Genomic DNA, 144,179 nt, shown 5'->3' on the forward strand with positions numbered 1-144,179 from the left:
ACGTTTGGTATGCAATCCCCACTTGGTTTGCCGGTCCCCACATGTTAATGAAGCTGATTTGAGTAATGTCAGCAAGACTTCTAGAGCTTATAGAAGTCTCAAAGGTTTTCGTTATTATTTTTTTTTCATTTGACATAGAAGGTAGGGTGGCACTGGTGGCAGTAGAATTCATAATGTGACACCGTTCCTCTTGCTTCTCTAATTACTTTTATCATTATTGTGTTTACAGTTAAACCAGAAGGAGGAGTACCAGCACCTTGGCAGTGATTGCATTTAATCAAGTGAGAAAAGTGTAGTGCGCTAGAGAGCGGCTCCTCTCTATAGGTAAGAATAATGTGCAGTATAGAAGAAGTCTGTGTTTCTAGATTGTTCCTAAGCCTAAAGTTAGTTTGGCTTTACTTTGAATTCTCAAAAGTCATTCCATTTCACAAAACACCTAAAAAAATGAGGGAAATGATCTGTTTGGGTCACATTTTACATGCAAGTGAATCTTTCTGTCCTGCCTAATCATCTTACAAGGAGCTCCTTAAGAAAAAATGCAATTAAATATTTAACTTGTTAACTGTGTCTTAAGTTAAGGGATCTGTTTGGTATTTTTCAAGTCAAAGTTGTTTCTTAACATTTATGGTATATATGAGCTTTCCACAAAAAATTGTATTCGAAAGTGAAGCACTTTTTTTTTTTATAAATGGTTTTTACCATGGGGCTGAAGGGTATCAGAGTCCATAGGTGAATGAAAAATCCTTAAAACTTACCAAATATAATAAATAATAATTAATATTAATCATTCTTTACAATTGTATAGCACTTTTCTCACTACTCAAAGCACTAATGTACAGCAGGATAATGTAATGGCAGCCATTTTTGCGGCAGTGTGCTTACCACTGTTAGGGGACAGAAGATGATTATGAGACCAGAATGACTAGGCTGTGGTGGGCAGTTTAGCCAGGATATCGGGATACACCCTGCTGTGTATGAAGTGGGCCCAGGGATCTTTTAGAGAGAGCCAGGACTTCGGTTTTACAGCACAGCGTTCACGTCACTGCACTGGGGCACTGGGATCCACACTCGGACCACAGGGTAAGCACCCCCTGTTGACCTCACCAACACCTCTTCTAGCAGCAACCTAAGCCTCTCCTGGAAGCTTCCCCATCCAAGTATTGGCTGGACCTGAACAAGCCGAGCTTCAGGTGGATGACCTCTTCTGAACGGCATATGTCCAATTTGAAGCAGCCAAGGTTTTGAGTTAAGAAATTACCCCTTCTATGTTTATGAGTCATCCTTCTGATAACAAAAGGAAACTAGAAATAATCATTTTATTGCCAATTCTCTGAATTATTTTTCTTGAGGTAAGAATACATTTGCTGTTTGCTTGTCTGCTGTTGGCCGCCATTGTGGTTGGATTGTAGATGTAAATAAGGAAGTTGATCAGCATGAAACCAAACACAGCCATGTCTGAAGCAGTTGAAAATGGTCGAAAATGTGCATTTGGTAGAAGGATGTGAACACGTTTACAGTTTCCATCTACTTCCTTGAGGTAATCACGACACCTTAAAGTTATAGCTGGTAGCGTTTAGGTTGGATGTGAACACTCAAATAGAAGACCTACTGAAAGCAAACCTGCGAGTCTTTAGCACTCATTTCTCTTTGGATAGCTACTTGTTCCTGATTGTCCATTATTCAAGCCAACTGCAATTCCAAAGATATTTAAGGTGAATCATTTCACTGCAAGTAAAGTGGGCTGAAATGTAGAACAGCAGAATATTAACAATGGAAATGCCATTTACTAGCGGACTTGATACTAGATGGATGAGTAGCTGTAATGGAGGGAGGCAAAGCAGAACAATCGTTACTGGTGCTACTTCACAGATCTCGTGTCATAGGTTTGAGTCGTGTGCCCGGTCGTCATCCATGTGGACTTTGCACATTCACCCAGAGTTAACATGGGCAACTCTAACACTTATACAAAGCCATAAGGATAACCCGAAATGGCGATTCCAGGATAGTGCGAAATGGGTTGTGTATGGGTGTCTGTGTGTCAGTCGTTCCTGTGATGGCCAGGCGCCCATCTCTTGCTTTTCACGTGGTGCCGCAGAAGGAGAGATGGTCGGCGAGATGAGGTGCAGAGCCAGATTTCGTTTAAAATGGCCGACTCACACAAACAGTTTATTTACTTTTTCATTTCTTCCTAAAGTGACGTGTATACACTGTTTTACAAAATTTGTAAAATCTCAGATATAGATTAATATTCTTGCCTTGAAAAATGGATGTATTCGGTTTGTATTAACAACACTATCTTAGACTCAAAAATGAATGCGGTACTAGACAAGGATGCCCCTTGTCACCACTGCTATTTGCAATTGCCATTGAACCATCGGCTGTTCACTTTCGAAATGCATCAGAGGTAAAGGGATTTTCTGAGAAGGACTTGAACAGGAAATATCCCAATATGCAGATGATATGGTACTGTACGTATATATCAGAGCCACAAAATCCCTAACTATACTAGCAGAATTTCAAAAGATATCCAGACTCAGAATTAATTTGAACAAAAGTGTGCTTTTTCCAGTGAATTCTCTAGCAAACAGCATTAGATTGGACACCTTCCCTTTTATTATTGCAGATCAGTTTATATACAGTATGTAGGGGTAAACATCACAAGTAAAGCTCTTTTTCAGCAAAGTTTTGCTGTTTGCATGGACAAAATTAAATAAAACGTGCATAGATGGTCTACCCTCCATCTTACTTTAGCAGGGAGAATTAACACTGTCAAGATGAATATATTCCCTAAGCTTCTGTTTCTATTTCAAAACATCCCCATATACATTAACAGATCAGATTCAATCATAACTTGATTTAGTTGGGATTCGAAATATCCATGCATCCAAAGGGCGACCCTACAATGACCTAAATCAGAAGGTGGCATGGCTCTACCTAATTTTCAGTTTTATTACTGGGCGGCAAACATGCAAGCTACATAAACCTGAACACTGACAGAAACAGATGAACACACACTAGCTTAGTCTGCAATAGAAATGAATTTTCCTCACCTCCCACCCATTTCTATTCCAGAAGAGATATTGATCAGTCTTGAAGACTCGGACAGCATTTCTATAACATATTAAAACATTTTAAAGTCCCTTCCTTTTAAAGATCCCAAAGTACAGTGGGGAAAGGATCTCTTATTCCACATTTCAGAAAAGGGAGTGGAAGGTCAGCCAAGCACAGAATTCACTCGAGCTCCACATGCACAAAGCATAGAATTATTCAACTTAAAATGTTTTATCGAGCACTTCTGTCTCATTTAAAATTGTCTAAAATGTTTCCAGGGCAAAATCCAACCTGCAAACATTGCAATCGAACTCCTGCCTCACTGGGTCACATGCTTGGGCCTGCACCACATCAACATCATTCTGGACAAAATTTTTTAAATGCCTATCAGACAGCCTTGGGGTCACAATCCCTCCTAATCCATTAACTCTTTGAGGGCTGAATATTTTTTCCAAAAAACTCAGTTTTCTGAAAAGCACACAAAGCAGTGGTTTCACACATAAAACAACATAAAACGTCTGTTGCCATGTGCTGTGGCTGCTGTTGGTGTATGTCCAGCATCTCTGGCAGCAGTGGCTGCGCAGGGGCGCCTCGATGGCCAGCAGGAATGCACTGTGGGCCAGCAGTCTGGCTGTCTTCACACAGCAGGTGGGTGGTGGCGGCGGTCACAGTGTGACGCAATATGTTTTGTACCTCTTGTCATCATAAGCAGTGGTCCTCCCAGGCGAATGCTGCTGTAGGCGTATCAGCTACATGAATGTGGTCAGCACCACGATCAGCTGGGGACTGATCAGCCGATGCTGGTACCTCACTTTTGTTTTTGATCTCCAGCTCCAGATCACTTGCATCAAATTCCAAGTCCGCCAAGTCAGAGTCTGGTTCAGTGATAATACGTAAATCATCCATGGAGTATTTTAATTTGCACGTTTGCTTTAGTCTCTCACCAGATGTTGATGCCATTTTAGAGGTTGTTTTGCTCTTCACTACTCATGCATGCGCAGGGAATCGAGGTGAAATCAGCAAAGCTCCTTAACTTTCCTAATAGCAAAGAGAGTTGAACTAAAACATAAAGGCAAGCTTTGTCACATTTCACAGCCGATTACCGTCCTCTACCCCTGAATTTCGACAAAAGTCGACATCAGCCCTGAAAGAGTTAATAACTCTGTTTGGTGGGCTCCCAGATGGACTTAAAGTGGAGAAGGACAAACAAACTGGAATTGCCTTTACTTCACTATTGGCATGTAGACTTATCTTACTCAACTGAAAGCATCCTAACCCACCTCAGTCAGTGGTTAACTGATGTTATATATTATTTGAAATGGGAAAAAATCAAATTCTCACTTAGAGGATCTGAACAAAAACTTTTTAAAACCTGGCAAGATCTGATCAATAATATTTTAGAATAAGCACTCATATTGGGGCTCCTTAAACCCTCTCAAAACTTTTACTCTGGCAGTTGACCTTTCTCTCTTTCTCATGGGTGGGGGTTGAATTGAATTTAGCTTTGTTAAGTTTAAATTGATTGTATGGAATGTTACATTCTTTAAATAAATTTAGTAAAAGTTATAAAAAAAAAAAACAAAAAGTAAAATGGATGCATTTAGTACGTTTTAAGACTTTTTTTCAAGTTTGGACCCTGGTACCCTTTTGGCCCCATTGTAAGCTGCAAGAACAGACAAGGTGCTTATAAAATTTAGGAAAAATAGGTCCACTTTAGAACGCAATTTTATGTAGCAAATTAATAAATACAATGAGTGTGAAGAAATGACTTTGGTTTGAAAAATGCCACACATATCCTTTGAAGTTTTAAGAACACCTACCTTCTTATGCACGGATAACCAACATCTTTATGTCAGCAAACCTGCAAATGCCTAGTCCTTTTTCCTCCTGTTATGATTTAATTGCTCATGTAGAATGACTTGGTGGTTATGTTCTTCATGTGACAGATTTGTGGTAACATTTACATGGAAGTGCTTCTTCCTGCAGTTCTCGACTAAAGGTAAACCCTGCACACAGACAGGACTTCTGCATATATGTATACCGGAGTAATGTCACCTGATTGTTCTTTTCCGTTTTGCAGGCTTTACGCATTTATTTTCATATTATGACTGAGTAATGCTGGGAGAATTTTCAGCGTATCTTTACTTCCTGATCCTTAAGAGTGTGTGGTATGTTAAATTATTTTTTGGTGTTTTAGAAGTGTAATTTACAAAGCTGATCAGAAGTTCCAGTCCAAGGAGATCTCCGCAGCAATCCTCAGGTTGACTGATTCCTGCCAGGTCTGGTGGCCTCTGTTCTTAGTAAATGTATGAATTTTATGTGATAGTTCACTGGGGATGATTTTCCTCCTATCTGTGAAGTGATGGGAATTATTCATAATCCCAAGGACAGACATCTGCCTTCTTTTCCAACAAGGAACTGGGAGCATTTGCTTTCCCAGCCTCTTTACAGTCCGTGTGTTCTGCGTTTGCTGCCTCCTCATCCTCCCAAGGGCAGATGTCTGTTCGATTTTTAACAATTCCTTGTGTCATTCCAAGTGGTGCCTGAGTTTCCCAGGGCAGGATTTCAGAAAGGGTGGCTTTTTGTCCACTTGCTGGTTTGAGCTCATCCATTTCCCAAGGACAAATTTCTTCCCGTTTGAGCAAGGCTGGATCGGACTCCTTGGGCTTCTTCCAGTCAGCTTCCTGTGCAGAACCTGCTTTTGGTTCTTCCGTGTTAGTCAGACAGGAATCGAGATGGGATGCTAGTGTCGGATCTTTACTGCTGTGTGTAAATGTGGTGCTGCCACCTGTCCCCTCTGCTTTGTGAGGGGAAATATCCGCCGGTGGACTTAGAGGAGATCCTACTATTGTGTTACTATGTTGATTTTTACTGCTTGTGGATTCTTTTATAGGTAAAGCCTGGCTATCTTTTTCACCAAGTGCCGGTAAGCATTCTGCTTCCCATGGACATACTTCAGCCAGGTCAATCCCTTTTGTCGTGAATGTTTTGTGAATCGGTTCCATTGATATTTCCGGTGGTAATACTGTTTCTACTGCTACTTCTACTGGAGAACTGTCCAGGCACTTGCTCTTATGCTCCCCAGATGTACCCCCTACGTCGGTAGTAGGTTTCTGATCATTTCCCCTCTCAGAGTTTTTACTGGAGTCCAACACACACTGCTCTACAATGGCACTTGCGTCCGCTACCCCATGGAATTCTTCCATCTCCCAGGGACAGACATCGGTTTTGTGCTGATTCCTTTCAGATATGTTGTTGTTCCCCTCATTCTTGCGTGTTTCATTAAGTTGGGTAACTTCTCTGTCTTTCTGTTGAACGGATCCTTTGGCCATCTCTTCTTTCTTCTCTTTTCGCTTTACCATGCCCTTTCTCACTTTTTGTTTTGCATCAAACTCCTTTGCTTTGCCAGACCCCCTCAATCCTTTCATCGACAGGCCAAAACTCCTTGGGAATCCTCTAGGTTCCTTGTTTTTTCCAAGTGTGACAGGTGATCCTGGTGCACTAGAAGACACAGGAACCTTTGCTCTTTCCTTTTCTGGCTCGTCTTGGGAATCCGAATCCCAAGTGTAAAGGTCTGCTGGTAGAAAACTCTCCTTCATCTCCTTTTCCCCTGGCCTTTCTATTCTCTGCATCCTGTCGCCGGTACTTGCTCTCTTCTCAGCATCTTCAGTAACTTTAAGACTGCTTCGAGATTTTGGCTCCCGTCCTTCGTAATGGTGAATAGTGGTCTTATCGGCCACACTCTCCCACGATGTCCCAATTTGCCATGATCTCCCCATTTTTGGATGATCAGAGTTCATTGGGGCGTATGTGACGTGCTTTTGTACTTTGCTTTCACAAGGCTGCGGTTCGATCTCCCATGGGCACACTTCTGCCTTGTCATAGTCTTCTTTCAAAAGAGCATGCATAGTTTTTGGAATTGGCTCACTATACTTCACCGCTTCAGTCGACCCATCTTCAGCTGAGGTTCGCTTATCTTCATTTTCCTTCTCTGTGCCTCTTCCACCAAGACGTTTTGAATTATCCTCCATACTGTAACTCTTGCCTGACAAGAGATGAGCCGTTTCTTTGCTACTTGTGATTACACTCAGTGATTTCTGAAGCTTGACAGGTCTGTGATGCAAGGGCTTTTTGTCCACAGTCAAATTGTGGGCACTGGCTGATTTACATACCAGCGGGGCGCCATCTATAGAATCCGTCTCAGAGTGTTCACAGGACTTCCTTGCTAGTTTCTTGCGCATGAGTGAGTCTAATAAAGATGAATCCTTGCTTTCTACTGATCGATGCAGGTGGGAATGAGCCTCCTTGCTGTCCCGCACATGGTCATAGGTACTGTGGGACTTACGGAGCGAGAAAACCCTGTGCTTGATGGAATCCTCTTTAACCTTCATGCTTGAGCTCGCCGGCTCAAAGTGTTTCTTTTTGCATGTTCCAGGGTGACTCGCCCCTCCTAAACCTCGGGAGCTCTGGGAACCTTCCTTGTCATCACGGCTGCACTGGCGGCTCATGGACTCCGGGATCTCAGTAATGCGTTTCATTATGGAGCGGCCGAGTCCCCTGCGTGAGCTGCGCTTCTTTTGCAAGTGGGGGTTGTTGGCTGTCATCTTCTTAGTTTTGTGTACTTCAAGCTGGGCGTACAACTTCTTCAGCTCATCCTAGAAATGTCCATAAGAAGTACAAGTTGATTGGCGGGTGTTAAAATATCTTAAACAGCACAAAGTGACATTGTTCCACAATAATGACATAACAGGAGGCCTAGTTTTCACATTAGGATCTACAATAAAGCTTTGGTGTGATTGTGTGTGAGATGTGGGAATCTCTTTACCTCACCTTGAATTCATGGGAAGCATGAACACAAGGTAGGAAGCAGCTGTGGACAGAGCGCCAGCCAACTGTAGTGCTCAGTGATGTGAACGCTGGCACTCATAAAGGGCCGGTTTGTAACCCTCAGTTAAACTAAACTTCTCGCGAGGAAGAATTTCACTGCACTTTGTACATGTGACCAAAGTCAAATCAAATTGTCTTTGTCACATACTGCTATACACACAGTACAGTCATCCATCCATCCATCCATTATCCAACCTGCTATATCCTAACTACAGGGTCACGGGGGTCTGCTGGAGCCAATCCCAGTCAACACAGGGCACAAGGCAGGAAACAAACCCTGGGCAGGGCGCCATCCCACCGCAGGACACACACTAGGGACAATATAAGATCGCCGATGCACCTAACCTTCATGTCTTTGGACTGTGGGAGGAAACCCACGCAGACACGGGGAGAACCTGGGAAGCGAACCCAGGTCTCCTTACTGCGAGGCAGCAGCTCTACCACTGCACCACCCCACACAGTACATTATAGAGTGAAATGCGTACTTGCTGAAGAAGCATATAAAAAGACTATAAATAGTAAATACTCTCCTCTATTATAAATACAGTGGCATGCAAAAGCATTCAGTCCCCTTGAAAATCCTCATAATGTTCTGCATGACGAAAGATTTGTACACACATTCATCCATTCAGTATTTTAAAGTGAACTCTTTTTGCTATAACAATACATTTCCAAAGTCAAAATAAATCCTTTTCTGTAGATTTTTAACTGAAGAAAGTTTGTGTTTGTGTAAGTATTCAGGCCCTACACATTCATACTTTGTTGAGGACATATTTTGCTGCAGTAACAGCCTTCATTCTTTTGGGATAAGCATGTCCCAGTTTTGCACATTGTTCAGGAGTGATTCTTCACCATTCTTCTTGACAGAATTTCTAGAGACCTTCTAGGTGGGTGGGATGGCACCTCTGGACAGCAGTTTTCAAATAATGCTTCAGATTCTCAGTAGGGTTAAGATCGGGGCTTTGACTTGGCCATTGCAAAACATTCACCTTTCTGTTTCTGAGCCATTCCAGTGTTGCTTTGGTCTCATGCTTAGGGTCTTTGTCAAATTGAAAGATGAATCTTCTCCTGAGGTGTAGGTTCATAGCAGACTGGAACAAGTTCTCATGCAATATTGTGCCATATTTGTGTCCTTCCATTGTCCCTTCAGCTCTGACAAGATTCCCAGTCCCCATAGCATGATGTTGCCCCCACCATATTTCTCCATAGGTCTGGTGTTTCTTGAGGCCTGAGCTGTGTTAGTTTTACACCACATATACTTCTTTGAAGTCCGATTCTGGCCTCATCTGACCATAAAACCTTCTCCCACATCTTAACTGGGTCTTTCTCATGCTTTGTAGCAAATGCCATACGTGTTTTTATTGTGGACCTTATTAAGGAATGGCTTCTTTCTTACTGCCCTTCCATAGAGGCCTGTTTTATGGAAAGCTCTTGAAATTGTGGACCCCTGCACCTTCACTCCAGTTGCTGACTTCTGAGAGTGACAGTTGGATTTTTAGTTACTTCAGTCACCAGATGACATCTTGCTCTGTTGTTTAGTTTTGAGGGATGGCCTGTCCTAGTAAGAGACTGGATTCTGTGATGAACCTTCCACTTTCTGATGATGGAGCCAACGGTGCGCAGCAAGACATTCAAACTTTTCAATATTTGTGTAACCATTTCCTGCCCTGTGCATTTCAATGACTTTGTTTCTCACATCTGTAGATGTTCTTTTATCTTCATTTTGCTGTGATGTCCAACAAAGACTATGACCTTTACAAAGGGGGCTTTTTATATCCAGAGGAACAGAAAGGACCCACAAATTGTACCTTATTGTCACCTTTGTGTCGTTTGTAATTCATTTGTCATTTGTGTAATCCTGGAGCTTCCAAGTCACAGAGGTTTAAATACTTAGGCAAACACAAACTTGGAGTTTTTCTTCTTCACTTAAATATCTATAATAGTTTAATTTGACTTTGGAAATGTATTATTACAGCATATGAGCTCACAATAAAAACAGTGAATGAATAAAGATATGGACACATTTTTTGTTGTGCAGAAAATTAAGATGACTTTCAAGGGGATTGAATACTTTTGCATGCAACTGTATCTATGTACAATGAGAGAATTATGTCAATATTATACAAGCATAGAAAAAGAAATAATATTGGAGAACTAACAGTAGGGCATCATGTCCTTATTTAGGATGCAGGTGGACTGTGGACAGAACTCCCACTCAGTATCTCGGAGGCCGTTGTTGGGATGCCTGACACCTCTGCTCATTTTCGTTGCTCAGGTCTGTCATCACTTGGTGAGGACGTCCTGCAGGTTAGGGAGTGCACACCTAGTGATGTGTTCAGCTGCCCGCACCACTCCTGCTTTATGCCGTTTCCAAATTCAGGTGGGAATACTTACTGTCAGGATACTTCTGATAGTGGATTTATAGTGAGAAAGATTACAATATGCAAGCTTTCAAGGCAACTCAGACCCCTTCTTCAGGTAAGATGTTACGAGTCCATCTTGTAATCATTACATCTCGACTGAATAAGGGGCCTGAGTTGCCCCGCAAGCTTGCATATTTCTAGTTAGCCAATGGCTAACACGGTACAACACTCTAGTACTGTAGTGGATTTATAGAAATTCTTTCATGTCTGGAAGGGCAGCCTAAAATCTCTTGAGGTGGTAGGGACGAAGTTGTGCCTTCTCCACCCAGGTGTCAAAGTGCTTGGTGCAGGTCAGGTCCTCTGTGACGTGGACACCGAGGTACCTGAAACTGCCCACCCTCTCCACCTGAGTGCTGCTTATACCCAGGGGGTGGTAAAGTGCCTCAGCTGTTTTCTCCCCAAGTCCACAGTCAAGCTGACATTCGGGAGAAGACAGAGACATGTCAGATAAGATCCACCAGCTGCAAAATTAAAAATGGAAAGCTAATGAAATATCTTTTGATCTGCACGTCCTTTTTCTTTTTTTTTTAATGGCTTTTGCTAAAAGACGTTGAAAACCTGCCAGGCCAGGGGCTCTCAAACTCGGTCCTGGGGTCCCACTGTGGCTGCAGGTTTTTGTTCCCACCAGCTTCTGTTTTTTAATTGGACTCCTGGGCTAATTAAGTCAACTGTTATTTCCCAGATTCTGTGTTTAGGAAACAATATAGAAATTAGAAAGTTTAGTTAAAAAAAAATATTAAAATGCACTAAGCAGTTATTTGGGGATAATGTATTTTTTTTTTTCTTTTAACAATATTTTCATTTTGATTTTCATTCTATTTTTCCAGGTGCTTTAATTGTTTAATTATTTACTAACTGGAGGGTCTGACGCTGAAGTAGTTGCAGCCTCTCATGATTCAGTGGGTGTCTGCTCTGCTCGTTTTTAATACAACGAAAGGAGCAAACTGCACAGAGAAAAGAGCAAAATAGAATGAAACCAACAAGAGAGGTAAGCATTTAAATCTACAGCAAAAATAGAAATATTTCTAAATGTCTAATAAATGTAAATCTCTTGCCGCTGTGCTTTTCTTTAATGTAGAATAAGAAAAGAGAAAAAAATACCAGTTAATTAAATGAGATCAGTGTTGTCAGTTTGTTGTCACTGATTGTGAATTTGGTTGGAACAAAAAGCCAGAGTGGGCCCCCAGGACTGACTCTGAAAGCCCCTTTTGATACAGTAAAGGATTTGTGAATTACCCGGATGTCATCAGGATCGAGGCTGTGCTCACTCCAGGCCGATGTAATGCTGCTGTTCAGGTAGGACCCCGAGCGCCGCATATCCAGCTCATCCTCATAAACTTCCGTGGCAATCTCTTCCCGCAGTGGAGAGCTCATGTGCAGAAACTGCAACACACACAGAAGGGCATTAAAAAAATGTCATGGAAGGAATCCAGGCAAAAAGTACATGACTAGACCGCGGCACGCGGCTGACATTACACAGGCCGCCACTTGCCACCGTGTATTGTCTCATACAAAGTGGAGAAACATTTAAAAGGTTTGTTTTAAAGAAAAATCATTTTCAGTACTAATTAGAGCCCTCAGTTTCTGTCTGCATGTCTGTACTACATGTCTCAACCTTGAAATATTGGATTTTTTTCATTCTAGCAAGTTTTAAAGAACTTTTTCAGCAAGTTACTGAGCGTAGAAAGTTCTAGAAAGTTTGGATATTTCACTATGGAAACAAGATAAAAAAAAAAACACACCTTCTTGATGCCCTAAAAATGATAATTCTGCATACTGAACTTCAGATGTTCTCCTGCTCAGGACAGTGCACTTCCATGCCTGGTTAAGCAGTGCTTTGTGGTTTTCGGAGATGTCCTGTCTAGGAGACCCTCTGAAGTGCAGGGTCTGAGACGACCCCCTAGGCTGGTTGTTTCCTGCCTGTTTTAATGAGGACTCATGCACAGGATTGGGTCAGCCTTACCCACTTTTGTAGGTTCGACAGTGACATCACTCTCTACCGCTCTTATACATTGGTAGACGTTCCCCGTCTGCTCTGCACAAAGCTCTAGGATGCTTATTTCCCAAAGCTGGATGGGTTGTTGCCTCTGCATGCACACAACTCCAAAGGTGACATCGAGAGAGAGAATCACCTCAGCGGTGCACATGCTTCTACATAAGAAACATCAGACATTTGACCAACGAGAGCAGACCATTGAGTCCATCAAGCCCATTTTTTTAGCTAATAGCTAAGCTGTCCCAATATCTCATTCAGATTCCTCTTAAAGGTGGTCAAGGTTTAGGACCAAGTACTCCCAGTGCTAACCCGCTGATCGTCTCCCTTCCCATCACACTCAATCCTAGCATGAATTATGCTCACTGCCGCTATTACACATTACACTCCAGTGCTAGGTCAGCCTATCTTTTTGAGCAAACATAGCTGTACCTTGGGGATGAAGAGCAGGCCAAGGGTGACAGATATCGTGACGTGAGTGTGGGTGAAGAAAAGCAGCAGCATCCAATCAGGGTGTAGTGATGGCAGCAGGATGAATCTGTGCGAGAACAACAGGCCAATCATAGATCTGCTAGGTTCTTTATGACATGTAACCTTGTGGCAACGTGCTCACACAATGGTCACACTTCCTTCATTTGGGTCTGGGAAAAAGATGAGCAATTGAGGAGCAGCAGATATCAATGGTGCCTTTACTGATGAGATGTCGGTTTGCAAGAGCTAAATTTTAGGAAGGTGTTTAGAGAATGCGGGTGGCTGCCTGGCTGAGGCTTTTGCAGTCCAGGAGCCCCGCTATCACGGGAGTGTGTTCCCGACAGGAACAGCTCAAAATGCACTCCCTGAAAAAAGTAGAAATGCACGTGGCTTCTCCACACCTTTCTAGAATTGTGAATTTGCATGAAGGTGCTCTTTAATTACAATCTAGATCAGAATGTTCCATTTGGAAAGTCCGTGGTGCTTGCCAGTATAAAAGATTGCTAAGAATTTACTTCTTTTTTAAACAAACAAATGAGATTTCTAAAGGCATGCCTGTCTTTGTTAGCATTTGTCTTTGTGGCAAGCACTACTTCTTCTGCTGTGGTGTGGATGTGCTCTTGATAATTACAAGGAGGTACACAGTACTCATGCAAATCACATTTGTTTCCACAGAAAGCCGATGAGTGGCATTGATTGGGGTGTTTTTACCGGAGCAGATGGAAGGTGGCAGAGACGAGCATCTCGTTGTGGATGGCGATGCCCATGTAGCGAGGCTCATGGAAGGCCGAGGGCACGGTGCGCACAGAGTAACACAGAGAGCTTCCCCAGCACAGGAACAACAGCTCCGCTGGTGAGAGACACAAAGACAGACAGAGCACTGGTGAGTCCGACATGCTGATGATACACACAATCAATTTGATTATTTACATTGCCATGTTGTCCAATATGGCCATCTACGGCACCAAATCCATCTCGCCCTGTTCCAGTTTTTAGACACGTCTATCTAATTTCAAGGTGACTTCCAGTGTCACTGTGACTGTAGTGATGCATATGAGGAGGATCAAGTTGGACTTTTGAAATCCATATTCTTTGTCCTGCCTCACACTCTATAGCACAAACTCTTAATATTGTCAATCTAAAATCAACAAAAAGGTGGCAGATACTTCCAGTATCACTAACGGTGGGTTGACATCTCTATTATAAAAAAAAAAAAACGAGACGAGACTTTATCCCGGGGACGAGACGTGATCTTTTGAAGAGAGACAGAGAGAGACACTTTCACTTCCCGCAAGATTGACAAGTCACGTCATACTTTATAGCCTTCAGACGCCAGTCCCGTGATACACATGCAGAGCAGGTAAGAGATAATGGAAGTAGGAAAATTCGAAAGTCTCCAAAAATGAGAGTAAAGATTGCATTAGCGCAAACAAACTGAAAATATTACTCGGGGAAATAACGGAACAGCGGAAAGAGATCGAATACTCAGGTGCTGCACAGGCTTTTAAACGTTTGATGCTCCGCACCAAATGCAAATCACGTGGCACACAGCAGCAGAAAGCCAGCAGCTGATCGAGCAAAGAGGAGGTGAAAAAAACACCTGTTACTTGTTTCCCATTGTTATCACCGTTTAAGAGGGGTTTCGGAGAAGCGGCTGCTGGCAGAGGGGGAAAGGGGTTGGCGAGCAAAGCAAACAGGGGGCGAAGTCCCCTAGTTATGCAGGATGTTACACAAATCCAAGTTTATTCAAAGAAAAAAATCTGCTGGCGTAGCCGTGAAGGGCTGTGAGCCCTGAAACTAAAACTTAACCACCTCAAAGGCAGGCAGAATGCAATTTCTTAAACTCGACGCTGTCACCTTTTTTAACATACAGTGGCAGAGTACATTGTGAGGGAGCGTCAGTTACGGCACTACGGTCATGTGGCACAATTCCCCGAGGGTGATCCGACTCACAGGATCCTCATTGTTGGGGACCTGAGTGGCTGGACCAGGCCAAGGGGACGCCCACGTAACACCTGGCTGCAGCAGATAGAGGGTCATTTCTGGAGGGTGGGACTGGACCGCGTGTCAGCCTGGGGGGTTGCCAACCGGGATCCCGAGCTGTTTCGATATGTAGTGGGTGCGGCAACGCGCTGTACCAGTGCATGCTCCCCAATTTGACTTGGCATGCAAAAGTATTCAGTCCCCTTGAAAGTCATCGGAATTTTCTGCGTGACAAAAGATTTGCCACATATTTATCCATGCAGTGTTTTTAATGTGAACTCTTATGCTGAAACAATAATAATAATTCTTTACATTTATATAGCGCTTTTCTCACTGCTCAGTGGGCTTTCTAAATAGTGAGTCAGGAGCCACTTCTACCACCACTACCTGGATGATGCGACGGCAGCCAATTTTACAGCAATACGTTCACCGCACATTAGCAGTTAGGTGGCGATGGGGTGAGAGTTAGTTAGCCAGTTAGAGACAGGGGGGGATTAGGCCGTGGTAGGCAGTTTAGCCAGCACATCAGGATACACCCTGCTCTTTACGAAGGATGCCCTGGGATCTTTTATGACCACAGAGAGTCAGGACCTCAGTTGTACGTCTGATCTGAAGGACGGTGTTATTTTTACAGCACAGTGTCACTGCATTGTGGTATTGGGATCCACACTCAGACCACGAGGGTAAGCGCCCCCTGCTGGCCTCACCAACACCTCTTCCAGCTTTTCCTAAATAGTCTCCCATCCGAGTACTGGTGGGCCCGAACAGGCTTAGCTTCAGGTGGATGACCTGCTCTGAAGCGCATGTGGTATGGCTGCAATACACGTCCAAAGTCAAAATAAACCACTGAAAACACGAGAATCTCATTTGGAAACTCATTGAAAACATGAAATTCAAAATTTTCCTCAAACATCACTACAAGCCACACGGGGTAAGCGACAGATTAAAAAACTATTACAATTTTTTGGCGGATTATTCCATTCAGATAGTATATTGTTTATTTGCAATTTGGCTAAATTAATATGACACTTTTTTTAGGAAATGGTAATTAGACAATATAACATTCCCAAACCCAGATGCTATCCTGGCATCACTGGGCACAGACTGGGTGCCAGCCCATTGCAGGGTTCATTCATGCAGACACCCACACAGACCCCTTTACCTCAACATGCCTGTCTTTGGGGAGACCCTACATGTGGCAGGGGGAGTCGTATCCAATATGGGGCTCTGAGAGGCAGCAGCACTTCTTATTGAACCCGAATGGTTTTAAAATCCTGGTCATCTCTGATTCAATTTCCACTTTGATCCATTTTATTCATTATTATACTCTTTTGAAGTCTTTACACTTCAACTTCCAAACAGATGAAACAAAACTCGTTATGAACTCACTGTTTAAAGCCGTACCCAGAGCACTAATTTGACACAGTAAAATGCTAAAAGAAAGAATGGCACAACTGTAATGTCTGAAACTGAGAACCTCTTACCGATGGCCATCATGTAATCCCAGCGATCGAGGTCACAGATGCTAAAGTGAAGCCCCTCCGGAGTTTGCGAGGTCACAAGGATTGGGACATCTCTGTCCATGTTTTCTAAAACCCCGGCTGTCCACGCAGACAGAAACCAGCTGACAGTTAGCACGATGACCGCCAGCATCTTCAGGACCCGTCCGCTTGTCATGTAGGGCACTCGCTGAGCGGTACGAGACAGGAACACCTTCAGCACCCTGCGAGTTAAAACTGCATATTAGAACATCGGGACACACATGACGATACACAGAGCCACACGTGAGAAGGAATTTGACAGACTTCGAGATTTCAGCAGTCAAAAGAATTTTTTTATATTTAAGTTCTTGGGCTGCACTAGGATAACATTCTTATTCTATCAAGCCTAGCGTTCCGATGACCTGCTAAACTGCACACATCAGGAGGAAAACAATCTATGGATGGAGCAGCCGTCTGCAGTGAACAGTGGCAAGTGCTGCACTGTGAATTTTTATTACCTTTGTGTGTCTTTAGATATTTGTCATTGTTTGCACAGCAAAGAAATTAATCGATCAATTGGCAGACTATGAATTCCACCACTTAGAGTCCATAACAGATATAAACGAGGAGATTCTATCAAGTTCACAAGGAACTGCAAACATCTTGGTACACAACGGAGTGTGACAGTATAGGTAGTGCCGGTTCTGAAGTGTTACCAACTGATTCAATGTCATTTTGTACCCAATCTTGGAAAAACATGGGAAAGCAACAAGCTGCACGTAAAGATTGCATTTTTCACTGCGGTCGAGTACCTGTACATTTTCAGCATGACAGTCCCATAGACAATCGCAAATCCCAGGAGTCTGACCCAACGCAGCAAAATGCAACGGAAGATACTGGGCTTGAAATACAGGATGAAGACCTACATAAATGAGACAAAAGAGAAGGCCGTGAAGTGGAGGAACTAGGCAAGAAAACAAATCCACAATTAGTTGTGATGCCCGAAAATGACACATTTCATTATAACCCAAAACCACGTGGGCAAAAAATGAATACGAGTTTGGCTGGCATTGAATTTTCATTAATGGTTTTCATCGGCTTATCTGTTTTTTCCCCAACATCCAAATGCTTCTTTTTCATTGGTCGTAAATCAATATACAGTGGATTGAGGGTGTTTTAAGACCCCCCCCTTACTTTTTTGCACACTTTATTGTGTTGTAGATTTCATTTTAAATGGATCGATTTGACATTTTTGCCCATCCGTCTCCATTCAGTAACCTATAATGACAAACTTGTTTTTTTAGAAAGGCTGGCAAATTGATTACAAATCAAAAAGCTGAAATCTCCCATTCATAGAAGGATTCAGATGCTTTGCTCTGGCACTCCAATCTCCCATTTGCTTTAATTCTCTTTGAGGTGAGTCTAGAACTTGACTGGAGCCCACCTGTGGAGCATTTAGAAAGGCACACGTGGACCAGTGAGTGGAAGGTCCCATAATTTACATGGCATGTCAGGACAAAACCCAAGACGTGAAGTCCAAGGAACTCTCTGTAGACCTCAGCAATCAAATTGTGGTGAGGCATCAATCAGGGCAGAAGACTAAACCATTTGCAAAGCTTTGAGTGTGCCCAGGAGCACAATGGCCTCAATTTTTATGAAGTGGAAGATTTTCAGAGCCACCGAGACTCTTCCTAGAGTTGTGCATCCCCCCACATTGAGTGACAAGGCAAGAATGGAGGTGACCAAGAACCTAATGGTCACTCTAACAGAGCTTCAGAAGTCCTCTGTTGAAATGGGAGAAGACTGTTGGAATTACGACCATCTCAGCAGTACTCCATCAATCAGATGTTTATGGTAGAGTGTCTAGACATAATCCACTCTTAAGTAAGATGCATAGAACAGTTTAAAGAACTCTAAGAGCATTAGAAAAAAGATCCTCTGGTCTGATGTGACAAAAATTGAATTGTTTGGGGCAGAACTCCAAGCATTATATCTGATGGAGACCAGGCACTCCTCATTACCTGTCTAATACCATCCCTATGGTGAAACATGGCTGTGGCTGCATCAAGACAGGGAGACTTGTCAGAATTGAAAGACGGATAAATGCAGCCAAATACAGAGAGGTTCTTGAAGAAAATCAGAGTGCCTGCCACCTCAGACTGGGAGGGACGGCTCACCTTTCAGCACAACAATGATTTAAGCATACAGCCAAGACAATGCTGGAGTAATGTCGGCACAAGTCTCTGAGTTTCCTTGAGGCGAAGCCCAGACTTAAACCCCACAGAACATGTGTGGAGAGAGCTGAAGATGGCAGTTTAGAGACGCTTCACATCCAGTCTAATGGAGCTCGAGAAAATCGGCCAGGAAGAATGGAATGAAGCTGTAACTGCTGCCAAAGAGGATTCTGCAAAGTACTGAATTAAGGATCCGAATATTTCTATGAAGAAGAGATTTCAATTTTTGATTTTTAATAAATGTGCAAATCTTTCAGAAAACTTGTTTGTCATTATGGGTTATTGAGTGGACAATAATGGCAAATTTCTCTATTTAAAATGAAAAGTGTGCAGAAAGTGAAGGATTGGGAATACTTTCTGAATGCGCTGGATATTTTCCAATCTGAACTAGTATTACACATTGTAAAATGTCACATTTACTGTACATTTGTGTTTTTATTGCTCCTACGTGTTAATCTCATGGCCGTCGATTGAGTTTCTGGCATAGATGAGCACACTGAAATGCTACCTTGAAGTTCTTTCGCTTGAAAAAGGACGTTATTTTATCTCCATATTGCTGTTTTGTGATTTTTCATTCCCAACTTTGAAAAAAGTGACAGAGAAGATCAAAGATCTAAAGAAAGGAAATGAGTTTCCTGACTCACACCCTGTACCCCTCCCCACACCCCTTGAAATGTCCTGTGGAAATGTCACATTTCTTTTAATCTGAACAGGTGACTGGGAGACGTCTGTTACTCAGCTCGCCTTTAGTTCAAATACCACAGAGTCCAGTTCAAAGGAACCTGCTGAGCATCTGACAGACGCTGTAAAGCAGGGCTGGAAGGCGGAATGGAGCATTCAAATGAAACGGTGAGCCCGAGTCACTTTAATAACACTAAATCAGTTCTTAAAAAATAAGAAGATGGAGGAAAAAAGGGTTCATTCAGGACTCTGCTTGAGTTTGTCAGGTTATAAGGTTAAATGATATATTCTGTGGCATTTCTCCATTAAGGACCAATGGGGCACTACCCCACCAGATGTTGTCCAAAACAGCAATAAGCTCCGTCAGTGCATAGGCATAGAAATATAACATATGAAGAATAAATGTTCAAAACTCACAATGCTGAACTGTGAATTAATCAATATATAAAAACAGGAACTTGGATTGCAAGCAAGTCAAATTGTTACCCATGTGTGCCAATGCTGAGGAACCGTCCAATAAGTAGGACATCTGAGTAAACAGCCATCATTTAGGACACCAAAGTAAACTTCCAACAAAAAGGACCCCAAATAACTGGCCAGCATGTAGGACACCTGAGTAAGCAGCCAGCACTGAGGACATCCAAGTAAACGGCCAACAATAAGGACATCTGAGTTAAGAGCCAGTGTTTAAGACACTAGAGTAAACGGCCAGCAATTGGGACATCCGAGTAAACAGCCAACACTAAAGACATCTGAGTAAATGGCCAACAATAAGGACATCTGGGTAAAGAGCCAGCGTTTAGGACACCGAAGTAAATGGTCAACAATAAGGACACCAAATAACTGGCCAGCGTTTAGGACACCTGAGTAACCGTCCAGCATTTAGGATGCCTGAGTAAATGGCCAGCATTTAGGACACCTGAGTAAACAACCAGCAATTGGGATATCCAAGTAACCGGCCACCATTTAGGACACCTGAGTAACCGGACAGCATTTAGGACACCTTAGTACACAGCCAGCATTTAGGACACCCGAGTTAACTGTCCTGCAATTGGAACATCCAAGTAATCAGCCAGCACTCAGGACATCCGAGTAAATAGCCAACACTAAAGACATCTGAGTAAAGAGCCAGCATTTAGGACACCGAAGTAAATGGTCAACAATAAGGACACCAAATAACCGGCCAGCATTTAGGACACCTAAGTAACCAGCCACCATTTAGGACACCCGAGTAAACAGTCAGCATTTAAGACACTAGAGTAAACAACCAGCAATTGGGACATCCAAGTAACCGGCCACCATTTAGAACACCTGAGTAAACGGTCAGCATTTAGGACATCTGAGTAAATGGCCAGTATTTAGGACTCCAGAGTTAACTGTCCAGCAATTGGAACATCCAAGTAATTCGCCAGCACTCAGGACATTCAAGTAAACGACCAGCAATTTGGACATCCGAGTAACCGGCCAGCATTTAGGACACCTGAGTAACCGGCCACCATTTAGGACACCTGAGTAAACAGCCAGCATTAAGGACTTCTGAGTTAACTGTCTAGCAGTTGGGACATCCAAGTAATCAAGCAGAAATTTGGACACCTGCACCTTTTTCTTTACGTCAAAGGAGCCTCTTTATACTTTTAAACTCTGGACTCTAAATCCCCTCTCAAATACATTCTTGTGTATCTCTTTAAACATCTGCTATAGACTAATTTTAAATTCTGTATGTATCTTCACTGACCTGATAACAAGAAAACAAGTTTGTCCTCTGCAGAGGTCGTATTAATACCGTATCTTGCCATGTTGTGGTTCAGGGGTGCTCACTTTTTTGCATACAAATGCATACGCAATTGACTGATAAAGTAAAGAAAATGCAAACAAATGGAGAATGCAAATTGTGTAACAGTCGTGTGATTGACAGCAATTTTGTTTTGTTTCCTGTGTGATGTTCTGACTCCCTCACAACGCCAGATGGGACAGTGAAAATGGAAACTTTATGAATGCAATGAAAAATATTGGGAAAAATCATCACTTACCGGAAAATATAGCAGCAGTGATCCAAACAAAATTGTCTCCAAAAGCACCAGTCCAGAAGCCCGAATACGCTAAACGAATAAGATGGAGAAAACATTCCAGTTAGTACTTGTGCTGAGGGGCTTGATGTGTTTGAAAGCGACAGATTCACACTCTTCATCGCTCCTCATATTACTGTGATTAGATTTGCTTTGGTTTTCCGAGTTCAAAATAAACTTGAATAAAAGTGTCAGTTTTCTTGCATGTCAAACTAAACAACAGAACATCACTTTTCATTCAGAACAATTTAAATGTCTAGGAGTTTCAAGAAACCTTAATCATCTCTCCAAGTTAAATTTCTGCAGTATGCAGGGAAGTATCAAAGAAGAAGGTATCAAAGAAGACAGATGTCATCTCTTAATTCGAACTATAACTGGGAGAATTAATATTGTTAAAAATGAATAGCTTTGTAAAATTCTTATGTCTCATTCTGAATTTATTGTGTTCATGGAATCACACCACGATCCATCTCAGGTCGTACATTTTGCATTGTGGTAACTGCTGGTCTCCAGCCACAAACTTGCGATGTCAGCATTATAAATGCCCTCAGAAGCAGTTTCATACAGAAAGAACCAAAGAAGAACTCCTATTCTTGGGTGCACAGAGACTGCCTGTAGGTGCATGTGGAGCACTTTCTGGTGACATCAGCTGAGCTCTTTCTCTCTCTCTCTCTTTCTCTCACTCAGCCCCAACCTTTCTGCACAGCGCCACCACTACACTCCTGCCAACTACGCTAAGTGTTTTATCATGGAATCACGCCACAGTCCATCTCTGGTCACACATTCTACACTTGGTAACTGCCACTGGCCAGCTGTAAACCCACAGCATCTGGATTACCAAGGTCCTCAGAAGACGTTTTTTCTGCAGCAAAATCAATAAAACAACTCCTGTTCTTAGGTGTACAGAGACGGCCTGTAAGCATTTCAAATGCAGCGCTGTCTGGTCTCTCTCTAACTCAGCTCCCACCTTTCTGCACAACACCGTTTCTACGCTTCGTTCATCCACATTAAAAATCTTGTGTTTTGTCATGGAGTCACACTATGATCCATCCCTGGTTACACATTTTGCACTGTGGTAACTGCCAGTGACCACCTGTGTGCATGCAACATCTGGATTACGAAGGCCCATAGAAGCAGAATCTTATAGGAAGACCGAAAAAAGAAATGATATTCTTGGGTGTGCAGAAACTGCCAATTGAGCAACTTGCTGGTGACACCAGCTAAACTTTCTCAGCTCCCACCTTTCTGCACAGCACCACCTCTACACACAGTGCAAATCCTGCCGACTACGCTAAGTGTTCTGTCATGGAGTCACACCACAGTTTATCCCAGGTTGCACATTTTGCACTCTGGTAACTGTCAGTGGCCAGCTGTGAGCCCATGACATCTGGGTTGCAGAGGCCCTTAGAAGCAGTTTCTCTGCAGCGGAAGTAATAAAACAACTCCTATTCCTGGGTGTGCTGAGGCTGCCTGTAAGCACTTCAAATGGAGCGCTTCCTGGAGACGTCAGCTGCACTCTCTCTCTCTCTCTCTCTCTCACTCAGCCCCCACCTTTTGTCGCAGCACCGCCTCTACACTCCAGTCATCCACAGAGCAAATCCTACTGACTATGCCAAGTGTTTTGTCATGGAATCACACCAGAGCACTTCCCAATGACATCAGCCGAGCTCTTACTCTCTCTCATTCTTGGTGTGATTCTAAAACAAAGCAAGGGTCAATATTGTTATGCGTACAGCAAAAGTTTTGCGTACATGTCCTAATCAGCATGTAACTGATATAAATTCCTAAATTCATTAACAAAACTTTTTCATAAAGATTAGGTGCAATTGTAATTTAGTTAATTTGGTGATATATTAAAAAGATGACTCTGCTAAGATCTAAAGCAAGGTTGGTGTAGCTTTACCTGACTTGGATTATAAGTATTGGATGAAGTATTGAATTATAAGTATTTGTATTCTGAGACTATGGAAATGATCAGAAGGTTACTCTTCTCTGCATGCTTTGGTGTGCAAGCCACTCATTGCTAGTGACAATTTATTAACACTCTGGAATGTGTATGGGATAGGGTTGCCAGATTAGAATATTAGAAATACGGGACACTCTTAAAATCTCTCTCTGTATTACTATATATATATAAATTTATACATGCCCCCTACACACCCAGAACAATATATTATATAAAAGTAGAGACATAAATTAAAAACATAAAGCAAGGATTTTAATGGGTTATGAGGAAAACAAAAGTAAAATCATTTGAAAATTATTTACTGAAAGTGTAATTACATACACCACAGTTTGCTTAAAAACAGCTGCTGCCTTGTTTGATAAATGTCCATTCGCTGGAATATTCATCACGAAATTTACACTTATGTTTTGACATCTTGGGATGGATGGATGGATTAGTTTTTAAGTTAGAAAAAAAGTGGGCCGTGGCAAGTAGTAACAACCCACTTTGTTGCCGCTGTATGTGGCAATGCTGATCCAGAAGTGCACAGCAGTGCGGCTGGAGAGCAAAACGGTAAAACGGTGTCGCTGTCCTCCGCCAACTATAGCAACTGAACAAGTCACAAACAGGCAGCAGACACTCGTGTCCTTGTTACATTTGGGTTATTTTCATCAAAAGAATCAGAGAAAAGAAAGTAGAATTACTTATGAAGTATCAACTAAGTACTATAAGAAGGTAGTAAAAATATATTTTTATTACGAAATTTGAAAATGAACTAAATACGGGACATTTGGGTGTCCCTGAAAGGTCAGTACGGGACAGGGGACAAAATTATCAAATATGGGACATGTCCAGTATATAAGGGACGCCTGGCAACCCTAGTATGGGACTAACACTGAAAACAGTTTAAGGCAGAGATGCGCATGGTGATCAAGTGTTCCAGCATTCTTTAAACCACAGCATATTTAAATGATGGAAGCCATTAGGTATCTAGATCTTCAGAGATCTATATTTAGACAAGATCTATGCATCTGTTACGCAATAGTTAATTTTCTGTTTTTTTTCTAAGTACAAGTTAGAAACTTCTTCAAAGAAAGTAATATCGGAAAAGACACAGTAGAGGAATAAAAAAGAGCAGGACCAGAAGATGGGCAAAGACAAAATCAATACTAGCAGAAGGCTAAAGTTAAAAATGCCAGGAAGTCAGAACACCAACATATATGAGCAAAAATGTTAACCAAAAATCACGACAGGAAACCCATTTGCCTAAGGTGGTGGCCAGGAATGCACTGAACTGCTTTGAATAGTTTGTTTGATATCCAGAATCTTGAGCGATTATTTTCATAGCAACAGCAGCTAAGATACTGTCACAGTGATAACGTCTGTTGGTGTGACTTCCAGCAGCCTTCACCTAGCAATGGATTGCCCTGCCACAGAAACAGCAGCACACATGACCATGTCTATAATAAAATCAAAGATAGCGTTGTGGGGGATGTGGAAATAAGAAACCATCAGAAATGTTATAAACATATTATGAATATGCTGAGAAGTCAAACACAATGACACCTTTTATTGGCTAACTAAAAAGATTACAACATGCAAGCTTTCGAGGCAACTCAGGCCAGCTTACATATTGTAATCTTTTTAGTTAGCCAATAGAAGGTGTCATTGTGTTTGACTTCTCACTACATTCATAATGGCTAACACGGTACAACACCCTAGTACTATAAACATATTATGAAAAAGTGAACCTGAAACTAAAAAGTACAGAATGTCAAGATAACAAAAATATTACCGCAAGTCCAGTCTTGAAACCCGAATAAATCGATCATAAAATCAGACCCCGACTTATATGCTCCGTTCAGAAATACAACACTTATTATTATTATTTTTTTTCATCTTCTTGCTCCCTCCAATCTCACACCAGTTTCTCAGACTCATCAAATTTTGTTGCAGCAGTGCAGTTACCAATTTCTTTCGCCACTTCAATGACTTTTAATTTAAAACCATCTTCTGTAATAAGAATATAAGTTTAATGTCACTGTGCTCTGTACAAAATCCACTCACATGTACAGGCCAGGCCAAAGTTAGCAGACAGGGGTTCTCAGCATTTAGAAGTGCCAGGCCAAGCATAGGACAAGATAGACAAAGACAGCTGGAGGAATGTGTAGTCAGCCTAAAGACAGGTGTAGACTATTTTGTCCTCTTATTAACAGTCAGCACAAAATCTTCTTTCCTTGTTTGGAAATGGACTATTTACCTAAGTAAGGGCCTGTACATGGAGAAGACAGTATAAAAAGACTTGGACAGCAGCCAAACACTTTTTAGCCGACGTACGGATGGGTGATATCGTCATCCATCCTGAAAAGCCTTTCAGCGCAGCGACAAAAAATGGCAGACTGTATAGATCAAGATCCCACCTTGGTATTGTCTTGCTATGGCTTCCTCTTCTGTTATGCCGCGTAAATCGTCATTAAAGAAAGCTAAGTTATTTCTCTTATGTGATTTTTACCGACCTGGGTTCGCTTCCCAGGTCCTCCCAGCGTGGAGTTTGTATGTTCTCCCCATGTCTGCGTGGGTTTCCTCCGGGCACTCCGGTTTCCTCCCACAGTCCAAAGACATGCAGGTTAGGTGGATTGGCGATTCTAAATTGTCCCTAGTGTGTGCTTGGTGTGTGGGTGTGTTTTGTGTGTGTCCTGCGGTGGGTTGGCACCCTGCCTGGGATTAGTTCCTGCCTTGTGCCCTGTGTTGGCTGGGATTGGCTCCAACAGACCCCCATTACCCTGTGCTAGGATTCAGCGGGTTGGAAAATAGATGGATGGATGGATGATTTTTACCACCGTATCACTATGGAAGGGATATCGCCTTTTAATATCATATCTATATAGTTTTCGGTTACTTAAAACGCCACAATTACAACCGAGCTTATTCCAACTAGGGAGCTACCACCCCCTAAAGGAATAGCTTCATATTATGTTCTGATCGAACACTCCATCGTAGATAAGGGATGCTTTTACGATAAAGGTGTATGAGGGTGTGAGATACAAAAAACAGTGCAGACGTTACTTCAGAATAGTTTGCGTATTACCGTGAGGTCACGTAGGCACAATAGAGAGAGAAAAAAGGCCATGTGCTCTGTGGTTACCTTCTCAGGTGGGCATTAGCATATCGTAATCTCTTGGACCAATAGCGTGAGTTTTCCGCATTCAACTTATATGACCAACATTATAAAATACCGGAAATTATACAGTAAAATCAAGCCTCGACTTATCCGTGGGAGAACTTAAAATCGAGTATATATGGTATTTCTAAGACAAGCAAAAAATTTTACCATAAATAAAAATGAACAAATCTTGTACCCAATTTATGCTAAAAGGAACCTGCCCAGGAGTTTGCATGTTCTCCCCGTGTCTGCGTGGGTTTCCTCCGGGTGCTCCGGTTTCCTCCCACAGTCCAAAAGACATGCAGGTTAGGTGGATTGGCGATTCTAAATTGGCCCTAGTGTGTGCTTGGTGTGTGGGTGTGTTTGTGTGTGTCCTGCGGTGGGTTGGCACCCTGCCCGGGATTGGTTCCTGCCTTGTGCCCTGTGTTGGCTGGGATTGGCTCCAGCAGACCCCCGTGACCCTGTGTTCGGATTCAGCGGGTTGGAAAATGGATGGATGGATGGATGGAACCTGCCCAACTTTGGTGTTTTTCCCTCAATAACTACTCTTGAGTCTATACTAGCTAGTCACGATGAACACTCAAGATGCCCACCTTCAGGTGATCTAAGGCAAAAATGAGCATGCGACCCCTCAATCAAAATCTCACGTAAGGAATGGAATTCTGCCAATCACAAAACACATTCTCCTTCAGTATGTGCAAAGAATTATTAGGCCTCCGTAAAAGGAGGCAGAATATTACATGAACAGGACCAGAAGATGAAGTATAGCTGGAACAATGAGCCAAAAATGAATACTGAAAAGTCTAATCTATCTATTAATAAAGGCCTGACAGTAACCAGAATCGTAGTCAAGGAATAATCAAAATAGTTCTTTAACGATAAGACAGAAGTGAGAAGCAAAGCACACACTAGCGAGAGGATTTTGCGATTTTGCAAGTTTATGGATGTAACTCGATGGATATGGATATGGATAAACTCGACACAAACTTAATGCCATTGCACAACTGACGTCACACATTGTGCACCCCCAGCTATCCATATGTATGATAATCATAAGCAAAAGCAGCCACTAAACATGCTGCACTCCTGTGACCACAGTCAGACGGTATATCGGAGTTTTCAAGTCGGAAATACCACATGAATGCTTGGCGAACTCGGAATTACAACTCAGACATTTCAGACAGAACAAAGCTACCTGAATTTTCTGAGTTGTGACGTAACGCTGACCTTTCACCTTTGTCAATTCTTTAAAATAAAACATATAACCTGGTCAGCCCAAAATACTATTTTTTGGTCGAAATGCATTTGGAACGAAGTGATACGTATTCAAAACGTTTATTTTGCTCTTTATTTCCACAAAAAAAACAAGTTACAAATCAATCTTATTTTTCCAAATAGTCCGACCAGAAACTCATGTGAATGCACTAAAGTGGGAAGGTGAAACGCCACAACTTGAAATTCCAAATAGTCCAAGACCACAGGAATCAGCTACATACATAGAAATACAATGATAGCGATGCAGAAAGACATTAATGATTTTTAACTTTTGTGAAAAACAGTCTGAATCTAAAAACAAACACTAGATGAATGTTCTCCAGTGCCCAAAATGACTGCAAGAAATGTCTCAAAAAATCATAAGCTTGGAGAAATTCAGCTTAAACTCTCTCGATTAAAATGATCTAAAATCTATCAAGGACAAGATCCAAACCACGTAAAATGCCATCAAATACCAACTTTGCGAGGTCATGTCTTTTGAGATAGTCCTGTAGTCATTTGGGAGAAAATATTAGCCATTTCACGTGACTCTTAATACTTTAGTATTATTTGGAGTAACATTAGATTGGATAATATCCTGCAATGTGATATCCCACACTACTTTGTCCTCATGTTGACTAATACTCGTATTTCTCAAGTGTAAGAACCCTAATCATCCTCCATAAGTCAATGGCAAAGTGATATCTTATATTATCAAAAACAAGGAAAAAACTGAAATTTCCTTACAAGGAATTGTCCAAAGCGTCTTCAGAATTTGTTGATAATGCTCTAAAATAAGCTTACCTGATCTTTGCTCGTTCATCCGCCACTACCTCATAACGTTCCTTATGTTCAGGTAGCCCTCTCATAAATGGGTGTTGGACGGGTGCTGGACATGATTTAATTCCAAACATAATGCCTGGAATGTTGTTCTGACTGTACTCTTGACTGAACTGCGTTTTGCTTATTGTCATTGGGTTTACAAGCTTAATAAAATTTGAAAAAGAACTGTAAAATGTAAAGAAGCTGGCATGCTATGTATGCTCAGTCTTTGCTGTGATTACCTTGCTCTGTCGAAAGTGGTAGGCTACAATCATGCTGATAAACACTATGAGCATGCAGAAAGCCTGGACTCCGAGTATTGTCACCCGCAGGTACCAGTCCTCCTGCACATTACAGGGGGCTCCATCCTGACAGAGAGGACAACCTGGGTGGCAGGGCAGACACTCGGATAACACGCCGCCCCCCTCCTCCACTCCGGCACTGCTTCTGTTGGTAAAGCCTTCTTCATCTTGCTCTGCAGAAACAAGAAAAAGAAAGATAAGGTCATTAATATACTATAATAATCTTCTTCGGCATCAAGTCCATATCTCATTGATCTGCCTTGAACATTCAGATGTCTGCCGTACCTTTAGTTGTGTTTCTGACTGAAGAGGAGCTGGCATTGTAGAATCCTGGTAGGCACACACATCGGTACTGACCCAGCCGGAAGCCCATCCCTCGCAAAGGGACACACTGAAAAGTACAGACATTCAGTTTGTTAACAAAACATAATCTCATATAACTAATAAGAATGATCCAAAAAATCATTCATGCAGAACAGACAAGAAGGGCTGACTGGTGACAGTAAAATATAAGAAAAGGAAATCGACAAAACTGCTTGTTTAATTTGTCTTGTGATGTGAAGTGATTCTCGAATGAGAATATACGTCTGGGGACAACCTGTTGAAAAGTATGTAGTGAAAGGGGGCCAAATCCAGCGCTGCAAAGGCTACACCCACAGGGCTTCTTCCTAAAACACTCGCCCCCAATTCCTCCAGTCTGCGCACCAAACTAAAGTGTTGGAGTTCAGTGAAAGAGTAGAATAATTTGAATGAAAGACTTGACGTTAAAAGGAAATGAAAAGCTAAAACTGCTGTCATCCTCTCAGGAGCTCAGTAGCACAAGGTAACTGAAGCTTAATAATTAATTTGTACATTGTAATGACAGAGGAAACAGATAGAAAGACACCCGCGTGTACACCAGGGATGTGTGATCAGGGGAGGCAGAGCCTCACCTGTCAGCATGAAAGGTAAAAAAACTAATAATGATAACATAAAATGAATGTGTCCACTGGTCTGTGCTATAAATTTGTTTTCTGTATGATTCCAATAATTTTGAACATTTTTATAGTGAAAATCGCTGAATTGGCGTATTTCCTGTTCAAATACTGGGGAGAAACACAAGGTGCGGCAGCAATGAACCTCACCTCACCTCAGACTGCGCTCTCTCCTCACTCACAGGGTTGATGTGTGCAATTGGCGCATGACTGTTGCTGTCTCTCTGTATGTCGGCAATATAATGTTTGCAGACACGTTTATTATACTCCCTGACTTTCCACAGTCTCGCTAATATCTTTAATGAATGTCTATGATGTATTTAGTCTTGCTAATCGGACTTAAAACTGCAGTGAGAAGGCACAAGGTGAGGCAGACAGTACCGTGCCGCCCTGAAGGGCGCATGTGAGCCCAGCAGGTGTTTGTCGCTGCCGTTCTTCTACGCAGACACTGTATAAGTTAGCGATATCAGAAAGTCATTTGCACTGCAGCAGTCTGTTTATTTTTATTGTTTGTTCCGACTGCCAAAATGGAATATTAAGATTTTTAAAACTAAAAGAAAATAAGGAGGGACTTTTACAAGAAAGTAATTTTTGTGGAGAAGGATAGGCACACGGACTTCATTTACAAATAAAGGTACGACCATAAACGGTTTTCAATTTTATCAAAAATGGGATCAGACTAAGAAAAAAACAATCCAATATTTAAAAAATAAATTTTGACCTTAAATAAAATGTTCTTTTGTTTTTCTCGTTATCCTTTTGTTGAACAGTCTGTATTAAAAATGACTAAAGCATCAGAATTAAAAGCTTTTAAAAACAACTAAATATTTCAACTAAAGTCAAAATTGAAATCCGTTTTTTTTGTACACCACTCTATACTTTCATTTGTATTGAATGAGTATGAATTGTGGAATTGCAACGGCAAATTTAGAACACATGGAGCGTGAGGAGCAAATGCGCTCTCTCCGCTCTCTCTTGCCTCTATAAATGTTAACATTCTTTCTTAGCCAAATATGCGCCTTACCAATGTGTGTGTGTAAAGAATGCTGATGAGATATGAAACATAAGCAGTAGTCAATGTGCACACTGCCAGCTGAATGGTGAATAAGCTCCTCTTTGGGGTTCATATATTTGTAAATCTCACTCTGAAGGAGTCACCAGCCATGAACCTCACCGCACGTCACTGGTGTACACCATCGCAGCTCCACGCTTCTGTCTGCTATGATATCTTTCTGCCACTTTGACTATTCCTTTACTATATGTCATAACAACAGCAAAAAGAGTTTCGATAAACATCGTGCTCCATGAATATGCAACGTGTTAAAATGCTGTGGCTATTTCGTCACGGCATGTTTACATTTCCAATTAGACAGTACTGTTCGCTTTCTCTAGTTATTCGTATAGACGTGCAGTCAGAAGGTGGATGTTGTGCAGCCTCGTCTGTGCTTTACTGGTATCGTCAAGCAGATTTGTTAATTCGGGTGTTTTGAGTATTGTAATCTGCAGCTTCCATGGCTCTTTGTTATCCGTTCTCTTAATGGCTGTCCTTTTGATGGAGTGTGACACAGGTATTCTGCTGTTCACATTTTGATAGATATAGCCTCGAGTTCTTACAAGCTTACGTCCACTCCTACACTATCGTCGTAACGCAGAGAGCAGGCATAGCACCTGCGACAACCCATCATTCACATTTGCCATTCGTCTATGGATGCCATTGAATGCTGATGTATTATCTGATGCTACAGAACAAATTTCCCTTTGTTAATTTTTAACACGTGCGTTGTGCTCTCCACATATCCGACACACATTTACATGTCTAACAGGGTATTTTACGAGATTTTTTGACTGCAGACGGCTCATCGCAAACAGAAGACTGCTGTCTGTCGGCCATCATGAGGCGCTGTGACGCTCAGTGTGCCATCTAATTGTTCCCACCCACTTTTAAGCACAATTCACTCCTGGTTGTCTCCAGACAATTATATTATACATCTAACTTCAGTGAGACTAGTTTGTAAATGCTTAAATAAATGAAGGAGGAGGAATCAATAAATACATCTGAAAACCACTCAAAAACGGCTTTGAATTTTGATAGATGTAGGCAGCTGTGAAGATTTATGATATTCAGTGCGTCACTGTGTTTTTAATAAGCTTCGCACTCACATAAATAGCCTGCTTATGAAACATTAGACTTTCATAAACAGTGTACTGTATGTCTTTTATTTCTGCTCCTTACCATATATGTATCAATTTGTTGCATGGTTATTTTTTTCTGTTTATTTAGTCCTTCCCTTTCCTTTTCATTCTTACGCTTTATAAACCTGTGAGAAGGCATTTCTTACAGCCAGGAGAACATTAGAACAATCTGGACTAAAACAAGCCATTCTGTCCACCACACTACTTGGTCGCTTATTCCAGGTGTCTGTGGTTCTCTGTGTATAGAAAAACTTCCTAAAGTTTTTGTGAAATTTTCCCTTAGCAAGTTTCCAACTGTGTCTCTGTGTTCTTCATGAACTCATTTTAAAGTCACGGTCTCAATCCACTGGACTAATTTCCTTCATCATTTTAAACACTTCAATCAGGTCTCCACTTAATTTTCTTTCTCTTAAACTATAAAGGCTCAGCTCTTTTAATCTTTCTATTTAACTCACCTCCTGTAGCCCTGGACTCTGCCTGGTTGCTCCTCTCTGGACTTTCTCTAGTGCTGTTATGTCCTTTTTGTAGCCTGGAAATCACAAACTGCACCCAGGACTCCAGATGAGGCCTCACCAGTGTGGTATAAAGCTTCAGCAGAACATCCCTGGACTTGTACTCCACATATCAAGGTACCCTGCGGTCATAAAAGATCCTTGGGCATCCTTTGTAAACAATAGGGTATACCCCAGTGTCCTGGCTAATTTGACCACCACAGCCTGATCATTTTGGCCTCCTAACCTTATGAGAAGGATTTAGGAGTCGTGGTGGTGTGGTGTAGCGGGGTCCACAGCTCACGTCAAAAAGGCCACTTTTTAAATAAATAATCGCTGCACTCGCGGCTTAGAGAAGGGGGCATGGTATGTGTGGCCGAGCGGTCCCCGGGTGATGCGTGATGCTCACTTAAGTGCACAGGTGAGGAGTCATCCGCATCCGTAATTGGTGCCGGGAGCTGCTAATTGCCACATCTGATCCACGTCCCTGTAATAAATAGGAGCGCGAGGTGGCTAGGAAGGGAGAAGGAAAGAGGAAACAGAGGGGAGAAGAGACAAGAAAAGAACCGGAACTGAGGTTAAGGGTGAGGAAGGCGGCAGGAAGCAGGAGGGAGAAAGCCGGTGAAAGCGAGCCAGCGAGCGCAGTCTCGCGGATGTAAGCAAGCAGCTGGGAGAGACGAGCCCTAGCAGGTGTATGGCCAACACCCGGGGCCGATGGTAGTGGTCATACCTGCTGAGCATTTGTTGGGAGCAGGAGAGATCGGGAGAAGGTTGGCTCGCTGCAGCAAAGGCAGCGGGAGTCAGGGACTTGGGAAGTGGAAGCCCCAGCGTGAGCGTCCTGGTCGCTGGGGAGCCCAAGTCTCAGTCTAGTGAGAGCTGAATGGAGCCAGGGACCAAAAAGCTTCTAGACCAGTCTAGTGAAGAAGGTCAGCTGCAGGTACAGTGGCTCCCCTGGTGCATAGCCTGGATGGGAGAAGCAGGGAAGTCACTGGGCTATGTGTTAAAAAGGACAGCTCCCAGCCATTGTTTTAACCTCGTGTTTTAAAAGGATTTATTTATTAGATTTTTAACCTCCACATTTTTCCCCAGCTTTTATTGGATTATTTATTTGACTGACTGCACTATTTATTTGAACACTTTTGATTTTGCTGATTTTAATAAAAGCACTTTGCACTTTTTGCACCATCCCCTTGCTTTATTGTTGTGCCTCACTGCCTAGCTCATCAGTGACATTACCGACGGTGTCGGGTTCAGAGCTCCCAGGAGCCGGATGGGAGCATGGAGTGGAACCCGCATCGTCACAAGTGGACTCTAAGCTATCAACTTCCTGACAGTGTTCAGAAGGCGTTAAGAAGGCAAACAGAATGTCAGGTTATATAGCACGATGTGTGGAGTACAAGTCACAGGAGGTTATGCGCAGTCTTTATAATGCACTGGTGAGGCCTCATCTGGAGTACTGTGTGCAGTTTTGGTCTCCAGGCTACGAAAAGGACATAACAGCACTAGAAAAGGTCCAGAGAAGGCTGATTCAGGGCTAAATGGGGTGAGTTATAAGGAAAGATTAAAAGAGCTGAGCCTTTACAGATTAAGCAAAAGAAGTTGAAGAGGTGACATGATTGAAGTGTATAAAGTAATGATGGGAATTAGTCCAGTGGATCAAAACTGTTATTTTAAAAGAACATGTGGACACAGCTGGAAACTTGTTCAGGGTAAATTTCACACAAACATTAGGAAGTTTTTCTTTACACAAAGAACGACAGACACTTGGAATAAATGACCAAGCAGTGTGTTAGACAGTAAGACGTTGGAAACTTTCAAAACTCGACTTGATGTTTATTTTTGGAAGAAATAAGTGGACAGGACTGGCGAGCTTTGTTGGGCTAAATGGCCTGTTCTCGTCTAGTGTGTCCTAATGTTCAAATCATCTCCTGTCTCTAGCTGGTTATCTTTCTCACCCCTTCACAACCTAATACCTCATGCGTGGTGAGAGTACCACTGCAAAAATGGCTGTCGTCACATCATCCAGGTAGATGCTGCACATTAGTGGTGGCTGAAGTGGCTCCCCACTCACTGAACCGCTTTGAGCAGTGAGAAAAGCACTATATAAATATAAAGAATTATTATTATTGTTATTATAAAGGATGATAAGTCTGCAATACATTCCAACATTTGATCTCTTGGATTAGCACAAAGTGGGAAGAGCTTGGTATAAGCTGAGCCTGAACGTCCAAGTTAAAAGCTTAGCAGACCTTTTAAAGACCTGAAAATAGCTTACCGACCTTCTCCACAACTCCTGCCTCAAAGATTTGCTGCCAATGTTCAGCCCGGTAGGTAGAAGTTAAATATTTATATCATACACAAGGGTGACATTTAGCAGAAGTGGAAAAACAGGGTTTACACTAAATGCCTTGCCCTGGGCTCCATTCATCTCCCACCTAAGAGAGACAGACAAGTAACAATCGCTGCCAACGGCTTTGTCTGGACAGAGTGAATACCCCCCTGTGGTGACTTGTAGAGTGAAGCCATCGATTCTACATTAGCAAGGGTGGGACCGCCATTATACAGTACATGGTAAGTTGATCATCTGTATAAGGGAATCAAGTAAGGACATCTTTGATCAGATGATTTCATAATTAAAGTCACATGACACAACTTCTAACCAGAAGGGATGTCAAACTTGACAACTGAGGTCACGAATCACCTCATAGGGGAATGTCAGATTACACGACTTGGAATGGCAGAGTATGACAAATTAGAAACCTCCGTGGTGACTTTCCTGCAGAGTGTCATATTTCCAAAGTATTGTGAGCTTGACTCTTTTTTTATCAGCCAATAACAAGCTGCCTGACAGCGGCAGGGCCGTATCACTGCTTTAAAGTGTCACACGTGGACACCTGAGGATCACCTTCATGACTCAATCAAAGCATTCAAAACTACTCCAGGACAAGAGAGGGTGCTGTCGATAACTGCCCCCTCTTTTCTCTCTGTAGCTTCGAGAAGACGCCCAATGAGATGATGCACCCAGAGAAACCCCCCCCCCATTGCTGGTTGGAGCCTTAAAAAATTTTAAAAAAAGACGTCCCCAGAAGTCCACTATAGGATGGAGCTCACAACCTGACCCGCTTGAAATTCAAGCTACCTTCACAAAGATCAGCCTGCTGAAGCATTGAAAGGTGGCACTCCAAAGCAATCACAAAAAACACACACACATAGCAAAAGGATCTGAAAAGGCCAGAAACTCAGAATTATCATAAAAGCAATAGACACAGGAAAACTCACCATCAACACACGTAGATTCAATGAACCGCAGGGGACTCTGGGTTTTCCTCAGCCTTCATAGTTCTGAAAGGGCAATCCCCTGCAGTGATGGGAAGGTGGCCCCACCTCTTGGGGGAACCACCCACAAAACTCAAGGAACACAAGAGAATACGCACTGATAGAAAGAAACCAGATCATCAACACCATTAACATAAAACATGAACAAGATAAACAAAAACAAGACATTTGAACCCCAGCCAGGAGAGGATCCTTGAATGAAACATAAAGCTGTATATCTGGCCCACTCTGGTCAAGTCTTCATCCCCCCACCGCCTAAACAATCCCACAGGTGACTCTAAAGCACCTCACAAAAAGTCTTATCTGATATAGTCGGGTCATAAATGTGCAAGAACAACAACTGGTTATATAGCACCCTTCCCTTTAAAATTTGACAGTATTAGACATTTATTTCCCCTTTCTGTTTCTTCTTCTTTTGGCTGCTCCCGTTAGGGGTTGCCAGAGCGGATCATCTTCTTCAATATCTTTCTGTCCTCATCATCTTGTTCTGTTACACCCATCACCTGCATGTCCTCTCTCACCACATCCATAAACCTTCTCTTAGGCCTTCCTCTTTACCTCTTCCCTGGCAGCTCTATCCTTAGTACCCTTCTCCCAATATACCCAGCATCTCTCCTCTGCACATGTCCAAACCAACACAATCTCGCCTCTCTGACTTTGTCTCCAACTTGAGCTGACCCTCAAATGTCCTCATTTCTAATCCTATCCATTCTCGTCACACCCAATGCAAATCTCAGCATCTCTAACTCTGCCACCTCCAGCTGTGTCTCCTGGTGTCTGGTCAGTGCCACCGTCTCCAACCCATATAACATAGCTGGTCTCACTACCGTCCTGTAGACCTTCCCTTTCACTCTTACTGATACTACCTGTTTCAACAATTAAAAATATGATGTTTATCAGCATTAATAGAAAAAAAACTATGTACAACGTATCAAATTTCCATTACATAGGCTAATAAAGTTTGTTTGATTTTATCTGACCAATTTGCAATGACTAATTCTCAACACTCGTGAATCTTTTGACTGCAGTCAGGGTTTCTGGTTTTTTTACCCTCACGTGAGTCATCCTGTAGTCATCAGACAAGCAGGTAGTTATGTCGGGGGAATTCAGCTTCTTTCACACAAAACAGTTTACTTGAATTAGTTTTACATGGATGACAGACTTTTATTGCCAACTTCAATTCTGTATGATAATTTAAACTGTTCCTTTTCTTTTTTTTCAGCACCCCTTCTCTCCACCAGCTATCATCCTTATGGATCTTCTTCTTTTTTTTAATATATCCTCTTTAATAAAACCCCTGTGTGCGTCCATGTGTCCGTGTCTTCTGGTGAAGTGCGCATGCGCGGGGCACTCATCATTGCTGGGGAGAGTGCTGATTGGGTACTCGCGGCCACGCACATAAAATCCGTTGCTGGGGAGACACCACACATACAATAATCAGCTGCACGCCAGCACAGATTAAAATACTTGCTGGGGAACTGCACAGTACTTGCTGGAGAGATGCCACAGCCACGATTATCAGCTGCACGCCACACATTACATCAGTTCCTGGGGAGACTCTGCTGATTGCCCACTGTTGTGACAGAAAATTAAACGCATATTACGGACAAGGCGGAAGTACAGGGAAGGGCGGAATGAGTGGCAGAGTCACCGGCCTCTAGCAGATGCTTCAAAGGCTGCCTGACGCGTCACACTAGACAGAGAGGGCGGGACCTATAAAATATCGCGCGGCCGATCCAATCGGATTTCGGGAAATGAGGTAACACCTAAAACATAAGGCATGGAAAATCCAATCGGGTACTGAGACGCGGAGACCAGCTTCCCCAAAGAGGTGGGATTAGTGTTTGTTGTTGTGCAAGTGTTCACTCTGAGGATGTCAGATTTGCGATTAAGAAGCTTGGCCCGGTAAAGTGTCAGTCATTGAAGGGGTTTTCCAAAATATACGAATTTTCAAGATATTACAATAGGATAACTTTTAAAAGTAGATTTATTTTCGCCCACATAAAATCCGTTGCTAGGGAGACGCCACACATACAGTAATCAGCTGCACGCCATCACAGATTAAAAAACTTGCTGGGGAACTGCACAGTACTTGCTGGAGAGACGTCACAGCAAGCTAAAATAAAGAGAGGCAGGATAGGAGATCTTCAAACAGACACAACACATCACTCAACAACCACAGAGGAGAGGATAAATGTAATCTTAATTATACTTGCTGTATTGTCATATAAGTTTCTATTTTATTTTTTTATTATTTTACTTTAGGCTTCTTGCAAAAATATTTTTGACAAAAAAAAATTAAGACAAGAAACAGAATGAGGTCAAGGTCCCTTGCCATTTAATATAGACTGTTCCTACTAATGTTTAGGCACTACTGTTCTAGCGCCCGTTATTGTAACGGGCTTAATGTCTAGTATATATATAATTGATTAAAGGAATGCTAGATGTGTAATAAACCTCAGTGGTACAACTGAAGAAAGCAATGGAGGTGGGTGTAAGAAGTTAGAGTGGCACTCACTAACAAATAGTGCTGAAGTTACAAATAAAATATGAATGTAACACACACTAAGAAGGCTCTTTAGCCCCTGAGGTTTTATTTTGAAACTAGTCATTTAGCCCGTTACAATAACGGGCGCTAGAACAGTAGTGCATAAATATTAGTAGGAACAGTCTATATTAAATGGCAAGGGACTTTGACCTCATTCTTTTTGTTGGTCGTATTTTTCTTTCTTTCAGCCTTTCTTTTGTTGATGTTTACTTGCTGAGCTGACCGTTCTTCGTGGGCTGCCGCAGTGTATTGTGTGTCTAATTTTCTGTGACAGTAATACTGTCTTGTACGGCTCTATTCAATAAGGGCGCGCACAAAAAGGCGAGCTTCAAAAAGGCGACCTCAATTGAGCGCGGCAAATAAAGGCATTCGTAGATAATTCAGTTCAAATGGCTCTGGAATATAATAATAATAATAATAATAAATTTTATTTATATTGCACTTTATATTTTAGCAATCCCAAAGTGCTACAGAGTAAAAATAGAATAATAAAATAAAATAAAAAAAATAAAATAAAAAAAAAATAAAAAAAGAACAGAAGAGTCTATAAAATACTTTAACAAAATGACTTTCTAAAAAGATGAGTTTTTAGGTTTCGCTTAAAGGCCTCAGTCGACTGTGGGGCTCTCAGGTAATCAGGGAGGGCATTCCACAGCCTCGGCACCACCGATGAAAACGCCCTGTCACCCATGCTGCTGAGCTTAGTTCTGGGGACTTGAAGAGTGTTAGTGAGTACAGAGCGGAGGGAACGTAAGGAGTTATGGGGGGTAAGGAGTTCCTGTAGATAAAGAGGGGCATGTCCATAAATGCACTGATGGGTAAGAAGGGAGACCTTGTACTCTATTCTGAATGAAACAGGGAGCCAGTGAAGGGTTTTCAGGATTGGGGTGATGTGATCATACTTTCGCACCCTCATCAGGATCCTGGCAGCGCTGTTCTCAATATACTGGAGTCTCTGGATACTCTTGCCAGGAATCCCAATGAGGAGTGCATTACAGTAATCCAGCCTGGAAGAGACAAAGGCATGGACGAGCTTCTCTGCATCTGCCAGGGTGAGTAATGGGCGGAGTTTGGCGATGTTCTTGAGATGGTAAAAAGATGACTTACAGAGATATTTGATGTGGGTGTCAAAAGTAAGTTGGGAGTCCATTCTAACACCCAAATTAGTAACAGATGTGGAAAGAGGAATATTTTGGCCAGAGAAAGTAATACTGGTGATGGTAGAAGAGCGAAGATGATGTGATATACCAACTAAGATGGCTTCTGTTTTGGATCTGTTCAACTGAAGAAAATTGAGCCTCATCCAAGCCTCTATCTCCTCCAGGCAGGTAGACAATGTAGATGTTGGCAGAGGAGCAGTAGAGGAGGTGGGAGTAGTCCTGAGGTAAAGCTGAGTGTCATCGGCATAGCAATGGAACGATAAACCATGTCTGCCAATGACAGTTCCAAGGGGGAGCATGTAGATAGTAAAAAGGATAGGGCCCAGCACAGAGCCCTGTGGAACACCACAGGCGACGTTGTGGGTGTGGGACTTTGCGCTGCCAAGGGCGACATGCTCAGTTCTGCCAGTCAGGTATGATGTAAACCAATTTAGAACAATTCCTGAGAGTCCAATAGTGTATTTATTTACGCGCGCCTTTATTCGCTGCGCCTAATTGAGGTCGCCCTTTTGAGGCTCGCCTTTTTGTGCGCACCCTTATTGAAGGATACCGTCTTGTACGTCCGCTGGCTTGTATGTCCGTAATATACGTCCGTAATATACCTTTAATTTTCTCTGGCGGTAATACAGGCGTGCGCGTCGGTAATATGCCTTTAATCTCCTCTGACAGTAATACTGGCTTGTATGTGGCTGTAATATGCGTCACTGTATTGTGTACCTTTAATTTCCTCTCACAGTAATACTAGTTTGTATTTCCGTAAAACGCCTCTAACTTTCTCTGACGGTAATATCGCGCATCGCACCGTGCCCCGCGCATGCGCACTTCATCAGAAGACACCCACACACGGACACCTGGACGCACATAGGGATTTTATATATATAGATACACTCAAATTAGCCGTAGTTGTATCACCTTCTAGGGGTAAAAGTCCCAGCTGAAAATATTCGTACCCTTGCAGTCCTAATCAGCCGAGTCTTTCTTCTCTGGACTTTCTCTTTTTTTGTAACTTGGGTGTTTGCCCCCGCCTGCACTATGTGTCAGCCACTTCACATCTCTGCCGCTCATGTTGTGAAGAGGGGGGCTGAACGCACCTCAAGGAGACACGGTCGTGCTCCGACACCCCGACTTAAACGGAGATACAATGGGAAACAAATACTTTTGTTTTTACCTCCTCTTTGGTCGATCAGCTGCTGACTTACTGCTGCTGCTGCCGTGCCACGTGATCTGCATCTCACACCAGCACACTTCTGTCATGTCGCCTATGTCCATATATTCGATCTCTTTTCGCTTTTACCTTTTCATCAATATCACATTGAATTTTGATTCCGTGTTTGGAATTACATCGTGACTACGCAACATATAACTGCCGTGAGTGAATATCGTTTCTTTCTCTCTACAAGAAATGTGTCTGACATAACCACACAGGACTTTTCCAAATCTCTTTGCATAAGCTCTTGTCTTGCAGGGCTTCCAGCCCCAGGTGTGCTTACATCTCTTGGCACGAAGACTCACCTTGCGAGACGTGAAAATGTCTCTCTGAGACAATCACGTCTTGTCTCCATCCAAGATTTTTTTTTATAATAGAGAGATATGGAGACCAAAACTGTACACAGTACTTGACGTGACACTTCACATGTGCGTTATAAAGCTTGAGCTTAAACTTCCCTTGATTTGTACTGTGCTCCTATTCCATCTGAGGCTGTAGTGAACTTAACATCTGCCTAAACTCTTAATGCCTCCACGGCACACTGGCATTGCCAGATTCTTTATAAGGTTTCGTGGTTTCATCCACGGTACAAAAAAAGTGAACTTCCTGCCACCCAGGAAGCTCAACACCTCCAGTGTAAGCTGCCTACAACAGACTGAGAAAAGATGGCAAACGGCCCTAAAACATGCCAGTTACAGCAGGGCTGGGAGGCGTCTTCGGCTATCTCTTGTTTCAATTTTTTAATTTTTTTTTATTCATAAAAGCACCACATTACCTCCCCTGATCTTCTTAAACTATTCAGTGAGAGCAGTGAAAGTGACCAGGCTAGGGGATTCAGTAGAACTCCCGACAGTGAGAAAGTGGGTCTACGGGGCAGACCGTGTCAGACGCTCCAGATTATCGACATAATCCACCAGAACATCACATCTGCAGGCGTCTTTAAATAGAAAGCTGTGCTTGTCTTTCTCAAAATGCAAAGAATAAAAGATAAAAGGGCAGTGCGTGTGCCAGCTTTTGATAGGTGTTGGAATGGGGGGTGGCGGGGGCTGTTGTCTGCCAGGCAGGATCATTTGTGTCCTTCTTCATTTCTAGGAATGCCGATGGGGTTCAAGTGCTCTCTTTATGTCTTGTTTATGCTCAAATTGTTGCTCATTTAGTTTCTACGTATGTGTGTGTCTTCTTTTCTGCTCCATGTGTTTTGTGCAGTTGGATTGTGTTTCTGAGGTGGCCATGATGATTGGCCATCAAGCTCTGTGAGGAGGATTAATTATGTTCTGTTTTGTGTGTTTACACCATTTTTTAGCACTCATTGCACACCCAATTTACAGTACCTGGAAGGGAGTCTCTCTCTGAATTACCATTCTCAAGATTTCTTTCATTTTTTGGTTTCCTGTAAAGTGTTTTTGGGAGTTTTTTTCTCCTCTTCTCAGAGAGTCAAGGCCGGCTCCATCTTACCAGCATCATAGGCCCCCTGGCAAAGGAGTGTGCTGGAGCCCCTGTTGTAACGGTTGTCACATTTTGTTTTTGTGTGCTTTTAACTGTTTCTGCCTCTTGCTTCCTTTTAGAGGATGTCCAAGGGAATAACTGTGGGATATCACTTTATGGGGAATTGGAGGGCCAAACTTCGCCTGTGGGTCCTTGCCAAAACATACCGTGGTGTGACGTAAGGGGAACTGACTTTAAAAAGGCAAGGAGGCGCGTATTTTAAAAAAAGAAAAAGAAAAAAAAAGGGAGTAGGAGAGGAGAGAAGAAAAGTCTGTTTAAACAAGGAGCTGGGAAGGCAAATGGGACAAAGAAGCAAGCAGTAAAGCAAGTAAGACTCCGGAATAAGGACGGTGGGGTGCACTGAGAAGAAGTGCCAGCTAACCTAAGAGGACCTTCGGAGCTCAAGGCTTTACTTGGCGGTTATGGTGCGGGCGTCGGCCATGGACGGACGCTAACGCCGAGACTCCCAGGTGAGACGGACTTTATCCTTCATCAAAGAAACTGTCGCCAGGCCGGTGAGATCGCTTCTTGTTACCTATAAGTTTAATAAACGTGTCAGCGGCACACCTCAGGATTGGTCGCTGGATTCACTGCAGTCCCAGGCCGTGTGAAGATACTTTTAAAACAAAGTTAATATCAAGAGGGACTGGGGAACGTGTGGGGATTGTGTGTGTGCATCTAATTGATATTTGTATATAAATGTAATATAGGTTTAAAGTACATGTGAATATAGGTGTGTTGTTTATAAATAGGATATTTTTTCATTTCTTTCTTGCTTTCTTTGCTGTTGCACCGTATTCTCTGGAATATATTAGAGTGTTAAAGGGGGAGGCATATTATTTAGGGTTTGAATAGTTATAGAGTTTATAAGGATTGTTTAAAGGGTGTTTATTGTTGTTTGATTTATAATATATATTCTTTTTTTTTTGATTGGTTAAAGAATTGTTGGAGTGATTATTTCATTGGTATAAATTTACAAATGACAATTCCATCTGAGGACATCAAATTAGGGCTAAGATTCTGTCAGTTTCCGTTCCTAATAGACTTATTTATCCTAAGAGTAGGAGATTTTTGTGTGTGCCGGGCTCCTCATACAATGTAAGGGGAACTCGCTACACTGTTTTGATAGCAAAACAGAAACATACCCAAAAATAACCAGAATTGGTAAAAAAAAAATGTTTTACTTACTGAAACTTTAGTGTCCTTCAAAGTCCTCTCCATGTGAATGAATGCACTTATCCCAACGGTTTTCCCACTGGTGGCAACATTTATATCGCCTGCAGCGATTTTTCTTTGACTTCCTCCATGGTACAAAAATGGTTTCCTTTGAGTTCTTTTTTCAAATATGGGAACAAGAAAAAGTCGCATGGTGGAGCAAAGATCAGGGGCCTCATGTATAACGCCGTGCGTAGAACTCGCACTATAACATGGCGTAAGCACAAAAGCGGGATTGTGCGTACGCACAGAAAAATCCAGATGCAGGAATCTGTGCGCACGCATACTTTCACGTTCTTCTACTACATAAATCCCGATTTGCGTGAAAAGTAACGCACGTGCACGCGCCTTCTGTCCCGCCCCAACTCCTCCCAGAATTACGCCTCTTTGAATATGCAAATCAATATAAATAGCCTTCTGTGAAAAGACAATGGGAAAAGCACGGGAGAAAATACTAAGAATTTCAGCAAATACCAAGTGGAGGCAAAGGAAAAACGTACTATTTGTTGGTTTAAACAGTGGTATAATCAACAAAAGGAAGCTGATCGAGTGACAGTGTCGGAGAAACTCGAAGGCTCAATTTCACAAAGTCGCACAGTGCCCGAAATAAAAAAGAAATCACATATCAAAGTCGCCGTGAAAAAGCGAGTCGTAGCCCACCGTCTGAGTGTCATATGAAAGCTTATTAGGGTACAGACAAAAAAAAGGCACACAGTGGGGAAAAAGCACGAAATGTCAACTTTAATCTCGAAATTTCCACTTTAATCACGTAGTTTATTTTACCATTAAAGTAGAACATCATGAACTTCATCTTAAAATCGTTTAATTTACTAGTTTCTCAAATCCCATTGTAACTAAAGTGGCATGTTAAATGCTTTGTTCTGTATTTGATCTTCTATGTGTATCTCTTTCTCCGACAGGACACATAATCCATTACATTCTTGATATTACAGCTCTCTGAATAATTAAAATACGAGATGTATACGTGATATCTTTTTCATGATGATAGGAATGAAAGCATGTTATTAAACATGGGAACACGGTGGCGCAGTGCTTGTTCATGTCTCACGCAAGAGGCTTGCTGCGCCATTCGCAACCTTCAATGAAATAATTTATCACAGAAGTACTGTCTCTTTCAAACGTACTAACCTCCAATTCCTGTCCTTACTTTTCTTTCTCCAAAAACTCAATCGCCACACAATAAGCTATGTAATAGACGTGAAGCCATCTGTAAGCTTAGAACTTCGATTCTTCAAAACTTTTAAGGAACATTGAAATATCTTAGTAGTACGTGTTTAATTATTATATCCGTCTATCTTTCCAGTGTCGCGTCAGCACCAGCAATAATACAGCGCAAGGCAGGAACAATTACTGAACTAGCTAGCGCTGCGGCACCGTGTCCTCACATGTTTAATTATTAACAATACAGATTATTTAAATGAAGTTAAAGTTTTATCTGTATAATATAATCAACATGTTTTGCTGCATTTCGTCTTAGAAATGAATACCGTCATCACATGTAAATACGCGCTTTATAAAGTGGCGCAGGTTGTGCAATATTATAACTGTAGTGCAAGTTTACAGTGGGGTAATTGTACTTATAAGTCCAAACATTTCTACAGGGACCACTTGATGGACTGATTTAGTGCGTTTAGAGTTCTTGGGATTAAACTGTTTCTAAACCGCGAAGTCCGTACAGGGACTAAAGCGTTTGCTGTGGCTCAGGCAGCATCTGCTTCATGCTGTGTACCGATAATTCTCTTTCCAATCAGCTGCTGCTGTGATTTCCCACTCAGATACAGTGATATAAATACTCCGAGTGGTGCAGTGAGAGTAATGTGGAAAAAGATGATCTGCTGTGGCAACCCTTAACGGGAGCAGCTGAAAGAAGATGCAGTGAGAGTTACAACGCTAAAGCAGTTATGGTATTTGGAATACTATGGCTATTCCCTGGACCATTATATTGCTACAGGTTAATTACAATCAGATGCATTACACTAATAAACAATATGCAGTTAATTTCAGTGTATTTATAAAGCCGCGCCAGGAATGTGGGTCTAAGAAAGAAAAGGTGATCACACAGCACTGCTTTGACGCTGGGTGCCGCCAGTCTGCAAAACCGGGCGGATAAATTGCGTACGCAAAGGAATGAGTTACCGTGGAAATGTGCGTGGCTTTACGCCAAGTTTAGGTTTTATACATCGCGATTTGAGCGTGGAAAGGTTCGTACGCAACATTTCTGTGCGTACGCACCGTTTATACATGAGGCCCCAGGTGAGTAGGGAGGGTGGCAAGAACTCAACACACAAAAGTCAATTCAGAAATCCCTTCAATAGTCCAACGACGATCTTCGTAAATTGCATTGCAAACTTTTTCAAGATTTTTCGTTATTCCTAATTGTGGAAGGTCGGCCAGATCTTGGTTTGTCTTCAGGTGACATTTCCCCCCGTTTGAAACGTGAAAACCATTCATAGACACCGTGTTTTACTTAAAGCTTCCTCTTTAAAAGCAGTTTGAAGCATCTCTACAGTTCCAGGAGCTGTTTTCCCTAAGAGAAAGCAAAATGTAGCGCAGACTTGCTGTTTTTTGTGATCAGAGGTCTACGAGTTTTTACGGTTTTCGCGTTTCAAACGAGGGGAAATGTCACCTGATCTTTGCTCCGTGCTACTTTTTCTTGAAAAAAAAACTCAAAGGAAATCGTTTTTGTACCGTGGAGGAAGTCAAAGAAAAATCACTGCAGGCCTTGGACGACGTTCCTCTTCAGCGATTCCAAAAATGTTTCCACCAGTGGGAAAACCGTTGGGACGAAGGCATTCATTCACATGGAGAGAGTACTTTGAAGGAGATTAAAGTTTCAGTAAGTAAATTCCGGTTATTTTTGGGTACCCCCTTCTATATAGGCATCAGAAACATCCTGGGCCCCTTTGTTCCTGGGGTCCCCAGCCAGTGCCCATACGTTAAGACAGTCCTGGTCAAGGCTGGAGGTCTGTCAAAAATAATGGAGCCTGTTAAAGCCCATTGAGGCATTCCTTGTGTGAGTTTGGGCTGGACAAGAAATAAATTGTTGTTGTCATCGTTATTCTCAAAGTGCCTCCTGTCCGCTACTGAAGGGGGCTCTCAGCATGGCGCTTACGCCTTTACTAACAGCTCTTCAGCAGTGCTCCCTCTGTGCTGTGCATTCCCATACAGCCTGCTCCTCCAGCTTTTGTTATTCTCGAGGTGCCTTTCCTGCTTCCCGTCTGCTTTTATATAGGAGGGTGGCGCAGGAAAACAGGAAATGTTCAATTGACGTTCAATGCATGAATAAACACGTTACAAAATACATTTAATGAAGAAATACAGGATTGGACAGGGTATGCAATTAATGATGGTAATCAATACTCATTCAATATTCATTTTACGTTTTGAATAAAACATCATGAAGATGCAGTTGTCCATTTCTCCGTAAACATTCTGATAGCCTGTTGTGTAAATTCTGCATTGCTAGACATAACATGTCAAGAGAAATGCCAGCACTTTCCTCTTCAGTCCTCCTTTTTCGTTCAGCAATGGTTGGAGGACGTGTGCGGCACACTTGGCTTTTAAGATGTCCCCACAGAAAAAAAAATCACAAATGGTGAGATCTGGGGATCTCGGAGGCCATGGAATGTCGCAGTTGCGTGAAATGATGCGCCTTCCAAACAAGCGATTGTCGGGCAGTACACAAAGTGGCTCCACCTGGGGAGTTCAATTTTAAGGCCTAACCCATTTCTTCGAAATTACACACCCATGTTGTAATCATATGAGCAGACGGGACACGATTGTGACGTCCTAACTGGTAATGAGGCTGAAATCCCCTTTGCGCAGCAGTAACACTATCACCATTTTTATGAAATGCTTTCACAGCAAACCTCTCGTTGTGCACCACTCAACTGCTCCATTATAACGAATGGTAAGGAGTTCTTAAAAGAGGTCGCATTGGTCCTGGACAACTGCCGTCGCCCCAGGGTCGCCAACACCTACTTCCAAAATTTTCCATTTCCCTGCGCCATCCTGTACATCCCGTTTTTGAAGGCGACTCACAGGATGGCACTTGCCCCTTTACTAATGTCTTCTCGTGAAGCCTGTATCTCACTCTTGTTATTTTTGAGGTGCCTTTTCCACCTCCCGTCCCCTTTTTAAACATCCCATCTTTGAAGACATCTCCCCTTTACAAGAGTGGCGTTTGGGGGTGGCAAGTGTGGCGTCTGCCCCAGGCCCTGCGCCTAAGGGGGCCCCATTTTTGAGGTCCGCGTGTCCCGTTCGAGCGGATTTGTCAAGTTACATTCTCCACTTAAATTTTGATAAAGTCCGTGTGTTATCTTGCAAAAATGTAGCTGAATACTGTAATCAGAAAATCTGGTGTATGTTAACATTATTTTTATTAAATTCATGCGCAGGTTTATTCACGGCCCCGTGTGGGGTTGATCAGCACTAGGCCCCGCACACCCTCTGCTCCTTCACCTCCACTGCTCCTCGTGTGTCTCACACTCGCACTTCCTCTTTTAATCGAGTCACCAAAGCCAGACAGACACACACACACACACACACACACACACTCACACAGACCTCATTGTATTGTACAGTAGACCACTTTGCAGGGATTTGTTTTCACGTTGACATTGAAGATCTGTTAAGCAGTGTCAAAAAAAGCCAAATTCAATCCACTGCCATTCCATGTTGTCTAACAATAAAATCAGAAAGCTTCCCAGGCAGTGGGGTGGAAGGTGAACATTTTTGATGGGCGCTGTTTTCGTCAAGTGACATTTTGCCGCTCTTTGTCGCAGTCTCATTGTCTGTTTAGGCGTTTCCCAGTGTTTTCTGTTTTCCAGAAGATTAACTGCGACGCTTTTTTCTTTTTTTTCCTTCACATCACAAGCTGCTCATGAAGAGGATTCTAAAAATGTGGCGCTGTGAACCCCATAAAAGACCAAGTTAGCAGCCGTGTGATCTGAGAAGGTGGCATTTGGAATGTTGGGGAAACGTTCATCACAAAAAATGAAAATAATGAAGACGACAAAACAATTAATCTGCTGTAGCTAAAGTGCAGTTGGCATCGTATTTTCTTAGGAGTATATGGCTCTTATCTCTAGACATTTAGTGAGTATGTACTTATATATATATATATTTTTTTTTTTCCACAAATCCAATTTGAAAACAAATGCAGTAGGCTGCTCGTCAGCCGGGGTGATCAGATTTTCTAGTCTCCGTGTCTGGCTCTGTTAACAGACTAACAGCAAAAACAAGTGCCTATGCAGTAGGCTTCTTCCGCTGCCGGCAGCGTGTCCTATATTAAGCAGGCACCCATCTGTCCACTTTCTCAGCGGATTCAGCTCTTGATTAACAGAATCTGCCATTGCTGCAGTGTCCCTAAACAAATAGATGGCCTGTTCACGCCTCTGCCGCCCTCAAGGCATCTCCTATTAGGGAATATGCCTGTTGGCAGCGCTCCTCACAAGGCCAGGAAAGACAGGAAACATGTCAAAGGGCAGCCCGAGGTAACATATACAGTACACCACACAAGTGTCTTTTAGAAATGAAGGGCTTTCAGTTTGGCACCTTGACCAGTCGTCTGGGACACTCGGCAGACATCGTCTGAAATCATTGCCTAAGCAGTGCACAGAAGCAGTTAAAAAGGCAAAACAAAATGTCAGGTTATATCATAAAAACCAAGTCAAGGGACGTTATGCTCAGACTATGTAATACACTAGTGAGACTGCATCTGGAGTCCTGTGTGCCGCTGTAGCAGTGCTACTATAAGTTAAAACTGCATCTCCCAGCAGTCCCTGCAGAGGCTCTGATTGGTCTTCTGTCTGGGTGCAGGGGCTGTTGGGGTCAAAGGTCAGAGTGGCTCTTAAAAGGAGGGCTGGTGTCCAAAGAGGAATTGTGTTTTGTGTTCAGTGTTTCTGTCTGGCTGCCTTCCGTTGGTTAACCGTACTTAGTCGTTCTGTCCTGGATTATTTCGTTGTTGGGGTCTGGATTGTCTTCTGTCTACCTGTGTGCTGAGGACTGATAGTGGGGTCATGGCCTTCCGGCAAGAAAAGGAGCGCTCCTGAACCATCCACCCGTCTTCACCTTTTTCAGGGACTACTGGTAGGACTGTTTTTTCATTCCCTTTCAACGTACAGATCTCTGGACTTACTATTGACATCATTTCATTACATCCAGTGCTGTTTTCCATGGATTTTGCTGTGGGGGGTTGTTTGTGTTTATGTGTTTAATGTAATATCGGCGTAGGGGTACAGGGGTGGTATTGTTTTCATCTAATTTAATTATATTCTTTAATTGTTGTTTGATTCCAGTGTGTGGCTGCCACACCTCAACAACGACATAGCAGCACTTGAAGCTGTGCAGAGGAGAACAACCAAGCGCATCTCAGAGCTTGAGGACACGTCCTACTGTGACAGGCTCAGACAATGAAATCTGCTTAGTCTCAGGCAGAGGATACCACGTGGGGACCTCATCTGGGTCTTTAAAATCCTCAAGGGACCTTATGCTCAGACTACATAACACTCTAGTAAAACCACAGCTGGAGTCCTCTGTGCAGGTCTGGTCACCACACCTCAAGAAAGACATGCAGAGGAGAATAACCAGGTGCATCCAAGGACTTGAGGACATGTCCTACTGTGACAGACAATTCAATCTGTCTAATCTCGAGCAGAGAAGACTACATGGAGAACTGCTCCAGGGCTTTAAAATCCTCAAGGGACATTATACTCAGACTACATAGTGCACTAGCGAGAGCACATCTGGTGTGGTGTGTGCAGTTATGGCCACCACATCACAACAAAGACAGCAGCACTTGAAGCTGCGCAGAGGAGAGCATCTCAGAGCTTGAGGACACGTCCTACTGTGACAGGCTCTGAAGTTAGTCTCGAGCAGAGGAGGCCACGTGGGGACCTAATGCAGGTCTTCATAAGTTTGAACATTTCAGTTTAAGGGTGAATCCTGTACTTCAGTGCTTTCTAAACTCGGTCCTGGGGACCCCCTGTGGCTGCAGGATTTTGTTCCCTCTAGCTTCTGTTTTTTTAATCGCACTCCTCGGCTAATTAAGTCAGCTCTTACTTCCCAAGTTCTGTGTTTTGGGAACAATATAAAAATTAGAAAACTAAGTTGGGTAAAAAAAAAATAATGTACCAATCAGTTATATGGGAGTAATCTATCTATCTAATGTACTGTATTTTTTTTTTCTTTTTAACAATATTTTCATTTTGATTTTCATTCTACTTTTCCAGGTGCTCTAATTATTTACTAATTAGTGGGTCTGACGCTGAAGTAGTTGCGACCTTTCATGATTTAGTGTTGTTTGCCGGGGTGTCTGCTCTGCTCGTTTTTATTTGTCATTAATGAGATACAACGAAGGAGGAAAACTGCACAGAGAAAGAGCAAAATGGAATGAAATCAACAAAAGAGAGTTAAGCTTTTAAATCTATAGCAAAAGCAGAAATATTTCTAAATGTCTTATAAATGTAAAAATCATGCTGCGGTGCTGTTCTGAATGAAGAATAAAAGAAAAATAATAGCAGCTAATTAAATTAGATGAGTGCTATCAGGTGTTGTCACTGATTAGGAATCTGATTGGAACAAAAAGCTCCAGCCACAGGGGGTCCCCAGGACCGAGTTTGGGAAACACTGATCTACTTGGGACTTAAGGGGACGGGCGTTCAGAAATGAAGCCATGAAGTACATCTTTATGCCAAGACTACTAACTACTGGGACATGGACTTGAAGCAGAAACCCCTTTAAGACGAATCTGGATGAGATACTGGGACAGCTTAGCTAGTGATGCTTGATGGACTGAATGGTCTCCTCTCGTAGGTCGCATTTCTTATGTTCTTATGTGCACATCCACTGACTGGTGTAACACGTCAGGCTACATACACACTTGGCTGTTTTCCACCTGGGCTGCAGCATTCCTTTCCTATGGACATTTTTTCATCCTTTAATTCCAGGAATCACAGCGCAGATTAGGGGTCTGACATGAGCAACTCAAAGCTTGTCGATTTTCTACCAGACAGATGTTTCTGTGTCTTCTGAGTGCTCAGCATTTTCAACTGCAATTAAGTGTCTTATGCAATCCGTGCACGGCTTAACTTTCTTTCAGAAGCTTAACTTAAATTAAAAAAAAGGCTGAAGAAGTTGAAATCAAATTAACTCATAAAGTGAATATGGTGCATATGTTAGCATTCTGGGCTCTCAACACAATCCCCCGGTCCTGTCTAAGTGATCAGATCAGCGTCATATTTATGTTTCTGTATTGCTGCTCGTACATTTCTATCAGTGACGTGCGGTGAGGGTCATGGCTGGTGAGAGTGAGATTTACAAATATATGAACCTCAAAGAGTTGCTTATTCACCAATCATCTGGCAGCCTGCACATTGACTACTGGTTAGGTTTCATACCTCATCAGCATTCTTTACACACACACCGGTAAGGCGCATATTTACATTTATAGTGACGAGAGAGAGCGCATTTCCTCCTCACGCTCCATGTGTTCTCAATTTGCCGTTGCAATTCATATTCATTCAATTCAAATGAAAGTATTGAGTGGTGTACAAAAAACGGATTTCAATTTTGACTTTAGTTGAAATATTTAGTTGTTTTTTAAAAGCTTTTAATTCTGATGCTTTAATCATTTTTAATACAGACTGTTCAACAAAAGGATAACGAGAAAAACAAAAGAACATTTTATTTAAGGTCAAAATTTATTTTTTAAATATTGGATTGTTTTTTTTTTAGTCTGATCCCATTTTTTATAAAATTGAAAACCATTTATGGTCGTACCTTTATTTGTAAAGGAAGTCCGTGCGCCTATCCTTCTCCACTTCTCCGTCACTTTCTTGTAAAAGTCCTCCTTATTTTCCTTTAGTTTTAGAATTATTAATCTTCCATTTTGGCAGTCAGTCGGAACAAAAAATAAATCTAAACGGACCGCTGCAGTGCACATGACTTTCTGATATCGCTAACTTATACAGTGTCTGCGTAGAAGAACGGCAGCGACAAATACCTGCTGGGCTCACATGCGTCCTTCAGGGCGGCACAGTACTGTCTGCCTCACCTTGCGCCTTCTCACTGCAGTTTTAAGTCCGATCAGCAAGACTAAATACATCATACACATTCATTAAAGATATTAGCCAGACTGTGGAAAGTCAGGGAGTATAATAAGGTAATAAGGTCAAAATTTAGTTTTTAAATATTGGATTGTTTTTTTTCTTAGTCTGATACCATTTTTTATAAAATTGAAAACCGTTTATGGTCGTACCTTTATTTGTAAATGAATTCCGTACTCCTATCCTTCTCCACAAAAATCTTAGCCATTTTCTTGTAAAAGTCCTCCTTATTTTTCTTTATTTTTAAAAGTCTTAATATACCATTTTGGCAGTCAGTTGGAACAAAAAATAAAACTAAATGGATCGCTGCAGTGCACTTGACTTTCTGATATCGTTAACTTATACAGCGTCTGCGTAGAAGAACGGCAACGAGCACCTGTTGGGCTCACATTCGCCCCCTTCAGGGCGGCACGGTACTGTCTGCCTCACCTTGTGCCGTCTCACCGCAGTTTTAAGTCCGATCAGCAAGACTAAATACATCACAGACATTCATTAAAGATATTAGCCAGACCGTGGAAAGTCAGGGTGTATAATAAACGTGTCTGCAAACCTTATATTGGCGACATACAGAGAGACAGCATCAGGCACGCGACAATCGCAGGCATCAACATCATGTGTGAGGGAGAGTGCAATCTGAGGTGAGGTGAGACTTGTGTTTCTCCAATGTATTTGAACAGGAAATGCGCCAATTCTGCGATTTTGACTATAAAAATAATCAAAATTATTGGAATCATACAGAAAACAAATTTCTAGCACAGACCAGTGGACACGTTTATTCTATGTTATCATTATTACTTTTCATGATGGAGCCTCACCTGCCTCCCCTGACCGCAGGTCCCTGATTTCTGTCTCATCTTCACTTATCTCCTGCATTACCTGCTCCGTTGCTTGTTGTTCATCTACAGGCCATATTCAGACCTCTTCACTTTCTGCACCCTTTATTCTGCTATAGATTTCATTTGAAATGGATATATTTGCCATTTTTGCCTTTCAAGCTACGCTTAACAACCCATAATGACAAAAGTGAACACACATTTTCAGAAAGGTTTGCAAATGTATTAAAAATCCAAAATTGAAATCTTTCATTCCTATAAGAATCCAGACCCTTAGCTCTGGCATTTCAGATTGTGCGCAGGTTCATCCGTGTGCTTTATTTCACTTTGAGATGTTTCTGGAATTGGACTGAAGTCCACCTGTGGCAAACTGAATTGATTGGACAGTTCAGCAAGGCACATGTGTACCTGATTATAGAAGGTCCCACAATTCACCCGGCATGTTCAGACAAAAAGCAAGCCTTGAAGACCAAAGAACTCACTGGACTGTAGACCTCTGTGATCAAACTGTGCAAATTGATCAGGACAAGGGGGTCAAAGCATTTCTGCAACATTGGGTGTTCCCAGGAGCACAATGACCACAATATTTGTGAAATGGACGAGGTCTGGAACCACCAGGACTCTTCCAAGACTGAGTAATCAGACAAGAAGGGCCCTGGATAGTGAGGTGACCAAGAACCCAATGGGCACTCAAATGCAGCTTCAGAAATCCTCAGCTGAGATGGGGAAACATGTTGGATGGACGACCATCTCAGTAGCACTCCATCCATCAGGCATTTGTGGCAGTGTGGCTGGACAGAAGAGACTCTTGAGTAAAAGGCATATAAACAATTTGTGATGCTTTGAGAGTTCCCAGGAGCACAGTGGCCTCAAAATTTGTGAAATGGAAGAAGTTTGGAGCAACCAAGACTATTCCTAGAGTTGGCCATCCTCCCACACTGAGTGACTGAGAAGGAGCTTGGTCAGGGAGGTGACCCAGAAGCTAATGATTACTCTAATAGAGCTTCAGTAGATGGGAGAACCTGTTGGAAAGATGACTCTCTCGGCAGCACTCCATCAATCAGATGTTTATGGTAGGTTGTCCAGACCAGGGGTGAGCAATCACAATCCTGGAGGGCCGCAGTGTCTGCAGGTTTTTGTTCCAACCCAGTTATTGCTGATGAAGCACTTGTTGCTCAAGTGACATTTTGATGCTTCATTTTAGTGGTCTCGCTTGTTAAAGTTCCCCACCCTTAATTGCTTATTTTAGCCTAAAAGAGCTGCATTCATTGTTTTTAATGGATCCTTATTAGCACTAAGATGCAAATGACAAAGAAGCCAGCAGCTCTCCACCTATCCTTTTCCATTTGCACATGTGTGTGTGTTCATCATGCACTATTTGGTTTAATAAAACACTTAAGAGAAAAATTTGACAGACCGAAAAATATCCATTTTAGGCTTCAAATCATTTGGATGGTATCCTTGGAAAGGAAAAAAATCTACGATATAAAAACTTAACATTGCAGACTAACAAGCCATAAAATTAAATAAGGCCTGAAACTGGCAAGGATTGGTTTCTAAATAAGCAATTGGGTTGGGAAGAAAACCTGCAGCCATTGTGGCCCTCTAGGACCGACACTGCCCACCTCTGGTCTAAACAGAAGCCACTCTTGAGCAAAAGGCATATGACAGTTTAAAGGACTCTCAGAGCAGGAGGAAGAGGATCCTCTGGTCTAATGAGACAGAATTTGAACTCTTTGGGCAGAACTCCAAGTACTGTGTCTGGCAAAGACCAAGCACTGCCCATCACCTACCTAATACCATCCCTACAGTGAAGGTTGGTGGTGATGGCATCATACTATGCTGGGTGCTGCGACAGGGGGACTGGTCAGAATTAAGGGAAGGATGAATGAAGCAAATACAGAGAGGACATGTCATTTTCTAACCCGCTTAATCCCGACCAGGGTTGCATGTGGTGCTGGAGCCTATCAAAGCTGGCATACAGGGCAAGGCAGGAACAAGACCTGGACAGGACGACAGTCCATGACAGGGCAAACACACACACGGACCAATCCACCTAACCTGCATGTCTTTGAACAGTGGGAGGAAACCCGCGCAGACATGGGGAGAACATGTAAACTGCATGCAGGCAGGGCCCTGGTCTCCTTACTGTGAGTCAGCAGCTCTATCACTGTGCCACTATGCTGCCCATACAGAGAAGTCCTTGAAGAAAATCTGCTCCACAGTGTGTGTGTGACCTTATCCGGGGGGGGACCGTTCAACTTTCAGCATAAGAATGACCCGAACCTTACAGCCAAGACGAGAGTGGAGCGTCTTTAAGGACAAGTCTCCATGTGCCCTTGAGTGCTCAGTCGAAAGCCCAGATTTAAACCCCATAGAACATCTGTGGAGAGACCTAATGATGGTGGTTTACAGACTCTTCCCATCCAATCTAATGAAGCATCAGAAGATCTGCCAGGAAGAATGGGATAAACCGCCTAAATCCAGGTGTGGAAAAGCTTGTAGAGACTTACCTAAGAAGAGCTGAAGATGGAATCACTACCACAGGGGCTTCTATAAAGTACTGGATTAGGGATCGGAAGAGTTTAATAAATGAGAGCTTTCAGGTTTTCATTTTTAATAAATTTACCTTTTTGAAAACATGTCTTCACTTTCTCATTATAAGAGCCATTTCCTAGTTACATAAGATTCATAAATGTTTTACTAAATGACAATGCATAATCTATGGGAGGTTCCTATAACAACCATAAGTAGAATTGAATTGGTATATTCCTGCCATTTCTAACATCTCTGACTAAACATTATTCTCAGTAAGTGACCAGCCTTGCCATGTGTAAGGTGTAGAGGGCACATGGTTTTAAACGTGCTTACGGGCCTTTTGAGTGTGTGAAGTAACACGCTTATTTAAGTGTTGAGCCGTACGCTTAAAGCGTACAGAAGAAGAAGTTAAGAAATTTTAAGTACAGAAATAACTAAAGTTTCTCAAGAAAAGCTAAATTTAGAAAAAATATAGTTTTCCTTTTTCTTTGCCTTTTATTCTACGTGTGTAACGACTTCTTTATTCTTGTGTGGATTATTTACCTTTAATTTTCACTAAATATTTTTAAAACGAACTTTTGGACTGAGAGATTTCTTTCAGCATGTGTTTTACCCTTGCTAGAACTCGCCTTATACTTCGGCAGCTACACTCATTATGGATTATTAAATGTGTCTTCATGGGCAAAAATGGCGAATTTGTCCATTTCAAATGAAATCAAAATCGTAATAAACTGTGCAGAAGGTGAAAGGGTCTGAATACTTTCTGAGTCCACAATGGTTAACAAACTAAAACTTACTTTGGCTCACACTGAGCACCCACTTTTCTTGAGAGTTTATGTTAAATGTAATTGTGATTCTGGTCATTTCATTGGCTGAGGGACATCAGACATTGTCAGTGTAATGCAGAAGGCCATGCTGTGCTTGCTGCTGTCTCCAAACAGTGATGAAAATCGAGATTCTCTTACCTGTGAGCTGGTGCGATTGCACTGGTGTGTATCTGCAAACCAGTCCTCCCCAGTAGCACACTGGTCAATGTCAAAGCTTTGCAAGTTTACATCAATCCGAATCACTCCTCTAGGGAGAAAGAGAGAGTGAGAGAGACTCAAGTAAGTCATTGTCGTCTGTCGACATTCAGGTACCATTGCTCAAATACACATTTCCATAGACAGAAGATAAAAACATATGAAATATTTAACATTAGCTTACTGATATACTAAATAATGTAAGAATCAGAAGGTAACTGTCATATGCATTATCTAACACATTAGACTATGGCTGAGAAAGTGAATACTCCTCTTGACCCACAGCACGGATTCAATTGCTAGTGTGGCTGCTGACAGTAAGGTGGTTGCAAAACTTCATGGCGTGTTACAAATCCTGCCATGGTATTCCACTCAGAATGTGACTTTGCTGCGAAATTTTAGCTTCAGGGTCCAAAAATCAGCTCATCCCAAATCTCAACACTGGGCTTTGGCCGACACAAACTAGGAAGGGAGAAAAGCTGACAGAATCCTCAGAGTCCGACACAGGCAGGAAGACAACCAGCAAACTGTTGGACCAAACAAACAAAACCAGAGCTTCTTTATACTTTGGAATTTTATTAAACAAATTAGATAGATAGAGAAGAAAGGTGCTATATAATAGATAGATAGATAGATAGAAAGTTGAGACTTCGTGACCTAAAGCATTCATGGGTTGGGGGGGGGGTCAGGCCCCCCGTCCACCTTTTCATGTGCTACAATCGTGTCCTAAACGGGGTTAGTCATCATATCCATAGAGTGACATTATCAGACGCTTCCTTCCCAAGAGGAGTAGCTGTGGTTTGAGAATATCTTCACTGGTGAACTGGTCTGTTTGCGTCTCCACACAGCTCACCTTTACTGCTTCCAGGTTTGACCTACAAAGCCAGGCCGTCCATTAGTTACATTTTCAAATTATATGAGCAGCGCAGGCAGTTGACAATTCTCTAAGGATTAAAGAGAAAGTGCTGAGAGCTTAGGTCTGCACATCTGGATCCCGCAAGCCAAATTTCCTAATAACCAGTTCATGGCCAGACGCTGCTAAAACAAGAGCGCAGCCCCAGCAGTTAATCCCGAAGGCAGTCCGCGGTGATTCCTTTTCATAATTTCATGTGCACCCCCACTTCGCCGGAGCACTTCCAGTAAGCTATGATAATTTGTGCGACAGCAATAGCAATTAACCCCATAAAAGGGTCAGGCCATCTCAGCCGGTGTAAATGTCAGAGTGCCGCAGATCACCAAAGGGTCTCCGCATTGTGCTAAACGATAAAAACAACAGCTGAACAGGAGTGGGGGGGCTTACCACCGCTGTTTGTAAAGACACACATACAGTGCCCTCCATAATGTTTGGGACAGAGGACACATTGTTCCTTGACTGACCCCTCTGCTCCACAGTTTCAAATTACAAATCGGGCAATTCAGACGTTAAAGTACACACTGCAGACTTTCAGTCGGTCATCGTCCATCCCGCTATATCCTAACACAGGGTCACGGGGGTCTGCTGGAGCCAATCCCAGCCATTTAAGGGGATTTGCAGACATTTTAGTCACACAACACTTTTTCTACTTGATCCTCCCATTTTAGGGCACCATAACGTCTGGGACAATTGGTGTCACAGGTGTTTGTGATTCCTCAGGTGGGGTTCATGGCTTCATCAGATACCTCGGCCTGCGTCTACCCTTTGCAGCCTGTAGTTGCCATTGTCCAACATGAGGACGAGAGCTGTGCCATTGAAACTCAATGCAGCCATCATGAGGCTGAAAAACAAGAATGAAACCTTTGGAGACATCGGTGAAACCTTCAAATGACCGAAATCAACCATCTGGAATATCTTGAAGAAGGAAGAACACACTGGTGAGCTTTCAGAACTAAGATCCTGGATGGCTGACAGTTTTCTTGCTCTCAATCACAATAATAGGGACGTGCTGATAGCTGGTCCTTCAGCCAAAGCTCACATTGGCTTTGAGCTCCTTGGCTCTTTTGCTGACTTTTGCAAATGTCAAGTCCGTAATCTTGGTGATATTTTTGACAGTAACCTCTCTTTTGAGAAACAGATTAACTCTGCAATCAAGAGATACTTTCTGCAGCTTCGTCGTTTAGCTCAGGTCACACCTTTTTTATCTCCTAGGGATCCTGAGAAAGCTACTCCTGCTTTTATCTTTTCTCGGCTCCATTATGGTAACTCCTTGTATTGCGGGATCAGCAAATCCGTGATACGCAGGCTGAAGTTGGTCCAGTTTGCTGCTGCCCGTTTTTTTGGTGAGAGCATGAAAAATTTGATTCTGTTTCTACAATGTTAACGTCTTTACACTGGCTGCCCGTTAGTTTCAGAACTGACTTTAAAATTTTGCTGCAGATAATCTATAGATGGCATCTTACTCCTGTGAAATTAGCTAAAGCCTATTCAAAGTTTGCCCCTTTATGCTGGAGGCAGTGTGGCAAAAATGGTACTCTGATACATATGTGGTGGTCTTGTAAATCAAGTTATCATTACTGGCTGGCAGTTCAGAAATTTCTCTCATACTCTTTAAAACTGAAGATTAAATGAACTCCTCGGTTTGCTTTGCTTGGATTGTGGATAGAGAGCCATCAACCAAACTGTCACACTTTAATTTTACAATACTAGGGGGCTTTGATCACCAAACTCCAGGACGGCGCCACACGCTAGCAGTTTGCAGTTCTGCCGCTCGCGTATGAGGAAGCGGATGTTCAATTTAAACAGATTGTTATTTTCAAGGGAATTGTTACATATGCATAATAGAACTGACTATTTTACATTACAGCGAGTAATTAACCATAGTAGAAAATAGTAAAACGTAATAAACTGAAAGACAATTATGTTTCATGTTGCGTTAGAGGTATTCATTGCGTTACACGTTTTCATTCTATTTGGCTTTGAAATTAACACGCAAATAGTTTTAAAATTTACACTTTTACTGTAAAACTTCAGTAAAAACAATTTTTGAATGAACTTTTTGTCAATATTACATTGAATTTTGATTCCGTGTTTGGACTTACATCGTGATAACTCTACGTATTAACTCTCTGTGAGTGAATATCATTTCTTTCTCTCTAATAAACTGACTTTTTTGAATGTCTGTCCCTGTGATTTGCTAATTGTCAAAGCATAAGCTATTCTAACGGGAAACTGTAAACTTTTAATACGAATGGCGTATCGAGATCTCCTTTGGTGTCTAATGTTATCCGATGAAGACGTACTACATCACCTTTCTTGTTGCCTGTTAAAATTTTACATGTCATTGCAGTGTAGCCGCTCGTCATTTTTCTCGTTAGTTCGTTTGACTTCATCGTTTCTCGGTGCTAGGATTGCCTGTGTACTCATTTCTTATGAAATTCTTCAATAAGATTTGGACATAATAACTCTTCTTTTATTGGGAACTTAAAGTGAAGAAAACATAAAAATTTATAAGCTGAGAGCGCAGGAACTGAGTCTGACAAAAGCATTGACACGAATGAGAGGTGAGAGGTGAGAGGAGCGCGGGCGTGGGCCATAAACCATAAATGGTTGAGGGGAGGGCAGGATTTGAAAAAATCTCTTGGCAATCGTCTCATCTCGTCTCAATATTTTCTTTTATAATAGAGAGACGTTATTTGCAGCAAGACTGATGATAGCTCGACATTGGAAATCATAATAATAATTATTTGCATTTATATAGCGCTTTTCTCACTACTCAAATCATCTATTGGCTTAAAAATATCTGATGTCTTGGAAGAAATAGACCTCTCTGCTTCTTTTGAAAATATCATTGCAATTAAAATTCATACCTTCCCCAAATATGAAAAGGCTTGGTGATACTGGTATAAAGGCACATCTCTACTCTCTAGATATAAAATCCTAAGCCTAAATGTGCAATGATTTTGTGCAATGATTTTATGTGACGTTTTTATGTCACATTTTTTGTCACACTTTATTTTAAAACTTACATATATATGTTTGGTATCGTTCTTTTCAGAATTTATCGAACTTTAATGTGATGTTGTTATATTTTCAGATTCTTATTCTGTTTTTTTATTTTTTTTTTAAATTATAAACTAAAAAATATCACGCGAGACGAGACTTTGTGCCAGGAGATTTAACCGTGCTCAGGGCTGGAAATAAAAGACAAAGAGTAGGACAGCTGCTGTACAGACCTTGAAATGTGCGAGATGCAGATCACACGGCACGGCAGCAGCTGATCGAGCAAAGAGGAGGTAAAAAATAAAACAACTGTATTTGTTTCCCATTGTATCACCATTTAAGAAGGGCATCTCCTTGGGGTGTTTTCAGTCCTCCTCTTCACAACGCGAGCGGCAGAGACACAAAATGGCTGGTGTGTAGCGCAGGCCAGAGTAGGGGGGTTGGCAAGCGAAGCAAGCAGGGGGTGAACCCTCTAGTATTAAATAAAAGATGTTACTTTAATTAGGTACTGTAAACTAAACTTTATGATTGCACACATTAACAAGTGTTCCGTGGGATTGAAGGGGTGAGGCTAACCCCCCTTTCTTTTCCTCCTTTTCTTTTGTTGTTCCTTCGCTACTGTAACTGTGTATGTTAATAGTAATGAAGAGTTTTCTCTTTTAGCTCACAGTTCACTCTTCTATGTAATTTCCATGTATTAACTTTCCCTTTAATTAATGTTATGGGTAACATTGATAAATAGAGATAATCGCATTGTTGTGTGCTTATGTAATATATAATATTACAGCGCTGTTTTCCTCTGTACATCAGATTGCCTACGTTTTAATGTGGTGAGAAGTCAAACAACATGAGCCCTTTTATTGGCTAACTAAAGAGATTACAACATGCAAGCTTTGGAGGCAACTCGGGCCCCTTCTTCAGGCGAGATGTTAATACAGAAACTGGAGTTCCCTGTGTTTATATACACATCAGGACAAATAACAACATTGGTAAAACTTTAAGGGAGACATCTTAAATGTAAAAAATGAATAGACTTCTTCAAGCTAAGGTTCCTTTAACAAGAGAGGAGAACAATGTATGGTGACGATCTTTGGATAAGATGACTGTCCAACAAAGTCTTTTGAAGTTTCTGATGAGTTTTTCAATACAATTACCATATATACTTGTGTATAAGTCGGGTCTTGAAACCAGAAAAATCGATCCTAAAATCAGACCCCGACTTATACGCCAGTTCAAAAATACGACACTTTTTACATTTTTTTACATCTCCTTGCCTCCTTCAATCTCTCATCAGTTTCTCAGACACATTGAATTTTGTTGCAGCAGTGCAGTTACCAATTTCTTTCGCTACTTCAATGACTTTTAATTTAAAACCAGCTTCACATTTTCTTCTGATCGAACGCCCCATCGTAGATAAGGGACGCTCTTACGATAAAGGTGTATGCGGGTGTGAGATACAAAAACACAAATCAGTGCAAACGTCACTTTGGAATAGTGCGGGTATTACCGTGTGGTCACGTGGGCACAATACAGAGAGAGGTTAGGAGCACACGCTGATACAGCGCATGGCTACACCCACATAGAAAAAAAGGCCGTGTGCTCCGTGGTGACTCTCTCAGGTGGGCGTTAGCTTATCATAATCTCTTGGACCAACAGCGTGAGTTTTCCGCATTCAACTTATACAACCGACATTATAAAATACCAGAAATTATACAGTAAAATCAAGTCCTGACTTATCCATGGGAGAACTTATCCACAAGTATATACGGTAGATATGAAGCGTCTGTGTGGGAGAAGCTGGACAAACACTCCGCCAGAGAATGAATTTCCACAGGCACCAGATCAAACATGGCAACACAGATGTTCCTGTAGCAGCCCACTTCAACAGCCATGGACACTGGGAGAGAGACTATAAAGTCACGGTGCTTATGGGAAACTTCAGAAGACAGCAAGAGAGAAAAGAAGGGGAAGTTAAACTCGTGCTAAAAATGTAATACATTACAACATGGTTTGAATAGAGACAAGAGTTTTATGGCCGGGTATGAGGATTGTTCACATCTCTCAACTGGCACAGACAGCCTGACTACAGAACCACATTGTATGGAAAAACTCATCAGAAACTTCAAAAGACTTTGTTGGACAGTCATCTTATCCAAAGATCTTCACCATACATTGTTCTCCTCTATTGCTTAATGAATCTTAGCCTGAAGAGGTCTATTCATTTTTTACATTTAAGATGTCTCCCTGTTATTTGTCCTGGTGTGTATATAAACACTGGGAACTCCAGTTTCTGTATTGACATCTCGCCTGAAGAAGGGGCCTGGGTTGCCTCCAAAGCTTGCATGTTGTAATTTCTTTAGTTAGCCAATGAAAGGGGTCATTTTGCTTGACTTCTCACTACATCCATAATGGCTGACAACACTCTAGTTACTACCCTTTAATAAAATTCAGTTATGAAAAAAATTTTTTGCTGCTAGTTTTTAAATCATCACATGGGTCTGTTCTTCCATATTTATCTGAATTGTGTGTTTTACACCAGCCACCCAGAGAGCTTAGATCTACCGGGCAGTTGTCTCTTGTGGTCACTTGCACTAAGTGTAAAACTAAGGGGGACGGGGCTTTTGCAGCTGCTGCACCTCATGTGTGCAACTCTTCACCGTATTACATTAAGGGGGCGCCTTCAATTGTACCGTTTAAAATGAGAATGAAGAGCCATTTCTGTTCTGTAGCTTTCAGTCACCTTCACTGATGCTGATGGTCCTGGCTAATATGGCGGTGCGCTTAGATGCTGCGGCTGTGTGCTCTCCAACTCAGATTGTGTTTTTTCCACCCTGCCTGGATAAATACACGTATAGCCGGCAGGATATTTTATCTATCAGTTTACGGAGCGAGAGTTGCTCGACCTCCGAGTTTCTCCGCGTCCACAACATTCCAGACGACATTGCACAAACACCGGGCTCTCCGTGGATTCCTTCAATTTCGTTGTTCCTTTGTAAGAGTGACAATGACAATAAAGATCTATCTATCTATCTATCTACTCTGAGTCATCTTCTTTCTTTACTTTAACTCACTGCTGGCTGTATTTTGTTTTATTGAACTTTATTTCTATTTATTTCTCTTTATATGTCCGTTGTGTGTTTTAATGTGAAGCACGTTAGCTACAGCATTACTGATGTTGTTTTAAATCTGCTCTGTACATTAACATTGAGCTTAATAATCACAAAGGGACTGGTAGGCCAAGGATGACCACCACTGCTGAAGACAGAAGAATCCTCACTATGGTAAAGCAGAAGCCCCCAACGCCTGTCAGTCAGATCATAGACAGTCCTCAGGAGGCAGATGTGGACGTGTCAGAGACGACGACTACCTTCAGAAGACTTCATGAACAGCAACACAGAGGCCACACTGCAAGATGCAGAACACAAAAACAGGACAGCCAGATGACAGTTTGTGAAAAAAATAACTTCAAAGAGCCCCCGTGATGTAGAGCAGGGGTCGCCAAGTCCTGTCCTGGAGGACCACTGAGGCTGCAGGTGTTCATTCTCACCCTTTTTTTAACGAGTGCCCTGTTTGTGCTGCTAATTAACTTCTTGTGAATTCATTTTAATTGATTTGCTTTTTTACGATTTGTTCCTCTGAATTGCTTCATTTCTTTCCTTAAATGGCACCCAAACAGAAATGAAATGTGAAGTGACGGAGCCAGCAGAAGACCAACTAAGTTAAGGCCTAAAACTCTAACCAAGTTCACTCCAACCAGTTGCTTAATCAGGTGCTGAGTCTTGTTGTTAATTAAACCTGTTCTTTAATTCCATGGCTTGTTGCTGCCCTCGTGGTGCAACAGCAGACATTCCTGAAATTGTTGATTTTCTCTTTTCTACATTGCTCAAATGTTTTGGGGACCTGAGCAGATTGACATCTTTCTTTATTTTCAGATATTGTATGATGGACACCAGTTGTTTTGGCTCATTTTATATCTTACTGTTGTTTGAAATGAAAGATGGGAGACACTGAGCTATAGGAAGCAAGTTCTGGAAAAAGATTTAGGGGTTGACACAACACTCTCATCATCTAAGCAATGCACAGAAGCAATTAAAAAGGCAAATAAAATGTTCAGTTATATCATACAAACTGTTGAACGTAAATTCATTATTACATTATGGGGTTTCAGAGGTAACCCTACCCCTAACCTAACCCTCAGTGAGCGTCTCCTCAATGCTGCAATAGGAAAGAGAGATGGTACTGACAATGGTGGCGCCCCCTCTTGCCCTGGTGGAATACTGCATACCTTATTCGAGCCCAAATGTGACTATATATATATATATATATATATATAGATATAAATATATACTATATATTTTATACATACACTGTATATACATATACAGTAATCCCTCCTCCATCGCGGGGGTTGCGTTCCAGAACCACCCGCGAAATAAGAAAATCCGCGAAGTAGAAACCATATGTTTATATGGTTATTTTTATATTGTCATGCTTGGGTCACAGATTTGCGCAGAAACACAGGAGGTTGTAGAGAGACAGGAACATTATTCAAACACTGCAAACAAACATTTGTCTCTTTTTCAAAAGTTTAAACTGTGCTTCATGACAAGACAGAGATGACAGTTCCGTTTCACAATTAAAAGAATGCAAACATATCTTCCTCTTCAAAGGAGTGCGCGTCAGGAGCAGAGACTGTCATAAAGACAGAGGAAAGCAAACAAATCAATAGGGCTGTTTGGCTTTTAAGTATGCGAAGCACCGGCACAAAGCTGTTGAAGGCGGCAGCTCACACCCCCTCCGTCAAGAGCACAGAAAGACAGAGAGAGACAGAGAAAAACAAGCAAGCAAAAATCAATACGTGCCCTTCGAGCTTTTAAGTATGCGAAGCACCGTGCAGCATGTCGCTTCAGGAAGCAGCTGCACAGAAGGTAGCAACGTGAAGATAATCTTTCAGCATTTTTAGACGAGCGTCCGTATCATCTAGGTGTGCAAACAGCCCCCCCTGCTCACACCCCCTACGTCAGGATCAGAGAAAGTCAGCGCAAGAGAGAGAGAGAAAAGTAAGTTGGGTAGCTTCTCAGCCATCTGCCAATAGCGTCCCTTGTATGAAATCAACTGGGCAAACCAACTGAGGAAGCAATGTACCAGAAATTAAAAGACCCATTGTCCGCAGAAATCCGCGAACCTGCAAAAAATCTGCGATATATATTTAAATATGCTTACATATAAAATCCGCGATGGAGTGAAGCCCGCGAAAGGCGAAGCGCAATATAGCGAGGGATTACTGTACACATACATACCTGTATATATATAAAGGTAGAATTCTGTTACAACGAATATCTTTACAACAAAATGTTCATTACAACGAAGTATTTTTATGGTCCCAACAGTTTCCCCCATATGACACAAGTCTATAGAAATCTCGTTACTACGAAGTACATTCAGCAGATACTTTCATTACAATGAAGTGCCCAAAACACCTTGAAATGCCCGAATGAATCATCCACAGAGCAGTCAGTTCTGTGGCTGCAACTCAGTTGTGCACAACGATCCCCAAACAGAAACATTGTAATTTATTTTTCTTTCTTCAAACTTTCCTCGTACTGTTTTTTTGTTGTTTTGGTTTTCAGTGATATCTTTTGCTTATTGCTTGTCAACATTTGAAAAACATCCATTGGAATTTAACTCATTGTCACCCTCCTATAGAAATGGCGAAAAAACGATAACAGTTCATATTAGGAAAAAAAAAAAACTAAATTTTTGCAGCTCTCAATTGTGGCAAAAAGAAAAAAGAAGTTGCCAGGGAATTCGGAATTTCGCCATCGACACTGTCAACCTTCTTGAAAGACTGAGCAAAAAAAGAAGAAAAATGTCGGGTTGCAAATGTATGCGAACTGCTGCATTTGAAGACGTCTAAAAGGCAGTTTTATGTGGTTCAGTGATACTCGTTCAAGAAACGTTCCTATTAATGCGGCACTCATTCAAGAAAATGTGAGGTTTCTAAACTCTCTTGGGACCTCACACAACAGGACAACACGCCGAAGAGCATCCCGAAGTGCGATCACCGTGTCTGAGTAAGACTGTTTATCTGTTGCCGGGGGCAACAGCAGGCTCACAGCTCTGGTGCGGCTCGGCACCGAAGCAAACAGAAAAGATCTCGATGGGTGATGCAGGGAGGAGCATTGTAAATGCAGGGCACAGAAATACTTGGCCACTACCCTGGTCACAACCCTGCCTGACTGCTGTGTCTGTGTATAGGAGAGTGGCAGACCGTGCTACAATAAATAACCCTGCTGTTCCTGTTTCAAGATGAATAAAGCTGGTTTTGCTAAAGTACTGACACTCAACCTCGTGTTTTGGGGTGTAAGACAGGGACTTATAGCGTGACCCCGATCTTTTAGGATTCGCTTCTGTGGCGCCTCACTGCACCGCTGTGAGCCTGCTGTTGCCCTGCCCCGGCAGGGGACAAACAATCTTACACAGACGCGGCAATCACGCTTCAGGACGCACTTCAGCGTGATGTTCCTGTTGCGTGGGGAGTATGGGGGATCCCAAAAGAGTTCAGAAACCTCACAATATGAAGAAGAAGAAAAGGATGATTCGGCTTCTGATTGATGACTGTGCTGCACACAACATGCTTCCACATTTAGATAATGTTCGCGTTGAATTCCTCCCACCCAATTGCACAGCAGTGCTTCAGCCATTGGATTTGGGCATCATTCACACGATGAAAGTGTATTATCAAAAGGAAATGCTGAGAAAAATTCTCATCGGCATAACGACAGGAGGAGATTAAAATTAACACGAAAGAAGCCATTGAAATGATTGCATACGCCTGGACACAAGTTAAAGAAAGCACTAAAGTGACAAATTACAACAAAATTTTCATTTTGAAATATTTTTTAGGTCCCTATACATTGTATACGCATATATATCTCTCTATTATAAAAGAAAATCCTGGGACGAGACTTTCTCTGAGATAATTTCAACTCCTGCGAGAGATAATTTCAGGTTCCGTGAGACGAGTCTTTTTGCCAAGAGATTTTGACAAGTCCCGCTCTCCTCTCAAACACTGACCACCACGCCGACAGTCCAATCTCTTCTCATTCGTGTGAATGCTACTGTCAGACACAGTTCCTGCACTCTCAGCTCCAAGCGGGGTCAAAAATAAAAGACAAAGAGTGGAAAACAAAGTAGAACATCATAAAGAGGCTCAAACACGTTGGCGCGATAGACATGCAGAGCATGTTAGAGATTATGAAAGTACTAAAATTCTAAAGTCTCAAAAACTAATAGTAAAGATCGCATTAGCGCAAACAAACGGAAATTATTACTTGGTGAAATAACGGAACAGTGAAAAGAGATCAAATATATGGACATAGGTGATATGACAGAAGTATGTTGTTTGAGTTTAAACTTTAAGTCGGAGACTTGTAGATCGTCTAATTATAATTCGTGTTGCCATCAGAGAAAAGCAGTGTTTCTTCCCAATGAAGCGGCGTATCCGCGAGAATTAAAAGATTTGTTGTTTGGTGAAAGTGAAATCCACATACACGAGCGGCAGAAACATGAAGTGGCTGGCACATAGCGCAGGCTGGGGTGTTGGCAAGCGAAGTGAGCAGGGGGCAAAACCCCCTAGTGCTATTTTTTTTTCTCTTTTTACTTTGCATTCTGATGTCGTTAAGGACAATCAGGGTTCCCACTGGCTTATGTTTAATGTTCTTCTTTTCATCTTCTTTGTTCTTTTTTTTATTATCATTTATTGTTATCCACTGTTTTTTAGACTATTATTTTTAATGTATTTGTTTAATTATGTATTATTTGCTACTTTATTCTGTTTGATTCTTATTTAAAAACTATGAGTGTCTTGCAGTTCTCTCATGTGCCTTGCACTTTGTGGGTGGACTCCCTAAGAGGCGTGGTCACACATCAATCACCATTAACAGACCGCCCCCAGGGCCCTATAAGGTGTGGTGTGGTTCATTTTAAATACGCTTTGTTAGATTTTGGTCGCTCTCGTGAATGTTGTGATTTTTATTTTATTTTTGCACAGGTTCTTAACTTTTTGCTAGTCTCTTGTGATATTCTTGAGGATTTTGATTTGGATCTCGTTTATCTTGGATTGCCTTTTCAGGCGAGCCCTTTTTGATTTTTTTTTTGTGTTCCTATGTTCTTTTTGTTGTACAGTATATTTCTATTTCTGTCAATAAATCCAGCTTTTCTAAAGATTCTGTGAGCTCCCGTTCCACACAAGCCAGGGGTTTACGGTGATCCCTTCTCTTGTGGTGTATTTTGAAAGTGTTTTTGGACTTCACAGAGCATTTTTTTTAACTTTGAATGTGAAGCACATTTTGGCCAGATGTAGGCTGAAGCCAGCCACTCAAGTAGAAGTGAGGTTGCCATTTGTGTCACCTTTTCTGGGCAGGCTGGTGGGATTCAGGCCTGCTTCTCTGGGTATTTTTGAAGGCCTCGCATCACTTTTGGCCACATGCAAGATTACATTATAACAGACGTGTTCTGCATTTTTGTAATGTATCCATTTCTGCATTACTGAAAAAGGTGCTTGGGACCGTGGATGTTACTTTCATGTGAACTGCATGTATTGAGTATCTGTGCAGAGCTGTGAGTGAACCTTATTTAAAGAGGTTTTTTTATGAAAATACATTGAATTAATGCTAAACTGAGTGCAGTGGTGGTGAATCTTCATCATTTGGATTCCCCACTTCAGTGTCTTGATTGTGGAGTTTGCAAGTTGTTCGGTTTTAACCTTAGTCCCTGATTTCCACTGCCAGCCCACACCAGTGCGGTCAGATCAGCTGCAGTCCTGACTGGCCCTGCCTTAAGTCTGAATGTGTGCACATCCGAACATTCGGGGTGTGTACCCAGGCACCCTGATGGCAAAGGGCCTTTTCATCTTGCCCTCCCATTGTTCAATGAACCGATGAAAGCACAACAAGCTCCATTTTGATGATACGATTGAGTGTCCTCACGCTAAAATAAAAAATTAGATCACCTCTCTGTTAAGATGCTCGGTTCACTAAATCATCCAGGGTCCTATGGGGGTCTTAATCTGGCCTTGTATCTATCTACATTGACTTCTGGATTATGTTGTAACTCCCAACAAAATTCAATTAGAAGACACAGAATTAGATAATGGATGGACGAATGTGAAAAAGACAGCAAGCCATTGCTATGCAGCCAGCATTGGGGTTATAATGATGTAACAGGTATGGACACCAGCAGGAGCGTTTTGTACCAATTGCAGTCTGCTCATAGTTTATAAGGCAATACAGGCTTTGGAGAAAACAGCGTGACAATCCAATCAAGAAGAAGAAGAAGAGTTTCTGATTTGTTGTGAAATGAGATCAATACTCAATCTCCTTAGATCTCAAGCGCTTTGACATATCACAAGGAAAGGTGTGACCCAGATTCCCCAGTTGCTATTAGACACAAGCCTTTTATAGCCGACGAATGTCAACCAAGGATTTACTTCATAGAAAGTTTAATTAATGCAGATTATCCGTCCCATTAAAAAAAAAAAAGAGAGACAGATTGACGAGACAGGATGCCACTGTGATTGAGTGACCAGTCTGTCACTGCCTATTGAAGATAAATACAGTAGAAGAGGGAGACGTATGAGGAGGTATCGCCCCAAAGTCCTCTTTTCCTGGGGCAGAGGGGACTTTGGCCTGCACACGTTGCTGTCGCCACTTCACGGATGCCTGCCAGATGTGTGGAAGGTTGAAGTGCCAGTCGCAGTCAAGAAAAAAAATCACAGCCAAACTGGGCTGAATGTCAGGGGAAAAAAAATGCCGTCGGTGGCTTTATTTTAATAGGATTGGAGGGTGATGAGGATGCAGAAAGCAGCTTTCACTGACAGAACCTGATGACCGCCTTGGAGCTGGGCAGGTTTAAATCCCTGGTAAATTGTACTCATCTCTTGTAATGCAGTGAGGATTTAGCACAGCCACTCGGTGGGAGGCCGGAGGTCAATGGCCTGCCCTCTCCTTCTGTTGGGGAAGCCTCTTAAACTAGCAATGTTTCAACCTCTTTTTGTGCCACCCTTATGTTGGCACAAAGTTCTGCGCTGAATTTTTAACATATTTTAAAAATGCAATGCAATACTATACAGAACATACAAACTATATTTTGTTATGGTCTTTAATTTTCATAAAGCTATTATGTCTGGGGTTTTCATATGTAAGGATTCTGAATTTTTATTTTGCCCCCTGCTTGCTTTGCTCATCTCTGTCGCTCGCGGGGATGAACGCATGCTAAGGAGATGCGGTCGGATCAGCTGCTGTCTTGTTGCTGCCGAGCTGCACGTCGATCATTTAAGAGCCTGTACAGCAGCTGTCCTTTTGTCTCGCTGCCTTGTCTCGCGGGACGTTAAAGTGTCTTCCGAGAAGATCACGTCTCCAGATTTTTTTTTTATTATAATAGATACAGTACTGTGCAAAAGTTTTAGGCAGGTGTGAAAAAATGCTGTAAACAAAGAATGCTTTCAAAAATGGAAGTGTTAATCATTTATTTTCATCAATCAACAAAATGCAGTGAATGAACAAAAGAGAAATCTAAATCAAATCAATATTTGGTGTGACCACCCTTTGCCTTCAAAACAGCATCAATTCTTCTAGGTATACTTGCACACAGTTTTTGAAGGAACTCGGCTGGTAGGTTGTTCCAAACATCTTGGAGAACTAACCCCAGATCTTCTGTGGATGTAGGCTTCCTCACATCCTTCTGTCTCTTCATGTAATCCCAGACACACTCGATGATGTTGAGATCAGGGCTCTGGGGGGCCATACCATCACTTCCAGGACTTCTTGTTCTTCTTTATGCTGAAGATAGTTCTTAATGACTTTGGCTGTATGTTTGGGGTCGTTGTCCTGCTGCAGAATAAATTTGGGGTGAATCATATGCCTCCCTGATGGTACTGCGTGATGGATAAGTATCTGCCTGTATTTCTCAGCATTGAGAACACCATTAATCCTGACCAAATCTACAACTCCATTTGCAGAAATGCAGCCCCAAACGTTCAAGGAACCTCCATTATGCTTCACTGTTGCCTGCAGACACTCATTATTGTACCGCTCTCCAGCCCTTTGACGAACAAACTGCCTTCTGCTACAGCCAAATATTTCAAATTTTGACTCCTCAGTCCAGAGCACCTGCTGCCATTTTTCTGCACCCCAGTTCCTATGTTTTCATGCATACTTGAGTCGCTTGGCCTTGTTTCCACGTCGGAGGTATGGCTTTTTGGCTGCAACTCTTCCATGAAGACCACTTCTGGCCAGACTTCTCTGGACAGTAGATGGGTGTACCTGGGTCCCACTGGTTTCTGCCAGTTCTGAGCTGATGGCACTGCTGGACATCTTCCGATTTCGAAGGGTAATAAGCTTGATGTGTCTTTCATCTGCTGCACTAAGTTTCCTTGGCTGACCACTGCGTCTACGAACCTCAACGTTGCCCGTTTCTTTGTGCTTCTTCAAAAGAGCTTGAACAGCACATCTTGAAACTCCAGTCTGCTTTGAAATCTTTGTCTGGGAGAGACCTTGCTGATGCCATGACATGAAACTGTCTTCCACAACCTCATCTTGGTAGCAGAGTTTGGCTGTTCCTCACCCAGTTTTAAGCCTCTTACACAGCTGTTTCCGTTTCAGTTAATGACTGTGTTTCAACCTGCGTGTGACATTGATGATCTTTAGCACCTGTTTGGTAGAATTGGTTGATCAGACACCTGACTAGAATCCTACAAAATCCCTGACTTTGTGCAAGTGGACCTATAAGAATTGATGCTGGTTTGAAGGCAAAAGGTAGTAACACCAAATATTGATTTGATTTAGATTTTTCTTTTGTTTGCTCACTTTGCATTTTGTAAATTGATAACAATAAACAATCATTATTTATATTTCTGAAAGCATTCTTTGTTTACAGCATTTTTTCACACCTGCCCAAAACTTTTGCACAGTACTGTATATATATATATATATATATATATATATATATATATATATATATATATATATATATATATATATTGTGACCTGGGTGGGTTTTGCAGAACCTCATACCCTAAACACAATCTCACAAACAAATGATTTATTGTGCTAAATACCTTCACAGGTCATTCAAAGTCACAATCACAGATGCAAGTCTTCCTCTTCTCTCTTTCATTCTCCCTTTAGGGGAGTGTTGTCCAGTTCCTCTCCCGACTCTGACTCGCCTGTTCTGAAGCGGAGCTGCTTCCTTTATCCAGGACCTGGGAGTACTTCCCGTGTCATGAGACTGTCTGTCGGAATCACTTCCTGTTCAGATGGAAGTCCTATAAAGTAGGAGCTAGTAATCCATTCAGCGCCCCCTGGCGGCACACACAGAACTCAACTGGTTGTTTCATTGGGACTACATTTCCCAACATGCCCTTTGGGTATCCGTAAAGGTATTGAAGCCCAGGGATGCTGGCACCTAGTGTTTTGAAGAAGTAAATAACCGGAGGAAGTTGTCTTCCTCTGTCCTTCCATTGTAATGGCCTCCCGGTCGGGGTAAGGCTCCTTATATAGTCCTAGATGGGATGCCAGTCTCTCTCTGCTGTTCATTTCTACATTTAACTATATATTAGGGCTGGGCAAGTTAACGCATTATTATCGGAATAACGCATTAATTAATTAATGCCGACAATTATTTTGTAGCGCGTTAAAGCAGTTTTTGTTGTTATTATTACTAGCTGATTACCCAGTGGCTTCGCTCACTGAGTGCAAGGGAAAAAAAATTAAATGTAGTATTTATAAGATAAGTTTGTTAATTGCCAGTTTTATTTTTCAACAAATAAAGAGAATTTACAATGACATAGAAATCAATATAAACAACATTATTAACATCATTATCATATGAGAATTTGAAGTAATATATAAGAAGCACATTGCATATAAAAATAAATTATTAGACAGTAAAATCTTCTTCTACAGTATAATACGCTACCGTGGCTGTCCGTTTGTCTGTCCAGGATTTTAAATCACCTGTAGCTCACAAACCGTTTCACCTATTGACTTGAAATTTGGTACACATATACTACATGAGATCTACTATCTGCTTTCGGGGTGATGATTTTATTACTCTTTTTATCTTTATTTTATTTTATTGTAGAATCAGCTCTCGGCAGCACGCAGCAAGGCGGCCGTGTGGCGCATGCGTACGGGCGCCATTCTCATTCCATACCACCTTCACTGATCATTCTTGAGGCAGATTGAAGACTTAAGTGCCAGCTTCAGTGAAAAATTAAAGAAAACGTACTAAGTAATTGCAATACAAAAACTAACTTAATCTGTTTTAACGCGAAAAGATGCCGGCGAAAGAGAAGCAGCGGGCCACTTGGGTGGAGTAAAGAAGAGCTGCTCAGGAAGCAGCAAGCTCATCAACCTCTGAGCAAACAAATGGTAAATGTACAGAGAAAGAGGATGAAAACTAGGAATGATCAAGTCAAGTGTATTTACTGCACGTTATTGTACAGTGCGCCGTTACTGGTATTTTGATAAAAGAATTTGAACAACACATAAGAAGCGTATAGATTATTAAACAGTAAAACAATAACATTTAAGAAGTAAAGATACATTGAGTACTACTGCAGTGTTTTCGGGTATACTACATTTTTTGTTTGCCCATTACGTGCATAAATGTATACATTTTTTGGTGTACCTACCCGAGAACACGCAACATATAACTGACCGTGGGAGAAGCATGGATTTTAAACACGCGTTGAGTTCATCTGCTGGTGTCCCTCGTGGAATAACTGGTAATTTTTGACGAAAATCTCCTGCAAATAAAACATCAGTGCCTCCCATTATTTTGGTACGATCTCTGAGATCTTGCATTGTTCGGTTCAAGGCTTCATAAGCTCTTTTATGTGCCATGGTGCACTCATCCCGAACTATTATCTTTGAACGTTGCAAGACTTTTGCCTTTCCAGAGCCCTTGCCTATGTTGCAAATTGGATTTTTGTCGTGGGCGAGGTTTAATGGTAATTGCAATGCCGAATGTGCTGTACAGCCTCCGTCTAATAATGCAGAAGCGATTCCCCATGACGGTACAGCCAGAGCTATGTCACCATTCGCTCTCTCTGCAAGAATCAGGTTTATTAAGAATGTTTTTCCTGTTCCTCTGTGGTCATACGTAATTTCCATTTCAAACGCTCATACATAATTTCCGTTTCAAACGCGAAAAGAATTTTATATATATAGATTATTATTTTGAAAGCCACAGTCTTGCTAGCGATCGATAGAGATCAGTGATCTTCTTGTTACAGTGCTTTTCGATATGCTTTTGCTAGAAGGAAAGTTAGCTTTGTTGATTAAACCTCGATTCCCTGCGCATGCATGAGTAGCGAAGAGCAAATAGCTTCTAAAATGGCATGTAGCGAGATACCAAAGTGAATGCAAAATAATTATCCATGGATGACTTTTTTCGTATTATTGCTGAACCTGACTCTGATTTGTCGGACTCCGATTTTGATGCAAGTGATCTGGAGATGTAGATCGAAAACGAGAGTGAGGTAGCGGCATCAGCTGATCAGTCCCCAGCCGATCGTGGTGCTGAATACTGTGAGATATGGTCGGCTATTTATCCCGGCCAATACCCCCAGGCCACCAGATGGAGCCCTCCTTGCAGCATGGAGCTACCCCGAATGCCAGCAGGGAATTATGAACAGTGAACGTGTAATGCACAGCCCTGCTGGATACCACGGGGGCTGCCAGGAGTCGCTGCAGGGAGGCCCAGGGATTGTTATTTGCACCATGACCCGGAAGTGCGTCCTAATCACAGCGACACAAGGAATGTGTCTTCCGGGGTGAAGAAAAAGGATTTTTATCTGACCCAGAAGTGTCCCATGTCATGAGGACAGAGAAGGCAAAACACTTCCGGGTCAAGGACTATAAAAGGATTGTGGGAAATCCCAGACGTTGAGCTGAGTTGGGAGGCAGGTTGGCTAAGCGTCTGGGAGTGGAGGATTGAGTATTGTTTATTGTGGATTTATTGAGTATTGTGGAGAGGAGGGTGCTTTGTGCACTTATTTATAATAATAAATATTATCATTGGACTTTTATCTGGTGTCTGACGTCTGGTCTGAGGGTTCAAGGGGTCGACAGTGCCTCTATTTGTCACAGCACGTTCATGTAGCTGATGCACAGATGGCAACGTTTGCCTGGGAGGACAGACACTTACGATGACAGGAGGTACAAACCATATTACGTCTACACAAAGACAGCCAGGCAGTCAGCCCATCATGCATTCCTGCTGGCCGCCACAAACTGCAAACAGGCGCGCACAACAGGCAGCAACAGACATTTGGGTTGATTTATGTGTGAAACCATTGCTTTGTGCGCTTTTCAGAAAAGTGAGTTTTTGGAAAAATATTAGCCCTCAAAGAGTTGCTACTGAACATCGACTGTTTATGCTGCTGCCCGATAGAAGAAAATGTTTCTGCTGGTATCTGGTTATCTGTCCCCTGTAAGAGGAAGCAAAGGTGCGTACACCTGTCGGAGCCAATTCTGCACCCATCTATACACAACGCTCTGAACGCCCACTTCTTTTAGTTTGATGCCCAACTCCCATGTGGCACCTCATCAGACGCTTTTTGACATTCAAGATAAAAATATCGTATGCGCCGGTCATGTCGTGTCCTTTTATTGCTTCCTCATGGAAGTCCAGCATGTCAGTAAACACGACCTCCCTCATCTGAACCCATGCTGACTGATCGCTGACACTTCTGTTCTTTGCCATGTGTCACTCGGTCTTATCCTTAATAATTCTTTCCATTAAGTCACCTGTGATGCACTTTAAGCTTACTGGCCCCTAGCTGCTTAGATCTGCTCGATCACCCTTTATAAATAACAGGATTATATTTGCCATTTTTCCAGTCCCAGTTGCACAGCAACTTCCTAAAAACTTGCACCCTAAGCTAGAAAAACGCTTAGCTGTGAACGGGCCCTCAAAGTGTATTTCATGAACGCTTGGTTTTAAAAAGAGCACAATGGAGACAATGCTGTGTGGATGCTCTGCTGAACCAACATCGCCGACACATCAAATTAGAAAACGGCGGCAGCACTCCAAGACTGTTAACGTGGTATCTCAAGCAGGGTTGAGGTGATGATCTGCCAGAGCTCTCAAGCAACTTGAGCATCAGTATCCATCAGAAAAAAATGAGGGACTAAAGCAAAACGACAAAAAAATATAAAATAAATAAACAACACGTGAAATAAATTGAATGCAGCAAAGCGTTTCACTCGTCAGCTCCTGACAGAGCATTCGCATTGCATTTCCCTTCTGTTTTGTCTTTTATTGGCCTGGACTCGATGTGCTGTCGTAATGGAGCAGAAGCAGCAGTGCAGAGCCCCCAGTAACGTGCTTACTGCTGCGGTTAAACCCTGTTATTAAATCCAATTTTTAATTGCTAACTGTCCGCTGTTTCAATTTCACCCAATTAGAGTGTGCTTAATTTGCACCTGGATGTTTTTCATAGTAGCTGAGTTGGCAGCAGAGTGTGAGGCAAGAGAGTCGACATGAAGGAGCCTGAGCAGATAGCGGGGAGACGTTATTATAAAGCATCTGCATGTGATCCAGAGAAGCGGTGGAGAGGACGTCTAGACGGAGAGGAAGCCTGACTCCATTGAAATGTCTTCAAATACCGTATCGCGTTTATTCATTTATTTGACTTCTCCTGGTGTTGCTTGCGTAAAGTGCCCTGTAATGGTGCTTGACGTGAAAGGCACGATGTAAAACAAAGTGCCACGTATTTTTAGTAATCTTTATTGATATGCCAGTTTATTATTTTTTTGCCAGGAGCAGGAGATGGCAGAGGGCCCTGCACATGAAGAGTCCTGGATAAAGAGCCCCTTTTGAATGGCATCGTTATCGGTGGCCTTCTTGGAATGAGAATTCTGCTAGGGAGGAGAGGGAGAAACAGTCTGAACTGGAGGAGAAGGGAGGCCTTCCTGTTATGCCACGGCAGAGGTTGTGTACGTGTGAGTGTGCGTAAGAGAGAGACAGAGAGAGATGATCGAGCGCTTAAACAGCAGGACTTACCAGACCCGCTCCTCTGCTTAAACCTGCCGGCCCGGTTACGTGGATTCTCAGAAAGGATCCTTTCTTGGATTGGTTGATGGAGTTGTGGAAAGGGAATGCAGATGGTGCTGCCTCTGAAATGTGGTGTGACGGTCCCTGTTAGCTCCACACTACCAGCTCCTTCCGGGGAGCCTCTTGAACCTGCTACCGCCATTAACATACCCGAGGGATGAGCCTAGCAAAGGGGGACAATCGCACATAGCAAGGGGTAGGTGCAAAGTGATTAAGTGCAGCTATTAAAAGAAAGTCAATCAAAACAAACAGTGCTCACTTCTGTAAATAAATAATCCATAAAAACTGTGACGGTCCGTGAGTTTAAAATCCAGATGAAAACGAGATTAAGACCAGCAGCCATCACTCCTTCATATTCTGTCAGACGAGCCCAGCACCACTCCATTGTCATCTCCCCAGCTCACCCATTGTTCACTCAGCCGGCGGGTACATAAGTAGCCGCAATCCTAACTACCTAACCAGCACTGGCCAGACCGCTCAGGGTCAGTTGTCCTCCCGTCTCCCTTCTCACACCCTTGGTGTACCTCAGATCCCTGGGGTAGGACGCCACTTCAATCATTTCTACTCCTTAACAATTAATCAGTGGGGACGATACGACCCTAGAGTGCCGATCCTTCACTCCTTCACGGGCCTTTGACCGCACTACCTCACACCCAACACTGCCTGGCTCGTCCTGCCTCTCTCCACGATGATGTTGTTCTCACCGCTCTCTCTCGTTGTCTCGTTCTTTTCCTACCCACTCTTCCCACGCAGGCTCCTTTTAAACCAACCCTTCTAATGGGGCACAGGTGTACACGGTCCGCTCCCTCCAAGGAAGTGAAGAGGCACCTGCCCAAGTCTGTCCCTAGAGTGAAATGTGTTTGCGCACCCAACCACTCCCAATCAGAGCCTGCACTTTGTGGGATGTGATTACTTATTTAAAAGTAGCACAGCGCCACGGACCACTTATTACAGGTGGGAGATGTGGCAGCAAAAAAAATGAACCCAGGTCTCCTGACTGCGAGGCAGCAGCACTACCACTACGCCACTGTGCCACCCGGAAGAAAACTGTCTTTTGGAAATTCAACATGGATAAACACAACCCATGATGAGACAAAACGACTTACTGTACAGTGATCCCCCCGCTGTATCGCAGAAAAATTCAATAAGTACACCCTACCTGTAGTGTACTTTACGCTAATTCATAACAAAGCATACGGTTTTCAGCTGTCACTACGGTAGACAAAGAGTTTCACGTTACGGTAACAAGATGATTTCTTACAAGGCCCGTTATTGACAGAAAGAGGAGACTCAACCAATCAGAGCGGGATTTTCATTCTCTTGGGCTCTGATTGGCTACTGCTAACGTGGTGTAATCTCACAAGAACAGCGAGCGTGGGACCCGCACGCATCTCAGTTCTCTGCTTGTGGTCCGATTGTTGTGAGAAAACTTTTTGTGAACTGTTCGTTTTGTTTTAAGCTCCCAAAGTGTCCGGCATCTTCTAAGAAGGGAAGGAAAGCGTTACGAGGACATCGCTCGCCATTACAGCTTGAATGAATCGACAGTACACTACATTATTATTATTATATTATTATTATGTTACTCATATCCTTAGCCCGACATCCACATATCATATGTGTTTACAAAGTGTGTTTTAACAAGTTTACATGTGTTTAAAGTGTGTGGGAGGGGTATTTTAAGGCTTAAACTATTAAAAAAATGTTTACTATATGGTCTTTCTATATCGCGGATTTTCACTTATCACTGATGGGTCTGGAACGTAACTTCAGCGATAGGCGGGGGATCACTGTACTCTTAGAATAAAAAGCTGTTATCCAAATTAGTTAAGAAGAAAACTACCTGCAGTGTTAGATGAGATCCGACTTTGGCTGTTTGTCTTCCCATCAGCCCCAGTGCACTCCTGTTGCATGAATGGAATTGTAGTCCCTGCATTGGCAATGGTCTTTGGGTGTCTTCAGCATAGCAAAAAGGGAAAATGATTGCGATCAAGTGGCAGGACAGGAAAGACGTTAGCCCGCTAAGCACTGTGCACAATGCCGGAACTGTCAATGTTTACGTCAGGGGGAAATGGAGACGTCTCTAAGCTTTGAGCTGTGGGATAATAAACACCAGGCGGCGGCAATCGTGCCGGGACGCCCCTTCTGTGTATGTTCCAGGGGAGCATATAGAGAAGGGGCTGCACAGTACCTCCCCCGGACAACTTGGTGGCAGCCCCCCCCCGGGTGACTGTGGTGCCTCAGATACCCGCAGGGCTCCATGGGAGATGGAGTTCTCCACAGTCCTGTTGGGATCCGGGGTGGCCACCAGGAGGCACTGCAGGGGTTCCTGGGCCCGTCTGGGCCGTAGTTCAGCCGCTGAAGCTCTTCCGGGTGAGCTATAAAAGGAGCCAGCAGCCACCACTCCGGGAGCCTGAGGGCAACGCTCGCCAGGAGGAGTGGTGGTGCAAAGAAGAAGAAGAAGAGTAGAGTGTGTTTTGGGACTGTGTACTGCCTGTGGGACACAGGGAAGATGTGCCCCACAGGGGAAGAAAAAATAAAAGTTTATTTACTTTAATACGTGCCTCCGGTGCCAGTCTGTGTCGGGTCAGGTGCATATATAGTGCTTTTATTACACCTGCCGTCTCTTTATTTCTTCTATCGCCCTTGTAGGCTGCATCATATTTTATCATTTTATATTTCAGGGTGGCCCACCACTACCGAGACGACTCCCATCTCATCTGGCGCCAGTTAGGTGGCTGCGGTCGTGTCGTCTGCCTTGTTTCCTTGCTGTCTGACCGCTCCCTGGAAACCACTTTTGTGGTGGCAGTGTACTGCCAGTGTGTACTAGTGCAGCCGAAATTAACGACATGCAGTATTCACTGCAAGAAAGAATTGCAATAGTGGAAGTGCACGTGCAGACATGTTCCACCAAAGGAACAAAGGAAAGTTTGGCCGATCAGTTTCCCCACCGTAGGCAGCCAGTTAAACATCCAGAAGTTAGTGAAAAAGTGGCGCACAACGGGTTCTGTTTGTAATGCCAAGGAGAATCGGGCACAGAGATGTATTGACGCACAAGGAGATCACTTTCAGCACCTTCTGTAAATGTGAGTACCAGATCGGATCATTTTTCACCGTGCAATGCAGTCGTCTCGGAGGTGGCGGGTCACTTTTTTGTGGGCCACCCTGTATTTATCTTTTGTATTCTGTGCTGTCCTTACGTGTTGCACCATTACTATGAAGACAAATTCCTAGCACACATTAGTGCACCTGGCCAATCAAGTGAATTCGGATTCTGATTCTTTCTTGAGTTTTTTTTTTGTACAATTGTGCAGGTGACTTGGGTGATTTGTTTTCTCCAAGTCAAATATTCAAGAGACAATGACGATTGGATATTTCAACAATGACACACTTGTTCATACAGAGTTGGTTCCCCGTGGACAGGCTGTTAATCAGTGACATTACGTTGAGCTGCTGAGGCGCCTACAGGAATACATGAGGAGAAAAACCGCCGGAGAAGTCACGCACCCAAAGCTGGATTTTTGCACCATGAGAACGCTTCTGTACGCAAGTGTTTTGACAGTGGAGGAGTTTTTGACCAAAAACAATGTGGCTGTTGCTTCACCCCAATCCCGCCCTCCCGGAATTCACCAGATCTCACTCCCTGTGACTTCCCAAACTTATAACTGAGACTAAAGGGAAGAAGATTTGCCACCATGGAAAAAATCCAGGAGCGTTTAGACATGGAAAGAAAAGATGAGTACAGGACTGGTGAAGCGCTGGGACCCGTGCACTGAACCTCAAGGAGAGGATTTCGAAGGTGACTAAAAGATAACTGCTGTAAAGTTTACATTAAAGCTTTTTTAAATATTCCATGGATTTTGGCGTCCCACCCTCATACACATTGTGTGATGACATGCCTAGTTTGCAAGTGTAGTAATGAAACCCTATGTGTATATATTTGCTTTATTTTCTAGATTCTTCTTGATTTTTAAATGTTCATTTTTCTTTCAATCTACATATTGACAATGTCAAAGGGATGTGACAATACCAATATGGCACCGCTTGCATTCTCTGACTTTAGAACATGAGAACAATCTGGATAAGAACAGGCCATTCAGCCCCACAAAGATTGCCAGTCCTGTCCACTTCATTCTTCTAAAAAAACATCAAGTCGAGTTTTGAAAGCCCCTAAAGTCCTCCTGTCTACCACACTACTTGGTCACTTATTCCATGTGTCTGAGTTCTCTGTGTGAAGAAAATCTTCCTAATGTTTGTGTGATATTTACCCTTAACAAGTTTCCAACTGTGTCCCCGTGTTCTTGATGAACTCATTTTAAAGTCACAGTCTCGATTCCACTGAACTAATTCCCTTCATAATTTTAAACACTTCACTCAGGTCTCCTCTTAATCTTCTTTTTCTTAAACTGAAAAGGTCCATCTCCTTCAATCTTTCCTCATCACTCATCCTCTGTAGTCCTGGACTCAGCCTTGTCGCTCTTCTCTGTATCCTGGAGACCCAAACTGCACACAGTACTCAAGATGAGGCCTCACCAGTGCATTATAAAGGTTGAGCAGAACCTCCTGAACCTTAAAGTAACCTAAGAACCTCGTGAGATTGAACACAGTCTAGAAGTTGATAGCTTAAAGTCCACTATGACTCCTAAATCCTCACCAGTGCATTATAAAGATTGAGTAGAACCTCCTGAACCTTAAAGGAACCTAAGAACCTCGTGAGATTGAACACCGTCTAGAAGTCGATAGCTTAAAGTCCACTATGACTCTTAAATCCTCACCAGTGCATTATAAAGGTTGAGTAGAACCTCCTGAACCTTAAAGGAACCTAAGAACCTCGTGAGATTGAACACCGTCTAGAAGTTGATAGCTTAAAGTCCACTATGACTCTTAAATCCTCACCAGTGCATTATAAAGGTTGAGTAGAACCTCCTGAACCTTAAAGGAACCTAAGAACCTCGTGAGATTGAACACAGTCTAGAAGTTGATAGCTTAAAGTCCACTAAGACTCCTAAATCCTCACCAGTGCATTATTAAGGTTGAGCAGAACCTCCTGAACCTTAAAGGAACCTAAGAACCTCGTGAGATTGAACACCGTCTAGAAGTCGATAGCTTAAAGTCCACTATGACTCCTAAATCCTCACCAGTGCATTATAAAGGTTGAGCAGAACCTCCTGAATCTTAAAGGAATCTAAGAACCTTGTGAGATTGAACACCGTCTAGAAGTCGATAGCTTAAAGTCCACTATGACTCCTAAATCCTCACCAGTGCATTATAAAGGTTGAGTAGAACCTCCTGAACCTTAAAGGAACCTAAGAACCTCGTGAGATTGAACACCGTCTAGAAGTCGATAGCTTAAAGTCCACTATGACTCCTAAATCCTCACCAGTGCATTATAAAGGTTGAGCAGAACCTCCTGTGACTTGTACTCCACACATCAAGGCGCTATATAACCTGACATTCTGTTAGCCTTCTTAATGGCTTCTGCACACTGTCTAGAAGTCGATAGCTTAAAGTCCACTACGACTCCTAAATCCTTCTCATAAGGTGGACTCTCGATTTTCCGACCCCCCATTGTGTATTCAAACCTAACATTTTTACTTCCTATGTGTAATCCTTTACATTTACTTACATTAAAGTTCATCTGCCACAAATCTGCCCAAGCCTGTCTGCTGTCCAAGTCCCTCTGTAAAGATTTCAATGATTCGAGTTCATATGCCAGTCCTCCTAGGTTGGCATCACCTGCAAACGTAATTGGCTGGTTACTCTGTTAATGAAAGGACCCTGAGGTTTACTCTTAAGTAGGCCTTGGCATCAGCTTGTCGTATTTTAGCTCTGACAACCTTTCAGTATTTTTGAATTATTTTGCCATCTTTAACCCTGTTGCCTGGTTTCAATTAGTCCGGTGATTCCCAACGTGGGGCACACGCCCCACTGGGGGACAATTTGATTTTTTACGGGGGCAATTCGAGAATTTAGGTACGTTAATTTATAAAATGAAAAAACAGAAATTCACTGTTAAAAAGATAGAAAAAAATAAACAAATTTTTATTTATTTTTGAACAATTTCTTAGTCAGTACTTCAACTGTCCTTTCCCTCTTTTGTTTCCTTGTTCTTTGTTTAGACCAAATTAATGGCTTCCTCCACGTGAGTAGGAGTTCACTTTTTGAGTAGGTAATACTAAGAATAAGGTATATGTCACAGTGGGGGACATCATGATTTTAGAGAGGCCTTGGTGGGGCCTGGCCAGAAAAAGGTTGGCCACCACTGATGTAGTCTTTCTAGTCTGTTGGACTTTGCTAGGCTTTCTCTCATGATTTCTTGCTTCTTCATTATTGACTGGTGTAGTGGACGGCCCACGGGAGGAAGTCTGGCCAGAGCATTACCTCCCCCGGAGCGCTAGGTGGCAGCCCCCCAGGGTTGCAGCAGTTACTCAGACTCCCGCAGGGCTCCATGGGAATTGGAGTTGGATACAGCACTATTGGGGTCTGTGGGCACCACCAGGGGGTGCTGCAGGTGCTGTTAAGCCCTGGAGAACAGCTCTTCTGCCAGAATTAGGTCAACAAGCACCTGGAGCGCCTCTGGGTGTCTTATAAAAGGAGCCAGCAGCTACTACTCGGATGAGCCAGGGAGGAGTGGAGGAGAAAAGAGAGGGAAGAAGAAGAAGAAGAAGAAGAAGAAGAGACTTGTACTTTGTGTGCTGTGTTTGAGGACTGTGTTTGGCTTGTGGAAGATGTTTCCCACAAGGGAAAAGAAAATAAAAAGTCCTGTGTGTTTTGCAGTTGTACCTCTGCGTCTGTCTGTGCCGGGTTGGCATGGTGGTGCCCACCTTGGTGGTCCACACTGGTCATTTTCTACACTCACAATAATCCTCAGCAACATAAGGAGTTGCAGGCATAAAAAAGACACAAGGCCCATGAAGAAAGAAAATCAAAATGCCTGTGAAAGAAGGCTAGAAGAAGGTTAAGGGTGAGGAAGAAGAGGAATAAGAGGTTATGGAGGACAGGCAGGTAGCCAAACATATTCCACTAGGACATTAAGTGGCAGTAAGCCGTCCCCATATGTGCCAGTTGGGACTCTGCAATCGGCAAAAGAGAGCGGGCAGCACAGGAGCTGCCAGAGAAAGAGACAGGGTGGTCTCAGGGGTGCAATGGCATCATCAGCGGCTGCCTGGTGATCTTAAGATTACGTCTCAGTGTCCTTGGTCACAAAAGTAACATCCTGGGATCGTCAAGCAATCTCTGAAAGGGGCCTTGGCAGAAAAAACACCCCACTTTTAATGTATGTTATTACTATTGCTGTGTATGTGTGCTAAAAGCAAATTACAAACCAGGGTTATATTCATATTCAGAGTAACGCTCTGCTGCCCTCTGGGATACACGATACGCTCCAAAGTTTAAAGCCATGACATCCTCGGCCTTTGTGACTCTTAGAGGCTCCTCTTTCACTAGCGTCTAATGTCTGGTGTTGGGGGCTCAGAGCATGATGATGTAGCAGAGGTGGACCTAGTATGGCTGTCATGTTGACTTAAACTACATTTCGCTTCATTCCTGGTGAGCTCTTTGTCTTTCCTCCTTTAGCCTCTGCACTTGATGGGCTCTTCAAACAGACACCATCGCTCTTCTCTAACAAATCCACCTTTTTTCCAGGGTTCAGTTATTGCCAAGACCCTAAAGGCTTTTAGGCAGAAGGTGCCTGATGAGGTGGTCTTTCTTCCCTTCTCCTCACTCTCTAAACTCCGTGCCCTTTCAGACTGAACAATGCCTCCCTTCACCCAGTCATTATTTAGCTAGCAGCTTCTCAGGCTGGAAATGTTCAAATTTTGGAAAGCGGCTCTCAGCATGACTCACCGAACGCGGAGACAATTCCAAGAAAATGAGCATTGAGCGCTAAATACAGTATTGCAGATATTGATGTGAATAGCTCTTTTCTCAACGTCTTTCAGCTGTAGCCCTCTGAGGCAGCGCTTACTGATGGGTGGGCTGACTTGTGCCGGGGGGGGGGGGGGGCTGCTGGATTTCGGGGTGGGGTTTTCTGCAGCCTTTCTCATCAGTTTTACATGTGAAGTGTTAAAATGTACGCCTTGTTGTCCGTTGTTGTAGTTAGGATGGAGTAGGTGGGGATATTATTGGATGTTTCTTTTGTCGTGAATTGCTGTTCCTTATGGGTATTCATTTGGACTTTTTTCATATCTTCATTTTATGAACTCCCTTGCTGTGATACATGGAGGTGGAGAGCTGGAGCCAATCCCAGCAGCAGTAGTGTCATGGACTGAGCAGTGCCCGTCCCTGGCGTTAGTTTCTTTACTGTTTATTCAGGTGTATTGCCGTTTTTATGGATTCTTTTGTGGTTAATGGTCTTAAAAATGTTTTTGTTTCCTTTCTGTTTGTATTGATGAATTCTTCGATTAGTTTTTGTATCGGTTACCGTTTATACTCGCATATAAGTCGAAAAATTTATGCCTTAAAATTCATTCAAAAAAACAGGGTCGACTTATCCACGGGGCAACACAATTGTCCATAGAATTTGAGTAATGATATTGTACGCTCAACGCTTCACGGTGTTAAGTCACCGGTCATCTACCGTTTCCCATGGTCTTTGAAATAATTATAAGCCAGCAATACTATTGCTAATTAGCTAGTTTTTTTCTAATTTCATTAAATAATTCTTTAAACTGTGAAATACTTGAATTTGAGCCTTAGCTTTTGCAGGTTTTGGATAACAAACATACCATTAGCTGCCACATGCAACCAGATTTAGAATCAAAAGAACCAAGGCAACGCACGCTATCAACGCAATGCAAGCGCAGCCCGCGATTCAAATAATTTCTCTGCCTACCTGTTTGTCTCGTCTGCCAGTACCTGAAAAGCAACATCAGGAGAGAGCAGCCTGAAGTAGTCCAGCAGCGGGTGATCTGTCGTGTCCAACAGCAAGCCATGCCGTCTTGTGAAGTCCGGTAGCCAGTTTGGCTCCCACGGATCAATGTCTGGGTATTCCTCCCACACGAACCTTGCCGTAGCTGCATCGGCTGCGCGAATGCGAATCAGCTGGCGTGGCATCGGCTGGTGTCCAGTCAGCTGATGCCAGCTTCTCACTCTATTGCTCGATTCCTGATCACTGTCAATAAATCCGATTCTGAAAAATCAGAGTCCGACTCAGCGATAATGTGCAAAACATCGTCTGCCGAGTGTTTTCTTTTCTGCTTCGCTCCCTTGTGACATGTCGATGCCATCTTGCCTTTGTTTACATTTGTTTATATTTCGCAACTCACGCATACACAAGGATTAGTTGCAGAGTCAACGAGTCTAGCATTTCTCCAAGCACAGAGGGAATGCCTGTGACGTGACAGTGAGTTTTGTCGCCATTAACAGCTGATTGTCACCCTCTATCTCTGATAGCTGTCAAGTTTTACCCTCGACTTATACGTGGGTCATAACAAATTTCGTAATTTTCGGCTTAAAAACACACTCGACTTATCTGCGAGATCGACTAATACGCGAGTATCTACGGTAAGTCTTCGATTAATTTTAGCTTGTGACTAATCATTATGTATTTTATGCTAATCCTGTTAGTTGTTGTCCTTGTCTGTTATATAGTGAGCCTAGGGGGGGAGGCCCCCTGACATAGCTGCTATGAGGGCCGCTCTCAGACCTCGGAAGCCTCAAAGGCCTCAGATCCACTTCTACTAATGTCGATTGGTTCTCCAGCTTGGATCTTGGACATTGTAAGTTCTCCTTTTTGATTTTCTACTTTACCATCTCCTGCTCTTATTTCTGGATTTTGATTTCTGGTTTATGGATTTTGGGATTTTTTTTATTTTGTTGGTTTCCTCTTTGAGGCAAAATCTTCTAGTTGCCTTTTGTAATGCCTTACAGTGTAAAGGTATAAATCTACTCTCTATATATAAAATCCTAAGCCTAAAAATGCAACGGTGACGTTTTTAATGTCATGTTTTTATGTCACGCTTTAAATCGGGCTTATTTTATAACCTACATATACAGTGGGTACAGAAAAGAATCCCCCCCTTCGAAATATTCCCATCTTTTTGCTTTACAGCCGTAAGTGAAAACACACACAAACCAATATTTTTTCCAGCTGTATAACATCCAAGTGACAGATATCACAGCTACAGTTCAGAAAAATTATAAAAATCAAAAACAATACCTATTGAGATTAATAAAGGATCACCCCCCCAATGTCAGTGTCATTTTGTTGAACCCCCTTTTGCTTTAATGACAGCCTTGAGTCTGTTCAGCTACTTCTCTGTCAGCTTTGCACGCCTAGATTTAGTAATATTTTCCCCCCAACTCTTCTTTACAGTTGAACTGTTCCACTTTGGATGGTGAGCGTTGGTGGTCTGCCATCTTCAGATCTTTCCACAGATTTTCACTGTGATTTAGGTCTGGGCTCTGACTGGCCACACCAGGTCATTCTCTTTTTTCTCCTTCAGCCACTGTGTGGTCAATTTTGCTGTGTGCGTCGGGTCGTTGTCATGTTGAAAGGTGACCATCCTGACCATCTTCAACTTTCTGGCAGAGGGTAGCAGGTTTTCCTCCAGAATTTGACATTATTTTGCCCCGTCCATTTGTTCTTATACCCTGATGAGAGCCCCGGGCCCTGCGGCACCCCCACGACAGGATGCTCCCCCTCCATGCTTACTGTAGGTATGGTGTGTTGTGGATGGTGAGCTGCATTGGTGTCCCGTTTGGTGTTGAGGCCAAATAGTTTGATTTTGGTCTCATCTGACCATAAGACCTTTTTCCACTTGGTGTCAGAATCTTCAAGGTGCATTCTGGCAAAGCTCAAACGAGCCTTAAGGTGGTCTTTCCTGAAGTGGCTTTTTCCTTGTGACCCTCCTGAACAAGCCACAGTTGTGGAGCGCTTGTCAAATTGTTGTCACATACAGTGCCATAAAATCCTGTAACTCCTTCAAAATAGCCATTGGCCTCTTGGTGGCCTCTCTTACCAGTTTCCCCCTTGCTCTTCCATCGAGTTTGGAGGATCCAGGGAGGGTCCTAGTAGTAATAAACACTCGCCACTTCTTTATGATGGACTTTACTGAGCTCCTTGGGATTGCTGATGCCTTTGAGGTTTTTTTGTCTCAATCTTCTGCCTCATGTCTGTCCACAACTCTATCCCTGAGATCTTTTCAAAGTGACTTGCCACCCACAGTCAGCTGTTTGCTGTCAGTGGCACTACCAAGCAAGGGAATTAATGCTCCAGGAACAGCTTCACTAATCACACTGATTACAACTGATCACAGGTGGAAGGAAGACAGCAACTGCAATGGAAATGGTGGGCACTGACACCTGATGGAGTTTAGGAGGGGGGGGGGGGCATCCTTTATTAATCTCAGGGTTTCTTGTTTTTGATTTTTTTAAATTCTTCTGAACTGTAGCTGTGATATCTTTCACTTGGATGTTATAAATTGCATTGAGTAAGTAAAGCTGGAAAAAATATTGGTTTGTGTGTGTTTTCATTTAAGGCTGTAAAGCAACAAAAATGGGAATATTTCAAATGGGGGGATTCTTTTCTATTTCCACTGTATATATTTGGTATCATTCTTTTCAGGATTTATCGAACTTTAATGTGATGTTGTTAGATTTTCAGATTCTTATTCCGTTTTTAAATAATAAAGTCATAAAATATCAAGAACTAACATCTCACAAGACGAGACTTTGTGCCAAAAGATTTAACCAGGCCCGGGGTCGGAAATAAAAGACAAAGAGTAGGACAGCTGCTGTACAGGCTTTTAAATGTGCGAGATCACACAACACGGCAGCAGCTGATCGAGCAAAGAGGAGGTAAAAAAAAAAACAACTGTATGTGTTTCCCATTGTATCCCCGTTTAAGAAGGGGTGTCGGAGGAGCGCCTGTGTCTCCTTAGTATGCGTTCAGCCCCCCTCTTCACAACGTGTGCGGCAGAGACGCGAAGTGGCTGGCAAGTGAAGCCATCGGGGGGGAACCCCCTAGTATATGTATATTTATATATATTATATATATATTTATTTTTTAAATTGAGACCCAGAGATGAAACATAAGTCACAAAACAAGCGCAGTCAAAACCATAGTCACTGTCTGCCTTTGCAACTATATCACGAGACACAGACGCAGTCTTTGAACCAAGAAGACTATAACCAATACAGACAGTACAGTCTCCAATACAGTCTCCCTCCCAAGATTTTTTTTTTATAATAGAGACACATTATTATTATTATTATTATTATAGCAAGATCTGTTATATTATTTGAGCCCGCTGTTTACGGTTCTCCTCTCCCTTTTAGGATTTGGAAGCGTGGCCCTGTTTAAATGTGAAGCCTGGTTTTGAGTTTCCAGGTTGCCCTTCTTTGTATTTCAAGGCCTTTCATTTTTGCGAGCCAGCAGTCACAACAGAATGTCTCACCTTATGTCATGTTAATTTTGTTTTAATGTTGCTGATGTGTTTTTTGAATTATTATTTTCCACGTGCTTTTTGTTTTATATACTTTAAGGTGGTAGTGTCATGTTTTATTTAGTATTTATATATTGTGTATATAAGTTTGAATACATTCCTTGTTTTCTGTGGGTGAAATCCTAAGAGTCAGGGCCGCCTTTTCCTTACCACTGAGGGACCACCTTTGTATATTTTAGAGGGTAGATTGAGTCCCACAGAGGTTCATTGAGGTTCTTGGAGTAAAGAGCATTGTTTTAAGTATTGTATTGATATTTTTCTGCTTTATTGTGAATTCTCACTTGGTTTTTAGTTTCCAATTTTTGGTGTTGTGACTTCTTTATTTTTTTCCTTCATCTTATTATTTAACATTTTCCTTTTGTCAAAGGTATTTAAATGTTTCCAGACTCCCTGGCATATCTTTCAGTTAGTTAGTTTATTTATTGGGCTTTCTGTTTCGCATTTTGAAATTCACTTTACAACATTTATACTCCCTGTTTGTTTTCTTTCCATTTTGTGACTTTTGGCGCTAGTCGGTTGTTATGGGTGTGGTCACAGAGGTCATGACCTCGATGGCGTTTATGAAGAAGGAGTTTGCAGATGAATCTCCAAAGACTATTTAGAATTTGCTGAACTTCTGTTACCCTTTATGTTAACAACTTTTAATTGAAGCTTTTAGACTTCGATTTTTGCTTAGTGTTTTTGGTTCCGCTGAAAGTTTGGCTTAATTTTCCGGTTACGATCCAAGCACTGTCTCCAGGCTTGTTTGCCTTGGTTTGGCTCTTCAGGCATCTTGTTTTTAGGATTATTTTGTACTTTTCCCTGTTTGCATAATTTTTGGCTTTCTTTTTTATTTATAAAGATTGTTTGCCTTCTCTCTCAAGCCAGAGGTTTTACAGTTTACCCTCCCCCTTGAAAGGCATTTTTGTGCATTTTGAACATTTAAACTACTTTATGAACTTTAAAAGCCAGGTTCCCATGTTGAGCCTATGCAGGCCAAAGCCTGCCAGTGGTGTTAGGGGGCCAGACGTGTCTCTAAGAAGGCCAGTGAAGGACCTGGTCTAGTCTGTGGGTCCTTTTGGAATCCTTTTACCTTTTTCATTATGTTTGTGTTGCCAGTAACACACAACAAAATTAACCTCTCCAAAACAGAAAACATAGATGAAAAATATTACGATATAAGCTCACGTATAAGTCGGGTCTTGAAACCCGAAAAATCGATCATAAAATCAGACCCCGACTTATACACCCGTTCAAAAATGTGACACTTACATTTTTTGTTTTACGTCTTCTTGCCCCCAAAATCTCATGTCAGTTTCTCAGATGCATCGAATTTTGTTGCAGCAACACAGTCACCAATTCGCTACTTCAACGACTTTTAATTTAAAACCAGCTCATATTTTCTTCTGATTGAACGCTCCATCGTAGATAAGGGATGCTCTTACGATAAACGTGTATGAGGGTGTGAGATACAAAAAACACAAATCAGTGCAACGTTGCTTCGGAATAGTTTGGGTCTTACCATGTGATCACATAGGCACAATGGGGGGGGGGGGTTAGGAGCACACGCTGATACAGTGCATGGCCACACCCACAAAATGGCCGTGTGCTCCGTGGTGACTCTCTCAGGTGGCCGTTAGCATATCATAATCTCTTGGACCAATAGCGTGAGTTTTTCACATTCGACTTATGCGACCAACATTATGAAATACCTGAAATTATACGATAAAATCAAGTCCCGACTTATCCACGGGAGAACTTAAACACGAGTATATCCAGTAATAAAAAAAAATCAGAAAATAAACATAAGCCAGGGAATAAACTCTGGCTGTACACCCAAGACTGAGGATTCTAAGAATATAAGCCCAGGACATTTCCATGCTGCCCACTACATTTCCTCTACATTCTCTCTATCAACTGGACTTTGTGTTGCGAAGATCTGTTATGTTAATCATTGTAATGACTTTGTTTGTTTAAGTGCGTGTTTAATGTAGTTACAACTGCAAACTGAGACAAGACAGGCTCTTGGCAGAGCTCTAGGCCAATTTTAAACTGGCCAAACACCGAGCATCCGTACCCAGCTCCCTCAGGATCTGAACAGTACACAGCAGCTGCCATAGAACCCATTGCTCTTTTATCACCTCTGACCAAATACCACCTGGTTGACAGTCATATGCTCTCCTTAAACCCACAAAGTACACGTAGACGTGATTGTCAAAGTCCCATTAATCTTTAAATAGCTGTGTTTACTGACTCAAGGTGAGACAGTAAAACGTCTAAAAAATAGAATCTGTGGTCAACAAGCAGGCCAAGGCCAATAACGAAGGACGACAAGTAGTTGCCTAAAAATAAGAACGCCAAGCCAAAAAATCAAAGTCTAAAGCCAGGAACAATATTTTGTTCAAAAAAAATTTAAGCCAGTTAAAAAAAAAAATAGCTAAGTGAAATCAAACAGAGAATCCTAACATTGGATGTTCTGGAAATCTCTGAGTTGATCTTTACGCCGGAGCTCCAGATGATTTCACGCATCACTCTCTCCCCTTGGGGCTCACCACGGCAACGACTGATGCAAACTCAACCAAAAACCGGCGCCCAATAAACAAACAAAATGGTTTCGCGATAAGAAGTATAAAAACTTCAACTTTTTAACCAATGTGAAATTGATATTCCTCGAGGTTCAAAGCCCCGGAATCCATGAACAAAACGTACCCAACAACCGTAGAGAAGGCGGGAAAAATAAAAGAAACAAACTCATTATATCACCGTGCAACCAGGAAGAGGTCTGCTGCTTTCAAGTGCTAACGGACCGACCGTAAATCTGAGTCTCCGAGTGCGAAACTCCACGTGTGTGTACGCCCTATGAACCCGGAGCTACGAGTCGCACAATGCAGAATTAAGAAAGCTCCCCTAAGTTTTCATCTGGGCAACGTGATACACTTTTAAAATGTTTAGTTTGCTCTCTGTTTTCACGAAAAAAAAATACAATTTGTTCCCAATTCTCAAAACACATTAACAGCGACCTCACATTTCCCTGAAAAGTCCAACTGGAAATTCACGTAAACGTACTCAAGTGGAAAGGTATAATAAACTCCGATAGGTTGTGAACGTAGCATTGGCATACTGATCCATGGCCCGGGTGGAGTAGGCTTTATGCACCCGGTAGTGCTGGTGTACTTCCAGTGAAATCTCAGCCAGCTCAGTCACTTCCGTTGTCCATACTGCAGTTGTGATTTGTCTTTAGTGGTGAGAATGTCTCAGAAAAAGAAGTTTACGTTTCAGCGTACAGATAGCTCTACAGCTCAACATTGTTCTGTACCTTTATGTCGAGCTTCCAGTAAGTACAATAAGGTACTAAGTTTTCATAAATTTCCCTCTGATGCTGAAACCCGATCTAAATGGACGTCGCTATCTGGGGAGAGGCCTTTACAGTTAGTCCCCATACCCGAGTGTGTGGCCGGGCATTTTAAAAAACGAGGATTTTCACAAGCCAGGGTCATGACAGGGTGGCGACTGTTGAAGAAGTGTGCGGTTCCTGCGTTGTTTCAGTGGAACAATTTCTCCGTTCCACATGCACATGGGAGAGGAGAAAGCGAGCAATGGAAGATGACACATCGGGCGAGGAGGAGAAGAAGGATCCAGCAGTTGTCAACCTAGCGCTTGATGGAAACATGTCTCTCAGAGAGGAGATCCTCCAGCTAAGGAAACAAATTGAGGCCTTACAATGAGGCCGCGGTTTGGCAGATACTCGCTTTTGTACAAGGTCAGATGTCCAGCAGACTCATGTTATTATGTATTAAGCTTATATACGTATTCACCTGTCTCTGACTAAAGTTTAATGATTAATTATTGAAAATCTGTTTTTTTTTTTTTAAAGAAGCCTAATGTTATCACATTTGTTCCATGTAAGTTCATAGTAGGCACAAGTTTTTAATATGTCCGGAATCTTACCTTCATAATTGCGGATGTAGCTTGAAACATATACTTTGAAGCCCTTTTTCTTTTTAGCTCCTGATGTTCACTACAATGTTTGAATAATGCGACTTATGTCGTTTACCGTAAGTCTGGTCACACCTTCAAGTGATCTGATCAAAAACACAATAGGTAGTCCATTTTGATATCGGCACCAGAAGTGCAGCAGCTGGCCGGAAGACAGTGTCAGGTTGGGGAGCATGCACTGGTACAGCCGCACCCACCACGCAACGAAACAGTCTGGGATCCTGGTTGGCAATCTCCCAGGTAGACACGCAGTCCAGTCCCACTCTCCAGAAATGACCCTCTATCTGCCACAGCCAGGTGTTACGTGGGTGTCCCCTTGGCCTGGTTCAGCCACGCGGGTCCTCAACAATGAGCCGGATCACCCTCGGGTAATCGCGTCATATGGCCGTAGTGCCATAACTGACGCTCCCTCACAATGCAGGTGTTTTGTCTTGGTGGAGTGATATTTTACTCTACTTTCCCCTTTTGTATTATTAATAAGTAGCCTTTGTCAGAATGCCTCAAATCTCACAGACTTACCACTGTTTATAAGGTATTATACCATATAACTTCTCCCCACCTTCCTTTCTACATCTATAACCTCAGGCAATTAGGTGTAGTAAAAGACAAGCAGGAGTTAAGTTACAATTTAAACAATGTATTATTGATAATATTCATAAATAATAACAATATGCAAAGTACATTTGAATATTGGCAACCATACAACCTGATATAACGGTGTTGTGTAGCTTCAGGCGGCACACAGACTTGCTACTTAAAGTGTCTCAAGTTAAGGCATCATTGGTGGTCAGCTTTCTTCAGAACAGGCCGCATGCCTGTCTCAATATGGCTGCCGAGCTGTGCTCTTCATTGTGTTGTCCTTTTCAGTTCATGCATCAGTTTGGTAAGAGAGAGTGAGGTTAAGCAAGCAAATTTATAGATTCTCTGTCCAACCCCTAGAGCCAATAGGACGTCATGGTACTTAAAGGCAGGTTCCAACCAGAAACCAGCTCCAAACAGCCATACCTCAGACCAATGGAGGAATAGAACATCTTCACACAATCACATCCCACAAAACCATTTGTTGAGCTAAAGTTTGGCAGTTAGGCAGCCTGGCTTTCCTATGGGGGTTGAGAGACTTTAGCAGAGAAACACTTGCCAAACTGGTTTTAGGCACCCCCCCAACCCTATTGTAAAATTCACTTCCCTGAATTAGTCCTGGGAGGGGGGGGGGGGGTTGTAAACATGAATGCTTCTCACTAACATATCACTAATGTAACATTGCTCTGCCTAAGTTACAAATAAAGACATACAAAATATTTATCAACTTATATGCAAAATCTCACATCATAACAGCAGGTCATGTGCCTCATTCGGGACTCCTTGAGCAACACAAAGTCAAACCAGCGGTGCCCAAGGACTCTCTGAAGAGACACCAAAGGAGTCCAGTCTTCATCTCAGGTCACTAGATAGTGTCCATGTCTCACAACCTATTCTCTGGCAGTTCATCTTGGGTGTGCGGTTTGATTATTAACCAGAGCCTCCACCCCACTCCTCAGACGCAGGCCATCAGCTTTTTTTTACTTGGTATTCTGTGAATCCCAGGTTCATAGGGTCAATGCTGCCCACATGTGCAGAGGACAGAGAAATTCTGCTAATGATCATGCAACGATACGCTGCTCTCCATGGCCACGATTAGTGAGCATAACTACCTCACCTCGACACTTCTGTCTTCCGTACCTGAAACATCACAGCCTACTAACAGGTTTGTGGGTGTCATTATTGTCACATGAACAGAGTTAGAGTGAAACCCTTAAGACCATATCAACATTTGATAACTTTTCCAGCGATTTTCAGTCCTAACTTTCATTTGTATAATCTTAGCGTTTTTGGAGGTACTCGGCCGTGCTCTCCCATGAAGGTCAGTTGTCTATTCTGATATTCCCAACAACTCCTTCCGACCAGTCCATGACTCACCCTAACAAAATCAAACAGGTTAGATTTTGTCTTTAGTTATAGGGGTGGGCTCTGTGTGCGAGAGTCGAGAACCCACGAATGCTCATTCGGAAACACAATACACGGATCAAGGACCACACAAATAGAAGAGAAGGTTGTCTGCCTGATTTCTTGTATTTAACTTACCACAACAGAATAGAAAAAGGAAAAAAAAAAGGGGGGGGGGGGCAGAAATTGCGGCTCAACTTGCCATACCTGTTAACCCTTTGTACAGCACCAACTCCTTCAGGCAGCTTGTTATTGGAAGAGCCAGACTGTGTGGGAAAGTCATCACACAATTGCTAAATCTGACATGGCCAGTACTTTCCACTCGAGTAAACTGAGACGAGATCAGAAGTGCAGTCTGATAGACCCCCAAACCCCGCAAGCCACTATCGACGGCTAGAAGTCATACTACGTGACACCAGCGTTTCTTGCATGTCCTAATCAGTGTGTAACACTTCGGCCTCTCTGGCACCCTAACTAGTGAGTAGAAGAGCCTTACCTCACAAATTCTGTTGTCTTTATCTGAAATATATAACATACCTCGAAGTTAGAGCTTATTTGATACACAGGAAGAAACATGGGTAACACTTCAGTTTAGGTACCGCAAAAATGAATCTATTATTTCTTTCAAACTAAATAAGGAGAAAACAGAACTCTTAGTGATTAGCAAAAATGGATATAATGAGGATATTAGAAGTAAACTTGATCCATTAGGCTTAAAAGTCAAGACAGAGGTAACGAATTTAGGGGTAATTATTGACTGACCTAAATTTTAAATCACAGATTAATCAGATTATCAGCATTTTTTCACTTAAGAAATATAGCAAAAGTTAGATCCCTTACAACTTTGCAAGATGCATTTTGTTTTTAGTCGACTAGATGACTGTAACGCACTCCTCTCAGGACCACCCAAAAAAGACATCAATCGATCGCAACGAGTGCAGAATGGAGCTGCTAGAATCTTAACTTGGAAAAGAAAATCTGAGCACATCACACCAGTCTGAGCGTCGTTACACTGGTTACCTGTGTCATTTAGAATTGACTTTAAAATACTGTTTATGGTTTACAAAGTACTCAATAATCTGCTCCATCCTATATCTCAGAATGTCTGTCACCGTACACTCCAAATCGTAACCTTAGATCTTCAAATGAGGGCCTGCTTAGAATTCCAAGAACTCAACTTAAAAGAAGTGGTGAGGCAGGTGGCCTTCTGCTGTTGTGCACCTAAAATCTGGAATAGCTGACTGATAGAAATTCAGCAGGCTAATACGGTGGAGCACTTTAAGAAACTGCTAAAACACATTACTTTAACATGGCTCTCTTATAGCTTCATTTTAGTGTAACTCTGATATTCTGTATATGTATTCAATTATCATTTTTATCATGGCTCTGCGATCCGTACTCAGCACTACTTTCTCTGCTGTTCTTTTTTACAGCTTTCTGTGATGCCGATCTGCACCACCACCACCCGATCAAAGCACCGTGATGTCCCAGCATTGATGGATTGGAGGTCTGATGTCCACACGACTGTCATCATCTAATTCTTCCACATGGAGCCTGAAAACCATGAGGACTGATTGAGGTCATTTATGTCGGGTAGAATGCCCAGTAGGTATTGGGTGGTCTCGTGGCCTTTGAACCCCTGCAGATTTTCTTTTTCTCCAGCCCTCTGGAGTTTTTTATTTTTGTTTTTTCTGTCCTCCTGGCCCTCAGACCTCACTTTATTCTTTGTTAATTAGTATTGCCTAATCTTATTTTGAGATTTTTCTTTTTTTCTTTCTTAATCTTGTAAAGCACTTTGAGCAACAGCATTTGTATGAAAACACACTAAAAAAATAAATGTTGTTGTTGCTCTTGTTGTTTACTCTCATATAACAAGATCTTAAGAAAGGTTTCTTTTGGTCTTCATAACACTTACAAAATATCAGCAGACAGGTTATGCATCTCTCTGCTGCGTGGCGTGTTGACCTGATGATAAAATGAAGGATTCACAGGCCGTATACTAAATATGTAATATCAAGAGAAATGTGTCTCAGTGAAGACACCTCAGACCCCTCCATAGCGACGTTTTGTTAGAAGGTCACATTGCTGAGATGAATAAACACTTTACTGATGCTTTGTGAGTGTTATAAACACCCAAAAGAAGGTCTTGTTAAGGTCTTGTTACATAATAGTAAATAAGTAATAGATGTACCTAAACAGGTGGTGTCTTCTAACTGCAGTATGGAGGCTCTTTTTAAAGTACATGGCAAACAAGGACCCTAAATTCTGTTAGGCCGATGGCTGATGGATAAACTCAGATGTCCCACTGAGCACCACGTGCCTGATTAGGGGAGCTCTGTGCAGCCTGTGGGAGAAGAGACCAACCGCTGTTAGACGGGTACGCAGGGGGTACTGGACTTAGTTATTTATACAGTCCAGAGACATGCGGGCTAGGGGGATTGGCAGTGCCATAGTGTGGCTGTGTGTGTGTGTGTTATGTGTGTGTCTGTGTGTGTTATGTGTGTGTGTGTGTGTGTGTGTTTGTTATGTGTGTGTCTGTGTGTGTTGTGTGTGTGTGTGTGTTATGTGTGTGTCTGTGTGTGTTATGTGTGTGTGTGTTATGTGTGTCTGTGTGTTTTATGTATGTTATGTGGGTGTCTGTGTGTGTTATGTGTGTGTCTCTGTGTCTGCGTGTGTCTGTGTGTGTGTGTGTTATGTGTGTGTTATGTCTGTGTTTGTCTGTGTGTGTTATGTGTGTGTTATGTCTGTGTGTGTCTGTGTGTGTTATGGCTGTGTTATGTCTGTGTTATGTGTGTGTGTGTTATGTGTGTGTCTGTGTGTGTGTGTCTGTGTGTGTCTGTGTGTGTTATGTCTGTGTTATATCTATGTGTGTTATGTGTCTGTGTGTTATGTGTGTGTGTCTGTGTGTGTTATGTGTGTGTGTGTTATGTCTGTGTTATGTCTGTGTCTGTGTGTGTGTGTGTCTGTGTGTGTTATGTGTGTGTTATGTGTGTGTGTCTGTGTGTGTCTGTGTGTGTTCAATCTATGATGCACTTGCGTCCTCTCTGGGTGTTGTTCCTGTCTTGCACCCTATGCCTGCTGTGAAAGATCCCAATTGCATTGCGTCCCTGCTCAGGATAAAGCAGGTTTAGAAAATGGATGGATAGTCTTGTCATAGCACACAAACACTTATTTTATATATCACATTTCTGTATTGATCTCCATCTTAAGGCAATTTACAAAAGACTATCACTGCTATTGATGTGCATTTTTGTATTCATTTGTTTAGCTGGAGCATAGCCAAGTTAAGTGACATGCTCAAGGGCACACAATGACTGGCTTTATAAATGGTTTACAGTCCAGTGCCTTAGTCACTACCTTATATAACAACTTCTTCCCATGGATTTTCTTTTTCTTTCCCATTTTCATAAAAAAAAACTACACATAGATATACAATCAGGCCCTTTACGTTATGGCTACTGAACCTCAAGTCGAGCAATAATCAATTGTTGACTGATCAGACCGACAAAGATCTGCTGTCAACACTGATGTGTTGCCTAGAGACAGAAATGAAAGGCAGAACCACTGGGAAAACTCCGGCTCTGGCATTATAGGGTGGGCCACGCAAGCAATAGGTGGAAGTGGAAAGCTGGGAGAAAAGCAAAGCATTTAGAAGGAGGATTAGGTGTCTGGAGCATGGAGGACACTAATGGAGTGACAAATTTACAACCTTCAAATATGGCCAGTAAAAGATATCTGGTTTATGAACGTATACTGTATGTGCACTGTGGACCAGTGAAACTGAGAGACACCTTCATCTCAAGGAATTCATCACCGATTTGTGGAGCAGTGCCTTCGGTATCAATTAGTTTGAAAATGGATGAAATCTGAACATGCATACGACATCTATCTATCTATCTATCTATCTATCTATCTATCTATCTATCTATCTATCTATCTATCTATCTATCTATCTATCATATAGTGCCTTTCATTATCTATCTATCTATCTATCATATAGTGCCTTTCATTATCTATCTATCTATCTATCTATCTATCTATCATATAGTGCCTTTCATTATCTATCTATCTATCTATCTATCTATCTATCTATCTATCATATAGTGCCTTTCATTATCTATCTATCTATCTATCTATCATATAGTGCCTTTCATTATCTATCTATCTATCTATCTATCATATAGTGCCTTTCATTATCTATCTATCTATCTATCTATCTATCTATCTATCTATCATATAGTGCCTTTCATTATCTATCTATCTATCTATCTATCTATCATATAGTGCCTTTCATTATCTATCTATCTATCTATCTATCTATCTATCTATCTATCTATCTATTATATAGTGCCTTTCATTATCTATCTGTCTGTCTGTTTCCTTTCTTTCTGTGTATCCATCCATGTAGCTATCCCCCAATTTCCCAAAACGTGTTTATTTGATTAGTTAGTTTAAAATATGCCTATTCAACTTTCAACCTACTTTGAATGAGAACGTTACACGTTAATAAAGCACCAGTGCTTTGCCCATTTTTCCATATTATTCTTTGTTTTTAAATGATCATCTTAGCTTGATCCACCAAAAAGTTGCCACATGATTGTAAATAAAGGTCTGTTTCAAATGTTGAAAGCTGTATCTATGTATTAATCTGTTTCACAACATACCGTTCTCTTTCCACACTATTAGTGTAATGTAATGTATAAAGTATTTTTGCTATATGAAAAATAAGTTGCATGATATTATAATGTAATTTGTGTGAGAACAACAGGGACTTCAGAATGAGACTCATCACCTAAATGACATGATTCCTACAGATGCAATATTTTAAAATATATAATATATAAAATATATTTTTGTTAAATGAGGACAATGCTTTTTCAAATTTAGGAATGCTGTTTCCACATTATATACATACAGTGTGTTTATATATATATATATATATATATATATATATACGTGTGTGTGTGTGTTAAGCAACCTGTCATATTGTGCCTTTCAGATCTCTCTGTTTTAAATATAAAGGCACTTTTCTATCCATCGATCCCCCAAATTTCACAAAATATGTCTGTTTGTTCAATTAATTTAAAATATACAAATTGAACTTTCAATCCATGAATGACAGCCGTACACATTAATAAACTGTCAGATTTTTTTTTAAATGGTTCTCTTGACCCAACAAAAAGTTGCCAAGTAGGTTTTCCTTTCTATTATAACTGGAAGTAAGGATCTGTTTCATTTTTTTTTACTGCCTCAATTCCACAACTCACTGCTCTCTTTCCACACTATCAGGGTAATCTTGGGGGGGTTCAGGTGAGCCACCCGGCCTGATTCCTTTACTGTAGATGTAATATTATAAAGGATCTTAGATATTTTTCCTGAATGACAACAGCACTTTTTCAATTTTAGGAATGCCATCTCTGTATAAATGATCAGGTCAATAATTAGCAAAGTACACTTAAAAATAAAACGTGAGTACAACACATTTTGATGGCAAATGTAATCTCACCCCTTTAAAATGACCCAATGTGAAACAAACTGGAAGCCAGGAACTTACTTGAACTCGGGGCTGAGGTCAGGTTTGAGTCCGTAGAAAGACGTCGACATGGTGGCCATCCAGTTAGGCAAGAATTTGCCTCCTTGGCATTCAAGGAAAGGCGATTTTGACCAGCGCACATGTTGGCGGTCCATCACGTAGCTGTCCCCCCGGTTCCATTTGGGTGTATCCAATGTGCGAAGATCATTGCTAAGAATCCTCTTGTGCAGGTATGAAGATGGTGGAGGGCCTTCTTGGAATTTGAGTTCCGTGAACCAGTCGCTGCCATCACTCAGGTTGCGCAGCTGATCCCATGAGGAAGAGAGGTCCTGTAGCATGATCTCATTGAGAGTTGGGTCCCTAGTGGCCTGGAGAACCAGCTGGGGCCTCGTGGAAGTTGGCTCTGTGTCAAATGATAGTACGGCTCTAAAGATTTTTGGATCCCCTTCTACTATGCTCCGGACTAAAGAGTGGTACCATTCGATGTCCTCCTTGATGCTGGACTCCCGGATATCATTTGTCTGGAAGATCATATTAAGGAAATTGGCAGCATGAGTAAGGGTATCCAAGGCACTCCGCAAAAATGGGTGCAAGCTACGACTAGGGGAGCCTGACACTCCCTTCAGGTGGTGTCTTCTGGTACAGTTGGACAAAGAAAGGCGTGCAGATTCTCCACTATATAAAAAGGATTCTGCCACCTCCGTAGCATCTTGCTCAGACTGTTCTGGTCCGGCAGAACCCGTTGCTTCTGTACTGGTACCCTTATCAAGCTCATTTGTTGGTGCAACGCTTGCAAAGAAAGTGCCTGTTGGACCAGCACCTGACCAGTTCATTTCTTGTGGCCCTTCCGTCTCTACATTTCCTGTGGATATACTTGAAGCCAAAGTAGAAAACCCCCTTTCAAATGCCAAAACCCCAAGTCCAGAGGCCCCTTCGATAAACGCGCAGATAACTAGGTGCAGCAGGACTACCTCCATGAGTGTCTTCTGCTGTCCCACCCAGCCTGCATCACAAACCTTCATCACGGTCCCTGCTTTCATCCCTTCACCTGCTGCACAACCTACGGCGAGGACGCTCATCTCCTCAGAACACTTTCAAGGTGCACCTTGCAGGGTTCAGATGCCAATCTTGTCCACAAGCTGCAAGGATGCGAAGGTGCAAGCATGACGCTGTGCCGTGACAGCAGGCAGCTGCATCTGTCATTTGGATTTCTCTATTGCTTTGATCTTCTGAGATTTGATTCTCCCACATGTTGGTCCAGATCCTCTTTAAAAATGTAGAAATATCCTTGATCTGCTGGCTGCCAGAGTGAGCCTCTTGATTATGTTTTAGAATTATTTTTTGCAATTCTGAATAGCAACCAACAGCCTTAAATGTAGCATCAGGCTGAAAGAGAGACGTTATATCCTGAGCTCACTCCGCCTATCCTTCTGCATCCATTAGGTTTATTAGACAGAATGCAGAATTGAAGAAAGAGCTGGATTAGTAACGCTACTAAGAGAACAGAATGATAAAAAAAAAGGTGGGATCCACACTTCAGAGCTCACTAGAGGCGAAATCCTGCTCTCGCAGTTTTAGCAGCCTCAGGTTAAACGCACGACTCTACTGCTCGTTCGCTCGCTCGCTCTCCTTCCCCTCCCTCCTCCCTCCTCCCTCGATCCCTCCCGCCCTCCGTATTTCTGCTCTTCTTCATTTTGGATGCAGACGTCACATCATCAACAGCAGCGGCAGCCTGCGAGAGGTGCGCGCCGACTCTCCAACCGCCTCCCTACTGAAATACCGTCTCCTGGGGTGGGTGTGGAGGGGGAGGCCAGCTACCACTTGGGGTGTGTGGCATGATCGTGTGTGAAGGAGAGGTCACGAGAGAGGTGACAGTCATACAGGACAAGAGGGGCAAGCTGTGGAAGGCCACTAGCGTATTTAATATCTATAGGAAAAAAGCATCTCGCATTTACACACAAAGGCATGGCATACTGAAGTCTCTCTGTGTGCCCGTGTGTGCGCGCGTCTATTTGATATCGGATCTCCGTATATGACCAGGTGATCGGGGTTGAGACAGATTTACAAGTCTCTAACTTTCATGATTTTTTTCGGTCGCTACTTATGACGATTCCCCTTCTGCGTCTTTGATTGAAATTCCTCACTCTTTTATAGTTGCGTTTGGTTGTGTATTTGCATGCGGCTTGACGTCTGTCTGCCAGTCTGGGCGACTTTAACTGTACGGCCGTACGCAAATTCACATCCCGTGTGCTTAATACACATCTGAAATCTCCGAGATTCGCATCTCAGCACAATAAATGACAACATGTCCGCGCAGTTGTCTTTGTGAGTACTTGTACAGCAATGCGCAAACATCCACGATGAGATCGACATTTCGGAAACGCAAACATCCACGATAAGATCGCCGCTTCGTATATTTGATTGTTGGTGTCAATTTCGGTAGCCCCCAGCTACCTGTCGCAAAGCGGAGGCGAAAGTTTTTAACATCGAAACCAAAAGGCCACCCGGCTTATAGGAATTGTATCCGAGGACACGCCCACTTTTCTTCTCAAATTGTTCATGCAGACTCACTTCTAAACTGGGCAAGAACAAGCCAGGAGCCATGATGACATTTATCTATCCTCTCATTTACCTACTTGTTATATAGTGCCTTACATATCTATCTATCTATCTATCTAATCATATAGTGCCTTTCATATCTATCTATCTATCTATCTATCTATCTATCTGTCTGTCTGTCTGTGTATCTATCTATCTTACCAAATAGCGCCTTTCATATCTATCTATCAATCTATCTGTCTATCTATCTTATCATATAGTGCCTTTCATATCTATCTATCAATCTATCTGTCTATCTATCTTATCATATAGTGCCTTTCATATCTATCTATCAATCTATCTGTCTATCTATCTTATCATATAGTGCCTTTCATTTCTATCTATCTATCTATCTATCTATCTATCATATAGTGCCTGTTCATATCTATCTATCTATCTATCTATCTATCTATCTATCTATCTATCTATCTATCTATCTATCTATCTATCTTACCAAATAGCGCCTTTCATATCTATCTATCAATCTATCTGTCTATCTATCTTATCATATAGTGCCTTTCATTTCTATCTATCTATCAATCTATCTGTCTATCTATCTTATCATATAGTGCCTTTCATTTCTATCTATCTATCTATCTATCTATCTATCTATCTATCTATCATATAGTGCCTTTCATATCTATCTATCTATCTATCTATCTATCTATCTATTGTATAGTCTTTCTTTCTTTCTTTCTTTCTTTCTTTCTTTCTATTTATCTAGCTATTACCTTGAGCATTTATTTCTTTCTGTCTAGCCAGCTATTATATAGTTCACTGCTGTGGGTCACTATGGCTGTGGGTTTCATTGCCAAGTCTTTCACAAATAAATTGTCTTACTCCTAAATGACCTATTTGTTTAATTAGTCCTTTTCTTCTCTTATTTTGCATTCAGAAATATGTGCAGTCACACGTAAACAAAATTCAGAAATTTAAATTTATTGCCATTTTGTGAAATGTGAATTTGCGTTTCCATATTCTTTTTAATTTACCTTTTCCTATGGAGTGTACTCCCTAAATTATATCCAACTACTGATGATTACTGATGAGCAGCACAGACCCGATTGTAAATGATGCTGAATACTAAAGAGAAGTAGGTACTTCATATATATTCAGTATCAGTTTCAGTATAAATTCAGCATTAATCAATATATACTGCTCAAACAAATAAAGGGAACTCCTAAATCACATATTCCATCTCAACAAATGAAATATTCAAGTGGAAAATCTTTACAGAGTAATCCTGTGTAATTTATTGAGAGCAAAATGATGTAACAACGGTCAATGGAAAACAAAATCAGCAACCCGTTGTGGGCTGATTCAACATCACACCAAAAATCAAAGTCAAAAATTGAAATCACAGGCTCATCCACCTTGCATGAATTCCATCACTGAAGCTCAGATTGTGAATCAGTAGTGTCTGTGGCCCCCACGTGCCTGTAGGCACTCCCCACAATGTCTGGACATACTCATGATGAGATGGGGGATCTCCTCCTTGAACTCTGGACAGTCTGTGGTGCTACTTGGCAGTGTCAGATGCACGTCCTAGAGGTCCTCAAATGGATAGGTCTGAGCAACGTGCGAGCCAGTCAATGGCATCAATGCCCCTCTCACCCAGGCACTGCTACATGAGGCCAGGCATTGTCCTGCACCAGGAGTAACCCAGGGCCCACTGCACCAGTGTAAGGTCTGACAATGGCTCTGAGGATTTTATCCCAGTACCTAGTAGCGGTCAGGGTACCGTTGCCTAGCATATGGAGGTCTGTGTGACCCTCCAAGGATACACCTTCCCATGCCATCACCTGCCCACCACCAAAGCAGCCATGCTGGATGATGTTGTAGGCTGCATAACGTTCACCACGGCATCAACGGACTCCTTCACATCTGTCACATGTGCTCAGGGTGAACTTATTCTCATCTGTAAAGATTGCGAATGCCAATCAAGCTGTGAGCACAGATCTCTCTAGAGGATGTCAGGCCCTCATGCCACCCTCATGGTGTCTGTTTCTGACAAGTTTGGTCAAAGACATACACACCAGTAGCCAGCTGGAGGTCATTTTGTAGGACTCTGGCAGTGGCGCTCATCCTGTTCCTCCTCGGACAAAGGAGCAGATACCAGTCCTGCTCTGGGTTGATGCCCTTCTATGGCCTTGTCCAGCTCTCCTCATGTAACGGCCCATCTTTTGGTTTCTCCTCCATGCTCTTGAAACTGTGCTGGGAGACATAGCCAACCTTCTTGTGACATCACGTATGCATGTGCCATCCTGGAGGAGCTGGACTACCTGCCCAACCTGAATCAGCTGCAGGTATCACCTCGTGCTACCAGTAATGACAAGGACACTAGCAAAACACAAAACTAGAGAAGAATCAGTCAGGAAGGATAAGGAGAGAGCAACTGTCTGTGGCCACCACATGCAAAACCATTCCCTATTTGTAGGGTGTCTTGCTATTGCCACTCCAGGGCTCCTGTTGTCACTTTCATTTGCACCAAAGCCAGTGAAGATGATTCACAATCGCTTGGGTTTCCTAATTGGACAGATTGATATCTCTGAAGATTAAGTGACTTGGTGGTAGATTGGGATGACTGAGTGGTCATAGAAATTAAATATCCCTGTGATGCATTAATGGAGCGGTTTTGCTTAGTAGGGTGGTATATCGCTTGCTGCAGAATTCAGGCTTGGATTTACTCAGCTTGTTTTAGGATACAATCATGAGGTGACCAATCACAAACATGTCCGTGACCCTTAGTTTAAGAAACACTCTGCTAGGTGACAGCTTTTGCATGTCCATCCCCTCTCAGACGACAATGCCGTGCCACCGAACTATGGCGAAACGTCACAATCCACCCTTTGATCTCATTGTGTCCCAGAAAGTTTCAGTCAAAATGTCACGCCAGAAACCCAATTTTAGTGATGCATTGCACGCTCAAAATAACAACATTAAGTCAACTCGATTATTTTCATGACGGAAGATGCCAGGAGGGAGGCCACATCACAACAACCACCTCTACCTTTACCATCCTGCTCGGACCCGCGCACACTGGCTGTTGTGCTTTGAGATTTACATTGAAAGATGACTTCAGGCGGGCAGTGTGGTGTAGTGGTTAAGGCTTTAGACTTCAAACCCTGAGGATGTGGGTTCAAAACCCGACACCGTGTGACTATGAACAAGTCATTTGACCTGCGTGTGCTTCGATTTGGAAAACCAAGAAGAAATGTAACCAATTGGATCATAAATGTTGTACGTCACCTTGGATAAAGGCATCAGCCAAAAAAGTAAATGTAAATGACAGTCGCTTTAAGTTAGAGATGTACACACCTCTGTCACCAGAGCCTCTTAACATATGGGCACAATGGGCTGGGGCCCATGATGTTTCGGATGTTTGCTATCAGAACAGGGGCCCCACTGCACTCCTTTGCGCAAGGGCTTATGACGCTGTTAAGAGCGCCCTGTCTATCACTCACGTAGTGTTACTGCTTTTTTTCCTTGATTTGTTTGGCTATTCCACCATGTAACTTAATCTCTGTGGGCAAACCAGTAAAAGGAAGGAATCTGCACTCCCCGCATAGTAATCAAATAAGACGGGACTATAATACACCACACACAGCAAACCGGCAGTGCGAGAAATACAAAGCGCACACACACATACCAACCCATTCACATCCTCCTCCACAGGCGCGTCTCCCGTCGCCGCGCACACAACCAATCAGGAATGAAGCACCATGGCAACTGACGCCCGGGCCCGCCCCCCTCTCTCTAACCTCAAGGAACAGGCGGCGCGATATTGCGCTTTTAAGTTGGTTAGGGGTGCGTTGCATAAAGGGTTAACTGGCGATGACTGGGGCTGCAAATTAAACCGAAATTACATCAAATAAACGCTTAAACGTTTAGCCCTGGCGATTTGAAGCCGGGGCGTTCTGAAAGGCTCAGATTAAAACAAATGTCCTGTGGGTATTGAAAACATCTGTTACGTGGAGTTGTCGCCAGATGTGCCTTACTTATAGGAACGCAGCACAACACCCGGCCATCTAGCAGTTCAGAGGTGTCTTTTTTCTGTTTAAACATCAGCAGGGGCTCTCAGTCTATATGAAGCTAAATACTCCGAAAGGGGCTTGCTTGTGTGAATGCAGGTCAGTTTATGTGACGGAATTTGCGAGCCTAACGCCATCAATCAGGGCAAATTTAGTCTGACATTTGTGTCTCACCGCAGCCCTGCTGCCAGACGACAAGACAATCCACATTGCTCCATTATGGCAGTGATTCCCTCCGAATCACAATGTGGGGCATGCAGCTTTAGGGACGAGCGGACATTCTAGTGCTTGATCTTAACCAGCAGTGGATTTGGAAAGTATTCAGAACCATTCACTTTCCGCAGACTTTATTGTGTTGGGGATTTCATTTTAGATAGATACATTTGCTAGTGGGTGGCGCAGTGATAGCGCTGCTGCCTCTCAGTTAGGAGACCCGGGTTCGCTTCCCGGGTCCTCCCTGTGTAGAGTTTGCATGTTCTCCCCGTGTCTGCGTGGGTTTCTTCCCACAGTCCAAAGACATGCAGATTAGGTGCATTGGCGATCCTAAATTGTCCCTGGTGTGTGTGTGCCCTGCGGTGAGCTGGCACCCTGCCTGGGGTTTGTTCCTGCCTTGCGCCCTGTGCTGGCTGGGATTGGCTCCAGCAGACTCCTATGACCCTGTGGTAGGATATAGCGGGTTGGATAATGACTGACTGACTGACATTTGCCAGTTGTTCTCATCAGTACACTCAATAACCCATAATGACAAAGTGAAAAATGTGGGAAGTTACAGGTGCTGGTCATAAAATTAGAATCTCATGACAAAGTTGATTTATTTCAGTAATTCCATTCAAAAAGTGAAACTTGTATATTAGATTCATTCATTACACACAGACTGATGTATTTCAAATGTTTATTTCTTTTAATGTTGATGATTATAACTGACAACTAATCCATCCATTGTCCAACCCGCTGAATCCGAACACAGGGTCACGGGGGTCTGCTGGAGCCAATCCCAGCCAACACAGGGCACAAGGCAGGAACCAATCCCGGGCAGGGTGCCAACCCACCGCAGCTGACAACTAATGAAAGTCCCAAATTCAGTATCTCGGAAAATTAGAATATCAATTAAGACCAATGCAAAAAAAGGATTTTTAGAAATGTTGGCCAACTGAAAGGTATGAACATGAAAAGTATGAGCATGTACAGCACTCAATATTTAGTTGGGGCTCCTTTGGCCTGGATTACTGCAGCAATGCGGCGTGGCATGGAGTCGATCAGTCTGTGGCACTGCTCAGGTGTTATGAGAGCCCATGTTGCTCTGCTAGTGGCCTTCAGCTCTTCTGAATTGTTGGGTCTGGCGTATTGCATCTTCCTCTTCACAATACCCCATAGATTTTCTATGTGGTTAAGGTCAGGCGAGTTTGCTGGCCAATCAAGAACAGGGATACCATGGTCCTTAAACCAGGTACTGGTAGCTTTGGCACTGTGTGCAGGTGCCAGGTCCTGTTGGAAAATGAAATCTGCATCTCCATAAAGTTCATCAGCAGCAGGAAGCATGAAGTGCTCTACAAGTTCCTGGTAGACGGCTGCGTTGACCTTGGACCTCAGAAAACACAATGGACCAACACCAGCAGATGACATGGCACCCCAAACCATCACTGACTGTGGAAACTTTACACTGGACCTCACGCAACATGGATTCTGTGCCTCTCCTCTCTTCCTCCAGACTCTGGGACCTTGATTTCCAAAGGAAATGCAAAATTGACTTTCATCAGAGAACATAACTTTGGACCACTCAGCAGCAGTCCAAAGGCCAGACGCTTCTGACGCTGTCTCTTGTTCAAGAGTGGCTTGACACAAGGAATGCGACAGCTGAACCCCATGTCTCGCATACGTCTGTGTGTGGTGGTTCTTGAAGCACTGACTCCAGCTGCAGTCCACTCTTTGTGAATCTCCCTCACATTTTTGAACGGGTTTTGTTTCACAATCCTCTCCAGGGTGCGGCTATCCCTATTGCTTGTACACTTTTTTCTGCCACATCTTGTCCTTCCCTTCGCCTCTCTATTAATGTGCTTGGACACAGAGCTCTGTGAACAGCCAGCCTCTTTAGCAATGACCTTTTGTGTCTTGCCCTCCTTGTGCAAGGTGTCAATGGTCGTCTTTTGGACAACTGTCAAGTCAGCAGTCTTCCCCATGATTGTGTAGCCTACAGAACTAGACTGAGAGACCATTTAAAGGCTTTTGCAGGTGTTTTGAGTTAATTAGCTGATTAGAGTGTGGCACCAGGTGTCTTCAATATTGAACCTTCTCACAATATTCTAGTTCTCTGAGATACTGAATTTGGGACTTTCATTAGTTGTCAGTTATAATCATCAACATTAAAAGAAATAAACATTTGAAATACATCAGTCTGTGTGTAATGAATGAATCTAATATACAAGTTTCACTTTTTGAATGGAATTACTGAAATAAATCAACTTTGTCATGATATTCTAATTTTAGGACCAGCACCTGTATTACAAATCCAGAACTTTAATTTCTTATTCAGATAAGTATTCGGACCCCTTGCTGTAGCTGTCGAGATCTTGACTGGAGTCCACCTGTGGCAAAGTGAATTGATAGGACATCACTTTAGAAAGGGACACGTGTAGCTAGAAGCTCCCACAGTTTACACTGCATGTCAGGAGTAAAAGTCTAAGGACCTCTCTGTAGACCTCCACTGGCAATCTGTGGTGAGGCATAGATCAGGGCAAGGGGATGAAACTATTTCTAAAGCTTTGAGTCTTACGAGGAGCACAGTGGTTTCAATAATTGTGAAATGGAAGACGTTTGTAATTAGGACTCTTCCTAGAGTTGGCCATCTGGCCAAACTGAGTTACCGAGCAAGAAGGGGTTTGGTCAGGGAGATGCCCAAGAACCAAATGGTCACTCTAACACAGCCTCAGAAATTCTCTTCTGAGACGGCAAGGACGACCGACCCAGCAGCACTCCATCAATCAGGACTTTATGGAAGAGTGGCCGACTCCCGCTTGGCCAAATGTCATTTAAAGACTCTGAGAGCATGAGGACAAAGGTGTATGTATGTTATTCTTACTGTTTATTCTATGTATGAAAATGCTGCCCTGGGCAAAGTGTCACCTGAGGCTGTCACCTCGTCACCTGTGCCGGTCCTGTGCGTGGGTTTCAGTGCGCTTGGCATACTGGTGATTCTGAAACGGCACTGTTCGAGTGTGGGAGGTGTGTGTGATGGACTGGCATGCTGTCCAGGGTCGGTTCCTGCCTTGCATCCCAGCAGGTTTGAAATATTATGTTATGAAAACAACAAGTGAGTAACGCATTGCCAAGGAATTCATTAGAGACCCTTTCAATTAAAAGGTTTTCTTTTAATTAAAGATCTTTTTTAAATGTAACCTACTATCAGTTCAGACTATTAAAATACATGCATTTGTGATACTCGGCTTCTTGTTAAACCTTACTCTGACAATTAGTGGTTTGTGGTTTCTGGAAAGTGATTCATATAAGGGATAATTAACGTTTTAGGAGACACGGGCAGGAAGATGGGGAGATGTGCTGCTCCTTTTTCTTCTTTTCTGCATTGTTCTTTGCTACCCAAGAACTAATACAGAAATAGGACAATAACGACGAATCAACGAGAGATTAAATATAAAGCTTTCAACATTATAGAGAATCGGTGACATTGTCTTCATTATAATTAAAAACTACAAAACATCTTACTTGTGTTTCATTTTACTCTAACTTGTAAAAAATGATTTTCTCCAGAATAGCTTTTGAAAACTTCAGTTCCTCCATTTACTGAGTTTTTGTGTTACGGAGATATCCGTTACAACTGCATCAGGCTCAAGCAGGAGCCGTCTCGAGTCAGGACAGGTGTCTGCTGGGGGACATGTTTATTTATACCCTGACTGGCTCACTTGGTCATAACTGAGACCATTTGAGTCGCCATTTCACCTTACACTTGCATCTTTGGGATGTGGAAGGAAATGGACGGACTCTGAATAAGCTGAAGTGGACACAAGTAGAACATGATGACAGACAGTGATTGGGCTGCCATTTTATAGGTCATTAAGGTGTGACCTGTAGGGGCTGTAACAGAAACCCTTACAAGTCTTAGGTTCAAATAAATATTTTTATTTGGCAAAATACCTTCAAACCAGGCTTCTTCTTCTTCTATGGCACACAATTCAATTGTTTCCTTTAATATATTTCATTTCTCCTTCTCCGTGTCCCCCACCTTTCCTGACTACAATTCACCTGAGCAGTTCCTTTCCAACCTGGGTGAATTTTTGCTGCAACAACATTGCCACCATTAAATGTTTAAACATCAGCCCCTCATGACGGCACCCGAGTGCTCAAACAGGGCTGACCATCAGGACTACAAGTCCCATTAGTCTCTGTGGGTGCACAAGTGGGAGACCCAGCAGAGGGATGCTGCCACGCAGCTTACTATGAGAACTTATGGCCTCAGGAGGCGGTGTCCTTCTGTCCTTTAACTATGATAGCCTCCCAACCAGGAAAGGGTACGCCACCCATCCCAGCCAGGACACCCACCTGACCATCCATCTCTACCTTCCATCAAAAGGCTTATTATTGTCATGTGAACAGAGTCTAGTGAATTTATTTGCATGTGTGATCTCCATTGAACTGGTCATGTGACTTCATAAACTGGCTGCACCAGAGAAAATTGAGAGGAGTCATTTAAAGGTGGTGTTTTATATTTGTAATTCATTAAATCGTTTTGTAGAAATCTATTCTCACTTTGACATTAAAGAGCCTTTATCAGTTGATCAGCGTAAAAAAAGGCAAAATAAATCGACTCTATCTATCTATCTATCTATCTATCTATCTATCTATCTATCTATCTATCTATCTATCTATCTATCTATCTATCTATCTATCTATCATATAGTGCCTTTCACATCTATCTATCTATCTATCTATCTATCTATCTATCTATCTATCTATCTATCTATCTATCTATCTATCTATCTATCTATATATCATATAGTGCCTTTCACATCTATCTATCTATCTATCTATCTATCTATCTATCTATCTATCTATCTATCATATAGTGCCTTTCACATCTATCTATCTATCTATCTATCTATCTATCTATCTATCTATCTATCTATCTATCTATCTATCTATCTGTCTATCTATCTATCTATCATATAGTGCCTTTCACATCTATCTATCTATCTATCTATCTATCTATCTATCTATCTATCTATCTATCTATCTATCTATCTATCATATAGTGCCTTTCACATCTATCTATCTATCTATCTATCTATCTATCTGTCTATCTATCTATCTATCATATAGTGCCTTTCACATCTATCTATCTATCTATCTATCTATCTATCTATCTATCTATCTATCTATCTAGTGCCTTTCACATCTATCTATCTATCTATCTATCTATCTATCTATCTATCTATCTATCTATCTATCTATCTATCTATCTATCATATAGTGCCTTTCACATCTATCTATCTATCTATCTATCTATCTATCTATCTATCTATCTATCTATCTATCTATCTATCTATCTATCATATAGTGCCTTTCACATCTATCTTTCTATCTATCTATCTATCATATAGTGCCTTTCACATCTATCTATCTATCTATCTATCTATCTATCTATCTATCTATCTATCTATCTATCTATCTATCTATCTATCTAGTGCCTTTCACATCTATCTATCTATCTATCTATCTATCTATCTATCTATCTATCTATCTATCTATCTATCTATCTATCTATCTATCTATCTATCTATCATATAGTGCCTTTCACATCTATCTATCTATCTATCTATCTATCTATCTATCTATCTATCTATCTATCTATCTATCTATCTAGTGCCTTTCACATCTATCTATCTATCTATCTATCTATCTATCTATCTATCTATCTATCTATCTATCTATCTATCTATCTATCATATAGTGCCTTTCACATCTATCTATCTATCTATCTATCATGTAGTGCCTTTCACATCTATCTATCTATCTATCTATCTATCTATCTATCTATCTATCTATCTATCTATCTATCTATCTAGTGCCTTTCACATCTATCTATCTATCTATCTATCTATCTATCTATCTATCTATCTATCTATCTATCTATCTATCATATAGTGCCTTTCACATCTATCTATCTATCTATCTATCTATCTATCTATCTATCTATCTATCTATCTATCTATCTATCTATCTATCTATCTATCTATCTATCTATCTATTATATAGTGCCTTTCACATCTATCTATCTATCTATCTATCTATCTATCTATCTATCTATCTATCTATCTATCTATCTATCTATCTATCATATAGTGCCTTTCACTGGTGCCTGCGTTTGTAACAATAAAAGGAATGGCCATTAGGGCCCTGAGGTAGCTGAGGTTAAATGTACATACAATTTTAGGCACCAGATATCACAGGTCTCTCTTTTCATGAATGAACTATAATCCAGTTTACAAAATCAGCCCGATCAGTAGAGATGAATTTGTCCTGTGCTGTGGAGTGATAAGTAAGATGTGCTCCTGTGTATGTTCACAAAGTGACGAAAGGGACATGTTTGACAGAATGAATGGCATTAAAGGTAGTAGGAGGTATAAGCATAAAAGAATAAAGATTGCATTGTTCATATATTGTAAAACATGACAAAGGAGGGGGAGTACAAGAATGTGATATATTACAGAGGCAAGGATCAAGAGAGAAACAAAAAACGCCATTTAACACGGGAGCACACGTCCCAGGTTTCAAAAGAAAGTACAGCAGTAGGCTGCACAAATGCAGCACATTTATCACAAACCAAAGGTACGATGGCAAGAAGCAAAGAATAAAACCTACTTGTGGTTTTTGTTCCTTTTTATAAACAAGTGAGTTTTCCCTCTTCAAGTTTACTCCAATTCTTTTGTGAAACATTTGTAGGGCTCTGCAAGGTTACGGTCAGTAATCATTTTGTGTCATACAATAGAATTTTGGGTGTCCCCCCCCCACCATTATACAGTGGATTCAGAACCGTTCACTTTCTGACACGTTATTGTGCTGTAGATTTCATTTTAAACAGATACTGTGGCCTGCAGGGGGTGCTTGAGTTCCCCAAACCTGAATACAGACAGAGGCAGATACAAGTTCAGCACAGCACACATTATTTTTTCTGTGGGAAACTCTTACCAAATATTTCCCACTTGTAAGAGCAACACAGAGCACAATAAAGCAGCACACAGAAATGTCTTAATCTTCCTCTCTTTCTCTTTATCCTTGTCTCTCTCCTTCTGCCTCCACTCCCGACTCTGGCTCCTGAAGCAGTGGCAGCTGGCTCCTTTTACGTAATCCCTGGGAGTACTTCTGGTGTCCCATAGGATTGGTCTGGAAGCACTTCTGGGTAAAGTGGGAGCCCATTGATGTAGGGATCAGGAGTCCCTGCAGCACCCCCTGGTGGCACCACCGGAACTCAACAGGGTTGAGCCACCAAACTCCAATTCCCAACTTGCCTTGTGGGAATCTGTGGTGCTGTAGTAACCCAAAGGTGTTGCCATCTAGAGATCTAGAGAGGTAATGCCTCATGTATGTTCTCTCCCCCGGTCCTTCCACTGCAGCGGCATCCCAGCCAGGTTAAGGACCCCGGTCGTCGGCTGCAATACATATTGCTCTTTTTTCCCATTTTTTTTTACACTCAATATCCCATAATGATGATTGTTGATGGAGAAGCATAGAGAAGGCCAGAAGGAGTTGCATTGTGTCTTTGTGGACCTGGAGAAAGCATATGACAGGGTGACTGAGAGGAGCTGTGCTATTGTATGAGGAAGTCGGGAGTGGCAGAGAAGTACGTAAGAGTTGTACAGGATATGTACGAGGGGCGTGTGACCGTGGTGAGGTCTGCGGTAGGAGGGATGGAGGTGGGATTACATTAGGGATCGGCTCTGAGCCCTTTCTTATTTGCAATGGTGATGGACAGGTTGACAGACGAGATTAGACAGGAGTCCCCATGGACTATGATGTTTGCTGATGACATTATGATCTGTAGCAATAGTAGGGAGCAGGTTGAGGAGACCCTGGAGAGGTGGAGATATGAGAGGAGGAGGAGAGGAATGAAGGTCAGTAGGAACAAGACAGAATACATGTGTGTAAATGAGAGGGAGGTCAGTGGAATGGTGAGGATGTAGAGAGTAGAGTTGGCGAAGGTGGATGAGTTTAAATACTTGGGATCAACAGTACAGAGTAATGGGGATTGTGGAAGAGAAGTGAAGAAGAGAGTGCAGGCAGGGTGGAATGGGTGGAGAAGAGTGTCAGGAGTGATTTGTGACAGACGGTTATCAGCAAGAGTGAAAGGGAAGGTCTACAGGACGGTAGTGAGACCAGCTATGTTATATGGGCTGGAGACGGTGGCACAGGAGACAGAACTGGAGGTGGCAGAGTTACAGATGTTAAGATTGGCATTGGGTGTGACGAGGATTGATAGGATTAGAAATGAGGACATTAGAGGGTCAGCTCAAGTTGGACGGTTGGGAGACAAAGTCAGAGAGATGAGATTGTGTTGGTTTGGACATGTGCAGAGGAGAGATGCTGGGTATATTGGGAGAAGTGTGCTAGGGATAGAGCTGCCAGGGAAGAGGAAAAGAGGAAGGCCTAAGAGAAGGTTTATGGATGTGGTGAGAGAGGACATACAGGTGATGGGTGTGACAGAACAAGATGCCGAGGACAGACGAGATTAGACAGGAGTCCTCGTGGACTGTGATGTTTGCTGATGACATTGTGATCTGTAGTGATAGTAGGGAGCAGATTGAGGAGACCCTGGAGAGGTGGAGATATGAGAGGAGAGAAATGAAGGTCAGTAGGACCATCAAGACAGAATACATGTGTGTAAATGAGAGGGAGGTCAGTGAAATGGTGAGGATGCAGGGAGCAGAGCTGGCAAAGGTGGATGAGTTTAAATACTTGGGATCAACAGTACAGAGTAATGAGGATTGTGGAAGAGAAGTGAAAAAGAGAGTGCAGGCAGGGTGGAATGGGTGGAGAAGAGTGTCAGGAGTGATTTGTGACAGACGGGCATCAGCCAGAGTGAAAGGGAAGGTCTACAAGATGGTAATGAGACCATGTTATATGGGCTGGAGACGGTGGGACTGACCAGAAAGCAGGAGACAGAGCTGGAGGTGGCAGAGTTAAAGATGCTAAGATGTGCATTGGGTGTGACGAGGATGGACAGGATTAGAAATGAGGACATTAGAGGGTCAGCTCAAGTTGGACGGTTGGGAGACAAAGTCAGAGAGGCGAGATTGTGTTGATTTGGACGTGTGAAGAGGTGAGATGAGGGGTATATTGGGAGAAGGGTACTAAGGATAGAGCTACCAAGGAAGAGGAGAAGAGGAAGGCATAAGAGAAGGTTTATGGATGTGGTGAGAGAGGACATGCAGGAAATGGGTGTGACAGAACAAGATGACGAGGACAGAAATATATGGAAGAAGATGATCCGCTGTGGCGACCCCTAACGGGAGCAGCTGAAAGAAGAAAGAAGATCCCATAATGACAATGTGAACACGTTTTCAGAACAATTTGCAAATTTATTAAACAAGTATAATAAATAAGTAAGAGCTATTTGCTAGTTATTTAAGTTACATTAAATGTTTGTCTATATATTAGTGTACAGTCTATGGGAGGTTCTTATAAGCCCCACAAGCTGAATTGAATTGGTACATTCGAACTCTTTCTTGTCTCTCTGACCGTAGATTAGTCTCAGTTAGTGATCTGCCTTGCCGTGAGTAAGACATGGAGGGCACACGGTTTTTAAACCAGGCCTTAATGTGCCCCATAGTATGAAATGCAAAGTGCCCTGTTACATGTGCAGTGCCGTACGTTTAGAGCGTACTGAAGGTGAAGTAAAGCATCTTAAAGTATAGAAACAACTCAAATTTGACAAGAAAAGCTAAGTTTAGAGAAGATACATTTTTTCAAATTTTTTGCCTTTTATTCTATGTGTGTAACAACCTTTTTACTTTATTCTTGTGTGGACTGTTTGCTTTGAATTTTCACTAAATGTTTTAAAACAAACTTTTGGACTGAGAGCGTTCGTTCAGCACACGTTTGACCCGTGCCTGATCCTGCCTTACACAGCCACAGCTACACTGACCCTTTGTTGTTACGCTCCAGTTTGTGCTCAGGTACGTCCTGCTTTCTTTAATTCTCTTTCAGATGTGTTGAAAACTCGACTGGAGTCCAACTGTGGCAAACTGAGGTGGTTAGACATCACTTAGAAAGGCACACGTGTACCTGTTGTAACAACTATATAGGCGCCCGACCCGGCACAGAAGGACACTGAGACACGTATAAACACACCAATACTTTTATTTTTCTTCACCCGTGGGCGCACATCTTCCCCGTGACCCACAGGCAATACACAGTCCATAAAGCTCCAGTCCCACACAATACAACACTCTTTTTCTTTACCACCACTCCTCCTCACGCTTAGTCCTCCTCCTCCTCCTGACTCTCGCTCTCTGAGTGGTGATGGCTGGCCCTTTTTATATCCCACCCAGAAGCGTTCCAGGTGCTTGACCACCTGGTCCTAATTGCCCTTCCGGGTGGGGCTGAAAATACGTCCAATTGGGCTCCTGACTCCCTGCAGCTCCCCCTAGCGGCCATCCGAGCCCCCAACCAGGCTGTGGAGGACTCCATCTCCCATGGAGCCATGCACTAGGTTGGGGAATCATCGTCCGCCAGAGAGGCTGCCACCAAGCGTCCCAGGGGGAGGTATTGAACTGTCCATAGCTGCTCCCCCGGAACAGATGTAGCAGAGGTGTCCCTGCCGGGCATGGGACCCGGCTGTCCATTACATTGTGTATCGAAGGTCCACCATTTGCCCTTCATGTCAGGACAAAAGGCAAGCCATGAAGTCCAAGGAACTCTTTGAAGACCTCCACGATCAAATTGTGGTGAGGCATAGATTAGATCAGGGGTCTACATCCGTTTTTCCCCTGAGAGCTACTTTTACAAAATGAAAATGGCCGAGAGCTCCTCTTGTTTCCTAACGTTTATTCTCATAACTTATTTCAACCCTAACAAACTGAATAAGCTTGTTTTGCCTGAACATTTACAAAATGTTGGTGTCCACAACTCACATTTTTGCATTAAAACATCACAAAAAAATATTTAGTTCACCTGCAAGTGCATTTTGCATGTCTAGTGTATCTCACACTATTGAATTAAAACACGAATGCCGTCAAAACAAAACAATGCAATTCCAAATCCACAGATAGGACTTATTCATTTGTCATTCTGTCACACGTCACTGTGTCACTTTATTCACAGGTCCAGTTGCACGTGTGATGTGTTCTTTAGTTTAGTCAGATGACTGGCACCGAGGTGTATGGTGGAGTGTCGCCACTGAGGTTCGCTCCTCTGGAGTCATTTAAATGTCAGTCTTCTTCTGAACTTTGATTTCATGACTTTCATGTCAGACTCACAGAGGTATGGAGACCCAAACAAAGAAGACATCTTCAGAGCTGCTTGGTGAAGATTCTTCTAGTTATCTCGCTCTACTAAGCTCCAGAAATGCTGAGAATGCTGTTGAGACTTTAACTGCACACTATTTTGAAGGTTTACTAATATATAATATAGAAAATCCAATGTCTCCCTGTCTGTCTGTCCGCTTTTCACAAGAGAACTACTTAACGGATTTAGATCGGGTTTTTTTCTATAATTTGCTTGAACATTCCGGTTGATTTTGCGACTTCTCTCATTTCGCTAAGTATCATAGTTCGCTTGCGGTATCGATTTATTTGTGTGGGCCGAGGGGAGGTGGGGGGTCTCTTCACTCACTCGCCAGTTTCGGGGCGTGTGCCTTAACTCCGTTTCGCTAGAGAATGAGACAACAATTGAATTCAACTTTATTTGAATTTTTGTTCAACTTAGGTCTTGATGAGTTTGAGTCCGGATATTCTCTCAAGTGTATGCCACATTGAAAAGAGAGATTGCAGTTCAGATTGTGGATCCTGGTTTTGTGTTAAAAGGGATTTTTTTGGAAAGATCGCCCACTCCTAATTTGACTAATCAAGTTTTCAAATTCTGTGGTGGGCTGGCACCCTGCCCGGGGTTTGTTTCCTGCCTTGCACCCTGTGTTGGCTGGGATTGGCTGCAGCAGACCCCCATGACCCAGTAGTTAGGATATAGCGGATTGGATAATGGATGGATGGAAGTTTTCAAATTTATGTAGGATTCATTAACCCTTTGGCGAGCTACTTAGAAAGGGGTGGCAAGTGACCGGTAGCTCGTGAGCGATGTGTTGGAGACCCCTGGATTAGAGCAAGGGCATCGATCTATTTCTAAAGATCTGAGTGTTCGCAGGAGAACAATGACCACAATAAGTGTGAAACGGAGGAAATGTTTAACTAGGGCTCTTCCTAGAGTTGGCCATCTGAGTAACCAGACAAGAAGGATCTTGATCAGGGAGGTGAGCTTGAACCCAATGGTCACTCTAACAGAGCCTCAGAAATACTCTGCTGAGATGGGAGAACCTGTTGGAAGGACAACCACCTCTGCAGCATTCCATTAAGCATTTATGGTAGAGTGGCCAACTCCCGCTTGCAGTTTGGCAAATGTCATCTATAGGACTCTGAGAGTATGAGGGAAAAGATTCTCTTGTCTGATGAGTCAAAAATTGAACTCTTTGGGCAGGACACCCATCACTATGTCTGGAGAAGACCAGGCACAGCTCATCAACTGCCTAATACCATCTCTACAATGAAGCCTGGTGATGGTAACATCATGCTAGGGGGGTTATTCTTAGAGGCAGGGACAGGGAGACTTGTCACAATTCAGAGAAGGATGCAGCCAGATACAGTGAGGTCCTACAAGAAAACCTGTTTCAGAGTTGAAATGAGGTGACAGTTCTCCTTTCATAGCAGTGACCTGAATCATAAAGCCATGACAATGCTCGAGCATCTTGGGGACAAATGAGAGGCCCAAACCTAAACCCTGTGGAGCACGTGTGGAGAGACCTGAAGATGGCAGATTCCATCCAGTCTAACAGAGCTTGAGGAGATCTGCCAGGGAGAATGCCAAGCTTGTAGAGACTTACCCAAGAAGACTTGCATCTGTAATGGCTACCACAGGGGTTTCGGCAAAATATTGAATTAGGGGTCTGAATACTTAATTGATTTTTAATAAATTTGCAAACCCTTCTGATGATGTGTTTTTACTTTGTCATTCAGGGTGATTGATTGCAGATTGATGGGCAAAAATGGCAGGTTTATCAATTTGAAATGAAATCTACAACACAATACATTGTGCAGAAAGTGAAGGGCTCTGAATTCTTTCAGAATTCACTGTAGTTCAACAGAAATCAAAACAGTTGTGTTTACTGTCCAGTTCACTGGAAACAGTCCAGGAACGCCAATTTTTAAAGATTCAGGTAAGATACTGTAACCTGTGAAGCCTAAAGTGATCGATGAATGGTGCAGAAAGATTCAAATAGCTTCAATTGTATAATTATAGTGTAAAGAAAGTAAAGTTACCTTCACAAACCCTGGACGTGCCCACTAAACTAAAGTCCACATTTAGATGTCCGGACCGGCAAATCTGTAGAGTTGATAAAAAAAAAGAAGATTAACACTTTAAATGGGGTCTGCAACGTTATTGAAAAACATAAAGTATCATAGCAGTCACCTTTAAACAGATCAAGTGGCTGTGGCGCTGCAGGTTCGCTCCACGCTCCCATATGGCTTCTGGGAGCTCTTGAACCCGACGCCGTCGGTAATGTCACAGTGAGGCACAACAAAGTAAGAGGATGGTGCAAAAGTATAAAGTACTTTTATTAAAAACAGCAAACAAAACAAAGTGTCCAATAAATAGTGCAGTGCATCTCAAGAAATCATTCAATAAATAATCCGGTAAAATAATTGAAAAGTGGAGGTTAAAAAAAACCAATAAATAAATCCTTTAAAAACGAGGTTAAATCAACGGCTGGAAGCTGTCCTTTAAAATAAAGCCCGGTGCCTTTCTTTTACTGGTGACTCCCCTGCTTCTCCCTTCCAGGCTATGCACCAGGGGAGCCACCCTACCTGCAGCTGACCTTCTCTCTACCTTCTGATCTGGAGGCTTCCCGATCCCTGGCTTCGGCTCAGGTCTCTCCAGACCGAGATTTGGGTTCCCCAGCGACCAGGACACTCACACTGGGGCACCCACCTCCCAAGCCTCCCGACTCCCGCTGTCTTCCACGGCAAGCCATCCTTCTTCTGGTCACTCCCGCTCTTCACAATGCTCAGCTGAAGTGACCACTACCAACTGCCCTTGGTGTCGGCCAAACACCCCGCTAGTGCTCACTGTCCAGCTGCCTGCGAGCCTGCGTGTGTGAGCTCGCTCTCTCACATTGCACCGGCTTTCCTCTCCCTGTTTCCTGCAACCTACATTCCATTCCTTTCTTTCTTCTTTTTCTTCCATTCCTAGCCGCCTCGCGCTTCTATTTATCACGGGGACGTGGATCAGCTGTGGCAATTAGCAGCTCCCGGGAACAATTATGGATGCGGAGGACTCCTCACCTGTGCACTTAAGTGAGGATCGCCTGCATCACAAATTCCCCTGGGAACCGCTCGGCCACACACACACACCACACCCCCTCACTAAGCCGCGAGTGCGGCGATTATTTATTTTAAAAAGTGGCCTTTTTGACATGAGCTGTGGACCTGCTACACCACAGTGGCATGAAAAAAATCATTCTTATGGACCACAACACTGGATGTGTTGTGCTCAGGAGTACAACAAAGTGTGGCAATAATGACACGTTAAGGGGGTTTGGGTCAGCGTAATAAGTACATAAGTTTAATATGTCACTGTGCTCTGTACAAAGAATATTTTATAAATCCACTCACATGTACGGGCCGATTTAGCACACAGGGGCTCATCATTTAGAACTGCTAGGCAAGCATTAGAAGACGAGAAAGGGACAACTACGAAAATGGGCATTGAACTATTTCTGTGTGACAGAGTCAGCATGACATTGGATCTTCTCTTTGCCTTGTTTGGAATGGCATGATTTACCTAAGTGAGGGTCTGCGCATGGAGAAAGAGTATAAAGTCTTGGAACATTGCCCGGCACACCTTTGAAGCCGACGAACAGATGGAAGATTACATCATCGGATCCTGAAAATCCTTCCAGGGCAGCAACGAAAATGGCAGACAATATAATCGAGATCCCATTTCGATAATAGTTTTGTCATGGCTTCCTCGTCTGTTATGCCACGTAAATCATCATTAAAGAAAGCTAAGTTATTTTCTCTTGTGTGATTTCTTACCGCCATATCACTAAGGGAGGGGTATCACCTTGTGAAGGACAGCCGGGTCCCATGCCCGGCAGGTACACCCCTACTGCATCTGTTCCGGGGGAGCTACCATGGACAGCTCAAAACCTCCCCCGGGACGCTTGGTGGCAGCCTCCCTGGCAGACGATGATTCCCCAACCTGGCGCATGGCTCCATGGGAGATGGAGTCCTCCACAGCCTGGTTGGGGGCTCGGATGGCCGCCAGGGGGAGCTGCATGGAGTCTGCAGCCCGGCTGGTCAAATCTTTAGCCCCACCCGGAAAGTCAATTAGGGCCAGGTGATCAAGCACCTGGAATGCTTCCGGGTGGAGTATAAAAAAGGCCAGCCACCACCACTCAGGAGAGCCAGAGTTGGGAGGAGGAGGACTAAGCCTGAGGAGGAGTGGTGGAGCCAGAAGCAATATTGTCGTTTTGAGAGTATGTTGGGCCTGTGGGACACGAGGAAGGTGTGCCCCACGGCTGAAGAAAAATAAAAAAGTGTTTATTTAAGTACGTGTCTCTGCCTCAGTCTGTGCCAGGTCGGACGCTATATAGCGCCTTTCACAGCCTTTTAATATTATATCTATATAGTTTCAGGTTACTTAAGACGCCGCAATTGCAAAAGAACTTATTCCAACCAGGGAGCTACCGCCTCCCTAGAGGAAAACAGTCAGCCTCAGTCCCATATAACCGTAGAGTAGCTGAAAAAGTTGAAGGTTTGTTGAAAAAGTCTTCACAGACAAGAGTCCAAAACAGAACTGAGGTTATGGTATAAACAAGTCGGTTTGAAATTCAGAATGGAGGAAGTGATGTCTTCGGTTGGTGGAACTGGAAGTGACGTCTTGTGGAGCGGAACTGGAAATGATGTCATAGGGTCCGGGCAGAATTTCCCGTATTTTGAAAGAAAGGATCAGTGCTCTCTGCCACCTCCTGGTACCTTCTTTTGAGCCCTTTAGCTGCCTTTCATGCTCACATGTGTGACACAAGGAAGAAAGCTTCTTCTTATCCCAGCCCACTGGGGTGCCTACTGGTGTGGTTTTCTGATTATGGTGATCATTGACTAGAGGACGAGAAGGGCTGAGGTGGAGAGCTCAGGCAGAAGATTTACCTTGAACTTTGACAGCTGAACGTGTAATCATTATGACCTAAATTGTTCTCCTGTGCCAAAGCGGAAGGATCTGACTATCGCCCACTGGCTAGGTGGGCACGTGTGCACACATCCTTGTAGAGGTGTCAAGGGATCTTTAACCTGAGATCAAACATGGAGAACAACATTTGTCAGTTTTACACAATATTAGAGCATTAAAGCAGACTTAATATGACTATTAGCTTTTTGGAGGTGTAGGAGGAGAACAGGCATCCTGGCTGTGAAGGAGAGTAGTTTATTACCCAGTCAGGAGGCAAGAGCAGAAATACAGATGGATTGACCAGCTGGACGAAAAGTTAACTTTGTGCCCGGCCAGTGTAATTTAAAGCCACAAGTTGAGAGCAGTTCCGTCCCCCATACTGCAGGTGGCAGTGGTCCTTGTGTGGCAGCCCAATCAGGACACCCACAGGGGTGCTTGGATGTTGGGTGCAGAAGTGAAACCCTGTCAGGTTCCCTGGGTGCCGATAGAGGGCGCTGTTGGGGGAAGACCTCCCTATTTTCTGTATGGCCCAAAAGTGCTTCCAGGGAGACACGGTGTGACTCAGAAAGCATTCCCAGGTCCGGCTTAAAAAGGAGCCCACTGCCTCACATCGGAGAGTTGGAGTCGGGAGGCAGCGGGAAATACTCAACGGGACAAAGAAAGGAGGAAGAATTGATTTGGTTTATTGTTACTGTGCGACTCATCTTTGGAACGTGATTTTGAAACGTGCGAGTGTGTTGGATGTTACTGTGTCTGAGGTTTGGGGCTTTCAGAGGATGAGGACTACTGGCATGACCCAGCTGGTTACGTTTCATCCAGGGTGTGCTCTGGCTTATGTTTATTATCATTTTCTTTGTCTTTCTTGTTATTTCTACTGTATTATTATGTCTTTCATTAAGTCTGTACATTGCATTAATATTGTTCAGTTTATCTCTTTTTTAATTTCTATGTATTTAGTTTTGATCTCCTGTATTCCTCGTGCTTTGTATGTAGAACCCCAAGAGGTGAGACCACCCTGAGCCTACTTATCTGAGTTTGAGGGATCAGGTCCTTTCGGGATTTATTGATGTTCAAGGAAAGTTTTTTGCTTCTAGATTGATTTCTGGATTGTGGACATGGACTTGATTTTGTTTGCTGTCTGCCTATCATTTTGCCCTCTTTTTTATTCTGCTTCGGCATATTTTAAAATATTCATCTATAGAGAGAGTCCTTGTTGGATTTGTCTCACTAGCCAAAGGTTTTACGGTTTCTTTTGGGACATTTAGGTTATTTTTAAATATTTGAAGCCAAATCCCCTTTTTAGAACTGCATAAGTTGAAGCCTACCAAGTTACATTTGGAGTCAGGCTGCCTGAGGGGAGGCCTATTTCTAGTCCGACAAGAGAAAGTCTTGGTCAGGTTTATTGGTTTTTCATGAGAGTCGCACCCTTAAGTCATTTTGATTGCACCGGATCATAAGACATGTCATGTGGTGTTTTATGTTTCTTAAACATACAACTAGATGACACTCATGTGGATTATGCAAAATGAATAATGTGAGAATTTGTTTCTTTTTTTCTGTAGACGTTTCTTTCATTGTTTGCTGTTGTCCAGAATTATATTATATATTACTAGCCAACCTGTGGCGTAGCATACGCCGCATAATTATTTATTGATGGGTGAACACTACCTGAAAGACACAGTTGTCCAAATGGGGTGGGTTTGCGGATACGACTGTGAGTGAATGAAATGATGGAACTCTGGAGAGAGCAACATACAATTGTCCGTGACTGAAAACTGGTTTTGGCAGATACAGGCATATGTTTTTGAAAGTTTGTCCCTGCGACTTATTAATTGTCATTGCAAAGGCCAATCTAACAGGAAATTGTCTGCATGTAAAAGTAAAAGGCAAATTTGAATCTGATGGGGTCAGGGAAATCCGGAGAATATGGACAGTTTGTGAGGTAGCAGCTGCGATAGTCTTACACTCCAGTACATTGCGGTGAATGCTGGTAACAGAAAGTTTAGTGCCATTACAGAGACCTTTTGCTGGCAGGAGGTTTCTGAGAAGCATGACGACTGAACCAATTTTAATTTTGAGTTTATGCGGAGGCATGCCAGTGGGAGCAAGACTATTAAGAAATTCTTTGGAGAATGAAAGTTGATCTGCAGGATCGTCTGTGACGATGGAGTCAACACTGGTGAAAGACATTTCATCAGTAGGGATAAGTTTCAGCACTTGTTCATTAAGGTGTAGCGAGTCTTCGTTGGAGACGCTTAATATAGCTTGTGTGCTGAGTTGTTCCAGAGTGACAGTTGAGAAGTCGATGTCGCCACATAGTTGTTGACCAGGATCAGAAATAAAAGTAAAACAATGTAAAAGTAATGTTGCAGGTGTTCCGTTTTTCCCGTCTTGCGAAATCTTGTTCGTGAGGAAGAGCTGTCATATTTGTCGCCAGTGTAAGTACATGCATGTGACGCCACAAAGGTTGCTTGTTAAAATAAGTGCTAGAGTTGGCGGGCGGGGCTCTGTCGTGTGTACCCCATGACGCGGGAGGAGGGTTAGAGTTGGTGGGCGGAGTTCTGTCTTGCGTGCGTGCGTATCCCATGGTCGGGCGACTTGGTGGTTTCTATATAGAAAAGCAGCCGGAACTGAAAAGAACAATGAAAAGTCAATGTGGCTCAGAGGTGCATGTGGACTGTAGCAGAGACGAAAGTGACGGAGGCGGTGTTTGGTGAGGTGCTGCGTGCCTCGAGAGCGAGGGCGGACTCGGGAGGAGGGTTAGAGTTGGTGGGCGGGGCTCTGTGAGTTGGTGGGCGTGGCTCTGTCGTGCGTATGTCTTGCTTGCCATGGACTTAGTGAATTATATATATAGATATCACAAAACTTTATCTTCCGCATGAAAACGTGAGATTAACATTTTTCTCAGCTATCACCACAAACCACATGGGTTAAGTAACATATAAAAAATAATTTTGGGGTGGAGTATTCATTTAAAATATTCAGTTACATTAGGTACATTTTAAATGCAGAAACTCATTAATATAATTATTTTTGGATATTTACCTGATATTCTCCTTTAAATTGCCAGATTAGGAAAAGTTACCATCGTTGACAGTTAGTTTTAGAGTTGGAGGACAGGCATGATAAACGACTTGCTCAGGGTCATAGAGTGAGGCACAAGTGGGAATTGAACTGGCAACCTTGTGGCCCACAAAATCCATCCATCCATTTTCCAAACATACTTAGTTTAATACAGTCTGCCCTAGAAGGGGCTGCCGCCCATCGCAGGTCCACACAGCCACATTCACTTGTAAGGGAGCCAATCCTGAGTCACCAATAAACATAATGTCAGTATCTTTGTAGGGGTGCAAGGAAGCCATCAGGAAAAATAGACCCTATAGACAGTAACTGGGCCAGAATTTGAACCCAGGACCTTGGTGCTGGGAGACAATTGTTCTAATGAGATATGGGAACTACAAAATAAATGAGGGAACCATTTTAATGGACATGAAAGCTTCATAAATATTTTCACTATTCAAAGAATTTGGTTTCCTGCTGGTCTTATGGTTTCCTCCCACAGTCCAAAGCCATACAGGTTAGGTGAACTGGTGACGTTAAATTATGGCCCTGGTGTGTGTGTTTGTCTTGTGATGGACTGGCACACTGGGTTTGTTCCTGCCTTGTGTCCTATGCTAGCTGGGATAGCCCCCCCCCAACACACACACACATACCACACCCCAGGGTCTGGATTAGGCGGGTTAGAAAATGACATGGCCAGACCAAAGAATGTGAAATAATGTTGAACATACCTAATTGTATAATTTTAATTTTTTTTTTATTAGGAAGAAAGCACTTTTTTGTAGAACACATTACTATTATTTTTATTATTACTTTTTTATATTTGTATTTGTTTTTTATTACTTGATTCCATTGTAAATTTGTATTGCTATAGTAGACTTTTACTGATTTTCAAATTGATGGAAAAAAAAGTCCAACTAGGAATCATAAATTTGTCTGCATCGCCGCCTACTGGCTAACTATGATAATACATGAGGTTTTTTTATGTATATAATGGTTATAATTACAGATGTGTTACTACCACAGCATTACACCCACTAATAAAAGAATTATTATGTTGTGCAAATAAATTTTTCACTGATATAAATAATTACAGATATTATTCATTTAAAATACAAAAGGATATTTTTAAAGTCAGGTGTGTTCATTGTGACTTTTAATTCTGTAAATTTCAATTTTTAATGGAGTACTTTTCTAATTTTGACATTTTCTGAAATGCCCAAAAAATAAGGCAAATGTTGATTTTAATCTATTAGATAGATAATCTGATGCAAATGTCATTCTTATTAGGCTGCCCAGCATGCACTTCTGCGACTGAACAACACCCAAGCTGAGGTCATCACTTTGTCTGTTATTATTACCGTAGACTCTCAGGTGTTTTATTTTCTCCAGAAATAAAGTTAATTGGAGTGTTTGTTTTTCTCTTTTCCATTGTCAACTAGCCAGATCTCACTTATAATGTTAATTGACTTTTCTTGTCATGCCATTTGTAAGCAGAAATGATCTCATTTCACACTAGTGTTTTAACATGAAAGTATTTCTGCCCACAAAACTGACAGAAAACGCATGCAGCGTAGCTCTTTGGTTATACTGGGCATGCGCACGTCAGCAGAAACACGAGGAGGAAGTGTCCTCCATGAAGGGATGGTGACCTCGTCAGCCACGGGATTAATCACAGAGATGCAGAGACGCACATGTATGCAGCATTGAAACTGTGCAAAACATAATTTAGACGCATACAGCTGAGGAACACAACAAGTGCCATGGAAAGCAACTCCTCTGTGTCCGCTGTCTTGGAATGTGGTTCTCTCCCAATCGGGGAATGAGACATTGTAGAATCCAATCAGGGAAGAGCCACGTAATTGGCACAAACCAATCAGAGTCTGCATTTTGAAATTTTTCACCCATCTACACTGTGACATGAGCCGGTGTTTCAGAAATGTGCGGCTGTGAAGAGCGTTTTCAAAAGTCTCTGTTTCTGGCAGATCTTTAAAATAGAAAATATAGAAATACAAACATTCATATATTTACGTATGTATTTTATTTTTACAATAAAGGCACAACTTTATACGATTTTCATAGATAGATAGATAGATAGATAGATAGATAGATAGATAGATAGATAGATAGATAGATAATGAAAGGCACTATATGATAGATCAGGGGTGGGCAAAGTCATTCCTGGAGGGCCGCAGTGGCTGCAGGTTTTTGTTCCAACCCAATTGCTTAATAAGAAGCACATATTGCTCTAGAAACATGTCTGCTTCATTTTAGTTCTCTCCCTCGTTAAGATTTTGAACCCTTATTGCTTATTTTAGTCTTAAACAGCTGCATTCTTGGTTTTTAATTGCTCCTTATTAACAATAAGATGCAAATGACAAAAGAAACCAGCAGTTATCCATTTTGCTTGTTACCCTTTACACCTCTGTGTATTTATTGCGCACTATTTGGTTTAATTAAATACTTGGAAGGAAAGAGAAGAGAAAAAAGTGAAGGATTGAGAATTACCCCTCCGTTTTACACTTCAAAGTACTTGGATAATATCCTTAGAATGGAAAAAAAATCTAGGATATGAGAATGACTTGACATGGCAGAGTTAAAGCACCAACAAGCCATGAAATGTAATTATTGGCAAGGATTGTTTTCTAATTAAGCAACTGGGTTGGAACAAAAACCTGCGGCCACCGCGGCCCTCCAGGAATGACTTTGCCCACCCCTGTGATAGATAGATAGATAGATAGATAGATAGATAGATAGATAGATAGATAGATAGATAGATAGATAGATAGATAGATAGATAGATAGATAGATAGATAGATGCCTTTATTTTCATTGCATAAAAAAGAACAGCAAAATTACTATGCATGCCCTGAAATGGATATTCCGGATAAAAAAGCTATTTAACAGCACAAGAGAAGTAAATACAAAATTATATAGTGTCAACATTATTACACATAATAAACAAAACTGCATGGGAGGTCCCTGAATAATATTCTACAATTGGCAATGGTATAGAGGCGTATATAAAATGAACAGGGGGCCTAAGGGATCATTTTTTTACTAAGTACAATTCATTGCAGGCTTCAAGAATAGGAACTATTTCTAAGTCATGAGATGTGGGTTTGTGGAAAGTTGATGGCAAGAGTGAGTATCGTTTTTACAATGCCGCTGGCTTTGTGAAGCCATTGTGATCTGAAAATGTCTTCTAGTGAGTCCAATTATTTTCTGTAGAGAGTTCTCCCACAGATTTTCTGTCCCCAGCTGTACAGTTCATATACCGACCATTGATGCAGTATGTCAGGACGCTTTCTGTGGAGCAATGGCAAAGGACACAAACATTTGGGAGAGGGTTTATTTTTTTAAGTGCCCTGAAAACATAAAGACTGCCTTTTTGACCAGAGCAGTAGTACTAATTGAGCATGTAAAGTCCTTCATAACGTAAGTTCCCAAAAATTTAAAACTGGAGAACATCTCCATGTTATCTCTATTGATGTTAAGGGGAGATCTCCTATGTATGTGTATATACTGTATATATATATATATATATATATATATATATATATATATATATATATATATATATATAATTTATTTTTGTCTTTGGAGACTTTATTCTTTTAATGCAGGTAATGACATCCTTGACCTGTTCTGTAACTCCATGGTAGCCAGTGTGGTGTTCTGGACCAGTAACATCACTTCAACAGTAGTGTCGCTGCACAAGACGTGTAATATAAAGGTCTGGAGATAACCATGAGTGAATTTTGCTCAAAACTGGGTGGGAACAATAATTGAGTGTCACATTTCTAAACCAATCCAATGCTTCATGAAGGCAGCGCTCAAAGTAGAGGTGAGGAATTTGAACTACAAAGGGTCATTGTGCTCTTGTTAACTTGATCCAACAGACAGCAACCATCTGATTATGATAAACTGCTAGGTTCATGAAAATAGGAATTGCAACATATGCATTTGACTTAAACAGTGTGTCACAACTGTCACAACCAATCTCACTTCGGCCAGCACTAGCATGTGGCCGTTCATTTGAAAATGAGCATGTAAGTCTCAACATTGTCCCATGTCTGCATCAGAATGAGTAGCAGTGGTAGTCGTTGACCTCTGGGCAAAAGTGGAGCCTTCTCAGTGTTGTAATAGCCATCCATGTCTGCAAGCCCCACTTGCTGGTCAGCCACCTTTTCAGCCAGTTGTTGAACCATGTCTTACAGGTCCATTGGGTCTGTCATTCTGCCCCAAAGTATCCTGCCGACTACGCCAATGTAGCAATGCGAGGAAATGTTTGTATTTTGAGGGGGTTGTTGTGGTGCCAGCCGGCAACAAATTTCTTTTATTTTCCAGGAATAACGTAGAAGGTAACAAAAAATTGGCACTTTTCTCATGCTGGCCAAACGGAAACAAAAGTCCAATTTGCATAAATTAGGAAACAAACTGGCTTCAGTACACTTCAGCTGAGTCCACATCAGAATGCAACAACCATCTCTGTGGTCGCTCTGCTCTTATATGCTGCAGACTGGAAGGAACAGGGCTTCCTTCAGCTGGGTGCCCTCAAGGAGTGACTTCTCCAGGCAGTGAGGGAGGAAGGAGACATGTCTTTTAATGGCAGCACTCCCTCTCTCCTCAGGGTGGTATTGCTTATCAGTGGTGGCTTGTAGCTAAAATTAGTGGGGGTGCTGCTCCAGAAAATTTTTAGCCTTTGTTTTAAAATTGTGTAAAAAGGAAACAAACATGTATAAAAAGAAAATTTATTCATAAACTGAAAAAAATGAATCAAATAGAATAGCTGGAAGCAGGATAATAATCTAATTCTACACTTTATCACATTCAAGAATATGGTACACGGTTTTTAAGCACAACACACGCGGAGTAAAAAAAAAAAAACACTACCTTCCACCAGCACGCCAGGGTGGGCACTGCAGGAGCGACAGGCGCTCTCTCCATCGCAGCCTCACGTGCAGCTTCTTATGTGCGCATGCGGACAACAGCCAAACACCACATGCGCACAGCTCCATACAAAGATTTGACATTAAGCTTAAGGATTATATATTGTATAAAGAAAGAATTAAAGAAAAAAGGACTCATTATATTAAATGTTATCAATAATATCAAGTGGAAATAGGGGGTGCTGCAGTTCCACAGTGCCATTACACGGGCCGCCACTGTTGCTTATTTTAGGTGAACCTGGAAGATGACCCACTGGTGTGCTAGCGTGACACTATCTATCTATCTATCTATCTATCTATCTATCTATCTATCTATCTATCTATCTATCTATCTATCTATCTATCTATCTATCTATCTATCTATCTATCTATCTATCTATCTATCTATCTATCTATCTATTATATAGTGCCTTATCTATCTATCTATCTAACTATCAATCTATCAATCTATCTATCTATCAATCTATCTATCTATCTATCTATTATATAGTGCCTTATCTATCTATCTATCTATCTATCTATCTATCTATCTATCTATCTATCTATCTATCTATCTATCTATCTATCTATCTATCTATTATATAGTGCCTTATCTATCTATCTATCTATTATATAGTGCCTTATCTATCTATCTATCTATCTATCTATCTATCTATCTATCTATCTATCTATCTATCTATCTATCTATCTATCTATCTATCTATCTATCTATCTATCTATTATATAGTGCCTTATCTATCTATCTATCTATCTATTATATAGTGCCTTATCTATCTATCTATCTATCTATCTATCTATCTATCTATCTATCTATCTATCTATCTATCTATCTATCTATCTATCTATCTATCTATCTATAATAATAAAAGGCAAAGCCCTCACTGACTGACTGACTCACTCACTCACTGACTGACTGACTGACTCACTCATCACTAATTCTACAACTTCCCGTGTAGGTGGAAGGCTGAAATTTGGCAGGCTCATTCCTTACAGCTTACTTACAAAAGTTAGGCAGGTTTCATTTCGAAATTATACGCGTAATGGTCATAACTGGAACATATTTTTTGTCCATACACTGTAATGGAGGAGGCGGAGTCACGTATCGCGTCATCACGCCTCCTACGTAATGACGTGAACTAAAAACAAGGAAGAGATTTACAGCACGAGTCAAACGCGGGAACGAAGGTAAATGACGTTCATTTTTGACTGTCTTTTAATACTGTGTAAGCATACATATTAACACATGTGCAATTAAACGTGTGCATTTACGGGGTGATTTCTCAGGCTTAAAAGCTCGCCTTTTATCAAACGCGGGAACAAAGGTAACTGACGTTGTTCACTGTCTTTTAATACTGTGTAACCATACATATTAAGACATGTGCAATTAAACGTGTGCATTTACGGGGTGATTTCTCAGGATTAAAAGCTCGCCTTTTACTAAAAAGGTAAATGCTAAACTATTTTCAATCAGTTTAATGAAACGCTCCCGTTAAGGATTGCAATAACATATTCGCGAGATAAAAGAACGAAGTAGGGGGAAATGACGTAAGAGCCGCAAACAGCGAAGAGCAAAAAATTAATTAAACAATTGAGAAGGGAGCGAGTGAAGCATTCAAGCATGTTCATAAGGGAAACAAAGCACGGTGTAAAACGTAACTTTAAATTAAGTTTATAGAAACGCTCCTCCTGCAGATTGCAATAACATATTCGCCAGATAAAAGTTTAATGAGAAGACACGAGGTATAAACGAACCACACGCCGTGGCGCAACGTTAGGGGCAACAGTTTCAACCATTCTATGATCTGCTTCTCGCAACTGAAAGACGGCACATGGCGGATGTTAGCCGACTTGCTGACCGCAACATTAGGGGCTTCAACTCTGGCGCTGACGCCACATCTCAGTGCCAACACTTTCCACACTCTACTTAAAAGACACGCCCTCCTCACTGGACAGTTACAAAGACCAATCAAACTAATGATGACATCAAGTATTACCCAATCAAAAGTAGGAAAGGAGGCATCTTCATAAAATGCGTGTGGGATGATTTGCATGAGACGCTGCTTTAAAAAAAATGATAAAAAAAATACGGGACAAATCCCGTCCAGTATTGATTCAAAACGGGACGCGCAATTTCATTCTCAAATGCGGCACGATTCCGTATTTTAAAGGACGGGTGGCAACCCTACAGTGCCAGGTAACCACCCATACAATCAGATTGTGATTCAGACTAGGAATGCAATGAATGTAATTACCCCGATCTACATACAAGGCGAAAGTCTTGCAACATTCAAAGATGATGGTTTCGGATAAGTACACCATACAACATAAAAGAGCTTATGAAGCCTTGAACCGAAAAAAGCAACATCTCAGAGATCATAAAAAAAAAAATAGGAGGTAATGTCGTTTTACTCGCTGTAGATTTTAGTCAAACATTACCAGTTATTCCACGAGGGAGACCAGCAGATGAACTCAACGCGTGTTTAAAATCCATGCTTCTCCCACGCTCGGTTATATGTCGCGTGTTCTCAGGTAGGTGCACCAAAAAATGTATACATTTAAGCATGTAATGGGCAAACAAAAAATGAGGTATACCCGAAGGCACTGCAGTAGTACTTAATGTAACTTTACTTCTTAAATGTTAATGTTTTACTGTTTAATAATTTATACGCTTCTTATATGTTGTTAAAATTCTTTTATCAAAATACCAGTGACAGCGCAATGCACGATAACATGGAGTGAATACACCATACGCATCCGCCCACGGCCGCCCTGGTGTGCGCAGATACGAGTTGATTCTACAATAAAATAAAATAAACATAAAAAGAGTAATACAATCATCACCCATAAAGCGGATAGTAGACGTGACGTACTATATGTGTACCAGATTTCAAGTCAATAGGTGAAACGGTTTGCGAGCTACAGGTGATTTAAAATCCTGGACACACACACAAATTGCCACGGTAGCAAATTACAGAAGAAGATTTTACTGTTTAATAATTTATATTTATATAAAATGTGCTTCTTATATATTACTTCATATTCTCATATGATAATGATGTTAATATTTATATTGATTTCTATGTTATTGAAACTGCATGTATGTGTGTATATGTATGTATATATATATATATATATATATATATATATATATATATATATATATATATATATATATATATACTAGCAAAATACCCGCGCTTCGCAGCAGAGAAGTAGTGTGTTAAAGAGGTTATGAAAAAAAAAGGAAACATTTTAAAAATAATGTAACATGATTGTCAATGTAATTGTGTTGTCATTGTTATAAGTGTTGCTGTCTTTTATATATATATATATATATATATTATATATATAATATACACACACACATGAACATTTATATACATATACATATATATACATATCTACATATACACATATCTACATATATATACACACATACATAAACACACACATAAGACTTATTGACTGAAACGGGCTTTCACGAAAACAGTTAGGGCTTTGCTACAGGATACACCCTCCACAAGTTAACCAAGTAAAAATAAAATATATATTTCTGTTTTATTTAAACCTTTTAAGTTCATATGCATAGCCCCATTTGGCTGTTTAATTTTTTTTTTCTTTCTTCAGTAATATATATATATATATATATGTGAATGTATGTATGTATATATCTATGTATATATATATATATATATGTAGATATGTAAATTTGTATATGTATATATATGTTTATGTGGATGTGTATATACGTATGTATATGTAGATATGTGTATATGTAGATATGTATATATATATGTTTATGTATATATATGTTTATGTGTGTGTGTGTGCATATTATATATATAAAAGACAGCAACACTCATAACAATGACAACACAATTACATTGACAATCATGTTACGTTATTTTTAAAATGTTTCCTTTACTTTTTCATAACCTCTTTAACACACTACTTCTCCGCTGCGAAGCGCGGGTATTTTGCTAGTATATAATATATGTGTATATATATTATGTATATATATGTGTGTGTGTGTATATATATATATATATATATATATATGTGTGTGCATATATATATATATATATATATATATAATATGTGTATATATATATAATATATGTGTATATATATATATATATATATATCTATATAATATCTATATATATAATATATGTGTATATGTATGTATATATATATATGACAGCAACACTCATAACAATGACAACACAATTACATTGACAATCATGTTACGTTATTTTTAAAATGTTTCCTTTACTTTTTCATAACCTCTTTAACACACTACTTCTCCACTGCGAAGCGCGGGTATTTTGCTAGTCTATCTATACATTGTAGGAATCCTTTATGACTTTTTTAACAGACATTTCGTAAACTTGTGAAGGTCTTTTTCTGTACCACCTCTATCTACTCCAAAGGTTGGTAAAACTGTGATCAATCAAAAGAAAGTCAAGTCTGTGACGTTGAAGAAACAGAAGTAAGCCTCTTGTTTAGGCTGCCCGCTCACACTTGCGAGGGTCTGACACCACGCTGACAATGGTATGTTTGTGTAAAGTTAAATCAGAAGATCTGACCTTGTGTGCTGATCAGATCACATGCTTGCTCGTATGCAGTTGTTGAAACAGTAGAATAAACTTCCTTTACAATTTCAGACATTATCTTCAAAACACACTGTTAAATCATAACTAAGTGAGAAGTGTCACAGTCCTCGGAGTAATATTTAGAAATCAGTTGTAAACCAAAACACAAGACACTGTAACCAAGGCACTTATTTTTATTTTGTAAGCCCACTGCTACTGCTAAGACCCTTATTGTGGCTAGGTGGCCTACAGTAAAAAAGAGAAGTGTTTTGTAGTTTTATTTAAACTTGCATTCTTACCCAAGAAATTTAGAGGCCTTTGTGGTTGAAGTAGCTGTGCATACAAATATATAATTTTGTTTTTTTTTATCATGTTCATCTGAAACTTTCCACATCCTGACACAAATGCATGTAATAATTTTAATCACAACATTTCTTATCTTACTGAAGGTAGTTTGGAATGAAGTGGGACCTCATTTCACTTTTCACACTTAACAAACCAGTCCAAGCGTGTTCTGATGCAGTGTGCTATCAAAGCAAGAGTCTCAGGGACAGGAAATGCCCGCATTTCAAGAGGGCCGTTAAAGATTTCTAATTAATTCTGGACAGGCGGTTTGAACAGGGAAGTGGTCAGGCCAGAAAATACGTGTTCTGAAAATTTAAGGAACTTGAAACAAGGAAACGACACAAGTTCAAAGGTTAGATACGTAAACAAGTAAAGCCATTGAGTCTCAATAGATAACCAAATGCATGTCACCAATTACAAGCTCTTTCCACTTTCAACTGGATTTCAAAATGAAGAGAATGATTTCATCATTTTGTTGGCTGCAATCTGTTTTAAGTTTAAGTTCCATCCATTGTCACGCATGCAAGTCAGAGGATCACCTTACCAGCTCTTGTCGAGGTATGTTAACAACCGGCCAGGGCAAGAGGGGGTGCTATCACTAACAGTGTCATCTCCTTTTCTCCCCAGAGTGTCGAGAACCCTGCTAGTGAGGTCAACTGACTCCATAAAAGCCCGACCTTCCCGGAAGGAGGTGTCATTTCTGTTAAGAACAACCTGCCAGACGGACCTCTGCTGTCAAAGTGACCCTGCTACTGGCTAAACAGCCACACTAAATTACTGCTTTGCGGGACATGCATGCCAAAGATTGATGATTTTGTATTTTGTATTGGACAATAAACAGGATGACTTGGTTGGTGCCCCAAATTCTTCCAGTTTGTGAAGCTGTCATTCCTGCACCCAGCTACATCATTCGTTCATCCATTTTCTAACATGCTTGTCCAGTTTTGACTAACTAACAGGGAGCTTATCTCTGCGGTTGTGGAAGTAAACCTGGACACGGTGCCAGCCTACCATTGGGCACGCATGCTTATCATCACTCACTCATATTAGGCCAGTTTAGATTTGTTAATTAATCTCAGATGTTTACCTTTGGGATGGCAGAGGAGAACCAACACAAACATGTAAACACCATAAAGAGAGTGTTTGGGCAGAACATCTTAACATTACACAGGTAGTGCCTGGGCAGGGGTTTAAAACTGGTACTCTGGAGCCACTGTTCCAGATGTAAATACAATTTCTGGAGAATCTAAGTGAATGGGATTGGTAAGAGGGCAATTTTCCAATGAACAGGAGTGGGCAGCTCTCTGGGCTCAATGGCCTGTTCTTGTAAAAATTGTTCGAATCTCCCTGTTATATATAATAAAGGTTTTCCGTCATGTCCGCGTTATTCAGCCTTGACCATTCTCCTCCACACCGCTTGCCCAATCATTACTCCTACTGCGCACATCCTCTCTCAGTACCACCCCGTGACACTCTCAGTCATCGCAGTCGGTTATAATGGCGAAGGCAGAATAGAAAGTTGAATTATAGATCGCTATAGAAAAACAGCAGCGAGGGCTGATGGTAAATGTCGAAAAAAAAGAAAATGAACAAAAAAGAGCTGCATATAATATAAATCAAGAACAAAGAGAACTGTCCAATAAACGAGAAAAAGAAAAATATCCCAAAAAATACGCGAACAGAAATGTGAAAAAGCAACGTTTATAGAATGTAAGTTAGAGGATAAAGTATTTCATAACATTGATTTTTGAGGCGGTAATGTAATTTCATTTTTTATTTACTTTTTATTACGTTTTACTTTTTTACTTCTACATTTTTACTTTTTATTGTTCATTGGTATTTAAAATTGGCAGCTGTAGTGAAATACTCAATTAATGGATTTTCAATCTATAATGACTAAGGACAAAAACGTCTTCCTCCCGGGCAATGCATACTCTTCCATATACCACTTCTTTAAATACAATCGCTTTCTCTAACATAGAGGTGCCTTAATGCCCTTCAAGCGGCTCAGCATTGAGATAGTAGACACCCAGTGCCCGCTCCTGGGAGTTGGTGAGCGAAGCATGCAGGAGGTAGATCCCCCCTAGTGTTCTTAAAATAAAATAAGGTTTCAAATCATTTCTTAAGAACTGGTCCTGCTTTCACATCCTTAGTGAGGTTGAAGTCACGGATCCTCCTGCAGAGAGCTGTAGCCTGTTCAAACAGCAAAAGCCGAAGAGGCAGGAGTGATCTTTAGAAGAAGATGCCAGCTTATTACTAGGTACCCTTGCACTCAGTGACACAGAGTCACACATTAAGCTAACACTTACTGTACGTTAGAACATTAGGAACCTTATGACAGGAACAGGCCATTCAGTCTAACAAGCTGCTCCACCTTAGTCACCTGGATTGTCCAAACTAATATCTAACTGAGATTTCAATTACACTACTTGGTTATTTATTCCATGTATCCGTAAAGAACACTTTTAAGAAATCTGCCTTCAGCAATTTCCACCTGTGTCCCTATTACAGAATTTATTTTTAAACAACTGGGATCCACTGTGCCAATTCCTTTCACAATTTTAAACACTTCGACCATGCCACCCCTTAGTCTCCATTTACTTCATGTGTAAAAGTTCGACTTTTGTAGTCTCTCCACCTACCTCAGACCTCTCATTCTAGGAATCAGCCTTGTTGCTCGCTCTTCTCTGGACTTTCTCTAGTGCTGCTTTGTCTTCTTTTTCATAATACGGAGGCCAAAACTGCACACAGTACTCCAGATGAGGCCTCACCAGTGTGTTATAAAGCTTAAGCATAACCTCCCTTGACTTGCACTCCACACATCAGGGCGCTATACAGTTATAACCTAACATCCTATCAGCCTTCTGGATCGCGTCTCTCTACTGCCGAGATGTAGTTAGAGATACAACAACAACAACATTTATTTATATAGCACATTTTCATACAAAAAGTAGCTCAAAGTGCTTTACATAATGAAGAAAAGAAGAATAAAAGACAAATAAGAAATTAAAATAAGACAACATTAGTTAACATAGAAAGGAGTAAGGTCCGATGGCCAGGGTGGACAGAAAAAACAAAAAAAAACTCCAGAAGGCTGGAGAAAAAAATAAAATCTGTAGGGGTTCCAGGCCACGAGACCGCCCAGTCCCCTTTGGGCATTCTACCTAACATAAATGAAATAGTCCTCTTTGTAGTTAGGGTTCTCACGGAGTCACTTGATGCTGATGGTTATACAGACTTCTGGCTTTTAATCCATCCATCATTGTTGGAACATCATGGTGCTTTGGGTAGATGGTGGTGGCACAAGCCACCACCAATAGGACACCGGAAAAGAAAACAGAAGAGAGAGTAGGGGTTAGTACAAATTTTGAATGAATAGTTATTATAATGAATTGGATATACAGAGTGTCAGGATTAAATTACAGTGAAGTTATGAGAAGGCCATGTTAAAGTAATGTGTTTTCAGTAGTTTTTTAAAGTGCTCCACTGTATTAGCCTGGCGAATTCCTACTGGCAGGCTATTCCAGATTTTAGGTGCATAACAGCAGAAGGCCGCCGATAAGTCAATTATGTCTCCCAAGTCCTTCTCAGAACTTGTATTTTCAGGCTTCAGGCCTCCCAGTGTGTATTCAAATCTAACATTTCTTCTTTCCACATGTAATACTTTACATTTATTGACATTGCGTTTCATTTGACACAAATATGCCTGTGTGCTATCCCTTTGTTTCCTGTGTTTGAGCCAATTTTGTACCCACCTACAGATGGTGCCCTGAATTTCCACTTCTTTTAGTCTGATGACTAATTTCTCATGTGGGAACTTCTCAAAAACCTGAAAATCAAGATAAATAATATCATATTGCAAATCTCTGATCATCTTTAGGAGAAAAGACAATTAACTGGAGAAAACCAACATAGACAGGAAGAATGTGTAAACTCTAAAAAGAGCGTGAATGGCCCAGATGTCAAATCAAAGTCCTTGAACCTGAGCGGCAGCAGAACTAAAGCCTGTATTATCCACTCTTTCATTCATTTTACTAACCTTTATTTTCATTCCATGGCTGCAAGGTGGTGTAGTCAATCCAAATTGTACCTGACAGTAGCGAGAATCAGGACAACAGACTATGATTGGACATACAAACATACAGTACACACTGTGCAATTAGGGTTAGACACTGAGCTCTGGACTGCTATTACACACATCGTCAACTCCTCACTCAGCACAGGCACTTTTCCAGCATTGTTCACACAGGTCCTAATAACTCGTCTTCTCAAGAAGCCCACTCTCGACCCACCTCAAGCAGGTAATTACACGCCAGAGCCTCCCCTCTCCTTTCAGTCCAACACACTGGAATGTGCTGTCTCTAACCAATTCTCTTCCTTTCTTCTACAGAACAGACTGCTTGATCCTAACCAGGCAGGCTTCAAGGAGGGCCGCTCCACACTGATGGCTCTACTTACTGTTGTTGACATGTTATGGCAGGCTATCGCCCCGAACATGTCATCTATCCTCATCCTGCTATTTCTCTCCTCTGGCTTTGACAAAATCAACCACTAAACCCTTCCTGTCACCAATGTTCCCTCTAAGGAGTAGCATATAGTGAGCAAAAAACATTGTTTATGAGCGACATTTTGTTTAAGCCAAAAATTTATGAGCACCAACTCCGACGGTCGGAGTGAGCGATCGTGCAATAAGTACGAGCGACGCCGTCGGAATGAGCGATCGTGCGGGAAGTATGAGCGACACTCTGAATTTGTGTGAGCGATCGCTCACACGCTCAGCTTAGAGGGAACATTGCCTGTCACCCTCTCTGACCTTGGTATTACTGGGAGTGCCCTCAGATGGTTTGAGTCCTAAATCCTGGGTAGATCTGTGTGTCCTGGCATGGAGAGATGTCAAGAGTGCACCGGGAAAACACAGGGGTACCCTCAAGGATCAGTGCTGGGCCCTCTCCTCTTCTCTTTATACACCTCAGTCATTGAGTCCCTTGGTTTTTCTTTATCAGTGCCATGATTGTGTAGCCTACAGAACGAGACTGAGAGACCATTTAAAGGCTTTTGCAGGTGTTTTGAGTTAATTAGCTGATTAGAGTGTGGCACCAGGTGTCTTCAATATTGAACCTTTTCACAATATTCTAATTTTCCGAGATACTGAATTTGGGACTTTCATTAGTTGTCAGTGGGCGGCACGGTGGCGCAGTGGTAGTGCTGCTGCCTCGCAATAAGGAGACCTGGGTTCGCTTCCCGGGTCCTCCCTGCGCGGAGTTTGCATGTTCTCCCCGTGTCTGCGTGGGTTTCCTCCCACAGTCCAAAGACATGCAGGTTAGGTGGATTGGCGATTCTAAATTGGCCCTAGTGTGTGCTTGGTGTGTGGGTGTGTTTGTGTGTGTCCTGCGGTGGGTTGGCACCCTGCCCGGGATTGGTTCCTGCCTTGTGCCCTGTGTTGGCTGGGATTGGCTCCAGCAGACCCCCGTGACCCTGTGTTCAGATTTAGCGGGTTGGACAATGGATGGATGGAATACATCAGTCTGTGTGTAATGAATGAATCTAATATACAAGTTTCACTTTTTGAATGGAATTTCTGAAATAAATCAACTTTGTCATGAGATTCTAATTTTATGACCAGCACCTGTACATGCAGCACCTCCTTTTATGATCAGCATAACAAAAGAATAGCAGAACAGGCCACTGTGGTTGCAGGTTGTGTTTTGGCCACCAGCTAAAGGCAGCCAGGCAGCCGTTGAGCCCACCATTTCCTGTTGCTGCATACCAGAAATGATGTGCCCCCCTGTTCTATATTTGTTTTTCTTTGACATGTTTCATTGACAGTGTTTTTAATCTTGACATATCTCAATCAAGTTGCACAATCTGTGTGTTTGAGTACAAGTGCTATGCAGTTATTTTTATTTTGCAATAAAGCTTTGTGATGGGCGCTTATCTTTTTTTAGTAAATTTAGTTATTACATTTTTGATGAAGCCCACTGTACAAATGGAAAGAGTCAGTAGAAACCTGCAAGTAACAATGACTGGAGACAGTACTGTTAAATTACATTATTAACAAAATGTACCGTATATCTAAAACAAATACGACACGTAGAAGGCCATCCATCCATCCGTGTGCTGAACTTGCTTGATCCAGTTTGCAGTTGAGACGTCGGTGCTCATTCTGGAATCACAGGGACACGAACCAACTGTGGGTAGCATGCCAGTCCATCACTGGGCTCACTGAGGCACACATGCATGCTCGGCCAGTTCAGTGGCACCGGTTAGCTTGTTCTGCACGTCTTAGGGATGTGGGAGT

At 42.1% G+C, this 144,179-nt stretch overlaps 1 protein-coding gene across 1 annotated transcript; it reads right to left on the reverse strand.

Annotated features, from left to right (window-relative positions):
• Positions 1–5,123: 5,123 nt before the first annotated feature.
• gpr179 (G protein-coupled receptor 179) lies at positions 5,124–103,463 on the reverse strand. The gene is made up of 11 exons (XM_051918987.1): positions 101,882–103,463; positions 56,830–56,938; positions 29,042–29,147; positions 28,697–28,929; positions 21,235–21,303; positions 17,102–17,211; positions 16,293–16,531; positions 13,537–13,675; positions 12,787–12,892; positions 11,598–11,744; positions 5,124–7,706 (listed from the first exon to the last, which is right to left on the reverse strand). The coding sequence occupies exons 1-11, from the start codon at positions 102,937–102,939 to the stop codon at positions 5,421–5,423; spliced, it is 4,602 nt and encodes a 1,533-aa protein (XP_051774947.1). The 5' UTR covers positions 102,940–103,463; the 3' UTR covers positions 5,124–5,420.
• Positions 103,464–144,179: the final 40,716 nt, after the last annotated feature.

Source organism: Erpetoichthys calabaricus, chromosome 14 (genome assembly GCF_900747795.2).
Source record: "Erpetoichthys calabaricus chromosome 14, fErpCal1.3, whole genome shotgun sequence".
NCBI lineage: Eukaryota > Metazoa > Chordata > Cladistia > Polypteriformes > Polypteridae > Erpetoichthys > Erpetoichthys calabaricus.

Coding starts and splice junctions, on each gene's coding strand:
- gpr179 (XM_051918987.1), bottom strand. CDS start 102,939: ATGAGCGTCCTCGCCGTAGGTTGTGCAGCAGGTGAAGGGATGAAAGCA. Junction 56,939..101,881: donor GACCTCAGCCCCGAGTTCAA/GTAAGTTCCTGG, acceptor CTTTCTCCCTAG/AGGAGTGATTCGGATTGATG. Junction 11,745..12,786: donor GCCTGCTCTTCATCCCCAAG/GTACAGCTATGT, acceptor TGTGTGTTGCAG/TTTCTGCACATGAGCTCTCC.